The 130640-nt window shown below is 40.7% G+C and overlaps 2 protein-coding genes across 8 annotated transcripts; one reads left to right on the top strand and one right to left on the bottom strand.

Annotated features, from left to right (window-relative positions):
* Nucleotides 1-9539: 9539 nt before the first annotated feature.
* Nucleotides 9540-24186, bottom strand: bloc1s1 (biogenesis of lysosomal organelles complex 1 subunit 1). Of its 2 annotated transcripts, NM_001078781.1 has the most exons (4): nucleotides 23972-24054; nucleotides 19637-19709; nucleotides 14142-14274; nucleotides 9540-10138 (listed from the first exon to the last, which is right to left on the bottom strand). In NM_001078781.1, the coding sequence occupies exons 1-4, from the start codon at nucleotides 24030-24032 to the stop codon at nucleotides 10028-10030; spliced, it is 378 nt and encodes a 125-aa protein (NP_001072249.1). In that variant the 5' UTR covers nucleotides 24033-24054; the 3' UTR covers nucleotides 9540-10027.
* A 10285-nt stretch (nucleotides 24187-34471) lies between these two features.
* itga7 (integrin subunit alpha 7) lies at nucleotides 34472-116100 on the top strand. Of its 6 annotated transcripts, none has more exons than XM_012957794.3 (26): nucleotides 48790-49575; nucleotides 81744-81871; nucleotides 82206-82285; nucleotides 88631-88886; nucleotides 89870-90001; nucleotides 96270-96477; nucleotides 97043-97236; nucleotides 99594-99682; nucleotides 100008-100135; nucleotides 100365-100460; nucleotides 101085-101146; nucleotides 101697-101866; nucleotides 102416-102565; nucleotides 102774-102889; nucleotides 103062-103263; nucleotides 103694-103777; nucleotides 104408-104487; nucleotides 106291-106368; nucleotides 106848-106950; nucleotides 107562-107744; nucleotides 107845-107949; nucleotides 110531-110644; nucleotides 111391-111489; nucleotides 111988-112113; nucleotides 113438-113557; nucleotides 114906-116100. In XM_012957794.3, exons 1-25 carry the CDS (start codon nucleotides 49397-49399, stop codon nucleotides 113552-113554), a joined length of 3279 nt encoding a protein of 1092 aa, XP_012813248.2. In that variant the 5' UTR covers nucleotides 48790-49396; the 3' UTR covers nucleotides 113555-113557; nucleotides 114906-116100. The 6 variants fall into 6 exon arrangements, with proteins under 6 accessions (XP_031753020.1, XP_004911922.2, XP_012813247.2 ...); XM_012957795.3 differs by having other exon boundaries at nucleotides 113438-113570; nucleotides 114906-114993; XM_031897160.1 differs by lacking the exons at nucleotides 48790-49575; nucleotides 89870-90001; nucleotides 113438-113557 and adding exons at nucleotides 34472-34857; nucleotides 92195-92314.
* The last annotated feature ends 14540 nt before the right edge of the window (nucleotides 116101-130640 follow it).

Below are 130640 nucleotides of genomic sequence, written 5' to 3'. Positions count from 1 at the left end.
GGCACTTTTTTTTAAAGTCAAACAACAACATACTGTATGAAGGAGGGGGGGGGGGTCACACAGTACAATAATGTGCACAGTTGGGAAGTGTAATGTTTCTTATAGTTTGCACCTGTTATTTCCAAATAATTTACTTACACTCTTTTAGGCTTGGGACACACTGGTGTTTTTCAAATGGAAATTGGCCAAATTACTCAAATGTGCTTTTTGTGGCTGGTAACAGGAATTTATCATTCATAACCAAATTGTGAGGCAGATTTGGGTGCCTAAGGCTGGTGGCACACAGGGGGTGTGTTCTTCGTCGGTGTAGAAGTGCTTGAATGTTGCCTTACAGCCTATCATCACAAGTGGTAACAACTGGATATGGAGCAGAAAATCCTAAAAACTTAATTTTCTGTAACCCCCTTGCCTCTATGTGTTTTTGGCAGATTCCACTAAGGCTGTACAGCAACTAAGAGGAGCTTCTCTGGCTAAAAAAACGCCAGCAAAAACTATTTCCAGTGTGGCACAGGCCAACTGATTTTATATCTGCTTTGCTTATTTCGTATATATTTTCTATATGTGTGTAGGCAAACAGGCTATCTATCTAAAGGACAAGGAAAGCCCAATTAACTGGGCTAATATGTCATGCACCCCTCAGTAAATCTGATTGATATTTTTTTTTCTATAGGCCAGTACCCATTTTAAGAAAAAAACATACACCGGCCCAAGGAAAAAAGTACAACAGTGCGGCACTGCTGTGGTTGTTTGCTTTCCAAGTGGTCCCTAGGAATATTTAGACTTGTATCTGCATGACTGAGTATGCACTAGGGATGCCTGGTAAGAAACATGGAGGGACTTACTTTGTTTTTGCCCTGGGCCAGTGCATTCCCTAACCAAGGAAAACAACTTTGATTTATCTGTGGTGCCTTGTCGGTTTCCTGCAGTCATAATATACATTATATGTGATAGCGCTGATAGTGATCTCACTGATGCAGTCCTTGCTCTGATGGCTTCTTTACCCCTCATAATTTGATCATTTGGCCCTAGGGCCATATCGCTCGCCTTAAGTGGGCATGTCAGGAGAAATATTCAGCAGATCTTAATGGCCACCTTAACACCTTGGTCTGGATCCAATGTCTCCCATGGCTTTCTGTACACTCTACCCTTGCAGTTTGCCTGTGGTTGCCATTCAGGTAATGCAAAGTAACAGATATGTTTTAGCACTGTTTAATGCATACTATGATTATACTGAGGGGTGTCTACTCTTTCCTTAATATAAAGTGCCCAGTAGTATCCAAGTGAAAACTATGATCCTTTTAAGCCTTGGTACCACTGACATAGGGTAGCACAGTATGTGCCAAACATTTGGGTGCTTCAAGCTCAGCAGTGTCCCAAGTGCAGCTGGAAGTTGGAACGTTTCACCAGCAGCAAAGATAACAAGAAATTGTGGCAGATATTCAGGGGACACAAGCAAGTACAAAGTTGTATCTAAGTGTTGTTCCTGCCAAATTAATTACTGTACATGACTGTCTGTGTATGCCTTTCCATTCATGTGACTGGCACAATGTTTTATAGGCTTCTGCCAAAGCAATGGGCAGCACAGAGATCTGCAAAGGCCACCCACAATCCAGTTACTGAAAGTCAAACTACAACTGGCCGAAACCTGCTTCTCAATAACTGTGTCCTTTCAGTTGTAATAGTCTTTTAAGCTTTATAGGCTGATGCTGCTGTTTTGTCTCTAGCTGAATCCCTAATACCTCTCGTTATTATTATAATCATACAAATGGCTTTTATACACAAACCTGAGTGTTGAGCAGGAAATGCAGCAGCCTGACAGTAGAGATTTGTCATTTATTGGAGCAAAATCAGCAGGGTTAGCTTAGTACACGATACTCTTATAAAATGAAGTGTTGAGAACAATGATACAGTCATGGAGTCCTGTACTAGGACAGTGTGTTTCCAATGCCTAGTTGGTTAAGGGAACATAGATATCAACAGGGTTAAGGCCTATCATTTTTAAGCCCTTCACCCTAACCTTTATAGTAATTTTGTTTAGTGTATTTCCAGGCTGTGTAGCTGCTATTAGTTCACATAGAGCTCTAGCATGGATAGCTGAAGGAATCCCTATAGCTGGCCACACACGTGGTGATTTTCGATATTTCGTGCGACCATTAGTCGCACGAAAGATCGTTCCAACCCGCCACTGACGTTCAGGGCTGAATTGTCATTTATGGAGGTAGAAACAATAGAATTTCTACCTCCTTCTGCCGTTTCAACCCTGAACATAGATTTTGCTCGGGCACCATCGATGGCGCCTGAGCCGATAGGCAAGTTGACTGATATCTGCAGCCTTCTGCGATATCGGTCGTCTCGCCGAGTTGCCATACACGCACTGAATATCGTACGAAACGAGGTTGCGTGTATGCCCAGCTTAAGGGACAGTATTTACCTTGGGGGAAATTGCAGCAACTACAATTACAATTCCCACATTTAATAAAGAGGGGGTTGTTGTAAACAGAAGAATGGATAGGGCCCTACATGTAAAAATACAGGTAACCAAACTAGCTACATAGCCCCTACTAGGAGAAAATAATTCAATTCCCTTGATACACCGTTGTTGCACCATAGAGATCCAACAGGGATTCAGGTCACTATCTATTTAGTTATCATTTGCAATATGGAGCAATGTTTACAACACATTGTTGGCCAATTCACTCAAATAAGCAGAAAATCACCCCAGTATGAATTTGTTAGCAAATGAAATGGCACTGTTAGAATTATAGTGCCTGCAGAAATACATGTCATTTGGTGTGGTGCAAAAGGGTTTTATTAAAGGGGGAACTTACTTAGTAAAGGTGGCCATACACGAGGCGATTTCGCTCGTTGTGCGATGAACGATTATATCGACAAACGATCGTATGGCGATCGAGTTCCCATACGATATGCCATCCACGGGCAACGATAATTCGGGAAAGATTTTGTCGCATCATTATCGTAAAATACCTACGATCGTACATCTACGTACGATCGATGTCGTTGACTTCTGCTGCTGGCAATCGTGACATGCGCAGAGAACAATCGTTGAAAGACAAATGTCTGACACTCACACCAACTGGCAGATTTTATCGTTAAACGACCAAAATTTTTAAACCTGGCCGATCGATTTTGGGGACGATAATGTCGGCTCGTTTAGTGGGCCGACGATCGTTCGTACACCACCAACTATACGATAACTTAACGATAGCATCGGATCGTTCGGGAATCGGTCGTTTGTAAGTAAAAAATCGGTCCGTGTATGGCCACCTTTAGTTAGCTTAGAGCTGATTATATACTTATAATACACAAAAGTCATAAAAATACTATAAATTATATACTTACAAATAATGCTTAGTTATGTTATCAATTATAATCTTTGCTTAATTATATAATTATATATAAGGCCTTTGGCCTTGTGGTCATGGAACTCTGATGTAATTTATAATATCCTTATATTTGACAATAGGGGGTACATCATTCACTATATAGTCACTTGTAGCAACTTATAGTTCCTAGCTGATAAATTGTTCCCTTGCACTTGGCTCCTTTGTAGATATGATATCAAGCTACCCATTACAAATATGTTACAGCGGTGAGGTCAATCTTTACATAAAATAAACAAGGTTAAAAATAAACTCCACAATAGACTATTGTTTCTATTGTGGTGTTCAATATCATGCAAATTAGTTTTATTTGTTTATGTGCAATACTTTTTTAAATTGAAAAGAAAAAGCTCTGATTCATTCATTACACCTCTGTGTGTTTCAGGATGAATTCAGCTTCAGATACAAAGGCCAATTCTCCGAGAGCTTTACTCCCTTCATGTGACTGGCATTCCTTCCGATTATCCCCGGGAGATTTGGGGAATCTAGTTTTCCTTTTATTTACATCTTTTGTAAAAGTCTTACCCTGATGCGGATCAGAATGTGGATTAGCTGCCTCGTACAATGACAGAATTAATATTCTTAGGCTGAAGCCCAATTTTGGGGGCAGTCACATTCAAATCCCAGGGTCACAGTGCTCTAGGACACATGGATACATCCACTTGGCACCACAAGCGTACACAGATTTAGCTAGCAGATTCCTGTTTCAGTGGGAGGCCTTAAGGCACCGATATGAAAAATATGGCTGCCAAATGCCACTGTTGTCTGTATACCCTGAAAGTAAGATTGTAAGCAAAATAGCCATATATTTTTGTGGTTTGTGGTCGCTCTTATTTTATGGTAATGCCCTTGTATAATAACAGCCCTTGTGCCAGAGAAATTCTCTTATATAAAAATGTCAAACATACGCACAGCTGACACTTACTACTGATACTTCTGATCAGCATGGTGAACAGCAGGTGCACTCCTGGAAAAAACAGGAGTTTTATCTTAAAGAGGGTGAGTGTTCCCTACGGAGGGATTCAAGGATAGAGTTCCAGAGGTAAGGAGCAGCGAGATAGAAAGGTTTAAGATGAGAGAGCGCAGTGGGTGTGGATGGTGTAAAAAGATGGAGGCTCTGAGAGGAGCGGAGGAGATGACCAGGAAAGTGAAGAGAGACCAGTGAAAAAATGTAGTGAGGAGCAGGAGTGAAGGGCTTTGAATGTTAGCAGAAAGATTTTGTATGCTATCCTTTGCTTAACAGGCAGCCATGCTAGAGAGCTTAAGTGAGGCTGAACAGGTTCCCTCTTAGGAGAGAGCAGGAGGATCCTGGCAGCAGAGTATAAGATTGATTGCAGGGGAGAGAGATGGGAGTCTGGGAGGCCGGTTAGTAGGAGATTGCAGTAATCTAAGCGGGAAAGGATAAGGGCATGGATTAGTGTTTTAGCTGTTACTTGTGAAAGAAAGGGGCGTATCTTGGCAATATTGCTGAGGAAAAAGCGGCAGGTTTTGGCAGTGTTATTAATATGGTTAGAGAAGGAGAGGGACTGTTCAAAGATGACCCCAAGGCAGCGTGCTGAATTAACAGGTTTAATGGTCATGCCGTCAATAGTAATGGTGAAAGGAGGAGAAGGGCTAGGTTTGGGCGGGAAGACCATGAGCTCTGTTTTAGCTAGGTTAAGTTTGAGTTGGTGTTGGTTCATCCGTGAGTAGATAGCCAGGAGGCAGTTAGCTATCTGGGTTTTAACATCAGAGGTTAGTGCAGGGGTGCCTAAATATATCTGGTTGTCATCTGCATATAAGTGATATTTAAGACCAAAAGAAGAAATAAGGTCTCCTAAAGAGAGAGTGTACAGGGAGAACAGCAAAGGACCAAGCACAGAGCCCTAGCTACATACACACATGCTTATACAGACCTATCAATACACTCACATGTTGCTGGTCTGCAATTCCAAGCATCCTTCCAACAATTCTAGAATTCGGGTTTAAACATTATCACAGTCTGGGCATCTCTGATTTTAGCAGACAAGCCTGCTCAGGTTTCCATAACACTTCCAGAGGCCATGCTGCAAAGGAGTTGGTAGAGAAACAGTTAAAACTCAGTTCATAAATAAGTTTACTAGACACTTATATTTACCTTCCACAGAATATAGTAAATATTAAGACGTCAGTAACATGATGTACAACCTTTGTGGCAATCCCTCACAGGGTATAGTGAGAAATCCATTTGCTCTGTGGATTGCAGCTAAACAGCAAAGTGCTTTTTACATTTCACAGTAAACAGCTGAGGAGTGCAGCATGTCCATTATCTGGGGACATTTTCTAAAGGTGCTAAACATTATTTCCTATTTAAACTTCACAGCAGCTATAAAGTAAATACATTCATGCCTTGGAATAGTGTCTCAGCCCTCCAAATGACCCCCAGTGTGCATATTGCGCATATATATATATATATATATATATATATATATATAGCAAGAAAAAAGAGCTGCACTCACCAGGACTTGGCAAAAATATAGTAAGTTTATTTAAGCAAAGAGATCCAACGTTTCGAGCACTAACTGTGCTCTTCCTCAGGGAAAAAACCTGAGGAAGAGCACAGTTAGTGCTCGAAACGTTGGATCTCTTTGCTTAAATAAACTTACTATATTTTTGCCAAGTCCTGGTGAGTGCAGCTCTTTTTTCTTGCTTTATATTTTTTAGCCAGCACCCTGGGCATTTGAATTTCAATAGGGTGTGCTCCGTTTGTTCTTGCTATATATATATATATGTAGGAAGCATCAAGTGTTTTATTCAAAAGTGGAACTAATGTTTCGGCTGTGACCCCAAGATGAAGTAATGTCACAAGGTAAGTCTTACAACCCCAACACCACTGTGTAAAAAAAACATTGTGTATAGTTAGCAAACAGACAAAAACTAAGCAAAAACCATGTGTTGATGAATCTCTGTGTTATTTTCTCCTATAACAAAGAATGTGGAGTATGCACTGAACTTTAACTATCTACCTTTCTGCCATTGCAGCCTTTAGCAGTCCTATAAAACTATTCAGCCCCTTGGTCTATTCTGCTATTTTATTAAACAGCATATCCTACACTGGCAGAATTGCTCAGGTTGGTCAGATGAAGCTCAAATGCCTTAGCTTTTATGTAGTTAGATATCGGGACTCTGACTGGGCCACAGTAGAACCTTCACCCTTTGTGTGTGGGATCCTGCTGAAAGGCTCAGGGCATCAGCATGAACCTTTGCTTTTCATCTGACAATAGTCTGATACTGTACATCAATAAATAAAGGACTAACAAGGCCAAGGACCCATGCAAGCTAATGGGTTTATAATTATATCTTTCTGGGTATGTAAGTCATTAAACACTCCCTGCCCAGGATCTATAAGCTGCCATCAAACTGTTCTTCCCGAGTCTCTGACTTCATCAAACATAAATGGGGATGTCCAGAAACATACCAATGTCTCCAGTTCATGGAACCTTTCTGGGATGAAATGGTCTTTTTTAATTAATATGAAGATTGCTTTCCTTATGGCAAAACTACGGACTGAGAAGAATACATCATTATTGCAATGGAATTACAACTGAAAGGATAAGCATGCCATTCCCTGCTTATGTTTGCTGCATGTGGCCATAGTTACAGATCACAATGTGAGGCTGATTAGAGTAAATGCCGAGTTTAACAGGGTCCTTGTTTTGATCAGACAAGTACAATATTTATGCATCTCTGCAAACAGGCAGGAGAAAGGGAACCAGCCCGTTTCAACAAGAATCAAAGCATGAGAGACCCATGCAACAGCAATCCACATTATCTTTTATTCATAGATAATTTATATTTCTCTACATAATATATACAATATTCTATTTATAGGATATATAGTGATTATATACAGGTAGATATTACCATGTTTGGACTAAACAAGCAGGGCCAAAATAGTCTTACGTTAGTCCCAAAAAGAATTGCCAGAAAGCAAGATCTAGGGCAGTGATCCCCAACCAGTGGCTCAGGGGCAACATGTTGCTCCCCAACCGCTTGGATGTTGCTCTTAGTGTCCCCAAATCAGGTAGTTATTTTTGTATTCCTGACTTGGTGGCAAGTTTAGGTTGGATAAAAACAAGATTTACTACCAAATAAAGCCCCCTGTAAGCTGATAGTGTGCATAGAGGCTGCCTAATAGCCTATTGTAGCCCTTATTTGGCACCGCCATGAACTTTTATGATGCTTGTGTTGCTCTCCAAGTCTTTTTACATTTGACTGTGCTTGAGTAAAGCTGCCCATACACGCACCGATACTATTGTACGAAACCTTGTTTCGTACGATATTCGGTGCGTGTATGGCATGTCAGTGAGTTGACCGATATCTCAGGAAGCTGCTGATATCGGACGACTCGCCGATCGGCCAGGTTAGAAAATTTTGATCAGGCGCCATAGAAGGCGCCTGACCAAAATCTGCCGTCAGGGCTGAATCGGCAGGAGGTAGAAATCCTATTGTTTCTACCTCCTTATCTGCTGTTTCAGCCCTGACTGTGTGTGGCGGATCCGACGATGTTTCGTGTGACCAACATCGTTAGATCGCCACGTGTATGGCCAGCTTTAGAAAGGTTGGGGACACCAGATCTAGGTAAATTACATATATTTACACTGTGGGGGTAATTTCTAAACACTGAGCAAATCTGCACCAGGGCAATAACCCATTGGAAACCAAGCAGATATTTGCTTTCACTGGTCTACATGCAGCTGGCCAAAATAAAAAAAGCTCATAATTGATTGCTTGCTATGGGTTTATAAATGTGCCGGGTTTATAAATGAGCACCACCATAAGTTCAGAAGAGGTCTGTAAAATGTTTGTTAGGATTGCTTAGCAACTTATCTTTGCTTGTAGTTGTTTTAATAGTAAGAGAAAATATGGGATTTGGAGGATGCAGGCTGAGGGCAGTCAACTACTGTTACATTTTATTTTTTAAGTCTTTAAGTAGTCAGACAGATCAGCAGGAGGTTTCGTACAATATTATCGGTGCGTGTATGGCCAGCTTAAGGTAACTGGTCCAAACCATACTATTATATTAAAAATCATGAAAAGGCTGCTTTTTTTTTTTTAATTGATGTATATTGCAAAGTTGCTTGAAATTATGTTTACTTTTCAACAAGCTTAAGTTGTGTTTGGGTGGAGTTTTCCTTTGCTGTTTCTTTGTAGCCAGATCATTTCCATGATATGAGGACAAAGGGAAACAACAACTAACAAAATCAAGTTGATAGAAAGCGACAGATGTCCCCAAAGCCATGAAATCACCAGAAACCTGCAAAGGAGAAAAGCTAATGGAGAACAGAGTGATGTAACCCAGGTTTGATAGACTTAATAGTCTATTAGACTGGATGGCCAAGTGTTTAGTGTGGCTCACCATAATCCCCTTTAATATGGTAAAATGCCATCCAACAATAGATGAGAATCAAAACTAAATAAATAAAAGTAAATGCTTCCCAGTTAAAGGGACATCAATACCCCCTTGTTCAACATGAGTTCATGTCATTAAAATAACAGACAAAAAGTATGTTCAGCACAAACACTTTTCAATGAACTCAAGTTTAAAATTGGGTATACAGGTATGGGACCCCTTATCCGGAAACCCGTTATCCAGAAAGTTCCGAATTACGGAAAGCCCGTCTCCCATAGACTCCATTTTAATCAAATAATTCAGAATTTTAAAACTGATTTCCTTTTTCTCTGTAGAAATAAAACAGAACCTTGTAATTGATCCCAACTAAGATATAATTAATCCTTATTGGGTGCAAAACAAGCCTATTGTGTTTAATTAATGTTTTATTGATTTTTTAGTAGACTTAAGGTATTGAGATCCAAATTACGGAAAGACCCCTTATCTGGAATACCCTTGGTCCCGTGCATTCTGGATAATGGGTCCTATACCTGTATTCCCCTTTAAACTGCTTTAGACGCATGTTCTCTGTAGTTAATAGTTGGAGCCAATATCTGTTCACATCATATGCATAATCAAACCCAATCAGATATGGCAAAGGGCTGGTTAGTTTATTGGGACTGTATATTGTTTCAGCTTTTTTTGGTGAAATTCTTTATCTGTGTTGATATCTTTAGTACTTAGCTTATATGCCCATGGCCGTAGAATATGAATGCATATAGAGAGTGTGTGTTCAACAGCTGTTTATTTAGTGCATCAATGTATTTAGTGCACCATGTGACCCATCAGTTGTGAGCTTTTGAGGAGCACATGAATGGCCATTTACGTAGCCACATTAGAACTAAACTTTATAAATCCAGACATTATTTGAAGATCCTTTCCAAAAAGCTGGTCTTCTATTATTCTTATGCACAAATATTGTCGAACTGGTAGTCCATGAGCCACATATGACCTTCCAAGGGATCTTTAGGCCAACTTCTCTCAGGGGCTACACAGACGCCTCTGTATGGTATCCTCATTTTAGTTCACTCTTGTCTGCAGGCATGTAGTATACAACTGTGGATAGCGCAGCTTTAAATAAATATGTTCATTGCCACAAAATACCATTGGCACTTGCAGATCTGGAGAGGTGCAGGCTTCCTCATGCAAATCATGTAAAGCCTCAACCAACTTTAAATAAAGCTTCACTTGCACAGTGAGCCACCAATATAACCGATCAAGAGGCAGAAGGCTGCAGTTGCCCCTTGTATACGTATTCTAGAGCAGTAGCTATAATGCGCATATCCTTTTCAATGCTTCTGGCCCAGTTTTCCACATCACCAATTTCCTAGAAAAAAAAAAATATAGTTATTTTTGAATGACTATTAGAAACATAGCATGTATTTCACAAAGCATGGGACGTAGTATCTGTGAATATTTCCCATCTGCTATAGCCCTTACACGTTAATGGCAAACACACACAGAGATTACGTCTTTTTAAAAAGTTGTGGTGACTAAACTGTGCAGTGAAAAACCGTGCATGATTTGTGGCAGATACATATCCCTAAGTCACAGTGACCATCTTTTTTTAAAGTTGCGGCGACTAATAGCCCCATGTGAAATTGCTCTAAGGGCTATGACAGATGGAACATTTTGTTGCTTGCACTTAATCTGCTCTAGTACAGCCAACACAACTTCTGAAGTTACCATTAGATGCCCGTGAGGGTGACAAAACTCGGTGGGATGGCATTTCGGGAAGATTGGTCAACCCCAATAGCGAAGATTTATTGGGGGTGACTAATATCCCCATGTGCCACCTGCCTAAGGGGGAAGATACACTGAGCTACTAGTGGCAGCTCACGGCTACTAAATGCCAGAAAATCCCCTGCCATAGACAATACTGAGAAATTCCTCTGCTAAAACACATGCTGAGCAATTATCAGTAAATGATCAGCGTTGTCTATTTTAGCAGCTGTGTCAAGTAGCTCCTACTAGTAGCTCCATGCTATACACAAGCAGATTTCAGCTGCTGATTCAGGTTCTTCAGATCGCAGCTTATCTGTCCATGTATGGGCACTCCTGATGGACCTACCCGGCAGGTTAGATTTTCCCTTTGGATCAGGGACCGCATCAGTTTATGTAATCCTCTGTGCCTATGCCTGCTGTTTTTATTTAATTGTTTGATCCCTATGGCAAAATGATCAATTAGCCCGGTATCACCCCTTCCTGATACGAAAGTATATGTGTATACAAAAAAAGACAAGTCATCCTGTGTTTCTTTTGACAGAGGACCCAGTTCAACCTTTGTGTGTGTGCTTATGACTGTATTTACCTAGACCTTTCTGATAAAGCTTACTTAGTTTTTACCATTCCTTCTCCTTTAAGAATTGCTTTTCCACCTAAAAAAAAAAAAGCTGCAGTTTACCAATAAACTGCTAAAACGTTGTTCAGTGTTTTGGCTTCCTGGATCATAGTTTAACTGTTGTTTGATTCTCAGCTGATTGTAGTTGGTCGGTCATGAATAGTCACTGATGACTTATCTCCAAACTCAGAAGTAAGAGGCTCTGTATCCCTTGTGATCTGAATACTCCCTCTGCAGGCAAAATGAGATCACTGCCCCCAGAAAAGGAAAAAGCTATCCATAACTGCAGGTGCCAAAAGGGACAGAGCTGGAAACAGTTCAGCAGCACAGCATCAATGCATAACCTACTTCATATGCAGAGGAACTGTGCATAGAGACCAGCAAATGTAGGGTGTTTGTGCTGCTCTTACATCTGCCTTTAGATTGTAAGCTCTACAGGGCAGGGACCTCCTTCCCACTGTATCTCATACCACATGGCACTTATATATATATATATATATATATATATATACATATATGTATTTATTGTATTTATTTATTATATCACTCGTCCTCCCTGTGTGTAATTTTGTATTCTGTAAGACTGTACAGCGCTGCGTACCCTTGTGGCGCTTTATAAATAAAGTTATACATACATACAATGCCTGCCACACAGAAAAAAAGAAACGAAAGTTGCAATCATGTGATGCTGCAATCACTTCTTCTATCCTTGAGCTAATGGTACTTAAGAAGTTATGCACTTGTGCCCTGTAGACACACTTCCATTTCTGGCACATGATTATGAAATATTTATGCTTTTTCTTGTCACAAATGTGCATTTCATTTCAAAAATATTTTCCATATCACCTTGCACCTTTTCCCTGTATCAATGCAAAACTGGACTCAGCACTAACAGCATTTCAATCTAATATTTTCAACTTGCTGAACTGATAGCAAGTGTAGGTGTGGATAGAACTGCTTTCCACTCACTGCTGCAAACAGCTATTTACTGTGGTACTTGGTTGGTTCTACAGATTAAGGTGCCTGGTGAAAAAACTTAGAATGGACTGTTTGATCTCCAATAACTCACTGGCAAGTTAAATTCATTCAGGACAGGGAAATATGAGGATATCTTATTTAGGAATGTACCAAACCCTTTGATCCAGGATTTGGCCAAACCCTCTTCAAGTCCTGAACTGAATCCAAACCCTCGTCTCCCGAAAATTGAAAATTGGTGATGCCAGGATGGAAATCACCAATGTGTTTGTTCTGCGTGCATACAAATAGAGTGTGCGCTTTAAAGTTTTCACATTTTTAAATATGGGGAAAATGGCTAGAAAAATCAACTTAAGAGTGCCACTGTGGTATTTTCTTAAAGGAACAGTAACACCAAAAAATGAAAGTGTTTTAAAGTAATTAAAATATAGAGTACAGTTGCCCTGCGCTGGTAAAACTGGTAAGTTTGCAACAGAAACGCTACTATAGTTTATATAAATGAGCTATGTCAACAAGGGGGCACAGCCATTGAAGCTGGGAAAAAGGAGAAAAGGCACAGGCACATAGCAGATAACAGATAAGCTTTGTAGAATATAATAAGGTTTTATCTGTTATCTGCTAAGTAACCTGTGCCTTTTTTCCTGTAAATGGCTGCCCCCGTGGCTACACAGAAGCTTTATTTATATAAACTATAGTAGTCTTTCTGAGGCAAACACACCAGTTGTACCAGTACAGGGCAGCATTACATTATATAGTAATTACTTTTATACACTTTCATTTCTTGGTGTTACTGTCCCTTTAAAGCATTTTAAGATAATATGTTTGTAAACTGTAATATGTTCCAACATCCAGAGGGAAACAGTCAGAAATGACAAGGGAAAGGAAAACGCATACAAAAGAAAAGGTTACAATGTATTTTCAAATGCTGTTGCAACTTTTGTTACTGCAAAACATGTCATATACTAAAACCTTACTACATTGTGTAACTCTGCCTCATAAATGTGATGTATATATGCTGAATCTGCTGTAAAAAAAAGTTTTCACATTTTTAAGGGTTTGGATTCGGTTCGGCCACACTCTTAGATTTGCCCAATTCCTGATAAAAAGGGTGAGATTCGGCTGAATTCTAAACCAAAGCCTAGATTTAATGCACCCCTAATCTAACTAATGACTTGATGGTAAGCAAGAGACCCACAGCTTAGGTGGTTTTGACTACAAGAATAATGTAACTGCATATGTGCCAGTTAGGGTAAGTGGTACTCAGCATAACTGAATACTACTTAAATGTAGTATATAGGAGGGATTTGTTATTGTAGTACTTTTATTTAACAGAGGGTGCTATAAGTTGGTTTAATATGAAATGTTGCTTTTTAAAAAAAAAAATGTAAAGAGCAAGTAAAGCCTCCCTACCAATCCCTTTCTATTTGAGCACTAATGCATAGGCTCCTTGTGTCACAACCCTGTGGTAGCTAGAGAAGACTTTTCTTCGATATACTTTTAAAAGCTAAACATTCTGATTCTCAAATACAGTTAAATCTTTGCAAAATGAATTTACAATACAGATTGAAAAAAAAAAAATCTGTAAGGGATGAAATGTAAGCAAACCATTCATTTCTACAGAGATAAAAAAGTAAAGCACAAGGCACAGATTATTTTAATCCATGAGGAATTTGTTGTACAGGATATTGCCTGTTGGGATTTCATTTTTTATACATCATGCATTATTTGTTATGCAACATGTATTTCTCTCACTGTCCTGCAGGTGGGGCCCTAAGACATGCACTGAAAAAGACCTACTTTCTTATTAAAATGTAATGTACAATGATTAACCAGGAGACTAGAATATATAGAATATAGCTAGCTCTATGTAAAACAAGCCTTAGACTAATGGCAAGTGTGTTCTAACAAGCAGCGGTCAAAATGGCCAGTGTGCCATAGGGCTTCATGTAATCTATTTGTACCAAACCAGGGGCTTAATATGCTTATTAAGGAAGTACTTGGCCACAGCACTCACTTTTAGGGCCTGGTTAAAGTTCTCCACTAAACTAATCCACTGGGTTGTTTGCTTTGCAAACTGGGCAGCCTGGGTCTGCAACGTCTTCACCTCATGGTCCAACTTTCTTTGGTTCACGTATGCTTGCGCCACACTGAATGGAGAGAAAAAATGAAATGCAACATTCTTGTTAAATGACACACATATTATTTATCTGTGTGATGCATTAAAGCACACTATACCTCCTTGTTCAACATGAGTTGTCATATACTTTTTTCATTTTTACTTTACTACCTTTTTCTTAAAGGGCAAGGAACATCATAAATGTGGTGGTGCTGGTGACCAGAGGGGATATATGCAATACAAATGTTGTGGTTGGGGTGGTGGGAGATGAGTGAACTTATATACACTGTAGGAAAATGTAGGGTTTGCATGTCCTTTAAGGTAAAGGAAACAATTCCTACGAAATTCTAAAGTACTTATAAACAAGATTTATTTAGTAATAAAAACTACCCAGAACTAATTGAAAGTGCATAAAAAATGTTTTTTTTTCTTTTTGTGTACACATTTTTAAAATGGATTGGCATATGGCCCAAAACCCCCAGATATCATTAGTATTGTATGTTATGGCTTAGAAAGTGGAATAACTACACAGTGAGATTTATGTGTCAATGTAAAACAGAATAGTGCAAACTAAGGACAATAAAATAGCAGCTGTGCATATGCACTACATATGGAAGGTTTCTTCCTTTGTCGAGTAACTGTGTCAGCATGCTGCACTTAATGTATTACAGCAAGGACACTTTCTACACGATACCAACAATGTCCTCATAATTGGCTGCAGAGCTCCATTTATTAATTGCCTGAAAATAGTAGTGTTTTATGCTGTGCTCCTATTTCCTTCCTTAATCTTACCAAAACAAACATGCCTCACTGGCACTTCTGGAGGAAGAGGTGACGTCACAACAGTTGTGTTTGCCTCTTAGAATACACAATGTATTGTATTGTAGTTGCCTACTATATTGGGTGCCTTTTCTGTAACCCTGACACAAGTTAAGGGCTTTCTAGCAATGCAATGATGATATAGCACGTTTCAATTGTAAGTAAGAGGCTTTGTCAGGGCTAAACAAGGAACAACTAAAAATTGCAGAGGAGGAGATTTATTGTGTGTGACTAATCTCCTAGTTTGTCATCAGCCTAAATATAAATTGATCTGCACCTTGCTTTATAATAACTAAAATGAACATTATTACCTCGCTCTAATTACATGTACAAGAAGCACAATGTCTGCAGTGCATTTTGCCACTTAGGTTCTGACAGGATTTTGAGACTCTTCTATAGACTTGTATTTTTGAATCAAAGCTTAAACTGTTTGGGAAAGAAAAACTGCCTTAAGGAGAAGCCATGACTAAAAATCTGTAGTCATTTCCTGCAAATAGCCTTGATCTAGGGGGGATAAAGAAATTCTCTTCCATTTCTATCTGGTGTGATTAAGAAAAGGCTTTATGAATGCATGCATACCTGGCATATAACTGATGTTATGACAAGTGGCAGATAATACTAGCAAGACAATTATTGCTTATATCCTCGCGTATATACTCGAGTATAAGCTGATCTGAATATAAGCCAAGGTACCTAATACTGGAAAAACGTATTGACTCGAGTATAAGCCTAGGGTGGGAAATGCAGCAGCTACTGCTATGTTTCAATATTCAATATAAATACCAATTACATTCATTGAGGCTGCTTGTATACTGTATATTATTTACTGTACTGTATGTGTTCAACTTCAAATCAATTAATAATAATAATTAACAGTATTCATCTGTATTAACAACACTAATCACATGATATGGAAATACCTGATCAGCATTGCTAATACTTAAGTACTAATTATAGGTAATTATTGATTGATTGAAGTTAAACACACATGATATGTGTTTAACTTCAATCAATTATGATTACCGGTAATTATAATTCGGACATACCGTAGCTCTGTGTTGGGGGCCAGGATTGACATGCAGGGGCTCATGATGTCACTTCTGGGGCAGAGCAAGGCATGAGGAAAGAAGCTACTGCGGCGCGCAGAAGAGCGCACTAACAGCTGCAGGTACCAGAGGGGTCCGGGGTTGGCGGGGGCAATGGGAATCGGCTAGCAGGGGGTGCAAGAGGGTGCTAGCCGAGGGTGACTTTTCCCGCACATTTTGGGTGCTGAAAAACGCGGCTTATACTCGAGTATATGCGGTATATGCCATATACCCACCTGAATAAAAATGTAATACTGCTTAGAGTGCTCCTTTGAGCACTTTTACAATTTACATTAATTTCTGTTCCGATTTTATTATGGTAGAAATGCTTCTCTGATCAGTACTGAGCAGGGAAGCATCAGAATACTTCCCGCAAATATTTTTTTCCCATGATGTCAAGCCCCCACCCTGAGCAGTGGTCATTTCTGTTACATATTCATGATTTTAGCTATGTAATGCAGCTTTAACTAATACAGGAAGAAGTGTGGGAGTAAAAATACATAGCTCTTTAGCTCTTATCTTTAGCTCATATGACCTTACATGTATGTGTGCACCGTGAATTGTATGAGCCCAAGGAGTGGCACTAAGCACTTAAAAGAGTAATTTTCTATTTAGGAGTACCCACTGGCACATACTGCTAAAAAGTATATTTTTATGAAAGCAGGGTTTAATGCAATTTATGTTTATAGAGACCTGTATTGTTCAGGGGTATAGTTTTTGGGTGAACTCTTAAGCTCAGTTTTTCAATAACAGAAAATATAACCTTCTCCTGGTAGATTTGCAACAGAGAAACAGCTTACAGATATACAGCATGGATGTCTCAGGGTGCTGGAAACTTCTACAAAGTTTAGTTTCTCAACAATACTTTGCCTTTAAGACTAGACTAGGTGATTAATCCATACTTTTTCCGGTGATCTAGTATCTTGCACAAAGTGCCACACAGAGAAGTCAACATTTAAATCAATGAATGAGATACATGGCAATTTAATCATTAAGTTGCGGAGCACTTCTCTTTTTTAATAGAGGGAGTGGTACTTAACAGTCATGTCTCACAGCTATAGTTGCACTGGCAAATGCCAAAACTGCATGTAGAAAGAAATAACACATTAATAGAGCTTTTAGCTTGCAGTCAATATGCTGCTGCTCTTTGTATAGGAGAGCAATGGCTGACACTTTGGGCTCACTTTTGAAGGGCTAGGTTCAAGTACGGGAATCCTAATGCCACAAAATTCCTCCTGTCACCAATATTTTACTCTGACTCTCATTTCCTTCTTTAATATCTCTCTCTCAGCATATTCCTACACTCATTTAAACACACAGTCATTAAACCTATCCTTTAAAAGCCTTCTTTGGATCTAACACTCTCCAACTTTCAGCCAATTTCTCTCCTTTTTTTCTCCTCAAAACTACTAGAACTGTATGAAACAGCCCATACTAAAGTGGCAAATGCCTTACTCGCTGGTAAATCAAGGGGTCACTACTCTTTCTTAAAGGAGAAAGAAAGGCAAAGTCACTTGGGGGTGCCAAAATGTTAGGCTTTTTCAGAAAGGAAGCCGGAAGGAGGAAGCGCTGCGCTCCAGGTACCCTGGGCTGGTGCTGTTTTCTCCGTACAGGGGCACCAGCCCAGGGTACGAGGTAAGCGATTTAAGTCACTTGGGGGTGCCTAACATTTTGGCACCCCAAAGTGACTTTGCCTTTCCTTCTCCTTTAAAGGAGAAGGAAAGGCAAAATCACCGGGGGGTGATTGTAATCTCTTACCTTATACCCCGAGTTGGTGTTCATGTTGGGGAAATGATTGCCTGTATATGTTAATGGTTTGGTCATGTACTTGTATTCCCTTACTCTGTGAAGTGCTGCAGGAAACTATGGAGCTATATGAATAGTAATAGAATCTCATGCACAAAGCATTCTAAGCACTGCTTCTTGTTCTTTATTAAAAATTAGGTGCAAGACACAGAGCTAGCAGGAGGAAGGGAGCCCAGTACCTGCCATAAACAGCAATTAAATACACCGCTCCAAAGCTTCCTGGCTTGAGTATTCTGAATGATGTGCAGGCCAGGTGCCTAGAAAGGGACATCCATATGCAGCCACTACTGTATGTAGCACCCTTTGTGCGCCTTGAACGGAGCCTCAGCGAAATCTTTTAACCTGCCTGATTGACGAGATGACTGATATCCGCAGCATTTGCGATATCTGTCGTCTCGTTGAGCCGCCATACACACATCGAATATCGTACAAAATGAGGTTTTGCACAATAATATCGGTGCGTGTATAGCACTTTCTACAGACAGCTAAGGGCTATGCAGTGCACTCGCCCTCTTGCCATTGGGCCAGTCCAGGCATATGTCAGTATTGCATATGAGAGGTGAAAAAAGATTTATTAACTTCTTCTTTATTGATCTTGTCATGACTCACATTCATGACTTTGGCTGTTAATTTGTTACAGGAAAGAGGCAGATGAAGTAACATAATTACAGGAAATAATTAGCTATAAACATACAGGAAAGGGCACAACACTGAAATATTAGCGACCCTGATGTTTTGCTGTGATTCAGAACTGTTCTGTTGGATGATTTAAACATTTTTTTTTAAAAAAAACCCTCTAAAGTTCCCTGTACTGTACAACTTTCTGAATTCATTGGACCAGAAATATACCAACACACAGTCCAATGTCAGGATGAGAATTGGCTTTTGAAATTAGAATCCATGTATCTTTAGCAAAATATCTATTCTATGGCCTGAACAAGATAAAATCAGATTTTCTGTTTCAGCTGTATCTCATTAGAGTCATGTGGCTATATACTTTTTAAAAGAGGAGCATTATTTTTAAACAAAGAGGTTTATATATTTGTCTACCATTACAAGAATACATTAAAAATGTTAAATGATTTTAAAGTTGTGTGTAAAAGTAATTGCTACAGAAAACAGTATCTGTCTGGGTGTTTATAAACTCTGCAATACTAGTTCTGACTCCTGAAACAATACAGCTGATGCTACCTAACTTAGAGGTCTTTTCAATTTTATCAGGAGCCAATTAACTTGTCAGAAGTGAACTTGGGCACTGAACCACCAGTTTGCCCCACCACCTGGCTTGTTTATAGGGTTCATGGGAATCCTAGTATTACAGGGGACTCTTGGCCATATTGTGGGACTACTGGTCAGCACTTGCAAGTCTTTCCTTCCTATGCTGTAAGAATAGATTTTATGGAAAAAAACAAAAACAACTCACAATATTTTACCCTTTAAAATCATCTCTATAAAGGGATTTATTAGGTCAGTACTCTTGTCTTCATCTTGTTTTAGGTAGGGGTTATGTAATTAAAGGTTCAAAGTTTGCTATATGTCTAATCTCCTGGGATAACAAATTGTCAGGTAACATTTATTTGTCACCTTATTGGTTCTATAGGTTTCTGCACCTATACTGGGCTCAGCAAAACCATTCCTTAAATGTGAATCTTTTCAGTAACCAGCTAGATTTGACTTACTCACCCCACATTTAGATGATCTACCAATGCTTCCGTCAAAGTAGTAGCTGCAGCAATCGCATCCTTCCTCCTCTTTTCTGTAAAACAGAGATCACACTAAATAAGTAGGCATTTAACTACAAAGAGAAAATAAACCAAGGCTGCATTAACCGCCAATTACAACACAAGTGGTGGTTCCATTGGTAGTCATTGAACAGTGCATATAAGTATCGATACAAAACAGAGTGGTTGGAGTCCAGCCTAGTAGCTGGGGCATGATCTTATAACTAGAACCAAACTATTTATGGTCAATCACATTCTACAAACTTGGTTCTTGGGTCAGCTGAAAATAAGAACTGTATCCAGCATATATACTTCTCTGTACTCCGGTAAAGCTTTAGGTTTAATTCCTGGTTTAATTCCTTTTTGTTAAAGGGGTATTTTTAAATAAAAATGTCTAAAAAAAATGCATCATTAATTATATGTTATGATTTTAATTACTGATTCGCAAAATATAAAGTTTTGTTGCAACTTGTCCAACACTTGGCTTGTCTAAGTGGAACTCTTCTGCCTATTCCATTTAGATGTCTCGAATTGTCATTTTGCTAGTTAAGCATTATGACTAAAGACAGATTTTTTTGAAGTGCTTGACTTACAGTGGCTTACAGTGGCGATCATTCAGAAATGGAAGGAGTATGGCACAACTGTAACCCTACCAAGACAAGGCCGTCCACCTAAACTCACAGGCCGAACAAGGAGAGCGCTGATCAGAAATGCAGCCATGGTGACTCTGGACGAGCTGCAGAGATCTACAGCTCAGGTGGGGGAATCTGTCCATAGGACAACTATTAGTCGTGCACTGCACAAAGTTGGCCTTTATGGAAGAGTGGCAAGAAGAAAGCCATTGTTAACAGAAAACCATAAGAAGTCCCGTTTGCAGTTTGCCACAAGCCATGTGGGGGACACAGCAAACATGTGGAAGAAGGTGCTCTGGTCAGATGAGACCAAAATGGAACTTTTTGGCCAAAATGCAAAACACTATGGGGGGAATTCACAAAAGTGGAGGTAGCCCTTTTTTGGAGTAAAAGTGGTGGAAAAACTGTCGGAAAACACTTTCTCCAGATTCACAAACAGAAATCCGCCTAAATTCCGACTCACCCGCCACTTTTCCGTTTTTGGTGAAAGAAAGACAGTTTACAGACACTTTTGTGAATTTGTCTTTTAAACAACATTTTTACGATGTTTTAACGACATTTTTTCCCGACATTTTTCCCTGACATTTTCAAAATGGAGTAAAGCTCAGTGTAACTCTGTTAGATCAATTCTAAGCTCTTCTGTTTTGTTTGGTTTCACCCAGTCTCCATTTCACACCTAAGGTAGGAGCCCCATTGGGGGATCAGTAACATATTAATGGGGATTAGCAGCCTATTGTTAGGGGGCAAGTTTCTGTCTAACCCTAGAACAATAGGTGCAAAAGCCTCATGAACATTTTATAAACAAGTAAAACACTGATTAAAAAAAGTTTAATTTATATCTTATATATAAAAAATTTTTACCTCACATTTGCATGATTATGCTAGTTTTATAGTTTTAATCTTTAATCACTTCCCTGACATTTGCCCCAACTTTTCTGTGCCCCCATAGCATGTCCAGAACTACAGAGCTGCTTGACAGCATTGGTCCCCGCCATCTTGGGGATCAGCAAACAGCACATACACAGTGGCACCCAAACTGGGATATTGGGGTACAGGGTTGGACTGGCCCAACAGGGCACTGGATAAAAACCCCGTTGGCCTGTTGGACCTCTATTCACCGGGCATGTTGGTGTGTGGGCCGGATTGCTGCTGCCCAGTAATGAGTAGGGGCTAGAGAAGACGGTATTTAGACCCCTAAATCGTGTCACAGAAGTGGAATTACACATAAATATAGAAAACATTAGAAAGCCCAGATTGTCCGGAAAAAAATGATGTATAGTTTCACTGGGAAAACCAAAATTACCCCTCAGGAAATGCCCCAAAGTGAAATGATATATGGCAAATGAAATGCAAAATCCTGCTGGTAAAATCCTTATCCCAAGGCTCATGTAGCTGTGGGACTGGGTTTGATGGCACCGACAGATTTACTAAGAGCTAAAGGCAAATTCATAAAAAAATTGTCAGGAAGATGACAAAATCTGAAAACTGTCTGTTTAAAAGACAAATTCACAAAAGTGGAGATAGGGGTTTGTGAATTAGGTGGAAAATCCGACAAATCTATCTCCACTTTTATTTTGTCTCAATATCACCACTTTTGTGAATTCCCCTAGTGTGGCGGAAAACTAACACTGCACATCACTCTGAACACACCATCCCCACTGTCACATATGGTGGTGGCAGCATCATGCTCTGGGGGTGCTTCTCTTCAGCAGGGACAGGGAAGCTGGTCAGAGTTGATGGATGGATGGAGCCAAATACAGGGCAATCTTGGAAGAAAACCTCTTGGAGTCTGCAAAGGACTTGAGACTGGGGCGGAGGTTCACCTTCCAGCAGGACAACGACCCTAAACATAAAGCCAGGGCAACAATGGAATGGTTTAAACCAAAACATATCCATGTGTTAGAATCTGTGGCAAGATCTGAAAACTGCTGCTCACAAACGCTGTCCATCTAATCTGACTGAGCTGGAGCTGTTTTGCAAAGAAGAATGGGCAAGGATTTCAGTCTGTAGATGTGCAAAGCTGGTAGAGACATACCCTAAAAGCCTGGCAGCTGGAATTGCAGCAAAAGGGGGTTCTACAAAGTATTGACTCAGGGGGCTGAATAATTACGCACACCCCACTTTGCAGTTATTTATTTGTAACAAATGTTTGGAATCATGTATGATTTTCCTTCCACTTCTCACGTGTACACCACTTTGTATTGGTCTTTCACGTGGAATTCCAGTAAAATTGATTCATGTTTGTGGCTGTAATGTGACAAAATGTGTAAAAGTTCAAGGGGGCTGAATACTTTTGCAAGCCACTGTATACTAGCCACCTCAGGCAATAGCAGACCCTGAAACAGTGAAACATAAGACTGTGTGGACTACCTTTATTTATAAATCAATAGCTAAAACCTGTAACTCTCTTACTGTACTATTTGCAGGCCATGCAATTAAATGAAAAACACATAATGCAGACTAATAAGCATTCCATACATATATATATATATATATATATAAATGTAATTATTAGTAAAAGAAGGTGCCAACCCTATACAAAAAGAGCTTACAATAAGCTGAGTATACTGTTTCTACAGTGATGACAAACATATAGAATAATGCTCATGAGTTTGTAAGTAGATATATTATCTCACCAAAAGTATAGATGGGCCTGGGTGCTCATGCCCCAGACCTTCAGCTTGAGGGGACCATTTAGGAAATCCAAAAATTGAAAATGTCAGGCACTGCAGGACTTGAAGAAAAAAGTATCAGGCAGTAGACTCCAAAAATTGAAATAAAATCATAAGTTTATTTAATCAACACTAGATGCTACATGGCCTTACGCGTTTTGTACCGCATGGTACTTAATAATAGGCTATGATTAAGTACCATGCGGTACGAAACGCGTAAGGCCAAGTAGCATCTAGTGTTGATTAAATAAACTTATGATTTTATTTCAATTTTTGGAGTCTACTGCCTAATACTTTTTTCTACATGATGACTCCCAGTATGTGAGGCCTGTTCTTTACTTTATCTAGTACATAAAAGCAGTCCATGCAGCCACAGGGGATCCTGCCTATCACCCACATCACCCTGGCACCCACACTCCAGCCTGCCCCCATCCAATCTATGTGCAATGGGGAGGGGAAGTCAAAATATTTTAGCAGAGGGACCCATAAAAGTCAAGCTTTTGCCACGGATTCACAAAAATATCCCCTGTACTCAGGGGTGTAACTACAGAGGGTGCTTCCTCTACAGGTCTGGTTCTAGATGGGTTTTTTTTGGGGGGGGGGGCTAAATGTAAATTTAGGGGGGGCTATCTATATTGTCCCAATTTATGTAGCCATTTGAATGTTCAGCCCACTCAAGTGATATAATTAAGGGGTTTTTACAAGACGCAGCACACTGACAGTGTTTATAGGAGTGCAGTAACGCTCTACTTCCTATTTCCGATAGGACCCTGCCCCACTCCCCAACTGGAAGTTATAACAAATATATATCATGTTTGAAGCCACTATCTGTTTGCATACTGTACTGGAACCTTGCAATATCATACAAGTCGGAGGGGACAGAATCCCGTTACTATGGAGATCTTCCCACAAGAGCCGCAGCGACAGCGATCACTCGAGCTCGGGGATTCGCGCAGCCGGCTGGGCCTCACACACCGGGCACGGTTAGCTCACCTTGCGCTTCTTTCCGTTCCGTCTGCTTGCCTTGGTGCTCCTTAAGGAGTCGGGACAGCATGGCTAAGGGCGCTGGGGAAAGTCTTTAGCGGCAGGGGAACGGAGGAATCGCTCGGCAGCTGGGATTAATAGCTTTCCACTCGAGCAAGACAGAATGTGGGAGCGGAAGTGAATGAAGACAACACTGAAACTCGCTAGTCTGAAGGGCGCCATCGCCTGTCACAGAGCTCAGAAACCACGCATGGGATTCAAGAACATGTTATAAAATAGTGCGGCAAAAGAAGTGGTCTTCTAAAATAAAAATAATTAAGCACTTAAAATAACGTAAAGGTGCCTGAACATGTCAGAAAACAGCGTTTGCTTGTGGCAATCAAATTAACCATTGAGGGCTCTCATATTGGCATAGTTACTATTACATGCCTTCCAACGTTTGAAAAATGCAAAGAGAGACAAAAAGAAAGGCAGAAAGGTCCCCCTGTGACTTAATTCCCTAATTACCACTCACATTTTACGAAATTTGTCAGGTTATGTAAAGTTTGAACACATCTTGTTTTATGAGTTTTGATAATGAAGGTGAAATTGCTGGGCATACACAGACCTCGTTTCGTACGATATTCGGTGCGTGTATGGACGATCGACAAGACAACCGCTATCGCAAAGCCTTGGATATCTGCCGTCTCGTTGATCAAGTGGGACAAAAGATTTTGATTGGCCGCCATTGAAGGCACCTGAGCAAAAGCTGCGTTTAGGGTTAAATCATCAGATAGGGATAGAATTCCTATTGTTTCTACCTCCATTTCTGACGATTCAGCCCTGAATGTCAGTGAAGGGTAGGAATGATCTTTCCAAAAGATCATAATTGTAACATGTATAGCCAGCTTCCCCCAAGAGACCTGTTTCACTTATTAGTTACAATTGTATCTAAGTGTAGCTGTTGAGTATTCTGTGCTCTCTGCCAAAAGCTACTTATCCAATTAAGTTTGAGGAACTTTTTATCTTTTTTGGTGTTCAGAGCAGGAGATCAAATGGAAATTAGGGACTTTTCAATAAGAATATGGCACTGCGGGCTAAGCTGTTAAAATCAAGATTATTCAAAGAAAATTGGGACAGTTGGAAGGTATGCTATCAGGGCTATTAGACAGGGAGCTGCTAGTAGCCAGCTACATGTCACCATTACAAAACGCAAGAAAATACAATACCATAGAGCAGTGATCCCCAACCAGTAGCTATCTAGCAACATGTTGCTAACCAACCCCGTGGCTATTGCCCCCAGTGGCCAATAAGCAGGTGCTTATTTTTGAATTCCTGGCTTTGAGGCAAGCTTTAGTTGCATGAAAACCATGTATACTGCCAATCTCAGCCTATAATTTGCTTCCCCTAGGATTTTTTTTGCTAAAATACATGTCTATTTTGTATCCACGACAAGAAGCTCTGTGTTGTGATGATGTTTCTGTTGCATGATGACATCAGGGGTGGGATTATTGCATCCACAATGACCCGGACAGCCCCTTGAAAATCTGGGCATTCCAGGTCATAACTGGACAGGACCCTACCATTGTCAGTCACAGCCATTCTAATCTTGTGAAATAAATAACATCATTTAGCAGACTTTATGTAGTGAATAATGTCACCCCATTGTAAAATATAAGGATAAGTCACTGATGGTCTGTGACCATATAATAGCATGAGGCAGAAATAGCCTCATATTTTATGAAAGAGGTACTTTATTCACTATAATATTATAATACACAAGTTTTAGTTAGTCGGTGACATTGAATCATTAAGCACCATTTTTAAAGGAGATAGATACCAAAATGCTAGGCACCCCCAGTGATTGTATTCACTTACCTGATACCCCGGCTGGTGCTCCTGTTAGCAAAAAAATGCAGCGGCCCAGGGTACATGCAGGCAAGCGATCCTCTTTCATCTTCTTCCTTCGAGCTGGTTGTGCATGTGCAATAGAGTGAAACGCCACCACAGTTGACTTTTTGACTCTACTGTGCTGCGGTCCCAGGGCCTGCACATGCAAAGGGAGAAAAAAGGAAGAGGAACACTCGCCTGCACATACCCCAGCCTGGAAAGTCTTTTTAGCATATCAATGCCAATAGATTTGCCACATTAGTGCCATCTAGAACGCTATATTTATTCTGCAGAAAGCATTACTATACCTGAGTAAAGAACCCTAGAAGCTTTCTTAAGCTTGTTTAAGATAGCAGCTGATATTTTAAGTAGCTTCCTGCTGCAATTCTAGCTGTTGTAGCTCAGGTCACACATTCCTACAGGTGGGGGGGGGTGAGTTTTATAAATTCTTACGGGAGGGGGGAGCAGGAGAAAGGAGAGAACTGGGCAGACTCTGGCCCAGGGAATGAATGTTTACAAAAAAGGATACAAGAAATCTTGTGTTTCTTTTCAGCTTTACTGCAAGTTCTTATGACTGTATTTACATAGACCTTTCTGATAAAGTTTTCTTTGTTTTTACCTTTCCTTCTCGTTTAAAGGCAATTTATGGCTCTTCTGTATTTTATTGAAATGTTATTTGAAGGGGAGATACTTGGGTTGCAAACCGGCCAGTATTTTACCAGCCTTGGCAGTAATAATGATGCTTGATGCCAATGTTTTTAATAGCAAAGAAAGCTACAAACATAGAAAGGCCAGTATTTTTTTTCCAGAAAAAGTGGAAAACCTTGCAGATACTGACTTCTTTCATACATGCCAGCACCTACTTAAAAGGGACCTGTCACCATTTCTGTGAGAGGAAGGTTGTATTCAATTTTAATTTTTAGTATTAAGTATTTATGTAATGGTCTTATGATTAATCTGATGTAACTCTGACTTAGCGCACTTTTTTTTTCTTTTCTTGTCACTCAGCACAGTCTGGTGAGGGGCTTCCCTCCAGCAACTTTAGCTCCCAGCAGAGCATGAATTACATTCAACTTAAATGGGCCCTTGCTAAGTAGTGGAGAAAAGTATTGTAGCGAGACTGGGTGTTAGTGGTTCTTAAACATGAACAGGTAGTTTATTGATCATCAAACTCAGAATAATTATGCTGATTATGTAATATTTCAATAGTAGAACAGACAACAATGCAGAAGTAGCTTGATCACTACTTAGGATCTCAAATGAGATACAACATCAAAAGAGGGTATGGTCTCACCCACAAGTTGAACCCTTTAGTTGTGGACAGAAGCAGTCAGTGACGGTGATAATCTACATGAGAGAGATCAACGACTATCTGAGCAGTGACCCATGAAGTCACTTAGGCTATGAAAATTTTGCGTGCTCTGGATTTTACAGCCCCCAAGTTCACAGCTCTGCCTAAATATATTTTGAATTCCCAGTTACACCGCTGGACAATCTACTGTTGAGAGAGTGACAGTTTTAAATCAATCATCTGTAGTTACATTTTCATGTAGAGTTACTAGAGTAAATGGGTTAAAGTGGTTATTTGGGAAGGGTCTTAACACAACAGGACATATACAAATATGTAGGTTTAATTTTTGCTCAATACAAACAACCGAACACATTTCAAGATGTTTTTCATACTGCATATCACATTTAAATGGTAATATTTTAAACAACTCATTTCCAGTAACAACAGTGGTTTTTTAGTTGTGTTCTAGGCCTTTGAAAGTCTAATGTTGCAGATCTCTGCATCAATCTAAATGATTGCTGCGGATTTACACTGTACTATTGCTGCATCACAGTGGCATATTCAGCTCTGTGATGCTTTTAGTGCTGAGCCAGTAAGTTATAGATCACAGGAATGAATTCAACTTCAGGATGTCAATATCTGTGTTTTTGGATCAACAAGCTACAATTTGAGGAGGTTAGAGACTATATATAGTGACTCAATATATTAGCTTCAAGGTGCCCTTAAACCATTGCTGAAAGCAGAGCTCTAAAATATACACCAAATAATGCTTGTTATTTTGACATTTTTAAGGAAGGTTAAAAACTTTAAAAAGAACTTTAAAAAAAAAAAATCAGTTTATATGATATGTGTCCATATCACAGGCATGTATAAAGAGATACTTCTACTGGGAAGTTTCTTTGTAGCAATGAAAAGTGCCTATTCGTTGCTATTCTAAGTACAGGTATAGGATCAATTATCCAGAAAACTTGGGACTTGGGGTTTTCTGGATTAAAGAACTTTTTTGTATTTTTGATCGTCATTATTTAAGTCTGCTAAAAATCATTTAAACATTAAGGGGACCATTTACTAATGATCAGATTTTTCCGGTTTTAATTTTTCAGTTCTAAAAGTCGGTGAAAAAAAAGTCATGACTTTTTTGAGATTCACTATGTGACAAAACTGCAACAAATCCAAATCCAACAATATACCATCTAAGACTTGTCAAGATCATGTAGAATTAATGGCGGATTTTCCATCTGCCACTGACTTCTACATGATCTCGGTAAGTTTTAGCTGGCGAATTATCGGATTTGGATTTTTAGCCATTTTGAAACATAGGGGCACATTTACTAATCCACGAATGTCCGAAAGCGTTTTTTCAGAATGATCGGTATTTTTGCGATTTTTTCGTCGCCGTCGCAATGTTTTCGTATTTTGCACGATTTTTCCGTTGCGGTTACGACTTTATTGTATATTTTTCGTGACTTTTTTGCCGCCGTCGCGAAAAATTCGGATTGGTTTTTCCGTCGTTTACAATTGCTCTATATGAAAAAATCGCGACGGCGATGAAAAAGTCGTGCAAAATACGAAAAAGTCGCGACGGTGATGAAAAAGTCACGCAAAATCCGATACAATCGCAACGACGACGACAAAAAATCGCTAAATTTTCATTTCCAATCCAATTTTTCCCATTTGGGATTCGGATTCAAGGATTAGTAAATGTGCCCCATAGTAAATCTGAAAAAAAATTGAGACTGCTAGCTAGGCTTGCAGTTTTGTTTTTTATTTAAGCATAATGAATTGTCCTTATTTTTGAAGACCCTGTGTTTATGTAGTTCCTTTGGTTGACCATAATCTAACTGCCTAATGGCATGAACTGATAAATATGGTAAAGGCAACAAAATGGATTTTTTTTCTCAGATAAGAAATCTGTCATGGATATTTACAGCATGGCCTTGATGCAGATAATTTCTGGGGTGAATTTTTCTCAGGACTGTTTAGCAATGTTTGATCTAAAGTTAAGATCTAAACAAATTGCTAGCTCTTTAGTACGTTTTAGGCAGCCATTCAGCAAATCATTCATGAAAAATGTAGATGCTTTTTACTTACTAAATGCAGGCAATGCAGTATTTATGGGGCAGAAGCAGGTCTTTGTTTTGGAGTGCAAAGGATTGTGGCTACTCGTGAGTATAGTTTTCACACTTTGCACTCTACCCTGCACTTTAAGTTAAGGCTAACGTTTTATGATTTGTAGTCTGTACATATTCCCATGTATAAATTGACAGTGGTTGCTTCGCTCCATAAAAGTGGTACAAGCTATCTTTTAATTGGACAGAATTGTGCCAAATATTTTAGAAGTCTGTCTGGTGTCATTCTGGTGTTAGGCATATGAGTGACATCTGTGAGTGATTCTTTAAGTGCAAGTGTGTTGCTCCTATTGACGCAGGGTGCAAAAAGAACCCTAGATCTACCATCTGGTCAGAAGGTGGCAGAAGCTACAGGGTTCCCCTACATCAGTAGACACAGTAATGCCTGATTTAGAATGGAAGGCAGGAAGGACTCAGCGGCGATGAGAAAAACTAAAATATTAAAAAAAGGAAACATGTTGGTGACTTTTTGATTTATATTTTCCTTCAGCTTTAATGTAGGACATTATGCAGTACAGTCTACTGACCATAGATAGCTTAACCATTTATTACTGGTCTAAAATTTGTCCACACTTCTGCAATTACGGAGCAAGGAATGGCAAGATTGCTGAAAATAACCAACCTAAATAGCAGTGCAGTGCCATTTTATTTGGTATCGCCATTATATTTCTTCACCCTTAATTGATTCATTTCCTGTGGCTCTATTATAATATTTTGCCACTCGTAATAATTTGTATTATGGTTCATAGGTTTCTTGGTGATCTCCTATCATTGTAAAACCCCACATTTCTCTATTATTAGTTCCACTCTATTGTCTGGAAGTTATCCAGCAACATAGAGGTGTCCTGCCAAAAGTTTCATGTCCTTAAGTCTTATGAGAGCCAAAGAAGTTTAAAAATAGATAGCTTGGAAAAATTTACTACACTCGGGGCCCTGTGAAAATGTCATTTGCTCCCAGACATCTACTCCAGAGAAAAGGAAGCTGGTTAACTTGTTCTCTATATACTTTATATACTGCAACTATTGTCTGAAAGTTTGCAACTTCCATCCCCTAAGGTGGCTTGGTCTGTTTTTCAAGTCAGATTCTACCTTGGAACTATGCACTGCCTTACCTGCTGACGAGGGGCCTTCCCCATCTTGAAACAGCATTGCTGATTGCTTGTCTGCTGGGGGATTAACCAGGTTTAGCACAATAAGGGGCTGAATTAATAATACCTACGCGCTTGAGAAGTTACTGAACCACAATTGTGTTTCAGAACTCACTTGTTGTGTCTGATTACCTCAGCTTGCTGCCTATTGTTTTTTCTTCCCCTAAGTGGGTTTTCAAAAGAAATAAAATCTCTGGGCCTAAAACCTTCCATACTTTTTATTTTTTTGAAAAACCCAATCAGGGAAAAGGAAAAAAATGATAGGCAGCAAGTAGAGGTAGTTCTGGAACCCATGCATGAGTTCAGTAACCAATTAATATTTATTGGTTAATAAATCAGCCCCTAAGTCATCATGGCTCCCAAGCATCAGAGTTTTAGGACAATGTAAAACATAGTGCTTTGTTGCCTGCTTTAGATTGGCTTTCCCACAGGCAACACAAATACCCTTTTTATTCAGAATGGTGATCGCTGCATATAGAACACTTAATTGTGGACACATACCTTTGCTTCTGAATTAAAGCGTATTTGCAAATCCGTTGTTGTCTGCGAGAGAGATGAGCTCCCATGGGTGAAAAATGGGTGAAATTGCCCTTACAATGCTAAAAACAAAAAGCTGCTACCTGCAGAAAAAAAAAATCTATTAATTGAATTCATGTTGGACAAGGGGGTGTACTGGTCCTTACATAAATCAACTGAAAAAAGCAAAATTATTTAAGAAATTTCAAATTAAACACAGAATTTTTGATAAATTAATGGTGCACAGTGAGCACTACGTGCCAGATGCACCACCAGCATCTGATTCATCTTTTATCTGCTTCAAAGTTTATTTTAGTTCATATTAGAATACCTCAAAATGGGCATTTACCACCATGAATAGTATTCCAGTTACGCTACAGGGTGCGATCCTGTCATTTCTGACAAGCTGGTCATTTCCAAATCTATATGACGGCACCTGAGCTCTCCCAGTTTAGCCTGTCCGGGACAGAATGAAAGGCATATCAGTGACAAATACACTGGTAATTTTAGTGCTTGATGTATTTGTGTTCATTGGAAAAGCAAAACCAACCAAATCGGGGAGGCCGCAAATACACAGAAAAAAATCAAAATCTGCAGCAACTATTATCAGATGTATTTTTCCACAAAATTTTGTTAGAGGAAACAGATGTTATACAATTGTTTTTTGGGTTTCTTTGTGGTTGTTACTCATACTTCTATGAAATTTTCATTTACCCTACATTTCAGGATTTAAAATCTAAATTCAGTATTTGTACTAAAACTTAGGGGCAAATTTAGTAAAACTCCATAATTTCTCATTTTTTTATTTTAAAATTCGACTAAATCCTTTTCCTGAATGTCTAATATTTACTAAAAAAAAAAGTTGCAAGTGAAAGTCGTAAAAAACCCGACTTTTTCAAATTGTTGCTGTGAAAATCTTTATCGAATTGTTGCTGTCAAAAAATTCGAGTTTTCGGACAAAACCCAACAAAATCTCTAGTGTGTCGAGACAAAAGAACTTCATGCAAAAATTTGTTTCAAGTTTACATAAAAAAATTGATGGTTAGTAAATGGGCCCCTAAAATCAAGCAGTAATGTGATTATGCTTCTGTGAATGTCATTTATATCATGACAAGTCTATTGCATGATATAATAATATAATATATAATTGTGTTATTTTTCTACTATTATAAGATGGAAATGGCACTTGCAGTGTCTGTAAACTCCCTCCCTCAGGAGATGTATGATGGATCCCACATTTATGTATGTCCTCCTATTGTGATGCTAATATCCAGGCACATTCTCAGCCCAGGACATCATTCTCTCCACTACAGGGACATTATCTAAGATATTTCTGGCAGCCATGGGCTAAGTAGCTAAAATCAGATGGCTAGTATGACACATGTTTATGGGCAGATGGTCCTGCCAATCAAAAGTGCAGCTCCCTTCCTGCTCCACAGAAAAACATAACTGTGTAGCATGGTGCCCAATTCCCCTTCCAGCTGTTATTAAAAGAGCAAGACCCCCTTTTGGGTTTCAGAATGCTTAAAATATAAACAACGAGAAAGAGAATGCAATATTGTGAATAAGCAGTACCTGGAAAAGGATAATCAGGATTGTGAGTGACTGAAGCAGGAAGAGAGTGAAAGAGCAGGAACATAAACAGTGGGAGTAGGATTGTGAGTGAGCTGAAGGAAGGGAGAAAGCAGGATCTTGAGTGAGCTGGAGCAGAAATAGAGAGCAGGATTGTGAGTGAGCTGGAGCAGGAATATATAGCAGTGTTGTGAGTGAGCTGAAGAAGGAATAGAGAGCAGGGTTGTGAGTGAGCAGAAGAAGGAATAGAGAGCAGGATTGTGAGTGAGCTGGAGCAGGAATAGAGAGCAGGATTGTGAGTGAGCTGGAGCAGGAATATATAGCAGGATTGTGAGTGAGCTGAAGAAGGAATAGAGAGCAGGGTTGTGAGTGAGCAGAAGAAGGAATAGAGAGCAGGATTGTGAGTGAGCTGGAGCAGGAATAGAGAGCAGGATTATGAGTGAGCTGGAGCAGGAATAGACAGCAGGATTGTGAGTGAGCTGGAGCAGGAATAGACAGCAGGATTGTGAGTGAGCTGGAGCAGGAATAGACAGCAGGATTGTGAGTGAGCTGGAGCAGGAATAGACAGCAGGATTGTGAGTGAGCTGGAGCAGGAATAGACAGCAGGATTTGTGAGTAAGCTGGAGCAGGAATAGACAGCAGGATTGTGAGTGAGCTGAAGACAGAATAGAGAGCAGGATTGTGAGTGAGCTGAAGAAGGAATAGAGAGCAGGATTGTGAGTGAGCTGGAGCAGGAATAGAGAGCACGATTATGAGTGAGCTGAAGAAGGAATAGAGGGCAGGATTGTGAGTGAGCTGGAGCAGGAATAGAGAGCAGGATTATGAGTGAGCTGGAGCAGGAATAGAGAGCAGGATTATGAGTGAGCTGGAGCAAGAATAGACAGCAGGATTGTGAGTGAGCTGGAGCAGGAATAGACAGCAGGATTGTGAGTGAGCTGGAGCAGGAATAGACAGCAGGATTGTGAGTGAGCTGGAGCAGGAATAAAGAGAAGGATTGTGAGTGAGCTAGTGCAGAAAGGGAGAGAGCTAACTGCCCATTGGAATGACAAGCATGAGATTGTATTAGATGTGACCTCTGGCTATCAGCAAAATGTTGCTATGTAAGCTTACATATAACAACTATAAGCAAACTTTATTTCAGAGATATGACAAAGTTGCACAAACTAGATACAGTTGTACAGCACTGAAACATTTACTTGAGTGCAATGCACAGTTCCGAGCATACAACCAGCAGAGCCATCAGATCACTGCAAGATGAGTTGGGCTTAGGTATCTCACACTTAATGATGCAGAGAACCTGCATCATTAAAGTGATACTGACATGAAAAAATGACTTTTCAAATTATGAATCTACTTAAAAAGTTACCTATAGGTTATGTTTATCTTTTTTCACTGTTAGGGCTGGTTTTGTATGTAATTGTTACTTGAAGTTGCCAACCTGACTGTCCCTTCTTGGCCTTCAGTTACAGCTCCTAATGCAAACGGCCTACTGCTGCACAAATATGGCAGCCCCCTCATAGAGGAACATGGGGGATCAGATAAGGAATGTAAAATCATCAGCAAATACTTGTATGGCAAAATTATAAAGCTCATGCAAAGACAATGTTATGATAGATGTAAAAAAGGTTTCATTTCTGGTGTCAGAAACTCTTTAAAGCATTTTGTAGTATAAGAACTGACATCACCAAATGGCAAAGCCCCCACCTAATTTCTAGCTAGCAGTATGGCACAAATGTTCTGTAAGTGGGTATTCATGCCATAGAAGATAGTTTGACTCTCTGTTGTCTCTGTTACTTTCTATAAATTAAAAAAGAGACCACACAACACTTGCAGTTAGATCAGGGGACTTACCTCATTTATTGGGCCAGTGCAACACTATTCTATTTTTGTTAAATAAAGAAACTGTAAACTACTTTGGATGTCTCTTTCCACCTGCTCCCTCCCATCCCACCTCCCTGCACTCTCTAGAGTTCTGAAGCAAGAGGGGGCTTGTCACTATGTGAATGCTGCACTCTGCCTGATCAACACTTTACTCCTTAGTCTCTGTGTCCTCACTTTGTCATGTTTGTATGACAGCAGTGGACAAGGCTTGGGGTTGATTTAGTAAATGATATTCCTTGCCTGGGGGTCATTAGAAGAGAAACGGTGCACAGTTTCTTTCTAGTTCATCACCCACGGGAGAGACTGCAGAATGCCTGCGGAACTGGGTGCTCCCCTCTGCTTCTCCTGCCTGTTACTGCTCGCTGTGCTCAGGATCCATGCCTTCAATCTGGATGTCACCAACACACTGACCAAGGATGGGGAAAAGGACAGCTTATTTGGCTTCTCAGTGGCCCTTCACAGACAACTAAATCCTGACCCTGTGAGCTGGTGAGTGATTTTGCTATGATGTAGAGTTCCTAGGGGCAGACCCTGCTATATCTGTATATGTGGAGTACAAAAGAATGCAGAATAGATGTTCTCTGAATTACTTTTTAGAATGTTTTTCTTTATTAACAGCATCCCCAGTGCAGCTTGTACTATAGAGTGACATCCCTAAATCACACAATAGAGTTAGTTTTATCAGAAGCCACATAACTTGCCTGTATATTTTTAGAATGCGGCATCAGAGCTAACCAGTGAGCCCCAGTGTTCCCATCTCAGGGTAATTTATATGGTTTAATATTTCATCATACCAAAGCTGGCCTTACATACCGAGATTTGGTTGGGCAGTTTGGCCAAGTTTGAGTATAGTGTGCAGCTAGCTGGGCATTAATACCAGATTGGGAATCAGTTTTGATAGACCATCCTGTAATCTTCTGTGACTTCTTTCTGGCCCATAATATATGTACTACTAAAGCTTAGCACTGCACAGCTTTCTAAGTGCAAGTAATCACGTTTATTGAATCAGTAATTTTCTACGATAAGTATGATGTGTGCTGTTCATCTTTATATTAACCTTAGTGCAATTGTGCCTGGTCAGTCTGTTTGAATAAATTAAGCACAACTGTGCCAATTGACACAGGGGAACCCTGTGTAGCTCCATGGTTCCTGCTGTAGCCAGAATTGATTTGTGCAGTGGAGTTGCACCTAAAGTACAGGTATTTTCATCGCAACTATAATTAAACTGGAATTATAGTAAAAATGCTGCATTCTAGGTAAAATACAAGGCGATAATGTATTCAGAATGGCACACTGCATTTGCGGTCATAAATGACCCTTATGGTCCATGCCACCTGTGAGCTTTCATGGGCCATGCTGTAAGGGACAGGCACAAATGACAGAATGACATCATTAGGATTCTTTCATGTTTTCCTGCTCTGCATTTTTGTCACCAGTAAAAGCTAAATATAAGCATAGCCATGCTGTTGCCCAAAATATCCTTCTTCTAAAGCCACCCACATATAATTTACTGTTGTCCTGTATTCCCTCCTGTTTGTATCTGAATTTTTGAAGAGATATTACATGATTTTTATAGATTTGATGCAATGTGTTTCTGAGACTTTAATAGAGATGATTTCTAGCTTTTTGTATTCATATTGTTTTTGTATGTAAACACCTAGGAAATTAGTGATTAGTATTTATAATTTGATGGGTGATTATTTTATATTACAACAGTTTCTGTTAAAAAATCAAGCAATATAAATTGGTCTTAAATGTGGGTATAATTTCTTCTTAGAATCTGTCAGGATTAAGATGGCATACATGGAGATATGCTGTTACTCAATTGTGTAAATTGTATTCAGTACATATACATATAGATATTTGTGAAAAAAAGGTTCACCTGTTGGCTTCATTCCAGTCCTATGAGTACAGATTTTTACTGTGGTGTTCATTTGTATTGGACTGTACCCAGGCAAGTTTTTACTTGGATATAGGGGCGTATTTAGGTCCAGTGACCTAAAGTGGGTGAATTTTTCTGGTTTGAGCTCTAATGTCACATTTTGATAAATCATTATCTGTCCCAAAGTGTTAATGGACAGATTTATCAAAGTGTGAGTTTAGAGCTTAATACATTAAAACTCACCCATGTTCTATTCATTCCTAATAGATTTTTAGAAGCTTATTTATCAGATGGGGAGTTCTAACTTTCACCCATTGATAAATACATTGCTAAAAATCCCATAGGAATGAAAAGCACGTGGAAGATTTTATGTATTAAGCTTTAAACTCATATTTTGTGAGTTTGCCCCTTTGTGTCTGTAATCACATGAAAATTACAGCACTGGTGATTTTAGTCTGACTTTCCCTAAAAAACAAGAATTCCACACTCCATTCTTCATTCCCATCATTTCTTGGGTGCACTATTATTTGATTACATATACCTGTTGCCTGTCTTGTCCTGTCCTGACCTCTGGATTATACTCATGTCTCATGTCACCTTGCTATTCAGACTCAGGTATGGAATCCGTTATCCAAAAAGTTTTAAATTACAGGAAGGCCATCTCCCATAGACTCCATTTTAATCAAATAATTCAAAGTTTAAAAAATGATTTCCTCTTTCTCTGTAATAATAAGACAGTAACTTGTTCTTGATTCAAACAAAGCTACATGAATCCATATTTAATTAATATTTAAATTATTTTTTGTAGACTTAGGTATGGACATTCAAATTATGGAAAGACGCTTTATCCAGAAAACCCCAGGTCCCAAGCATTCTGGATAACAGGTCCCATACCTGTACTGAGTCCTTACATTTTGCTTCAGATAGCTCACGCTAGCCTGATAGATATGTATAAATGCAGTTGCTCACCTTTCATGTGAACAGCATATCTTTTTTTGACAAATGATGATCCTGCAACCCCAATTTATCATATAACTAACAATACAGTATTCATAATATAGAAAATCTCTGTTAAAAACCCACTGCTCACAGTTATATACTTTTACTTCAGTAGTTTCACTTGGCTATGGAAGCAGTAAACAGTGAAAAAGTGGTTGCTGTTATATACTATATATGGTGAGGAATGACAAGTGCCCCTTTGGCATAGCAGTCATATTCTCTGGTGGCGCTACTGCTGTGTTACATTAAACTGTATGAATGGAATGCATCAGTATATAAGCATCATTATACATAAAAAAAATCTCAGATTCCCAAAGGAAACTCTTTTGCACAATGTGGATATAATGTTATTTTTATGAATGCAGAACAAGCAAAGTTACTTTGAACAGTTATCTTGGTTTCCATGTTCTTTATTGGCCCTATCTACGGTATTTCATGTCAGTTTGTCCTGCTGCCATTGCATTTTTCCACCCTGAGATTCGTGCTAGCTGGTACAGCATCACATTCTAAAATTCTTTATCTGAATTATGTGAGTGTTTTGAATACTCTACATTTAGCATGTGATTAAAAGGCCTGTTTGCAACAGAATTATCTGTTATAGTAACAGTTTAATTATTTAAGGAGAGCTTAATGCAAAGAACATTTAGCAAATACTTCCACCGTGAGCATTCACTTAATAATGATTTTTAAAAGAGGCCCTGGGCTCGATTCCACATGCAAGAGACCTCTCAGATTAGAAGCTTCATGCTCAGGGTACCCTCCATCTCCCTCAGTCATGGAATTATGCTGGGATCTGGAGGTACAAAGGAGTATCTCCGAGTCAATAAGTTTGCCCAGGAGCAGTAAGCCATAGCAACCAATCAGCAGGTAGCATTTACTGGTGACCCGTTTAAAAGCAAACATCTTATTGGTTGCTATGGGTTACTGCTCCTGGGCAAACTTATTGACTTTCATTACATATGTTAATAAAACGTGGCTCTAAATATTGACCTTCGGGCCTTTCAAATGCTCTCTGTGCAGTTAATTTCTGTGTATCTTGTCTCATGGTCAGGTTAGCACATTTTGTTATCATTTAGTGCTGTTCACCTATAGCAGTCGGCCAAAACCTTGAACTAAGCCTTGAGATGAAGCTTATATTAAATGTACTTTTTTGCAATAGTTGCTCTTTAAAAATACCAGGCAGAATAGTAAGTTACCAGACTGAAATTAATGAAGGTCAGGACTGGAGAGAGCAGCATAGTTGTTTTAGACTGGGAAAAGAGCAGCAGTGCAAAAATCCTGGCAGGATCAGAATGGCTTCCACAAATCAATAATCTTGTGTGCTAACATCCTTGTTCTTGGCTGTATCCTGGCTTTTATATGTCCCTTACACGTTTTGTTTTGCTTCTCTGCATTCCATCAGCACCCCCCCAAATCTTTACAGTAAACCTTCCCTAATTAGCCTTTAATGCTACACAGACAAACACAATGAAACAATGCAGGTGCAGATAGGGAGTGTCAGGCACAGGAGTGAATTTTTCATCATTTTAATTAAAATAAGTGAAATAATTTCCAGAAGCATTCTTCTGGGGGAGCGGCAGCAACACTCCCAGGCCTGAGTCAGGCAACTCTTTGTGACTGTATTATTCTTGGAATGTGATATTCTTGTAGGCAATAGATGGAGAGCAATTTAAAAACTATTTCTCTGTGTAAGGTGCTTGAACTTTATTGCTCACAGTTAAAAGTGGAAATTAGTGACTGACTGTGAGTTCCATTACCCTTATGATGGAATAATACAGAAAGAGGGGTATGAACCGATAGGTTAGGAGTATATATGCAGATACAGAGAACCTGTTTTTAAACTTCTGCCAGTTTTTTTTAATGAGGTCACTGTTCTGTGTGTTTGATACCCATGATATAAAGCTATTCCCCCTTGTTTTTTGTAGTGTGTGCAGTGTACATTGTACAGTACAATCGGTGGGACTGAGCAGGTATGCAATCCTCAATATACATGCAAAACTGTTTCACAAATAGTTCCCAAACTACAGTCTGATGGCCAGTTAGGGTATTTTATATGGAGAATTCCTATTTGCACTTGTAGATTCATCTGACAGTTCAGCTTGAAGGTTAATTTATGATGAGATTTAGGGAGAACCCCTATTTTCTGTCCTTGAGGTTCTTGCAACTACAGCTGAATGACTAATAGGCCATTATTTTCTTATATGTAACCATGTTATATGCTAAGGCAGTCTAAGGGGGGCTTGAACTAAAAAAGTTCAACAACCACTTGCTTATAATGACCAGTGATTTTATGTAGGTATGTAAAGTACAGTGTGTATGCTATACAGTGTGTGGTACATAGTGGCTGGCAAGTGGGTCTGGCATAACTGCTGCTATGAACTACAATTCCCACAATTTCCCACCAACAGCTGAATGTTGTTAATAGTACCAGGTGTTAGAGTTCTGTGTTGTGGGTGAAATGTTAGTGAAATGTGAGCTATGGGATGCATTGTTAGGGGGCATAGGGGTTCTCATGTTGCACTCATGGCTAATTTGCTGTCTACGCAATAAACTTTTGAGGCACTTTGTGGCTAGCGGGAATGAAATATTTTGTATTTGCAAAACTATGGAAATATGATGGTGCTGGGTGAATTTTGAGCTTTTGAACCTTTCAGCATACTATTAGATATATATATACACATATATAGGCAGGGCAATGCCATTTGGGTTGTACTGATAACAACCATGATGCGATTCACTTTTGCAATAGTGCATAGCAAAACTTTGACTGTTAAAAAATCTAAGCACATTACCCAAGTGCAATTTTCCATGTGCTGTATTTCTTAGGGTTTTGAGCATTTAAACATAAAATGGCTTTTCCGACTACCATCCTGCAATGAAATGCACCTTGTGAGACAAATAAACTATGGCCAAATTGTGGGCAGCTTAACACTGCCTTTGCTTAGGCACAGTACTGACTGCTCACATCACGAGTGACAATAAGATATATCTTCTGCGCAAATCATGTTGCTATCTGCCAGATACAGGTAAACCCCAGCCTTAGAGCAAAAGGTACCCAAACAGTCTAAATCAGTTCCAGTACCCTGCCTTTCTCTCGAGCACCTACGTATTTGCAGTTGTACCAGTAAGTATTGTATGAGATGATAAATACTGACACCAATAGACTCCATAATTATTTATGGAGGAGAATGTTTATCTCTTTCCACAGAGAAATACCTAATCTCCTTTAAAAAAAGAAAACTGGCATATATAATTGCCTCATTAATTGATCAAATGTTATCCTTTTTTCTCTGCTGGTTCACTTAGAATGTTCCTCCAACCAAAATTTGTTTTCTCATAATTAAATAAAATGTAAATTTAGGCAACTTTGCAGTGTACATTAATTTTAAAAATTGTTTTTTTTTTGTAAATGCATTTGCCATTTAAAGTAGTATTTCTTTCTCCATTTATTAATGGCTCTGGCTTTCGAAACAGTGATGAAGAATCCTGCTCTCCTCCAAACATGGCTTTAATTACCACAATAAAGTGCATGCTTCTTTAGGGCTCTGACACACGGGGAGATTAGTCGCCCGCGACAAATATCCCTGTTCGCGGGCGACTAATCTCCCCGAGTTGCCATCAGTTGCTATCCCACCGGTGACAATGTAAGTCGCCGGTGGGATGACACACGCGGCGGCGCGATTTCGGCAAATCGCCGAAAATGCCTCGTGAGGCGACTTCGGCGATTTGCCGAAATCGCATGCGCAGAGTGTGCCATCCCACCGGCGACTTACATTGTCGCCGGTGGGATGGCAATTCGGGGAGATTAGTGTTAATCAGCAAGATTCTGCTACACTTTATCTAGTCACAAACAATGCTACAAATAATAGAAAAGGGCAAACAAATACTGTTTGATAGCAACTGCATTTACAAACTTTACAACCATTGAAGATGTTCAATTAATGTATATTGTAAAGTTGCTTAAAAGTAAATTTCATTTTATTTTATAGAACAAAAAATAGAAATTGGGCGAGTTCCCCTTCCACACAGCAAAAAAGTGCTTATAATGGTCTAATCCAGATACAGCAAAAGGCTCCATCAGATCGGGAACTCCATCCTTCATGCATTGCTGGAGCTTTTCTGGGTGCAAATACAAGGCACTAAACAGCAGAGACATTGCAGATAAATATTCCCTTAAACACAGCCCTGTAAAGAAATCTTGACTAATGCCTTATTTACGTGTCCCCTACAGCTAATTTACGTTCATTCTTTAATCAGCATGTTTATTAATATAGGTGTAAGGCTTTTGTCATACAGAGTATTTTTAACTGATCATGTGGCCCTCCCCCACCAAAAATACCAACGTTTCTGTTTTTGTTCCAAAACCATCTGTCACTGCCAGCATTTGTCAAATCTTGTCACATTTGTGACAATTGCAAGGTGAGAGTGTAGGAAGCTGGGGTACAAGGGAGCTCTATGTGTTTTCACCTGTGTTTAAGTTGTGTTTCACCTGCATTTGGTGCTTTCCTGCACCTCAGGTAGTACAAAGTCATCTAAAAGGAGGGTCTGCATTTATTCCTTAGTTCCCCTGTTGTAGAACACATGAAAGATCCACTGCAGGGGAGCACAGGCAGAAACATCTGTGTATAAGAGCCCTTCAAAAAGTAGAGCTCCAGAAGCTCATTGTGTCCATGGGAGCAAGTCTGGACTGGAAGGCGCAAACAGCCCCCACCAGCCCACTGAATAGCGACTGTCTATGGCATTTTACAGCTGCCCCTCTGGCATTTGCCAGAACCCACAGATTACCAGTCTGGGCTGCTTGCGAGCTCCTGCTTGAGGTTGTGGAATGACAGGCAAGTAAGGGATATGCAAAGAGATGCGCATGTGTGTTCACCCACCAAACTCTGTTTTTAGTTCAGGAGTTTGTAGCTAGTACATCAGAAATTAAGACATTTTTCACTTAATTAAAAATTTTGAACTCTGAACTGTTACAATTTGCTTTATTAGTTGATACATTGTAGAAACTCAGGGCTTATTCTGAGCAGGGCCAAAGATAAGAAATGTATCGACTAAAAAGACAGATTAGAACAGTATACAGGGTGGGTGACTCCCCTTCCCAGAGCTGTTCCTGGGAGACATAAGAAGATGGAAAATGAAATGAAACTACAATATTAGAAAAACTGTCAAAAATAAAAATAGAAAGCAATTGCAACCATTTCTGATGTCCTATTCCAACTGAACTGGAAATGTTTTGGAAGGCAAACATGCCCTTTACACTTAGAAGCGCTTCTTCAAAGTATTGTACACTGTAGAATTCTGCTGCTCGGAAGGCAGATTGTTGATGTGCAGCATATTTGGTTAACTGAAATTGGGTCATCATTGACATTTGCAAGGCTTTGGGAATGTTATTGTTGTGTTCAGCACTCGTATCCAACGGATTCCATTTTATCTGATGTCTGGACAAAAAATTAATAATTCATGATTCTAAAATTAAAAAGAGATCAATAGATTCATCTCTATGCCATCTGCACTCTGCATTCTCTCTTTTGGACTAAATTTGTGATTAAGGATCTAATAGGCCTTGAGAAGAGGAGGGTTTCTGTGCTGCCCCAACAGAAGGTTGAAAAGTACCCTTCTTGTTGTGCCAACTCCAATGCCTCCAGACAGTGGATTAAGTATGATATTACTGTACATTCCAGTAATGATTAAATATCATTTAAAAAGCATCCCTGTTTGTCCCTTATCCATGCCATGGTCTTTCTTTGTATTATTAAAGAGCTGACTTATTAAGGTGCCCATACACTATAACAGTGCTGTCCAACTTCTGTGGTGCAGAGGGCCGGAATTTCTCTAGCATACATAGTGGAGGGCCGCTAATGGAAGCCAGTTTGACCACTCCCCTTTTTAAACCACACCCACTTTACACCACACCCACTTTACACCACACCCATGTTATCACAAGAGCTTTTAAGACTATGCCCACATTAACGGTGGTAGTGCAGCATAAACCCAAATGGCTGGTGCTCACTGTGGGGATATCACCCCATTCATATGTGAAAAAATTATATTATGTCATATTAAGACATACCCTTAAATCTATATGCCTCCTACTCCCCTGTAGATAGCACAGCAACCCCCAGCATATAATTACACACCTTAGGGACCAGTTAATGGCTATATCCAACTGCTAACAAATCCCCAGAACAAACCCCTGCCAGGTTCACCTCCCACAGACAGCATAGGGCAGGCAGAGTATGGCACACACAGGTAGCATAGGGCAGGCAGAGTTTGGCACACACAGGCAGCATAGGGCAGGCAGAGTATGGCACACACAGGCAGTACTCTTCCTGCCCTACGCTGCCTGTGTGTGCCATACTCTGCCTCCCCTCTGTTGCCAGTGTGTGTCATACTCTGCCTGCCCTACACCACCTGTGTGTGCCATACTCTCCCTGCCGTACCCCTCCTGCCCTATGATGCTGTGTGTGCCATACTCTGCCTGCCCTGTGCTGTCTGTGTGTGCCATACTCTGCCTGCCTGCCTGCATGTGCCATACACACAGGCAGTATAGGGCAGGTAGTACACACAATTGTGTACACACAATACACACAATGCTGGCACTGCTCCTACAGAGGTGTGAACAGGTAAACAATGTGGGTGATTGCAGCCTGAGTCTGAGGTGTGCACACTGCAGGGGGTGAACAATGCAGAAACTAAAAGGTGTGAACAGTACAGGGGATTACATATTTAAGCAATACAGGGGGATTACAGCCTGAATCTGAGGTGAGAACCATGCAAGGGGACAGTTAAACTCAGTACTGATACCATTTGAAGCTTACACAAAGGTAAACCATCAAAGCAGCCAGACAGGTGGAGGGCCACACAGAGGGGGGTCGCCAGTTGGACAGCACTGCACTATAAGATCCGCTCGCTTGGCGATGTCACCAAGTGAGCGGATCTTCACCCGATATCCCCACCTACGGGTGGGCGATATCGGGTAGAAAGTAACTTAAAAAAAAAATAATCCGATCGCTTGGCCCTGGGTCCAAACGATCGGTTTACATTTGTGGTTATGGGGCAGTCGGTTCGGGGACCGCATCAACGAGCCGATGCGGTCCCCGATCCGACCGGATCTGGCCAATTTCGGGCCAGATATCAGTCGGCCAGGCCGCTCTGTTCTGCCCATACACGGGCCGATTAGCTGCCGAATCGGTCCAAGGGACCGATATCGGCAGCTATAGTCGGCCGTGTATGGGGACCTTTAGAGAATCTTTCTTTTTATCCTGACCTAGAACTAGTAGATGATCCCACCCAAGTCCTGAATCCTTCCTAAATCCGTACCTATGGGAAGGATCCAGATGTTCTATTGTAAGTAAAATACAGCATGTTAAGAGTTAAATCAAATCAGAAAATAATTTAACAGTGAATTATATCAGAGTGGCAATTATGAAATGATTCTGTATTTTATACAGTTTCCATTAATACACTTTTCAGATGATTTTGTGGGGTTTAAAATATTATCTTACAGTATGCGTCCTACAAATTTCTATAGTAGGCTGAGTGTTTGGTAGACTGCAATTTTATATGGTCTTTATTTAATAATAGAAGTAACACAAAGTAACAAATGGATTGCCTACAAGTGAAGAAATACAGTTAGGATAAAATATACAATGCTTAGTTTAGCGCCAGTGACCATATTGGCCAGTGTGCTTCTATCTGATATAGCAGGCCCCAGAGAAGAGAAGAGCAAGCTGCATCAGTACCCCACTCCTGAGCTTTGGGTGGGCAGGGAAGGTGAGCTCTCCTCCCTTTATCCGCAGGCTAAGAATCTGCCCCGAGTGGCACTAGCCATGGATTACTGCCTGCAGCATGCCACACAGGGGAACACTACACTATAAAAGACCTTTTTGTTGCACTACAGTGTTACTTCAATGGGCACAGTTTTTGCTTGAATAATCTCTCAAAATACTCTACCCCTGGCATAAAATACACCTGCGCCTTTATTTTGACTCCTCCTTTTTTTGCGGCTGCTGGAATAAACTCAGTCTCAATCATATAAAAATCACAGAGAGTTCACATTCATTTCATAACTCATGTAGTTCTCCAAATAGCCTGACTTCAGTATGTCAACAAAACAGCTTTCAGACTTCATTTTGCCTTATTGCACAGCTGTTAGATTGTGTGAATTTTCGCAGATGTGCACATATTGTCTGTTCCACCAAAGCAATATCATCTGTTTCTGCCCATAGCACAGATATAAGTAAGGTAAATATTGAAAAATGCCCAAGTTAATGAAAGTTCTTCCCCATTTTGCATGTTGCGTCCTTGTCTCCCTTTACAAACAATACTTGAGGGTGTGTAATTATGAGGCTGGCAGTAGGAGGAATTTAGGGAATCTGTGGCATTGCCTCGGGATCCAAACATTCGTACAGATTGGGGGGGGGGGGGGCAGAGATGGTTTGAGAATAATGCTTTTGTTATATGGGACACCCACCCTGAATATGAATCCAGCTGCAGCATGTTGCAAAAGGCAAATGTGTGAACATGAAAGGCTTGCTGTTGTTTTTCATATTCAAAAAAGGGCTATATTAATTAACATGCAAAAATATATTTTCTGGACAATTGCTCACATGCATACAATTCTGCAGTCTGGGGTAGTGTGACTAATACAAAAAAATCTATGTTGCTGGACTGCAGCTCCCAGCATGCTTTTATCCTTGATAATATGTTTTGTTAATTTGTAGACCAAAAACAAGTAAAGTGTTGCTGACCCCTTGCACGTAACTTTTTCATGTTAGAGTGGGGTGAGGAGGGGCCACATTGTTAATGCAGAGAGCATTGTGGTATTCTCAAATGTTGGGCCAAATTTCAATTAAGTGCCACTGTTTGAACAGAGGAAGGAATTTGAATTGATCAAAATTTCTCCTTGTAGAACCAGGATATGGGATATGATCAGTTTAGGAAGACCCTTCACAGCTTGTACAAGATACTGTAACCAGCCCAGTGGTTCAAGTTCAGTTATTATTTTATTTAAACTTACAGGCCTGGTAGATATTGCTGCTGGGACAGACAGTGGGCCTGCACAGTTCTTTTAGCCTCCCAACCCCTAATCCCTGTCTGCTCCTCTCTGGGGTCCACTAGGCAGGGAGATAAATACTCAGCACCCTCCTTGTTTGGTAAAGCTCCTCACTGAGTTATTTGGAGAGAATTCCAGTTTATTTTTACCCTTCCCTCTATCTTTGAACATCTCCTTGCCCCTTTCTTTTGTGGACTGATCTATTAACCATTTAACTGCCTGTATCACATGTTATATTAGAGCTTTTATAAAAAGAAGAAATAGAAAGAAGAAAAGAAAGAAAGAAAAAAAGGGAAGCTCTACCAACACCAAATATGTATATTACTTATACACTACTTATATTGTAGTGTCACCCACTGTGACCTACAGCACTTACATTTGCCCATTTGTGTCTGTTAGTTACCCTCCCATATAGATTGTAAGCTCTACGGGGCAGGGACCTCCTTCATCTTGTGTTTCTGACTCTTATTGCAACTGTACCTTGTATTTATTTGTATTTATTTGTATTTATTGTTGTACAGGTATCGGACCCCTTATCCGGAAACCCATTATCCAGAAAGCTCCGAATTACGGAAAGCCCGTCACCCATAGACTCCATTTTAATCAAATAATTCAGAATTTTAAAACTGATTTCCTTTTTCTATGTAGAAATAAAACAGTACCTTGTAACTGATCCAAACTAAGATAGAAATAATCCTTATTGGATGCAAAACATTCCTATTGGGTTTAATTAATGTTTTATTGATTTGTTAATAGACATAAGGTATGGAGATCCAAATTACAGAAAGATCCCTTATCCGGAATGCCCTTGGTCCCGAGCATTCTGGATAATGGGTCCTATACCTGTACTTTGTATTTATCCATTATCTTTAACCCCCTGTTTGTATTAATGTATTCTACTGTACAGCGCTGCGTACATAAGTAGCTCTTTATAAATAAAGATATACATACATACATATACAAGAATGAAAATGGCAGCAAACTTATACTTCATCCTTTTCTTTACAATAAGACATTACATAAAATGATCAATAAAACTAATTGTTTAGTTTTTAATTCACAAACAATAGAAATGGTAAATCAATACCTTATAATTTCCCATCGATAAATAAATTTAGCTTTAGAATAGATATTTCTAGGGAAAAAAAACTCTTTGTTATATTATTCATACAAGACTAGGCCTATTTGTTTGTTTGCCTGATTTAGCCACCATGTTGGTGGGACTATGTAGATTGATCATACATATATGGTCCGCATACAATGGGATTTTAAAGCTAGCATGACTGATTTCTAATTGGGCTACAAACAAATATTGATTTGGTTGACTGTCATTTTGGTCCAACAAATGTGGAAGTGGTTGCAGATGGGGATACCCATGTTAGGTCTGGCAGCATACAAGCAAAGTCTAGGTAAGAGGCCAAGGGTCAAAATATTGGGAACAAGGGCAAGGTAGAAACAGACTTCCATGATTTCAGGAACACACGAATTTAGGATATTAGGAACTAGACTAACTTACAAAATGCAGGGGCAGGGGCTCAACCCAAAGGAGCAGCTGTCAGTAAATTCAGGGTCTAGACAAGGGTATCCTTCAGAACTGGGGCAAGCGGGACATCCCAGGCAACCCGTCTGGCAGCTTAGCCAGGAGCAGGCAGTGGGGAACGAGGGCCCCGACAAGAGGTAAGCAGACAGAAGTAGTATGTGCCCAGCGCCCCCCACCATTGCTCCCTAGGCACTTGCCTTTTCCTGCCTATCCCTAGTTTCGGCCCTGATATCTCTTATGCTAAGCATGAAAAATTACAGAATGGCTGGCCATCACCCATAAAGTAATAAAACATTTTTATAAACGATTTCCATTTTCTTCTTCAACAATAGAATGGTACCTTGTACTTGATGGCAACCAAGCAGCATGGATCCATATTGGTGACAAAAGAATCCTATAGGGTTTATATTATGTTTAGATGATTTTTAGCAGACTTAAGGTATGGTGAGTCAAATGCAGCAAGACCCCTTATTTGCAAAACCCCAGGTTCCATACATTCCTGATAATAAATCCCATATGTATGTAGGGCCGGGCTGGTATTACAAATTTACCGGCAGTGTACTTGCTTATATGGAAAATGCCAGGTCTGGAGCATTCTGGATATCAGGTTCTATACCTGTATATATATTTGCAGGAGCACTGACTCAGTTCTTCTTGAAAGTTCTGAATGTGGATGCTTTTGTGACTGAGATGCTCATCTGAACTCCCTTCAGTCCCACCCTCCTCCTGCTGCCCCCCTCCTTGCTCGGCTTGAGCTCAGCACTGTACAATCAGCATTATGCTGACAATGGGCAGACCCTCAAGTCCCCTTGGCAGCAAATTTCCTCTCTGAGGCTTCAATTTAATTCCCTTAAGCAGATGTTGCTCTCCACCTGTGCTGGAAATTTGACTCTGCTGCTCCCTAAGAGCATTTATCTTGTGGTACCCTGAGCCTCCAGTATAATGAAAGCCTTTGCGCCGTAGTGTCACACTTCAGATGAGTCCACTGAGCTTTGCGTTGCCACAAAACATGTTTGAGTGCAATGCACGGATCTGAGCTGACAGCTGGAGCTAGATCGCTGCAGGGTGAGCATCAGACACAAGCATAGCCCTGGGATCACTGCAGCACTATCTCACTCTGATTAGGAGAAACTGCATCACCACAGCATGAGATGTTCCCGTCTGTAGTATGAGGTCACAGACTGAGCCCAAGCAGGGGAATGATGTCACTGAATGGTCTCCCCCCCATTTCTGACTGGCACTGTGACACCCATGCCCTGTAAGTGGGTATTGATGCCATAGAAGAAAGTGACTCAGCTGCTGTGGTCTCTGTTTCTATCCACCCCACCTCCCTGCACTCTCTGTAGCCCTGGAGCAAGGGGGGCTTGTCACTGTGTGAATACTGCACTCTGCCTGGTCACCACCTCACTCATCTCTGTGTCCTCACTTTCCCATGTTTGCATGATAGCAGGCAAGGCTTGGGGCTGATCTAGTGAATGACCTTGCACAGGGCTCATTAGAAGGGAAGCCCAGCACTGTTTCCCTCTAGCTCTCCACCCACAGGAGAGACTGCAGAATGCCTGCAGCACCGGGAGCTCCCCTCTGCCTCTCCTGCCTGTTACTGCTCGCTGTGCTCAGGATCCATGCCTTCAATCTGGATGTCACCAACACACTGACCAAGGATGGGGAAAAGGACAGCTTATTTGGCTTCTCAGTGGCCCTTCACAGACAACTGAATCCTGACCCTGTGAGCTGGTGAGTGCTACTATGTGGAGTTCCCTGGGGCAGACCCTGATTTCCAGCACAGGTGGTGGGCAACATCTAGGAGCAAAAGAGTTAAATCTTTGCCTTAGAGTGGACTCAGGGTGTTCGCTTACTGCTGACTGCAAAGTGCCGAGCTCAGTGCATGGAGGAGGGTGGGAATTGCAGTTCATATGAGTGTGTCAGTCAGAAAAACATGCAAGTTCGGTGGGTGCCTGTGTGTGCAGGGGTGTGTGTCTGTGTGCATTCTCAACTCTGTCAAGCTCATTTATCAACATTGGTAAAATTAGCACCTGGGCAGTAACCCATAACAACCAATCCTTATTTTCAGCCATTGACAGGTTGATAGCAAAAATTTGATTGGTTACCATGGGTTACTGCCAGGTACACATTTTTTCCAGTGTTGTTAAATGACACCCCTGTTTGTGGTGCCTGAGTACGCCTGAATATTGTCAATTCCTGTCAAGGAATATGTGTGTACTTAAAGGGATGGTTCATCTTTAACTTTTAGTATGTTATAGAATGTCCTATTCTTTGCAACTTTACAATAGGTCTTGATTATTTACTTTTTATAGTTTTTGAATTATTTGTCTTTTCTTCTGACTCTTTCCAGCTTTCATATGGAGTCACTGACCCCCGCAGCCAAAAAATAGTTGCTAATTGTCTCAGATTATCATTGTCTGCATCATGCTAACATTTTATTTAAAGGTGAACAACCCTTTTAACTTAGCATGCCTTACTCCCTTTGAGTTTGCCTGCCTATAGTTAGTGTGTGTAGACCTGCCTAAAGAGGGTCATACATATGACAACATATGCCCATGACCAAATGGCCTGTAATCAGATACCGTACAAGGGGCCATACACGTGCATGACCACAGCTCTTCTTCAATTCCTTTTGGCCAATCAACATAAATTTTCCATTAAGGCTGATAATGCTGGTAGATACTTTATATTTTCATAAAACATATTCTGCCATATGATCTGTGTATGCTATATTCATTAATTACTCAGTATTTACTCTACCCTGTGCTACATGTGCATTATATGTGGAACAGCAATGTGTTCTGCTGGTATAATACTCTGAATTGGAACTGTATGTATTTGTCCTGCAGTGTGTTTAGATGGCATTATATATGTCATGGGCACCAGGGAACTTGCTTCAGATGGCAGTGCCCAGCAAGTTACCGGGGGCGTCAAAAAGCAAAAAACAAACTGAAACCTGTTTTTCCATATTTACCTTTAAGGGCAAGACCCCACAGAGTGACTTACTCGCCCGTGATAGATCTCTGCTATAGTGGGCGAGTAACTGCTCTGAAAAGGGTTTCCACTGGCAACTATAGAAGCTGCTGGTGGAAAGCCCTTTGCATCGCTTTGGTTTCTGAAGTCGTGCAAAGTTTCCTTCTGCAGGCAACTTTGCGTAAGTTCGGTAACCGAAGCAATGCGAAAAGCTTTCCACTAGCGACTTTTATAGTTGCCGGTGGGGTTACTCGCCCACTATAGCAGTGATCTATCACAGGCAAGTAAGTCTCTCCGTGGGGTCTTGCCCTAAAATTTGGCTAGCCATTTTGTTAGAGACTTCTTCTCTGATAAACTTCAGTCACTCTTTACTGCTGTGCTGCAAACTTCTTCCCCCCGCCCCCCCCAGGAGCTGATCAGCAGCCTTCAGCAGAACGGGAAGGTAGCAAAATAGCAGCTCCCTGACACCTGTATTGCTAAAAATGCTCCCATGCCCCACCTAGTGGTAGAAATGGGAATATCACTTAATAGTGAAAATCCAAGTCTTGCTCACCAGACTCCGTCTCTTACATGGGTATAGAAGAAATAATAGGTTATCTGAAAGCAGTTGTAATGTGTAGCGCTGGCAACTTCTGAAAGCTCAGACTCAGGCACAATGCACTGAGATAGCGCCTGCACACCAATATTACAGCAAAAGAAATACATTTGAAGGTTTAAGAATAATGTTTTAAATGGGAGTGAATTATCATGATTTTGTCATGATTTTTAGAAATACACCATAAAAATCATGACAAAATCCCTTTAAGTCTACTTAAACGTAATCTAAACATTAAAAAAACCCAGTAGGATTGTTTTACCTGCAATACAGATCATTATATCTTATTTAAGATGACGTACAAGGTACAGGTATAGGACCCATTATTCAGAATGCTCGGGACCAAGGGTATTCAGGATAAGGTGTCTTTCCGTAATTTGGATCTCCATACTTTAAGTCTACTTGCATCCAATAAGGATTATTTACATCTTAGTTGGGATCAATAACAAGGTACTGTTTTATTACTACAATTAAAATTCGAAATTATTTGAAAATGGAGTCTATAGGAGACAGGCTTTCCATAATTTGGAGCTTTCTGGATAAGGGATCCCATACCTGTACTGTTTTATTATTACAGAGAAAACATATGTGTATTTATTCTGCCACAATATACATGACACTGACATTGCTTTTATGCAGTACTCTGTGCCATTATGAATCAAGGTGACACTGTGTTCATTCTACTTGGGCAAATCTGCGTGCCAATTGACTATGAAACCAACAGTAGCTTTAACTAGCCTCCCCCCAAAGAAAAAATCACCCTGGACTGTACAAGAGATTTTATCTCTTCTGCTAAACACAACACAAGTGTTTGTGGGATGGTGCAAACTGTGATCCTAAAATGTGAAATAGGACCAGATAAAGGGCCAGTTTTTTTATTTTTATGGAGAAAACTTTTTCCTTCCTTCAGTTCCAGATTTTCCTATAGACTTCAGTGGGGTTTCCCCTTAATATAAAATGACATTTTTGTCATTGAACTGAATCAGCCCCAACATCTGACTGTTGCTTATTTTTATCTGATGGTCAGTGTACTTCAATGAAAAACAAGTTTATTCAATTTTGTGCCAGATTCAATTTGATAGAGTAAGCTTATCTCCCAATTCAATTACTAATTTCCCCAAAGACTTCAGAGGAGTTTTCACATGACAAACCACAAAATAAGTTTCTCCCTGTGTAGTTCACAATTCCAAACTTGACCTCAGTGCCACCAGCGCTGGTGGTTGTAGTTCAACAGATGTTGGGGACTGTAGTTTAAACATCTCTAGTTTAGTAGCTATTTGTCTGCGAAAGCTGCAGTGTCTAATTTGATTAGATTCCTTGCTACATTAAAATATTCATTTTCAATAACATAGGCCCCTGCAGGCCAACACTATGCACATGCAGGAATTCGATGTATCCGAGTAATGGAAGAATGCAGTCCTATTCATGTAAATAAACCCAAAATTAGATGATAGCTCTTCTACAGTTTTTATCACCTATAGCAGCAGCTGGTTACCAATCATTGTTTAAAAGCAAACATCTCATCCGTTGGTATGGGTTACTGCAGCAGTAACCTATAGCAACCAATGAGGGTATAATGCACTTTCTGCAATTAACCATTTGGCTCTTTAGAAATGTATCAAATATACAAAGGGGAGAGTATAAAACAGAGCAATAGTTTGCATGAGATATGCAAGTCTATCAGACTGTTGCTGTACAGTACAGCTCCCAGTTCAACAACAACTTTCATCTCATTGGCACAGGGATGCTGGGAATTATAGTTTTTAGACTGGACGATATCTCAGGTTTGCCATGGTATCTCCTGAGACGTCGAGTTCAGTCACAGCTGTAGAGGAGGTTATCAGATAGCATTGTGGCCTTACTCTAATGGAACATGGAAGGAGCCCTGCTACTACACATCCTGCCAAGATATGTTACTATAGGGGTCATTTACAACTGCAAGTACAGAGAGAAAACCTCAATTTTAAGTGCAATTGCTGTTTTTTCCCCAGAATTCCAGCATTGTTGCAGTCTCAAGGCAGCATTGCACCTTATGCAATTGCAGCCGATGCATGAAAATGAATGCAATTGTCCACTTAGCGTCATTTATGGTGTTTGGTGTGAGAGTGAGGCACACGATTTTTTAGTTCCCTTGTATCCCTTGTGGACCTCCTATAAAGTCAGTATCTTCCAGTGGTGATGGGACCTCCAGGGTTCCCCTGTGTCTATAGATGTGACTGTTCTCGATTCGGACCAGGAGGCAGGAAGGACTGAGCAAAACTATACAGAAGTGCAAAGAGCTTATTTGACACAAGTACTTATAATGAATGAGGTTTAACATGCAACTGACTGCAGGGAAAATGGTGGGAGCACGACTGTGCTTGCGGTAATAAATTTCCCCAAGTATGTTCATCTTACTAAATGTGTATTGCAAATGTTTGAATATTGAAGTCCAGCTGAAGTTGTCGGCTCTAATGGTCTGTACCACCTGTGAGCTTTCATGGGCCATGCTGTAAGGGACAGGCACAAATGACAGAATGACATCATTAGGATTCTTCCATGTTTTCCTGCTCTGCATTTTTGTCACCAGTAAAAGCTAAATATACGCATAGCCATGCTGTTGCCCAAAATATCCTTCTCTTAAAGCCACCCACATATCATTTACTGTTGGTCTGTATTCCCTCCTGTTTGTATCTGAATAAGGCACAGAGACAGTGACATAACATGATCATAACTGTGATGCAATGTGTGTTGATCTGACACAAGTTTAATAGTGCTGAAGCCTGCCATTTCTACTAATGTTTCTCTTTTGCAAACGCAGAGGAAATGAGTGATTGCCCATGTAATATTAACTTCAATATAATTGATATTACAGCTCTTTGCCTTAATGGGTAAAGCAGTAAAAGTCTGAGAATAAAGGTGTGCCCTTGCATTTAATGTACCCAGGTTGGCATGCAGGGATCTGTACAATGCACAATAATCTCTTGGGCAAAGTAAGTTAGTGTTAAATGTAGGTATGATCCATTCTCAAGATCTTGTTGACAAATTAGTACGATTCACACCTTGTGTAAGCCCAGAATTTGAGACAAACAGATAATGATCTTGGTACCTGATATGAAAATCTGGTTTGATGCTGATATTTGTATGTAAATGCAGATATTTACAATCATATTTGCAAACTCCTATGGGTCCAGTCAAGTTAAGTATTACTGTATTTAACCCATATTTGTTTTTGGTAGTCTTTTTATATTAAACTTATTCGGAATCTTTCAGTTTAAGCCCGGCTTCTGTTCAGCATTTGTTTGGGATCCAATGCTAACACCATTATATATGAATAAACTATTGTCATAGCCATCACCCTGCTTTAGTGTTCCATTAGCAGTTACCCCAAACCTCAAATGGTTCAGCTTACAAGCCCTACTGCTTTGTGTCACTCTTACGTGGCTGCCACATTACTTGGGAACTGCTGCATTATATTGTGACTTGCTAAGTCAGTAATGCTGCATTTAGGCCCTGCCACCAACACTGTATTATTTTTGACTGTCTAAAAATGCTTTATCATATCCATAACTTTCACATTTGTCAAAGATTGTAAAAATGTCAGCATAAAAATGTCAGAAAATCCATACCCCTAGGTCTTTAGGGATTTTTTATATAATAAATAAGTGAGAGAGGGCTGCTGTACTGTACATTGCAACTGGAATTAAAGGATTAATGTGAGTGTTGAATAACCATCTAGGTATCTTGACTGGATCTGATCCCACAGGTTCTTTATATTCTATCTGTTAAAGCACACTTGGGAATGTATATCAAAGGTATGTAAGGACATTTCACTACTGTTCGCCAAATATTCTATAAAGTTCAATAGAGAGTTATAGAGTTCTTTGTTGGCAAACTATATTGAACTCTTATTTCACACTTTGACAGAGCATGATAGAACATGATACAACATGATGGCAGGTGACAAATGACTCTATGGAACGCTATGGAATTCTTTGGAACACACTGTAGTCTAATTTGTTGGCTGCTGTGGCTTCCATTTATCACAATTGCAGGACATCATTCTCCTCAAAGATAGGATTCTTACTCAGGGTCGGACTGGGGGGTGCAGGGCCCACCTGCAGGGGCTCCCACCCGATGTCCTCCCCTGAGTGCGTAAGTTTAATGTGTCAGGGGAGGAGCGGTTGGGCAGGGGGAGTGCCGGCAAGGGTCAGGTCTGGGCCGCTGGGGCCCACTAGGACTGGGATTTTTCCCTATGTCCCGACGGCCCAGTCCGATCCTGTTCTTACTACAGATGCCTATACAGTCACCCCCAGCCAGGATTATGTAGACCAAATATGCTGCATTTGTAAGTTTCTCATTAGCCATATTATGTAGGCTTAGCTGCATGATTTATACAATAGCATTTACTTTCCATGTATTAATTCTTCAATAGCCAGTGAGGTATGAAATCACATTGTCTTGTGTACAAAGAAAATCCTAAATATCAAATCAAAATAGATGTTTTCCATACATTGTTCATAAAACAACCTATGCAGTAAGGAAGGCGGGTGTCACTTGGAACAGAATACAAACAGGGGCAGCTGACCCAGTGGTTGCTGAGGCACAACCATTGGCTCGTGAACAACATGTTGCTCACCAACCCTTGAATATTGCTCCCAATTGTCTCAAATCGGGTGTTTATTGTTTATTCTTGTGTTGCTCCCCAACACTTTTTCCATTTGAATGTGGCTCATGCATAGAAGAGTTTGGGAGCCCCTGCTTTATGCTAATGCTACACAAGGTGTTTTCTCTGGAGGTGGAGAGAAACAAATGCGCTCCTTAGTGGGGCAAAAACACAATATCCATTCCATGTGTCTACACACAGGCCAATGCTGTGACTGTCAGTAGACACAGTGTCTCTGCCTGCAGAAAAAACATAGACAGAGAGAAGCCGAGGCTGCACCTCGTGTGACATTAGCCGTAGTAGACCTTAGCCACGTTATTCAAAATGGAAACTTCTATTCATATGGTAAGAATTGGTGGTCCAACAGGGAGTACTTTTGGTGCCAGAATTCCTTTAATGGTAAAATTGTTAGTTCAGCATTGCCTGATTACAGCTCTCTATTCCTGCAAGTTCCTGGCTGTTAGATTTATATGACTTTTGACTGTTATTTGACCATGTTTGCCTGCTGCTTGCCTTGTCCTGTCCTGACCTCTGGATTATACTGTTGCCTCACATCTCTGGTACCTTGCAATTTAGACTCTGCCTCCTTATCTTGCCTCAGATGCCTTTGTTGCCCTGCAGTCTGACATTTATGTATAATGCAGTTTCATGTCAACAACATATCTTTTTTTGTAAATGATGGTTCAGCACCCTAACTTACCATAAGACTAGTCATATACAATATCCCTATTAAACGCCCCTTTACCCACAGTTACATACTTCTGAATAACTTAGCTATGGAAGCAGCAGGTTTAATTAAGATATAGGTGATTGCTGTTATATACTATATATGGTGAGGAATGACAAGTGCCCCTTTGGCATAGCAGTCATATTCTCTGGTGGCGCTACTGCTGTGTTACATTAAACTGTATGAATGGAATGCATCAGTATATAAGCATCATTATACATAAAAAAAATCTCAGATTCTCAAAGGAAACTCTTTTGCACAATGTGGATATAATGTTATTTTGATGAATGCAGAACAAGCAAAGTTTGTTTCCATGTTCTTTATGGGCCCTAGTGCCAGTATTTCATGTCAGTTTATCCTGCTGCCATTGCATTTTTCCTTTCCTGAGATTTGTGGTGGCTGGTACAGCATCACATTCTAAAATTCTTTATCTGAATTATGTGAGTCTTGAGAATACTCTTCATTTATTATATGATAAAAATGTCAGTTGGCAACAAGATTGCACAATCCTCTCTGTTATTTTAACATTCTAACAATTAAAGGAGGTAAATATTCAAAAAGTGCTTCAACCCTGAGGATATTTGCAATTTACTAATTTGCTAACCATCCCCTTTCTGTCATGGCACTGTGCTGGGACCTGGAGGGATATGGCAATGTCTCTGAGTACAGCGCTGTGCCTGACATGTTCTCTCCAACTCCGGTCCCATTCTGCCCCTGTTAGTGATTGAGCAGGTAAAAAAATGCTCTTAACCAATTCAATTAAAAAAAATGACAGATCACATTAAGATGGAAGCTCCACAAGAAGATGTTACCCTGTGCTGGGGTTATTGCTCCATTTTTTCCAGAGCCCATCAATTAAATCAAATTTTGCAGCAATGCTCAAATCAGAAGCTTCCAACAAAGAATACCCATTGTCCCCACCTGTCACAGCTCTGTGACAGGGGTAGGGACGAAGGGTATTCTTTGTTGGAAGCTTCTGATTTGAGCATTGCTGCAAAATTTGATTTCCTTTTTTGGAGCTTTATGTTTCCCTTTAAGCACTGAGTGTTTTAGAGCCTCTTTGTCATGGCTTTGTCATGGAGGCAGGATCAGGCCAATTCCCCTCTTAGGGACTCTATTATTTATTATCTAACCAGAAGCTCTCTAGTTGTTCACAACGTACAACTTTAGGATAGATAAAGTATTAATGACTCCATTTAGCCGTACTGTACACACTGTTCTACTGTTCCACTTTCAGCTAAACATCTCCAAGCAACATCAACATTTGACTTTCCTTTGTCTTAAGTTGAAGGTGAAGTCAGTGCTTGAACATTTCCCTAAATTGCTTGATATACATATCTATGCTGGGTTCATATCAGGTTTTGGGTGACTTATTTTGAGATGGGCAGACTGAGATGGTATAAATATAAACAGATCACCCTACAGTTACATGCCCCATCAAGTATATGTTACAACAATCTTTTTTAACAGCCTGTGCAACACAAAGACAATAGAGCCGGTGACAGGTTTCAAGGGGATGTTAATAAAACATGGCTTTAAATATTGACAGTCAGGCCTTTCACATGCTCATTGTGCAATAAATATCTGTGTTTCTTGTTTTACTGTCAGATTAGCACATTTTGTCATCTTTAAGTGCCGTTCAGCCATAGCAGCCATCTAAGGCTGGGGACTGAGGTGACTTTAAGTGACTTGTTATTTTTAGGACTTTAATACTACAATTTCAATCCAACGTTGGTTTTAGATCATTGCATTAAAATGTACCATCAATATTTGAACATTCATTGTAAGACAACTAAATTATAAACATGTATGGCCAGCTTTAGTCTCTCTTTGGAGTGGCAAAGCTTCCCTAAACCCAGTGGCATAACTATAGAGCAGGGGTCCCCAACCTTTCTTACTTTGAGCCACAGATAATGTAAAAAGACTTAGCAGACTAGGGTTAACAGTAGCTAGCAGGTCAAGAGTAGCTGGCAGGCCAAGGAAAGCAGCAACACTGAAATCCTTCCAGGATCAGGATGGTGTCAATGTGCTAATTCATATGCTAATATTGTGCAAAAATAGTAGACTACTAACACTAGCACTAAGTCAGGCTTTCCCTACACACTGTCTTACATGCACTATTTTATTTATGTAAATATATGCATGGTTCCACATGTAGTACATTTGGTTTTTACATTAAAGGCCTCACCCTTCCTTGTTCTTGGCTGTATCCTGGCTTTTATTTGTCCCTTACACTTTTAGTTTTGCTTCCCTTTATTCCATCACCCTCACCCTTTCTCACCCTCCCAAGCTTTACAGTAAACCTTCCCTAATTAGCCTTTAATGCTACACAGACAAACACAATGAAACCGTGCAGGTGCAGATAGGGAGTGTCAGGCACAGGAGTGAATTTTTCATCATTTTAATTAAAATAAGTGAAATAATTTCCAGAAGCATTCTTCTGGGGGAGCGGCAGCAACACTCCCAGGCCTGAGTCAGGCAACTCTTTGTGACTGTATTATTCTTGGAATGTGATATTCTTGTAGGCTATAGATGGAGAGCAGTTAAGAACTCTTTTTCTGTAATATATATATATATATTTATTGTATTTATTTATTATATTACTTGTCCTCCCTGTGTGTAATTTTGTATTTTGCAAGATTGTACAGCGCTGCGTACTCTTGTGGCGCTTTATAAATAAAGTTATACATACATACATACAATTTGCTTGAATTTTACTGCTTACAACTGAAGGTAGAAATTAGTGACTGACTGTGAGAGTTCCATTACAATAATGGTGGAATTATATAGAAAGAGGGATATAAACAGATAGGTTACGAACACTGTTAATGCTTTGGTGGTAGATTTGAATGGAACCTAATAATTGTTTAGTCTGATACACATGATATGAAGCCAATCTGCCCTTACTTTTTGTAGGCTATGCGTGACCTATGTGCACAGTGGGACAGAACAGGTACTCAGATGTGCACACAACATGTGCTCCACAATTATCTGTGTACAATGGTGTCATAATGTTTGTGCACAAGAATGAGAACACAGCTTGATCAATCACTGATTTCAAATATGTACTATACGTTAAGTACAGTGTTTATTCCTCCATACAGTAATATAGTAGCTGAGGAGTGGGTATGGCAGACTTGTTGCTGCTGTGAGCTACAATTCCCATCATTTCTCATCAGCTGGATGTTGTTGAAATTTGACCTATGGGGTGCATTGCAAGGGAGGGGGGGGCACAGAGGTTCCCATGTTGCACTCACATTCTACTTACCATATTATACATTTTTGGCAAACTGTGGACTATGGGGTATGTCATTGGGTTGTCGGGATGCCTTTTTGGAGCAATCTAGACTGCACAGTGCCCTTTTCCATTCTACTATAATGACTATGATATAATATAAGTTTGTGGCAGGGAATAGCAGAACTTGCTGGTTTTGTAGGGGTTAAAAAAATCAAAGCACATTACCCAGGTGCATCTGTTTTCTTACTTTATTTTTTAGTGTTTTGATCATTTTAATCATGGAAATCTGACTTGTCTGACCATCACACTTCAGTGAAATGCATATAGGGAGACACATACACCATGGCTGTGGGACTAAAATGGTCAAGATGTAGAGTAAAATGTTTATTTAAAAAAAAAATGTAAAAATCAGCCAAAGTGTATGCTGCTAAGCACAGTGGGTCATTGCTTAGGCACAGTCCTGAGCTGGACCGCTCACATCATGACTGTCAGATATGGCTTTTGTACAGATACTGTTGCTACTTGCCAGGTACTGGTAGACCTGTAACCTTAGGACAAAGGGAACCCAAACAGATCATAAACTAAACTATAGAAGGAAGCAGTCGGTGAGTACTTTGCCTTTCTCTGGAGCAGCTGAGTGTTTGCAGTTGTACCAGTGAATATTGTATGAGATGATAAATGCAGGCGCTCAGAAACTCCATGAATATTTATAGGCAGAATATTCCTCTCTTCCCGTAGAGATCCACCTAATCTCATTTAAGAAAACCAACATAGATAATCACCTCATTAATGGATCAAATATTATACCTTTTTTTCCCTTTTTTACTCAATTTAAGTGAAACTACACCAATTTTCAAATCCACTTTTCTGATATTTATTTATTAAAATGTAATTGCACCCTTTGTATATAGTTTTTGTTATTTTGTTCTGTTATTTTGGTCTTAGACTATACTTTCAATAATGTACACAATTCTCATCCTACCTTAAGGCTTTGTAAACTACGATCTACAATTCATGTTTGTAAACACTGTGATATTTGGACAGCAGTCTGTATGTCTATTATTACTATTAATTGAAATAAAAATTAAAAAAAAATGTAATTGCACAATGCCAAATTTATTTCTCTCTTTCTTTAGTACTGGCTCTGAAACAGCCTAGAAGTCTGCTTTCCCCTAACCAAGACTTCAATTCCTAGGTCAGATGGATTTTGCTACAGTGTTTCAAGAGTCACAATCAGCAGTGTATAAATAGCATGGGACAGGCAAATATTGCTTTACACAGCAATTATATTTACAAAACTCTTAAGGACACAGGAGCTCCTACTTGCTGTAGGTGTGTTCAGCACTCAGTATCCAACTGATTTAATTTCATCTAATGTCTGAACAACTAATAAATAATTCATGATCCTAAAATTAAAAAAGTCATCAATAGGCAGGGCCTGACAGGCTGCTTTATTCATCTCAATGCCATCTGTACTCTGCAAAAGGCATTCTCTTTTTCTGACTAATTGTGGGATTAAGGACTAAACCAAACAAAAGACGTAAAGTATCAGATTCAGGGCCCAAATCAATAAAATTAGGCAACAAAATAGAAATTTGAGAAAATAATGCAACAGAATCGATCACATCCACTACTGTGTTTTCCAGGATGTTCAGCGTGTTTAATGCATTGCTGAGAAGTATACAATAACAGAGCTGTCAAGTGTTCCAGGAGTCTCATGGAAATCGCTGACGTAATACGCATTGTACGCATGTGTATATCACGGTACACGCCCTCACTGGATCGGTGGTGCTCTACACGTGCTGTAAGAATCCCCTGGGTGACAGTCTCTGTGGGTTGACAGCTATGCAATAAAGCTGGGGCCTCTGTATAATCCATCCAGCCTCGAACTGTTGTATACAAGGGAAACATTGGGAGCAGTCTGACCTGCACGCAAACCGAACATGCAACAGTCAACACAATTTAACCCTAGGGTCAACCCTAACCTACCTGACCTAAGGGTGAACCTGGAGGTCCCATGGATTAACCCGCACATTACTAATCAAAGCAGCAGATATGAAACTATTTTGTGTTCTATACACACATGGTTTCCCTTAAGACATTTCTGAGCCAGTTTATTTTGTTCAGGGGTATGCAGTCTTATCTTACAGTATGCATCCTACATATTTCCGTGGCTTATAAAAAACAGAAAGTCTTTATTTGAGAACAGAAGTAATACAAGCACTTAATGAATTAATTGCTTACATCTAAAGAAATATTATAGTGTAGATAATGCTTATTTTAGGGACACAGTGATGACCAGGTTGCTCAACATACAAGGCAGAGCTGGACCAAGAGAGATTTGGGCGCCCAAGGCCACCTGTTGCCAACCTCTGCACCTTACCCTTTTTCTTGCTGCCCACCAGTACCATCCACCTACAACCCCTACCTGCTTATTTGCTCCCACCTGCCTGTTCCCTGCTCCCCAGTCCTATGTGCAGATGGCTCAGCATGATAGGAGTGGATGGGAACAGGGTAGAATCTTTTACTCTGAATCTGTGCTCCTCATTTGCTCCTTCTCTCAGAATAATTAACAGGACATAAATACAAAAGAACAACAGAAATGATCATGCATGTTACATGTGTGCCTGCCACAGACTAGGGAAATCAGTACTATGCATAATAATAATAATGGTTAGCAATACACTATATATTCTTTATATGTAAAACAATGCTCTGCTCTGTGGTACATCCATGTTACATGAATTATATTAATTTATACTCTTCTGTGGTGTAGGTAAATGTGAGAAAATTATCCCCCAGACCCTCACTATTAAGCTGAGAAGATGCTGATATTTGTGGCACAGATGCTGATGGGTTTAGCTTTCCTCCCTAGGGGGAATAAGAGATAGATGTGATTACAGGGATTTCTTACACTACCCCATGAAACATTTGATACAGTGCCGCACAGAAGGTTTATGGTTAAATAAAGGAATATTGGCCTGAAACTTTTGTTCCAGGCCAATATGCCTTTATTTAACCATAAACCTATGGTTAAATAAAATAATGTATTACTTGGATAGAGAACTGGCTGAAGGATAAATTACAAAGAGTAAAAAAAAAGTTTTTCTAGAATTCATGTGTTATTGCATGCACAATGCGGCCATTGAATCAGATGCACTCTGGCTCAGTCTGCTTGGCATCAGTATTGATAAAGGGGGCTGAGGGGACCTTGGAGCGACCACCTGGTCAGGAGGTGAGGGTAGCTCTAAGGTTTGCACAGCACCATGCTTAAAAGGTGAGCAGTGCTTAATTCAGAACAGAAGGCAGGAAGGACTGATCAGTGCTGAGTGCAACTAAACACAAGTGTGCAGAGCAAGTACACAGCATCTGTGGCTGTAAATGAGCCTTAATATGTTTTATTCAGATTGCAGCTATTTTGCAGAGTGATTTTACTAAATGGAAAACTGGCAAATAAAGTTCAGTGTTGATAAGTGCAAAGTTTTGGTAGAAATACCATAAAATGGGGGCATCTTTAATTGAGAAGTATTTGATGATTTGTGGATAACAATCTGTGTAACTCTGGGCAGTGTCAGTCAGTGGCTGGTAGAGTTAGGTCTGTTTATGTATGTGTTACAAGTGCTTTGGGTCCATTGGGAGGGCTTGAGCTTGATGGACTCTTTTTTCAACCCAAATTAAATATATACCTATAAATACTGTTGGTGGTTAGTAGGAGATGTAGTTACGTTATAACTGCAGTGTCTTGGACATCTTTGCAGTACAATATCATCTTCCATATTTAAACTTGCCTTACAAATGACACTATTTATGCACTGACAGTGGTACATATCAGTTATACCATGAAAATGGCTGCCATCTCAGCTCAGTGCATATTGCTTGCAAGTTCACAATGGTGCCATCATGAAAGTATAAAAAGAGCAGTAAATCAGTAACGGTAAGATTAGCATCTAACAGAACCTCATGATGGTTGTTTCCATTTCACATGTTTTGTTTTCTTTTAAATTGCATATTAATTTGTTTCTTTTTCCTAATGTCATTGGAATTCCCATGCATCTTACATATAAACATTAAGATAACAGATAGTGGAACGGAGTAGAATGCAATAGATAATAGCTATTTGTCTGGATTATTGGCTTATTGCACAGCTGTCAATTTGTGGGTATCCCAAGCACAGTGTGCTTTTTCACAGATGTGCACATACTGTGTTTTTTCCCCAAAGCAATATCGTCTATATCTGCCTACAGCACAGACTTAAATAAGGTAAATATGGAAAAATGCCCTAGTTAATTAAGGTTCTCCTCCCCTGCCCTTTGTGTTCTTGTCTCCCTTTACAAACAGTACCAGAGGGTGTGTAATTATGAGGCTGGCAGTAGGAGGAATTTAGGGAATCTGTGGCATTGCCTCGGGATCCAAACATTCACAACGATTGGGGGGGCAGAGATGGTTTGAGAATAATGCTTTTGTTATATGGGACACCCACCCTGAATATGAATCCAGCTGGAGCATGTTGCTAAAGGCAAATGTGTGAACTTGAACTTGAAAGACTTGAGACTGGCTGTTTAATGAAAGTTACAGTCGTAACTTTTAATAAATAATAATAATAGTGCCACAGTGTGTATAAGTGTAGGCTAAGAATCAGCCTCACTGATGTTGTGTGTCTTTACAAAGGCAGGTCTGGGTGCAGACACATGGGGGTTGATTCACTAAAGGTCGATAATGCTTATTGCATTTTTTTTTGCGTTAAAAAGCATGTGTAAATTAAGTCCCGACTCATCAAAGTCATTTCGAATGTGTTAAGACACATATCGCATGCGCAAAAAAACATACTATCGCAATGCATTATTTACGTCGCATTGCGTTAATCCTCGCATAGAAATAATACTAACGCATGATTCACAAATACATATGAAGCATTAAACGCGCTAAATATCGCATTAGTCTGTGCGAATACTAACACCTGCTTGGGGCAGGCGGTACTTAAAGAAAATTGTGGTTCGTGAGCTTTTGGCAACACAACGTGGACTTTGCAGTGGGGTTTTTTCAAGTATGTGTTGGCCCTAGAGTGATGCATCCTTTAGTTTTCAGGGAAATGGTCATTTTCAGAACAGTAGTTTTCCGAAAGTAATGGTTACGTGTGTAAAATCTTGCGCTAATATAGCAAGGGGCGAAATATATCACGCACAGCGGGAAATAACACACGCGGCGGGAAATAACGCAAGAAAAATACTCATCGTGAGTTAAATAACGCAATGAACATTGCGTCTTAATTATGACGCCTGTCCTTTTAGTGAATTGAGCTATACAATTTTTAACGCATGCTATAAATAGCGCTCGTTTTATCGACCTTTAGTGAATCAACTCCATGGAGCGGATTTCAGCACAGAAACACGTGAGTATGCATTTTCACACTGAAATCCTCTCTGCGTGTGTGTGCAACCTGTGATATTAAAACTGCACACTTAAAGCTTCCATCTCCAGTTGCAGGAATGAGGAACAAAGAGACAGATTTACTCAGAACTGATTTTGGTCCCGGAGAGCTGCATGTTTTATCAAGCAATATTGCATTAAGAATACAACCCTAATGTTGTTGTACTACAGCTCTCTTTTATAAACAACAACCAAATAAAGTGCAGCCCTGTATATAATTATAGGGCAGAAACTATTTCCGAGATAGTGCCAAGATGCCAGGGATCTCAGGGGGTAAGAGGCAGTGACCTGAAAAATTGTTCCACTTAGTACTATAATTTAAGTCATATTGCACATTAAATGTTTTGATGAGGAGCTCCTGTCTGACAGTGCCAGAACCTACCATTCCCTATTTATATGCATTGGGATCAGGCAAGAAAGGTATTTGTAAGCACAGCTCCATAAGCTTAGGGCCTATGGCACAGGGGGTGTATTCTCTACTGACGTTTTCCTGTCAGTGGATTCTCATGCATGTAGCCTGTGTACATCGCTTAATTAATTTAGAAGACACTCTAATTGCACTTAATTGCAGAAGACACTCAAATTCACATTTTTACGTTAAACCAAATGATGTATGTTCCAGCACTTAAAAGTGTGCCTACTGGTATGTGGATAGGACAGGGTTTTAGCATGGCAGCAGTAGTTGGTAAATCATTAGCTGTGGGGCTTGGATCCCTTTCCCCTTAGGTAGGGGTATAACTTTCACATGAGATAAATCACGTGATAAAAATTTTTTTTTTTATATTTGCTGAATTTTGGTATCTTGTTGCTTAAACAAAATATTTGTCTAAGAAACATTTTAGCGCCACCATAGGTACAGAATGAGCGACTGGACTTCACAGAGCAGCCCTACATGCCCTTCAAAATCTTCTGCACCTTTCAATTCTGTTTTTAGAACCAATTAAGCCCTGCACACCTTCTAACCTTCAAAGCCTTGCCCTGAGTTCAAGCCTATATTTAATTGTATTAAGAGGCCTGCAGGGTTAGAGTGGGCTGGTGGGACACGGGGAAAAACCAGTTGGGCCTCTCCAAGCCAGACCTGATCCCCACCTGCAAGTATTGTCACTCCCCTGTTGCTGTTGCATCTCTGCAACCCCCCTTCCCCGATCACAGCACAGGTAACATAAGGTATGCGCGGGGGGGGAAGTAGCAGGGGGTGGGTGAATGAGTAGGCAGGCGGTGGCCCCTGAGGAGGGTGGGGGTCCCTGGGGTGGCCCCAATGCTGCAGGCCTACGCATTACAGGAGGGAGCAGATGTGAGTGAATCTGCTTGAATCTGCTTTTTCTCCACCTGTGTTTCCACCTATGTAGGTGAGGAACAGCCTCATGTACCACTGGCCGGAAAAGCAGCATGAGGCTGTTACAGAGCTAACTTATCCAGTATGATGGCATTATTGTTATTATTATTGTTATTAACATATTTAAAAAGCACCAACATTTTCCAAATATTGTACTATGTAGAGATATATTTATCAAATATATTTATTTTATGTGTATGTATGGAATATGATCTTCGTTTCAACCTTTGGTTTAACAGAAAGCAAACTCCCCACAGCTTGTACAAGATACTGTAACCAGCCCAGTGGTTCAAGTTCAGTTATTATTTCATTTAAACTTACAGGCCTGGTAGATATTGCTGCTGGGACAGACAGTGGGTCTGCACAGTTCTTTTAGCCTCCAAACCCCTAATCCCTGTCTGCTCCTCTCTGGGGTCCACTAGACTGTGAGATAAATACTCATCGCCCTCCTTTTTTGGTAAAGCTCCCCACTGAGTTATTTGAAGAGAATTCCAGTTTATTTTTACCCTTCTCTCTATCTTTGAACATCTCCCTGCCCCGCTCTTCTGTGGACTGATCCATTAACCACTTGACTGCCTGAGTGGCTGTACCACTTCAATACCATAATGGAAGAAGGGAAGTTTATTCAGCATCATCATTGTGTAAAAATGAAAAACTGTAACGGTCAGATAACTTATATGTCAATTTTCTTTACAATGAAATGTTACATAAAATATAATTGAGGCAATTCATGAAAAATAAGATGGAAAACTATTACCTTTTCAGTTACCATCACTAAATTTGATAAAAGGCTAGGCCCGCACTATGTAGTGTGGTCAATGCATAATAAATACAGAAGTAAATTCAGCTGTAAAATGTAGAAACCTTCTTTGTTATATCATCTCTTTTGCTTTTCTGTCAGTGTGTGCAAGGCCAGCCCTTTTTGTTTACTTTGATTCGGTCACTATGTTGGTGGGCCTGTTCAGATTGGTAAGACTAATTTAGGGCCTGTACAATGTGAGTGTTATTGATATCTATTTGGGGCAGAACCAAATATAAGAGTCCATTTGAGGGTTTGCATTTTTGGGTGTTTCACCTGCAGTTTGCTCTCCTCTTTTTATGTTTGCACTAGGAAGCGCAGCCCTCCCCAGCAATGAGCCTCTGTATTTTTATATATTGTGCCCATTTGTACTGGCATAGATTTAATTGATCAATTGTACATTCTATGAGAAAGGTTAGGGTGTTGTCCCTTTTAGGGAGAGTGGCTGTCATGGCCCTGTTTGTCTGGTCATGCTCTCAGTGATCTATGCCATGCCTGCGGACTGTACGTCGTACCCCTTTCTGTAATAGATCATAACACAATAGTATATTATACTGCTGGAAGTAGTAAGGAAGGTTGTTATAGGCTGCCCATGGGGAAAGTATAGGATAAAGTTATAATTGCCTTTTAAATATGCATGTTATTTAGTGGATGTACAGTGCCACTACAATGATATCATCTTAATATTTAATGGAACATGGATCATCCAGTTCCTATCATCTGAAAGTGTTTGCTGATGTTTATAGCTGTGTTACTTGCTCTGATCATATGAGGATATTTCCATAAGTATAATGAGATTTCCTGCATCCAAGCCTTCTCTGCAATACGCTGCAATAAGAATTAAAGGACAAGTAAAGCCATGTTCATTGGGAGGATCCAGTTGCGGTTCCCTAGGCTGAAGAAAATGCACTGGCCAAGGGGGAAAAATTTACTTACTTGCCTTTCACAGATACCCCTAGTGCAGACTTGCACATGTGCAGAAGGTAAAAGCAAGCTAAACACTGCATATGTGCTGTATTTTTGCTGTGCCTTCACCTAAAGTTTATAATCCAACCTGCTGGCAAAATCATTATTTTTTATAGGTATTTATATCACTGTGACACATGTAAATCAGTCACATCGGTCCGTGCCCTAGTGGAGCTTACAATATAAGGTCTCTTTTACACTCAGTATGGTCCAATTTATTTAATGTTTTTGTGTGGGAGATAACAAGAGCCCCAGCAGTTGCAGGGTCTGTGCCCTCTATAGTTACACCCCTGTTTGTCAGTAGAATGATCTGTGAGCTGTGGCAACAAAAAAACACAACCATCAAGTTCAACCTTTTGTCCTAGCAAAAGCCACCTATTTGTTTTTAGTAGAGCATTAAAGGGGCACCAAAATGGTGGCACTACACACTTGTGTTCATGGATGGGCCCCAGACAAATAACTTGCATAGGGCCCCAAGATTTCTGATGGTGTCCCCTCTTGGAGGTAATCCATGCAGACATGGGGAAACATACAAACTCCTTGCTTTGCTTAATCCCATAATCTTGTTTATGTGCCAGAATAGGGGACCTAATACCCATTCCCAGGCTACACAGTTATTGACTGTGAGGAGGGAGGGGGAATGTGAGGAATACAGCGATATCTAGCAAGTGCAGAATGAAAAGTGAAAGCAATTGCCTGCCCCACCTCTATGCATAGAGGCAGGGAAGGCAATATATGACTGACAGCTGAGATTTTTAACAGGTACGGATGTTTAAAAAAAAAAAAAAAAAGATTTTGGATTTCATGTTTAATTTACAAAGGACTTATTATACAGCTTTTTATGTAACTGGTCCCCTGTAAGACAGTACAACTGCTTTCTCTTTTACAGAGACATCAAACGCCTAGAAATAGGCGCAACATGATTAGGTGACACACCTGTCACACCCCTTGCTCTATCTTAAACAGGGGTATAACTATGGGCAGCCTCTAAAATAATCCTTGTGGGCTAACAGGTCTGCTTAATGCAGCCACATGTTGCATTGTGTTATGCTTTTAAGAGGCAAAAAAAGTGCAACTGACATGGTACCCGCAATTGGATAATTGAATAGTGTTTTTAATTGCAAGCTTTTGGGATTCATTCTCAGGTCCGTTCATCAGGCATGGTATAAATACAATCCACTCTCATGCATTTTGTAGCCTGTGAACTGACAAAATATCCCATGTGGGGGAAAATATGGGAGAGGGAGAGTACTGATCTCCCCCCTACTTGTTTTAGGGTACATTCCTGCAGCATTTGAATAACTAGGCAGGATGTTATTCATAGCTGAGACAAATGACATACAGATGGTTTAAAAAACATAACTATCTTTGAAATATTCCCCAAACTAAGATTAAGTGATTTATAGGGGAACAAAAATAAAAATTATTACATAAGGGAACAGTATAATGTACCTGTGAAATTGCTGATTCTCATGTGATTAGATGCAAACAAACAATATTATAGCAGGCTCTGATGAAGAAAATATGGGGCCTATTAACTGGAATCCCATTTTCCCCAAATCTTTAAAATATGGCAATGCTATTCCTATCGCAGGCAGGGCATAGGCATTCACTTACATGCCCCCTAATTGCCTGTGCCTGGAGTTGCGCCCAGTAATATTTAATAAAGCTCCATATCTGTCTTTTGGGCATATACAAAAATCATCCATCACAATTTGATCACACTGCCCATCACAATTAGATCAAAATGGAATTATATGATGATAGTACCCCTTTAATTAAAGAGAAGAGAGGAATGTTTAGTAGCTGTTTATTCAGAAGGTCTTTAACCTAAGAAATTGTAATTCTTTTTTAAACAACAATTATATACAGAGGAGACGATATGACAGAAAAGAGTTGGAACCCCTGGGGGGACCCCTTAAGGATAAGCAATTGAGAAGAAGGAAAGTAAGAGAGAAGAGATTGAGAGAGAGAGAGGGGATAGAGATGAGAGATGGGCTCTTTTGATGAGCCATGCAGTGGAGGCTCATTTAGTTAAATGGAGAGCAAAAGTCAATAAGTAAACATCTTAAATAAAAGCTTAAACATGAAGTGCTCTGCCTGATAGTGTGTGTTGCGTTTTAGTGTCTGACTTGTTCATATAAAGTGACTGGCAGCTGCAGTGGGTCTTGTGGGGGCATCCTGTAAATCCCCCAGCCACCCACTCCATATTTTTTTAAATTTGCTCAGGCAGCCCCTTGCCATGTTAGTTAGCTTTCGACTGTGGAGGGCATCATTAATCACCTTGAGACCTAAATGCTCTATGTTCCGTACCTGTTTCTCCTCCAACAATACTTGCCGCATTCTACCAATAAAAAAGAGGGGACTGCTAAAGGCCATCTTTGTTTACCATCTTCCTTACACTCTTTTTATCCCACTGCTTTTTGAAAAGAAATTTTTCAGTAACTTCAAAGTGTTAACTCTGCCTCTGGACCCAACACCTGCTAAATGCTGGTCCTTTCAGAAATATATCTAAACATTTCTGAAAGGTTCACAACCTATCTTCCTTACTTTCTCAATGGCTACAATGGACCTATCCCCCCCTCCAGGACTGTCTGGTGGTCATCTGGGACCAAATTAATTTTAGCCCTGACCACAAAGCTAACGATCTAAAGACCTCAGTTATCATGTCAAAAAGTTATCTGACCCCTTCCCTCACGTCCTCACATTTTAATTCCCTAAAAACTCACCCCTATTATACCTGCCAGGGCTAGGGGTCCCTGCTGACTGGAGAGTCATCTTCCCCCCACCCCCTAGACATCTGTAACTTCTAGGTCCAAAAACAATAGGTCTAATGGTCCTTTCCTGTATCAGGTGCACATGAGTAAGAAACTTGTATAATGTATATACTTATCCCTATAGGAGATATTTGTCTCTGGTATTTGGTTTAGAATTTCTTTCCTTGTCCCCTCATCTAGCTTGGGGGATGTCCTGCTGCCATTTCTAGGTAAAATGTTTCAATGCGTCATCCAGCAGGAGGAGAGTGTAAATCCAAGCCATTGGCCAAGTGAGGTCAGGGCATGTCAGGTACAACTCAGGAAGGTTTCGGATATGACAGGAGTCCCATCCAGAAATTGGTTATTTGTAAATAAAACCATTGATAATAGGATCTCTCTGTCTCTATACATTCTCTGCCCTGGTGGTTCTGACCTTTGAAACAATGTAGTAGATGCCATCTTGTTAAAGGGGAAATTCACCATCAAAATTAACTTTGAGTATGTTATAGAATGGGCATTTCTTAGCTTTCTCTTCCAACTTTTTCCAGCTTTCAAATGGGGGTCACTGACCCTAGAAGCCAAAAAATTATTGTTCTGCGAGGCTACAATTTTATTGGTTTTGTTATATTTCATTACTTTTCTTTCTATTGAGGCCCTTTCCTATACCACTGATTGGTTGCTAGGGTAGTTTGAACCCTAGCAACCTGATAGCTGCTAAAGTTGCAAACTGGAGAGCCACTGAACATAAAGCAAAATAATTCAAAAACCATCTATAATAAAAAATGAAGACCAAGTGCAAATTGTTTCAGAAAATCGCTGTCTACATCATACTAAAAGTAAATTTAAAGGTCAACAACCTGTAAGGAAGCTTAAAAGCTGACCTCTGCTACATTAGGAGATTGAAACAGTGCAGAAAGGGGAAGGAAATATTACATTCAATAGCAGCTACATTAACGTTAAACTTGAAACCACTGAAAATGTTTCTTTCTATAGGGAAACACTAGTTTTTTGAGGTTTACATATCCTTTAATTTGTTTTTAGATTTGCTGGAAATCTTGATTTAAAAACCATGAAGCAGGCAGAAATCTGAATTCCTCCTTTAGCTCTGGGAACATCTGTGCTAGGACAGTGTGCTGGGAATAGTGTGTGAGCTGATGGAGGGGCACTGCTGTCTCCCAGTCCCAGGAGGTATTGGATTGAGACGTTCTCATGCACAGTTCCACTGCAGTTAAATGTTAAGCTGTTTATAGAGCAAGCATTTCCAGGCTGAGCAAAGGCATGTTTGAGTGTTTATTTCCATGTCCCTTTGAGCCGTGGAGCTTCCCTGTCACAGGGGGGTAGGGCATTGCCAGATATTATTATGGGCTTTATAAAGTCACCAGGAATTCAATGTATTTATTAGAAAGCTAGTTTAGCAGTCTCAGTACTAGGGATGTACAGGGGGGGCCTGCAACCAGCGGGACATGTGGGTTTTCACTTCATTCAGGTGGGTTAGGGTTCAGATTTGGGGCGACCATTGCAGATTCAGGTTGGGTGCCGGTCAGACTAGTACAATCTTCATCTGCTCCCCAAGTTTCCCTGTCTTGGAACCTAAAACGCACACAGAAGTAGCGTTCATATTAGAAAGATGGGGGTACGGGTTGGGTGGCTCCTACAATGGCAAAGTTTCCAACCGTCCCAAATTTCGCGGGACAGTCCCTCTTTTGACAGCTCAACTCACAGCTCAACTCAAAGTCCCTCATTTCCCTTTGATCACCTGCACTGAAGCTAAAAAAGATACAAATTTAATTAAAAGTAGCTTTTGGCAGAGAGCCCAGAAAGTTAAACAAGCTTCACCTGCATTTAGATACAAATGTTTCTCAAACTTAATTAAATAGATAGCTTTTGAAAGAGAGCCCAGAAATCTTAACAAGCTTCACCTGCACTTAGATACATTGTTTCTCACATTTAATTAAATAAGTAGCTTTTGGTAGAGAGCCCAGAAAGTTAACAAGCCACATCTGCACTGAAATACAATTGTCTCTTGGGGGAACTGAGACTTGCAGCTTAAAGGGCAATTTCAGCTTTTTAAACAAAACTGTAATAACACATAAAACAAGACCCCAAAACCCCCAGAAATGTGTTCAGACTTTAACTAACCTGCCAAATTTAGTCAAATGGGAGTGGTATTTAGGGGATGTGGTCACAAAAATGGACGTGGTCAAAAAATTGCACATTCAAAATGTTGGTTGGTATGCAATGGTATAATTTTGAGGGTTAGTGTTGGGTGCGGGATAAGGTTTTGCGCATTAGCGATAGGTGTGGGTTGAGTTTTTTTCCTGACCCGCACGTCACTACTCAGTACACTGATGATTCCTGGCACATCTTTTTGATCCCTTATTTTGTATGTTTTGAATGTTAAATGTAGTCTAATAACTCTATTCACATTTAGCAGTGGGGAAATGGTAATACAGGTTACCAGGAGATATTTATATTGGCTGAAATTTGATTTGGTTTATTAGATCTTGGCTGCACAGCCCAATCAGTGATCTAAATACCATGGTTCCTTACTTTTACCTAGGTGACTGTAAAACTGTAAGCTAGACCAACTTTGCCCACTTCCATTCACAACATGGTAAGCCCCTGAGCATGGACACCACAAGAAACCCACCTAGTATTCTAGGATGCTACCCTCTACTTCCTGGGCATTCTGATTATTGTAAAAATCTTTTGAGGTTCCCCTCCTCCTAAACTTGGGTAATTTGACCTACTGTAAACACTTAAAATATGTAAACTACTGGTTACCTACATATGTCTTTAAGATGCCGTAATGGTTTCTTAAAAGAATTGTTAGGAAGGAAGGAGAAGGAAAGGTAAAAACTTCAAAAACTTTATTTAAGGTCTATGTAAATACAACCATAAGCACTCTTTGAAAAGATTTCTTGTCTTCATTTTTGTAAACATGTTCTTAGGTATCTGACTGTCTCTCTCAGAAAAATTCTTCATTTTGGGTTCAGAGTCTGCGAAGTTCTCTCCCCTCTCCTGCTCCCCCCTCCCATAAGAATGCTAAGGACTCCCTCCCCCCACCCTTAGGAATGTGTGATCTGAGCTATAACGACTAGACTGCAGGCAAGAAGCTACCTAAAATTGCAGCTGTTTACTCAGGTATGGCAATGGTTTCTGCAGAATAAATATAGTGTTCCAGGTGGCACTAATGTGGTGAATCTATTGGCAGTAAAATGCCAAAATGACTTTTCTTTTTCTTTTAAGTTAACTGTACATTTAACATTTATTTTTCTTTTCTTGTTTTCCCCAATCTCCTGAGAAGGTGTTAATTGCTTAGGTTGTTGTTTGAGCCTTGCCCAGCGGTGTAAATATGGAAGGCAGGGCTGGAACTAGAGGTAGGCAGAAGAGGTACGTGCCTAGGGCACAGCGGTGGGCAGAGGGCACTAGGCATGTACTTAGGAGTAGATGAAAGAGGTATGAACCTAGGTACGTACCTCTTTCACCTACCCCTACTCCAGACCCTTGTGCACCCCACTGGCCACATGTCCCCTACTGCTGCTACTACCAACCACCCCTGTGTTTAGTGCAGATGTAAGGGGATGCCCATTCATGCATGTGTGTGTACGCACGTGGTAGGCGTGAGTGGCAATGCCAGCCGGGTTGCCTAGGGTACCCAACTGGCATAGCCCGGCACTGATAGAATCCCTTTTGAGCTGGTTGTGGGTCGCATACAGTTTTGTGTGGGGGAGGGGTGCAAAAAGAACTTTTATTTTTTACAGAGGGACACAGGCCCATAAAGTTATGGCCCTGCCTTTGCCTATACAGCCAATTTCTCTATGACAGACTGGGCATAACCTTTATTTTTACCTCCAATAGACATCTGATTGCAAGAGAAGTGCCGGACCTAAACTACATCCCTGGGTTACAGTGCACCTTAAACATATTCATTGCTTTTTTTATAGATTATTTTGCCATGCAAACAAAGATAAAAATAACAAAAATAAGATATGTGATTCAATTTCAGTCCACATTTTATGCAGTTACAGATGTATAGAAAAGGACTGGAAAATGCTTGTGAGGCGGCACCCTGAGAGTTGGAATGTTAGGCTGGAAAATTACTAGAGTGACTTCATATTCATCACATACACTTTCATCTGCAGGCCAGTGGCGCTTAAAGGAAAACTAAAGTTTAGCAGAGGAGTAGGCTACAAATTTTAGATATTAGGAGTCATTCTAGGGGTGGGGGCAAATAGGCCACGTTCCAACACCTGTGGAGAGACAGTTTGCTGGAAGGAGAAACTGGGAATTGTAGCTATTTAGTAATTCATGCAACTAAATCATTTTTACCTAATGCTAAAAGCCAGTGGATCAGCAATCAATAAATGTGCATATGCTTAATAATGAGTTCTTTTAGCTGTACTTAAATGCAGCACTGCACAACTAAATCATTAGATGAGCGATACATCATAGTAAAAAAATGATTGCTTCCGGAACAACCAATGACACTTCTCTAATACAAACCTAATCAAAGTGGAGAACAAAAGATTAATGATCACGTATTGAGAAACAAAAGCAATTTAGCCTACAATGCCAAATAATTTTTTTTTTTCATTTTACAAAATGCCAGAGGGGCCTGCTTTCTTGTACTTATTGCAAAAAAAAGTGCACAAGGAAGCCTCTAATACCCATGTACAAAACGCCTACAGGGGCAAGGGTCTTCATACCTTCCTTTGCCTTGTGTCTGGGGGCAATGCCAGGCCCAGCACCAGAGGCATTCAAGGAAATGGTGATAAGCACATCTATCACACGTTGCCAGGAAGTTTCAGAAAGCCAAGCTAGGGTTGGCAAAGAGCTATGTGACCAGCAATCCCTTTGCCTCTTTTGCCTACCCCTGGCCCTGGATCTGGCTAGGGTTTTTTTTACCCTCTGGGATGACTGATGCTTTTCCAAGGGCATCAGTGGCAGAGGAGGAAAGGAAATCCCCTAGCCAGTGCCAGAACGAGGGGTCGGCAGAATCCAGTAAAATAACCAGTTGAGTTAATATAAATAAAAATCAATAATACTGCAGAGGGTATGGGCCCTGCTGAGCTTGTGTTACAGCACGGTATAATGCAGAAGGTAGGTAGTCCATAGGATTCTGGAAATTATAGTTCACAACTTGAGGGCTACGAATTAGGCCTCTCATACAAATTCTATAAATATATAGCAAATAGAGTAATTGTGAATAGAAGAGGTGTATTACTATAAAAATGATATTGCTTTTTTGTATTACTATAAAAATGATATTGCTTTTATTTTGATTGTTGTGTGTCTTGAACTGGTGAGAGCCACAACATTGCCCAGAGGTGCTGACAGGGGTCACAGAACAACAGTTGGTAACCCACTGGTTAGGAATGCCTGGTGTAATACGTGTTCCGGAGACACAGATGCCAGTATGGTTCCTCCCTTTCCCTGTGCAGCTCTCTGATACAGTTATTCCCAGACCGCTAGCCAAGGCAGTTTCCAGGCACCTGACAGGCACAGACGCTTTCCTGAGCAGCTGCTTTTGCTTTTTTATTATCCAGTCCAGCCCCTCTGTTTGTATCACTGCCATACTGCATAAATATTAGCAGAGCATCAGCTACTGGTTATTTGTTTTTCAAAACCCAACTGGCTAATTAGCCATGACATTTTTTTCATTATCTTTAATTACACTCAAAATCAATTTATTCTTTTTAGAGATTAATATACCCATCTACAAAATACATGTAAAAATGCAATTGTTTTTCCCCTCTCGTGTTTTCCTGTAGCAGGTCAGTAAACCAGAGCTCTGACTTTGTAAACTGTTAAAAATTGTTATATTCCATGATACATAGCTCCGCCACATCAAAAGCCCCCGTTTCTGCCACACATGCTCCCTGAGCCGTATTAGCCTGTTACAGAGCCACTAATACATTAATTACATCAGTATTTCTCTGATGCTGGCCAAAAATGTATAAACTAATATATCACATTTTGACTGTTTATAAAGTCAGCCACTAAGCTTACATAAGAGAGAGAAATGAAGCAGATTCATTTTCATAAATGGTAAAAAACTAGAAGTTATTTGAAAAAAAAAATATATTATTTGTAACGTAAAGTTAAATAAATTACATTTTTGTGACTGTAGTCTGCCCCTTAATGGACATGACAGACGGTATGCTCTGTTGCCTGCATGAAAACTCCTCTCCCATAGGCAAGTTCCCGGAAATACCTGCCCTCTGCACCCATTGGAATCACTGTATGTAAATCACTTAATTCTGCATTTTTTGCACAATTACCTGAGATGAATGCATGTTAAAGGAACACTAACACCAAAAAATTAAAATGTATCAAAGTAAATAAAATACTATGTACTATTGCCCTGCACTGGTAAAGGTTGTTTGATTGCTTCAAAAACTCAATTTCAATTGCCTGGTATCAGTGTCGGACTGGGACCCCAGGGGCCACCAGAAAACCTTACACCATGGGCCCACTCTCCAAACTATTTTTCCTCCTTTACTCACTCAACCTCTTTATTCTCCTAGTCTCTTTTACATGCTAGCATCTATTCTTCCATCTATTTCACCTCTTTGTTCCCACTCAGAAATAGGAAACGACCATGAAGTAGGCCAAATGGTCAGAAGCTGGAGGGCCCACTGACACCTGGGCCCACTGGGGGTTTTACAGGTATCCTGGTGGGCCAGTCTGACACTGCCTGGTAACAGTTTGTTTGGAAAGAGGAATAAAGGGGCCATATCCCTAAAATGTATAAACTACTGCCTTAATGTGATACTGACACTTTTGTAAATTTTTTTGTTACTTTTGTTTTGTTACTGTTAACTGTGCTTATATAGATATAGTTTTTATAATAAATTATGAGAGTTTTGCCATAATTCCAGCCATTAACTGTCACATAAAATCAGACACAAACATATAAGTAGACATATGAGAATGATCCAATAGAGCAAAGCTAGGAGTAAACTCACCAAGATACGTGGGGGGGAGGGGCTGGTGCAGTTTTGCCTTTCATGGTGCAGTTTGTGCCAGCCAGCCAACTACCAAGTAAAGGTTTCTGTAACCTCCATTAAGCTGAAGGTCTGGGGGATTTGTATCTTTTGTGCCAAAAGGCTCATCAGCCTATGATTAAGTGCCCCTTTTGGTATGAAACAGGTAAGGCTATCCTTATTCAGATGCTTTTTCTTAAAATAAATACGTTTTATTAACTGCACCATGTTTTGGCTTTCATGGTCCAGTTTTGTGCCAGCCTGTCAACTACCAAGCAAACGCACATATAAATCTATTGGATAAATCTCTGAATACTTGAGTTTTAGTCCAGTGTTCCCAGAAAGCAGAGATTTGCTGTCACTGAAGAATGTACAGATTTGTAGCAAGATAATTATATCATAAGCTAGATATACCGAAAAGAGCTTAAAAACCCATTCTGAAAGCCACAGAGAATGACAGTCACACAATGAGCATCATATGACGGCTGAGATCAGCTACCTACTCTTATATAATCCAAACAAGATTTGCTCCCTCACCTGCATAGTCAAAAGGCCATTAAAGTGCCATGGAAAATGTATTGTATTTATACTTATAGTTCAAAAAAACCATAGTGTGATGTATAATTGGAAAACTACCCATGATCTAAGATCTAAGTTGAAATTGTTATTAATAATATCACTTAGCAGGGTGATGAAATAGATAATTTTGAACAATACTCTATTGCTATGAAGTAATGCTCATTGGGCAGCACTGGCCTATATACTGGCTTGCTGTTAGAATCAACAATAGAGGGACCAGTTGGGGAACAAAATGTAGACAAAAGTACACAAGAAATGATATGGTATTACAAGGTATTATATACTTCACTGTCATTCAGCCTTTGGCACTCCTGGTTGCCTGCATCCCACAGACACCCCATTTGACATTAGACATTAAATCCAGGGGTGTATTAACCGAGAAAGAATGGCAGCTGCTGGGGCCCATGGTTTAAGAGGACACAGCTGGGGTTCTGAGTGATTCACGCGTATCCATTATGTGGCAATAACGCCCAGCAGCTATGTTTATTATGTCAACACATTTTGAATTGACAGAAGCAACTGTTTGTCATTCTATTCATATTATACCTCACGGTTCAATAGATTCACTTCTGCATCATTAATGATCAGCTTCAGCCCATACAATATGCTGGGGCTCATTTAGGGTGGCTGGAAAAGATACAAAGTGCAAAAGATTGATAAAAAGGAACTCTTTGAGCTTAAAAAATGAAATGTGAAAAATTACAGCAACTTATATAAACAGTGAAGTTCAAAAAACAAGTATCACTGTACCATTGATAAATGTGCCCTGTTGATTTTCAGGTTCATGTAAGCTGACTGTTTGGGACACTGCAACCTTATTTTACTCAATTCACTGAGTCTGTATAGGTTTTTTGTAATAAGTGAATTCTGGTTATTTCTGACACTTCAAAAACATACAGGCAAGTTAATGTTTCCTGTTAACTTCCTGTTAAATTGACCATAGTGACCTACGATTGTAAGCTCTTACTGTTCAATCTTAAATGTTGGTAGGAATGGCAGGGGAATAGTTTTGTTCTGAACTGGTCAGTGCCAATACAAAAATATTAGGTCAAACAACTGACTAACATAAGTCTTGACTCCAATATTAGAACAAAATGGATGTTGTGATACACTTGCAATAGAATCATACCTATTCATGGCAATCAATGTTCTACCATGTGAATGAGTTTGCTGCTCAGCTGTAAGCCAAGAGAGGGTTAATATTGTGGCATTCTCGCATCCTACACAGCTGCTGGTATAACTGCCTTCTTAACAGCATTTCAAGCCCGTGCGTCAGTGCTGGCTCAGGAGCATGGCATCCATGCCTAATATACCCTGTCTCCTTCATCTGGGGTGCTCTGCCCTTTGCTGCTCGCACGGGGCATGAAGGGTGGGCGTCACTTCTGAGTCAGACAAGCAGTCTGTAATATTGACCCTTATGTGTGTAGGCACGGAATTCAACCGGTTTAACAAAGGAATAGCACCGTTGTAAAACATAATGCTCTATGTATATGTATATTATTATTTTTGTAAGTCAGTCTCCAATAACTGCAATATTTACAGCAAATCTAACCCTAACTAGACCTGTGGTTGATGCTCAAGCAGTAGGGTCAGTGTCACATTTGGGATTTCTTCTTATGCCAGCATGTATAATAACCAGTAGTACAAGAGGGAAACAAAGCAGATACTAAGGGGCAGATTTACCAAAGGTCATATTTTTTTTTTTCCTTGATTCTTGTTTTTTTGGGCTAAAAATTTATTTTCACAATTTATTATCAAAACTGCAAAAGAAAAGCCATCAAGGTAATATAGAAGTCGATGGGAGCTGTCATGGGCAATATTTTTTGCAGTCCTTTCGCTCGTAGGTGTTCGATTTTTTTTCACCTTTTTGGCATCTGTGGTTTTTTTTGTGTTTTTTTAATAAATAAGGAAACATTTGTGCTTTTTTAATTTGTGAGTTTAGTCCTGGTAGGAGAAACCTCTAAAACTACACAAATCTGAATTTTAATAAATCTGCCCCAAGGGGAAGATTTATCAAAATGATTTTTGGGATACTATGAATGATTTACAAAAATTGTTCAGCATTTTTTTATTCTTTTGTTGGTGCACTTAGGGGCAGATTTATCAAAATGGGAGTTTAGAGCTTAATACATAAAAACTCACCCATGTTCTGTTCATTCCTATGGGGTTGTAAGAAGCGTATTTAGCAATTGGTGAATTCTTACTTTCACCTATTTATAAATTTGCTTCTAAAAATCCCATGGGAATGACTGGAAAGTGGGTGATTTTATTTTATGTTTTAAGTTTTTATGTATTAAGCTCTAATCTCACATTTTGATAACTCTGCACCTAACTGCGTGGTGCTTGGTTCCCAGGCTATAAAGCAGAACAACCAAGGGTTGGTATTTTTCTTTTCTATGTGCTGAATTTCTAGCAGGGCGCTGTGCTGGCACCTAACCCTGTGCTTAGTGTTTATTAAACAGGAGCCGTTGGTAGAAGTGTTATGATGAAGTTGTCATCCATTAGGGAATACTCAGTGATATTAAAGATATTATCAGTCGCTAATAAAGTATTTGTGCAGTTCTTTATGTTAGGTCATTGGTTAGGAGCCTGTGGCTGTCCAGCTAAAAACTGTCCATTTCAAAATGCCGCATGTAGGCATTTAGATATACTGGGGGATAGCTGTGGTGGGATAGAAACACTGGTGAGCACTGGGAGGGGTGTAGTTAGTAAGGAGGGCTATACCCCTGTAAACAGCCATATGTAATTCATTGAATATGTAAGTTACTAAATTACCCTTGTGCACCCATGCCAAGATGATTGCTTCTTTGATATAAATATCTCCCAGCAGTGATTTAAATCACTCTGTTCTGTCTGTTCTGTTCTGCAGGCTTTTGGTTGGAGCTCCTCAGGCCTCAGCATTACCAAATCAAAATGCCAACCGTACAGGGGGTCTCTATGGATGTCCGCTTACTACAGAGCCAAAGGACTGTATCCGACTTGATATTGACCATGCAGGTAAATTACATGTCTGTCAGACTCTCTGTGTGTGTTTGTAGGGTGTGAAATCAGATTGCTCCTGATGCTATGTTTAATATTCATTTTATTGTCACACATTACTTCTATTCTCTTTAGATGCTTTCCTGTTCATCTTCCAGTCTATTATTCAAACTACTGCCTGGTTGCTAGGGTAAGGTGGTCCCTAGCAACCAGATACCAATCTTATAATCTCCCTTGCAGATCCATAAGGATACAATAATTTCCTCCTCCTAATTATCCTTGATAAAATCTCACAAAATTACACACTTGTGTTTTGTTAGCTTCTCTGACTTTGTCCTTCTTTTTCTTGCAGCTGATACATCTCAGGAGAGCAAGGAAAACCAATGGCTTGGAGTCACAGTAAAGAGCCAAGGCCCTGGTGGAAAAATTGTGGTGAGTTGTAACTTAATGTCATTTGCTTGTTATGGTGTTGGCAGGCCCAGACTGGGATTCAAAATTGGCCCTGGCATTACAAGTACAAAGTGGCCCAAACAGGCCCACACCAGCCCACAACGTAGTCACCGTTAATGGCACTTACGGCAGCCCTCTGCCATTTGCCAGAATCCACAGATTGCCAGTCCGATCCTGGGTGTTAGGGAGAAAAACGAGTGTGCCTCTGCCTACTAAAGAAAAGAGTAACAAAAGGTTAGTTGTGCTCTGGAAAACATATATGATGTGCCAGCTTATATCACTATTTGGCACCACTATAAATTCTGCTTAGAAATTACCATTAAATCTACTGCTGGAATTGTCACTAGCGTGCTGCTGTTATACAGCCCATGCCCATCCAAGCATCATAGGGCTGCACTGGAAAATAGTTCCCTGCACTTACTAATGTTTTCCCAGTAGTAGGTCATTCACATGTTTAATGCTACACTCTATTTATACTGATATATATATATATATATATAAACCTGACAGTCCCAGAAAGTGGATCAAAGTGGGATGACGTAACTCCGTAAATTGTACGGGCTTTTGGAAGATAGTGTGCGCCGGGCAGATTGGAGGCATGGCCAAAAAAGTTCAAAAATGCTTGTAAACATTTTCATTTTATGAGGTTACTGGCCTTTTAAATCTCTTTCTGCTTTCCTGTGTTATATTGTTTTAGATTGGTATAAAAATATTTGCCCAAGTCGTTACTCCACCTGCAATAAATGTAATATGTGAGACTTAAGCCAACAAGCACTGAGTCAGAAATGCTGGTATATGTGCCAATAACTGCAGCAGTGTGAGTCACAGCAACTGGTTAACAGGAAAATTCCTCCTGTCCATGTGGTGAGAGAGAGTGATCAGTGTTTATCCGCCTCACCGTCTGGATGAGAGGGGGGCTTATTTCTCTAGTTTAACATGCCCTTCTTTTCATTTTCATTTTCATTAAAACATAAAATTGTTTCTGTAATGTGGATTGCCTTGCATTATTATCAGCAGCACAAACATCCCAAGGACAGGTGACCAACAGTTGAATATTATGGAAATGCTCCATGTTCTGTCACTAATAGTGGCCATACATGTTACAATTATGATCTTTCCTTTAAGATCATTCATACCCTACCTTCAGCTCAGGGCTGAATGCAGGTAGAAACAAAAGAATTCCACCCTATCTGATGATTCAGCACTAAATGCTTGCTGGTGCTCCGGTGCCTTCAAGCCCTATCAAAATTGTATGTTGGGCCCAACCAATGAGATATCCAAGGCCTTTGCTGATGCCTCTTCTCCCACTGACAAAGTTTAGTACGATAATAACGGTGCGTGTATGGCCACCTTATGGGGCATATTTAAAAAGCTGTGTAAGAAAAAAAATAAATGTCATGGAAATTAAGTAGTTATAGAGTTGTGAAATTAATTGTGGTGTATGTGAAGCATAGGGTTGCCTCTCGACTAGTAAAACTAATGCTTGATACCAATGTTCAGGGTTTTACTGGGTCAGTGGGAAACCAGGAAAAAACCCAATGGGCCTTGAATGGTATGTGGGCCCCAGGGGTAACAGCCTCATTGGGCCTCTCACACACCAGTCCCCCCATGCCAGTGTTATAAATATAGGAGTATAATATATAAATATAGGAAGGCTGGCACCCCCTAGTAAAGCAGCATGGCAAAATCATGGTCGCAAAAAGCCGTAGCTTGAAAAAAAGCAGTGGCGATTGATTCCGTTTTTTTACAGCTCTTTGCCACCTGAATTTTTCTCTTTGACTTGAAATTGAGTTATGCCAGGATTGCTGTGGCAGCAGTAAGGGCATAAATGAACGCTTTAGGTTGGTATAAAATAAATTACACACTTTTATAAATACAGTGATCAGCTTTCATAACAAGAACATTAAACACTTATTAAAAGACAATTTTAAGCATGTCAGACTTTAGCAACCAGAGCGTACATTGTGTTTACAGTGAATAAAATAAAAATGGTAATTGCCACATTCGAGTTGTCTCCGTAACCTTTGCATATCCCATCACAGCAGGAGAGTATTGACTCTTTTCTCTATGTCCCTTAATATGATTTTTTTTCAGTTGTGTCTCCTCTGTGGTGACCTTCTCTTCTAATACATTATTAATGAGGGATGATCCTTTTGGAAGCAGATGTGTCAAAATGGATGTGTTGTGATTAATGATGCATAGAGGATTAATGCACATCCACCCCTCTTTTCATTATTGTACCCTTAATATATATCGGTCTGTATAAAATTACAAGGATACAGAGTCAAATCCAACATACACCACTTCAGTGCTGCTTGCCAAAGCACAGAGGTCCATGTCCAACCTTGGGGTATATCTGTCATTTGGTAGCAGCTAAAAGATATGTAGGTTGGACATCTTGGACATGCCTTGATATGTAACAATTACTAAAAGATCTTATGTTAACCTCTAATTAAAAAAGCCAAGCACTCAGCAGGATACACTCAGGAGGATAGCCATGCAGCACAAATACAACCATATTAATGGGTCTCTTTCAGGAACATGGACATCAAAGACAAAGCAAAGACAAGTTAACATGTTTATAAATGAAATGAAATAACAACTGATCAGTGTATTGTATGGAATCTGTGGCAGATCACATTTTGCTGGCACCCAGTGTGATCCAATGCTTGAGCATTCAGATCAGTTGAATTTCCAACCCCATGGGTAAGTCAGGTAAAGATCCACTCTGGTCAAATGAGTGCATCATTACATACATAGCCTGCTTCTTGTTAAATCCCTGCATTGGTTTATGATGCCGAATTGACCTGTTCATTGAAGCATTTACTAGCCTTGCTGTTACAATTTGTAATATCAATGTTTTAGTCCCTCCTCCCCTGCCAGGATATCAAATGATGCAGAAAAAGAAGAACTTTTTTGCAGCTGGATATCAGCGTATAAAATGGTATTAATTCATACTTTTTGAAGTAACAGATTACAGTGACATTAGATTTATTAGGGGTTTTCATGTTGTGTGGGGCTCTTTAAGAAATTTTGGTTTGGAAGCAAGAGTTCTCCTTAAAGTTGTGCATTTGTACAATGTACACACATTTTAAGGCTAGCTCAAACAACAAATGGCAATGTGAATGGAAATTATGATTTAATCAATATTAGAGGGAGTGCTGCATTGCATTACATACAACATATGGTTTCTTGAGAGATAGTTAAAGCTGTGTTACTTGCCTGTAGCGTGATACACATGCATCCATATTGTCGGGAGCCATTGTGAATATGATCAACTACTGTGATGCAAGCCCACAGGCAATTACTGAGATGGCTGTACAAGTGTATTTAATGGGTTTTAATGGCACGTCTCCGGTGTAAGTGTGATTACTGTCCAGGGAAAAATAAGACTGGCTTGTCGTGATCAGGAATTGTGGCCATTTGTGGCTGATTAGTGGTGATTTAGTTAGAGTCAGTGAAGATTCATCTGTATTCAGCTACATTATGTTTATAAGGTTCTTTACCGCATCACTGTGCTATTATGATATACCTGCAGCAATGTTACTAATAGGCAGCATTCACCATAGTGCAACAAATGTGCAAACCACAGTAATTTAAAAAATCCTTTCTATACCTCAAACCAGGGAGGATCATGACCCAACATGGTGCTCAGTGATTATTTCTTCCTACAGTATTAAACAATAATTAAACATGGTGCATAATAGGTTTTTAAACCAATTTGTGGGTCATAAGGCTAAGTACAGAATGTTTTTGGCTGTAGACATGATGTGGGATTCTACTTGCTTCCCCCCTAGCACAAACTCAGCAGTAAATTGAGTGATTTTGTGGTATGGGTGTCCCCTTGCAGCCATGAGATACACGAGCTAGGAAGTGCCAAGGAGCAAAAGATGTTGTGGGCCCTGTTCTTAGGACCTGTTTGGGGACCTGTGGCTGCACTGATACCCACAGCAGGTCTGGACTTGGATTCAAAATAGGCCCTGGGATTTCAAGTACACAGAGGCCCAAACAGCCCCCCACCAGCCCAATAAATAGTGACTGTCTGTGGCATATTACAGCAGCCCCTCTGGCATTTGCCAGAATCCACAGATTTCCAGTCCGTGCCTGACCCACATATTCAAGTGCTCTGTAACTGCAGTTTTTTTCCCAGCAAATGTTTCCAGCTGGATGGGATAAAAAAGTACTTAGATGAGTATAATATCTAGTAGAATTAAGTCTAAAACAGATGGACTTTTCTGAGTTTTTCTTGAAAATGTTTCACCGCTCATCTGGCACACCTGTCACTTTCAGCCAACACCTAACTGAATAAGTTCAATGGAACCACTGTGATTGGATGTCTGTGACTCTACTACCCTCAAGGGTTTAAATGCCGGGGAATTCCCTTACAGTCATTTTTACTGAAGAAGCCACTAGGATTGTGAAATGTTTTCAAGAAAAACGCAGAAAAGTCCAGTTGTTTTACACTTAATTCCACTAGATATTGTATATCATGACCTGAATGGATGAGAATCTTCATAGACATACCTAGATGAGTGAAATAATTGTATATAGTGAAAAATGCACCTCAAAGTCTTCCCCAAACTTTTGAGCCACATATGCTGCCCCAAACAGGCTGATGTAAAAGCTTTTATGGTGGGTGAAGTTGGGGCACTGGTCGACTTTCAAAATATTCTCCAGGGGAGATCAGTGAACTGAGCACAAAGGGGGCAATTTTTCTGTATCTATTTAGAGTATAGTATCACCTTCTCTATATAATCCTTATAATCGGTTTTCTTTTGGTCCCAGTTAGTTTAGTTTTGGTTTCTGAGCTTTTTACAGAAGCATACACTGAACCTGTGTACATAAACAGAAAGAGTCTATTGTTATTATATGCAGCAACATTAATCCTCATTCTTTCCATGCACTGCTGAGGTCTCATTGCTATTGCTTTGAATTCCATAGATAGCGTAATGTGAATAAACCAGCATCCTAATGACACGCTCAGTAGAAGAGAGTTGTGCTTTGCTTATCTTATAAACATGCTACCATTTTATTCCAGCATTAGATTATTTATAGAACAAACAATAGGCTAACACTTGAAACATATTTCCATTCGGCTCTGTCAAACAGTTTTTCCACCAGTGAAGGCTTTCCCAGAGCAGGCTTACAGTTATTTTTAGAGAAATGAATGGTATTGCATAGTGTATGAGCTCTGCCAACACTACCTTCCCTTAACTGAATTTACCTGACCTTTATAAATAACCTCAAAGATTATTGCTTTTAATCTCGTTACTTTTCAAATGTTTGTTAAATTATAATCATATCTATATATTTTTCTAAAGACTGCACTGTAGTTTCTTGAGATATGTGCCTTTTGACTTGCACCAGTGAATTAGGAGATTTATCTCTGCACATATAATAATAACACAGGGTCCCTAGGCACTGCAGGAATGCAGGGGGGCTAGTTCAGCTAAAGTATATAAATAAGAGAGCTTTTGAGTTGCTGTACAACTAACAATAGCTAATATGCAGTATTCTTGAAATACGTGTTTTCCCTATACAGAATTTGGGAAGCTCTGTGGGGTATTAGGCATATTTTGTAGTTTAGGGACAGGACCTTGTCAAGAAGGGGGTTATCTAGATCAGGACTGTACAACTGGAGATCCTCAGGTTGGATGTGGCCCTCCAAAGCATTTTTATGGCCCCCAGTCTGCCCAAAGGCTCCATAGAGATCACTGTATGACATGATAATTTTTATTGAACCCAGCCCTTCACCATCCTATATGATGGCCCACTACATGTAACAAGTTGAACAGCACTGATCTAGATATTCCAAGGTATCAGCTGCAGAGAGCTAGATCTAAATTTCTTCTATAAGAGCAGTGTCTCCCAACAAGGATAGAGGGCTGCCCTTTTTTTGAATAGACCCCACATCCATTGTTCTGGATAGATCGTCTCCAGTTAGATAGAACTGCATTAGTGAACACCAGCACTTGTGGAAGTCTCCATCTTTTCAAAAGGTGTCAAGGTGGGTCCAATCATATCTGTGTAACCTAATTTCTAAGTCTGTGGAGCCTGAAGGGCCACATCCAACCTGTGGGCTTCCACAGCCATAAAATAAATAATTTCATACATTACAGTGGAGCATGTGACACAAGCCCATAGCAACTCCCAGTTAGAAATTAAAAGCAAAGATCTGCTTGGTTGCTATAGACAGTTTCACTGGTGCAATGTAGCACTGGTTTTTGTAACTCAGCCCCTACATGAACATGAAGTAGCTGTGATCTTTTCTGCAGACAAATTACCTTCAATACCATTTAATGTTATTTTCTCACCTTAACTTTGCAGACATGTGCGCACTTGTATGAATCTCGCCAGAGAGTAAACCAGCTTTCTGAGACCCGGGACGTGATTGGCCGATGCTTTGTTTTGAGTGAAGATTTAACCATAAGTGATGACCTAGATGGAGGAGAGTGGAAGTTCTGTGAGGGTAGAACATTGGGACATGAGATGTTTGGATTCTGCCAGCAAGGCATTTCTGCAGGTTTCACCACTGACAATCATTATATCATGTTTGGGGCCCCAGGCACATACAACTGGAAAGGTAAGTGCTGTGACAGAAGATCCAAGCTATCTGTATGATTCAGATGATAACAATAACCTGCTTGTATGCAGAAAAAGGTAGATGAGGAGGAGAGGACTCCTAAAGGATTTGTTTCAATGCATGAATAATTTAGTTTTATTAGTGATAAGCAACCAGCAAACCTTCATAAGCCAGTAGCCTCCAGAGGAGCTGGGAGTTGTTGTTCAGCAGAGCTGGTTGCCCATGCCTGGAAACAGCACCAAAACCTGTATTGCTAATGTAGCAGATGGAAGGGTTTATGTCAGTATTGGAAACAGTACTAACAAATCACTTTACACTGTTCCAGAGTGTATTATAGAGCAGAAATCCTTAACCTATGGGTCTCAGGGTGCTTAAAAGGATCCTTCAAATACAGTGACATTTTCTCCCTAAATAGTCAGTAATAAAAGGTACTAATTTTGTTCAATTAATTTAGGTCCCCAAACCCTGAGAGAAAGGAAGTGGCCAAGGCCTTTATGTGGGAGTCCTGAATCAGCTCACTCACTGAGATGCTTATGGGGTAATTTAATAAAAAGGGCAACATTTGCTAAGGTCTATTGACCCATATCATCTAATCTACAGCTGGCATGTTCTATACCCAGCACTGTCTTGTTATTGGAGAAAATGTTTCACTTTGAACACAAATGGACAACTTTCCTTGGGAGGTTAATAAATACCCCTTACTAGAACTGACTAGAGACTTATAAAGGCCAGAATCTGAGGTTTCGCCACAATACGTAACCATCCAAAAATGTTTTATTTGAGCTGAATTCTAATTGGCATAGTAATATTTTGCTGTGTTGTGTCAAATCCCCATTAAATACATAATTCAGGGTTATTTTGATGTATTTATGTTCCATCAAATGGTCTGTGCTTGTCCCTGTATTTCTGCAAATACGAAATATGTCTATAACTTGTATATGTGACTGTTTTTTCTCTGATCTACACCATGCTGTGGCTGCCAGGGGAGCTCCGGGTGGAGTTATTTAATCAGAGTGCCCTGGCCCTAGGCACTTATGATGACGGCCCATATGAAGTTGCTGGAGAGAAAAGCCAGAAACCAGAAATGATACCAGTACCACACCACAGTTATTTTGGTATGAGGTCATGGCCGGATGGTGCAGAGAGAGGAAAATGGAGAGAAATGCAGCCTTACAGAGGCACAATTTTGCTCCACATGCCTATACTTAAGGTGTTTTCATTGCCTATTGCAAGCCTCATATACATGCAGGTATTCTGATACTTTAATAGGAATGTTCATATTGGATTAACAGACAGTTCCATTTCCAAGTCCTTTTTATTATACCAATGCCATTTAAAGCAGTCATTCATGTTTATTTGTATAGAGCAATAACAGTTTATGGGAGGTGTGCATTTAATATATGCTTTTGTTTTTTGGTTATAAACATATCATTATAAACTTAAATTAGTTTTATATAACTTGTGGGAAATAACACATTCTACAGTGGGACCCATGATCCTGCAGGCATTAGGAAACTGCCTAGCTATTATTATAGACATTAACATGGTAGTACTGTGGATTAGGCCCTAGAGAAGTGAATCTTATTTAACAAAAGAAAAAAAAAATTTTCTGAAAGAGAAAATGTTTTTGCTTATTAAGGTTTTATCCTTAAATTGCTTTTTAGTAGGTAGTAAATGCTGAGGGATTATCCTTCTGTATTTATCCCTATCTATGTGAGAGGGAGTCTGATAGGGAAGTATAGACCTCTAGTGGTGATAAATAGACATTGCTGTGTCAGCTGAGGTCAGTGATGGTGCCCCAGCCCTGCCATGTAATGTAATCATATTCCTCATTAATTTCAGTCTTCAGAAATGGAATATTCTGCATTCTAATGATTTATTGAATGCTTCTTTGCTACTTTAAATAAATAACTTTATGTATTATTCCAGTACCTTAAAGGTGCAATATTACCATGTTTAATGTGAGTGCAATAAATAGGGCTTGTGCTGAACACAATTTTTGGTTTCTGTTATTTCTTCAGGCTAAACTAGGCAAACGGGGAGACTGAGGCTACTGCAAATTTGGTCCTTGTAGATAATTAGATTAATAGTATACAACCCCTTCCTTCTCTGTAATTTGGTAAGTAACATTCCATTATGCAGGGGGATTATCCGGGTACTGGTAATTTAATTAATCTCCCTCACGAGGATCAAACATGGGGTAGATTCAATTTCCTGTTTGCCCTGTTTAGCTCAAGAAATAACAAACATTATGGATTTTTCCTGTTATTAAAGAAATAGGCAATAGGCAAAATGTACATTCAGCACATGAATCGACTCATGTATTCTGCGCCTGTAACAAGCCAAGCTCCTACCTGCTTTCCACCAGCAAAATCATCCAGCCCAGTTTAACATACACACAGGTCTAACAGATTTCTGCATCAATACAATGTCTTGTACAGAGCGTGCCCTTTATAACCAGATTTGAAAAGAAGAGTTTCTGGCACCAGCATTGACTGTCTGGGAAGTGATATTTACAGTCATTTAGAGAATCAATGAGCAGTAGGTTTCTTTTCTTGTTAGAAAATTTAAGGACATATCGGTCAGAAAATGGTATACCAACAGACTATACATATGGATCAAGTGTGGGAGTGCTTTTTTGGGAGAATCTCTGGAGCAATTCCTCTGTGTCTGTACAGGGAGGAAGAGGCAGAGACAAATTAATTTCGCAGAGCAAAATAATTGCTTAAAAAATCCGTAATCTTAAATCAAATGATTGAAGTGCACAAGAGACAGGCTAGTCCCACAATGACTGGTAACCTACAGTATACTGTAAGCCCTTTATTATATAAAACCAATAGTCAGCTGATTCACAGCTACAGATTACATCTAAAAAAATCAATATTCAGTCTTGTCTGAATTCTCTGAGGATTTGATGCATTTTTGATGATAAAAAAATGTGTTCCCAGTTGGGCTGATCAATTCACTCCTGTCTTGGACTAAACATGCTGGTTTTCAATGCCCAAAGTACTACTTATAGAACATTTGTTGCAAACAACTTATTTGATCAGGGTATTATAGGAATGGCTGCTTTAAATTGTACTTTTGAGAACAAATTTGTCTGAGAACCAATTTGAAAATTCAATTAAAAACTGGGATTATTTGGCTCTTTTGATGCAGTTATGCTTTCTCTCCCATGATTCCTCTCTCTTGCATCTTCCAATGCCATGACAATATCCTCTGCGCCTTCTAACTTGCTGTCTCTTTTCTTGTCTCTTTTCCGTTCCTCATTTCCTCCACCTTGGGGGGCATTCACTTTCATGGCACAGGACTCTTGTTTGTCACAAACATTGATAGTTCAGATCCGGATCAGTTGGTGTATAAAACGCTGGAGCCCAGGGAGAAGGGAACCAGACTGGGCCATGACGTAGCCCTCAATAGCTATTTAGGTTTGTAACTTGCATATGTGTATGGGGGCCGGGTTCAGCTCCCACCTCCTGCGTGCTACCTTCATCCGTCTGGTATGTCTTTGTCCCTAGCTGGTAGACTTCATGTCATATGCTTTTGTATTGCATGTCACAAAGTAACTTTCTGCTGGTCAGAATCTCCTTAATAAATTTTGAATAATTATAGCACTCTCCAAGTTCCCAATATTTAAATGCCATTAGAAAAGCACCATAAATTGTTTGAAAAGAGTTCCCAGGCAATTAGATAATAACCATTATTAGTTCCTTAAACCTCAAGTGTGTGTGTTACACGTCTTTGCGAATTTCAGATTTCCATAATTGATAATTATGGCCATTTGCCTGGTTGCCTATACATTTTTTTGTAATCCTCAGAGGTGCAGTTTGACCTTTACGATATTATTGGCTTATTGTTGATGCTTTTTGCTTTAACTGCATATGACATCAGTGTCTTTCCTGATTTACATCTGCTTAACCACTTTGCATGTTCTCACCGTGTCCTTCTACCTATTTCCTTTTGCCTGATTCAACTTGGGCCAGAACATCTGGACTGAAGACATTGAAAGTCACAAAATCTCACATAGGGACCAAATACCAACATTTACTTAGTTCTTGGCATGCAATGAAATTCTTATTTGCCCACTGACCCTTGCTGTCCCTATGCTTCTATGGCTCTGCTTCCTTCTTTCATAGAGGGCTCATGTACACCCACAAGTGCAGTGAGAAAATTGCAATTTTGACCACAATCACAATGTTTTTTCCCCAACAATGCAACATTTTCTACAAATTCCAGCACCATTGCAGTCGCAAAGGGGTAATGCAGTTGTGCTGCATGTACCACATTTGCACCTGATTCCCCAAAACTTATGCAATTGCACAAGGAGTTGGTGGCTAATTGAACAAAACTGCGCAGAAGTTCATCTGGCATCATTTCCAGTGCTTTGCTTCCAAGCAATATCTGTGCCTGATTTTTGTGGCTATTGATGTTGGGTATGAAGGGGACCCTGGAGCGTTGGACTGGTCAGGGTGCAGATTCCCCTGCATCAATAGGCGCATCAGCACTTGATTCGGGACAGAAGGCAGGAAAACCAAGCAGCACTGAGGGGACTATATGGAAATGCTAGTGGATTTTTACGCAAGTACCTTTAATGAAAGTGGTTTTACATGCAAGTGACTGCGAGGAAACTTTGGGGACCGCAGCCGCACTTGCAGGCGTAAATGAGCCCTTGTATCTCCGACAATAATGGCAGTTGCCCACCATAATAGGCTATTCTTAAACCCAGTTGCTTTTCTGTTGGGAAGCATGTAAATGCCTCATCCAATTAGCAATATGCTTTTTCACTGAATTAATTCCATTCTCTAACTTTCACTGCTATTGTATCTCTACTGTATGTTCCTTGCCCTGCTCATGGCTGTGCTAAAACCAAGTTAAACATCATCCATCTTTACAGATCTGTTTTAGTTAGGTATTTTAGTTCGTTTCTGTGCGTTATATACAGGGGAACCATTCCTTATACATTGTGTTTATTTTCCATTTAGAGAATATACACAAAAACTACTCTCGCTCTGTATTTACATTTAGAAATGAATAACTGCAATATAAATTCACAGTAAAAGTCATTTCTGCTGATTCCAAACATACAGAAAGACAGAAAGGATTGATCAATGCACATTCCCTGGTCCCCTGTTTCATAAGTAAATTGTCTATTAGTTTCATGCTAGTGCATACAGTATATTGACAAGAAACAGGGGTTTTTAGTTACAAAATTATGATCATAAGATTGGTAAGCCACCATACCACGTCAAGGTAAACCCCGTATGGTGGTCCTATCTATTTACCTCTGGTCATATTTTTCAAAGGCTGGCACTCCCGTGCACTATTGCCATTCTTGACCTGGGGGCTGGTTTGAATCAGAGGGCTTAGTCACTCCCATGCCTTTTGCTTATATAGAGAGAGATTGCCTGGTTCCCCAGACCAAATCCTCCCCCGCTTGCGGCTTGTAGAGGAGAAGACTGCCCATTAACCAACACCCATTCTTTTTAAAGGCATTGATCAATCCTTTTTGTCTTTCTGTATGTTTGTAATTAATTTGGCCAGATCAGTTGCACTTCCATTGTATTTGTATACTTTATTTAGCCTTGGAGTGCTCCCACAACCTCTTTTTGTGTATTTCTGCTGATTCATCTATTAATAAACATTAGGCATTAGATCTATTATCTGGAATGTGAGGTGTGAGAAGCTTATTGTTTTGAACACCCAAAAAAAAGATGCAGGTTTAAACAACTTTCCAATATACTTTAATATACGGTACATTCATTAAAAATGTAACGGGTTGTTCAAGGGAAAGTTTGCCTTTAAATGAACTTTCAGTATAATGTAGAGAGTTCTGTTCTGAGACATTTTGCAATTGGCCATAATTTTTATTATTTGCAGTTTTTTAATTATTGAGTTGTTTTGTATATAGCAACCAGGCAGTGGTTTGGAAGAGCCAGGAATTTAACTGGCCTATAAAATATACCCTTATAGACAGTGCTTAGTGAGGTCACCAGTCATAAATTGTGCTTAGTGATGTCACTTGTGATCCATGACATAAGCCTACAATCTGGGGCGTTTACATGACCATGGATTTGCTCGGTGACTTTTAATATACTTATAATACACAAGAGCTATATATGTTTAGAAATGTATAGCTATTTACTAATCAATTCTATAAGAAAAAATATAAAACATTGTCCAAGCCTTCATTTGTATTTATCCCAAGCTAGGCAATAAAACGATGATTTTGGGATGCTGAATCCATCAAAAAGCTATAGGCATTTTTTCTATTAATCTGACTTCCAGTGGTTTTGATTTATATTGAGAAATAGGTTTAAAATCCATAAAACAAGTAAATTCTAGATTTCCTTTCAAATGGGTGGCATTCATTCTAAACTGATTTCATGTTTAACCCTGTGGGCAACATCCTTTGTCTGCTGGTGTCTTGAAGCCATGAACCGATGAGCTTGATGTGATTGGGCACCTCTAACCCTTCATTCCATTCACTCACAAACCCACCCACCCACCCATGTTGCTGTTCCAGTGAGCCTGATTGCTTCTTCACCTGCTTCAAACACAAGGGGCTAGGAAATGAGGGGGAGCTGATCCATGTCCAGCATAATTAGGGATCATGGTAGGGTGACCAAATCACATGACAATTCAGGGGAATAAATAATAAATCCATGTTGTAGGGCAGCACCTATTGCATTTAAAATGAACCGTAATCAGTTCAGCCCTGGTGGCTGGATTTTTTAGATGTGTCCCTGAATTTTCAAGTGGTCACCCTAGATGATGGGCTTGCCCTAGTAGAAGAACAACAGTGCACCATTTCTTTGCCTAGATTTTTGTTCTGGATTTAATCAATTAATTATCCTCTCTGGCCATCTGTGCAGTTTGTCTGGGTATATTTCCGACAAGAGCCCACACGGGTATATCCAGACAATGTGTGCTTGAGGCATGGCTTACTGGGACTGAGAAGCCCTAGGTAAATTAAATGAAAATCTAAAGCTCTACTTTCACCCGTGCTTTTCAATTAAGAACACACTGGAGATGGGTAAAGCAACATAAGAGAGAATTTGATATATTATTTCTTTGCCAAAAATTAAGAAAAAAAAGTAGAACCATTACAAATAGCTCCAAACTTACTAATGTTTTTGAGATAACTTTGTACAGCTAAACATGGGAGAGAACCGACACTAATCTATTAAAGCAGGCAGCAGTATTGTTGTTAGTGCAAGGATTGCTTACTGTTTATTTCTGAGATTAGTCTGGAAGCTTTTTGCTATCCCTTTTGCTTTCTCTTCTCGCTAACATCTCATTTGTACTTGTTATATTTCTGTCTGTTTCTTACAGTCTCCACTGCCACAGAAATAACTCTTGTGATTCATACCCTGCATTCTCTAGGTTTCTCAGTCGACTCAGGGTGGGGGGTAACTGGGCGGAACACACTGAGCTTTGTAAGCGGGGCGCCCCGGGCAAATCATACAGGTGCTGTGGTTATTCTTCGTCGGGACAATGGAAGCCAGCTCATCCCAGAAGTGACTTTATGGGGAGAGACCCTGGCATCATCATTTGGGTACTCAGTTGCCATTGAGGATCTCAATAATGATGGGTAAGTGTTCTGTTATAGTAAAGGAAAGGATCAGGGGTCCTCCAACTATATCATTTTGGATTTGGATAAAAACCTAATAGTACCCAACTTTATAGGTTTATATTTGAATACAAATCAATTTGAATCGTCTTATATAAATGGTTGTCAGTTGTCCAGAGGTTTAAAATCACATAAATTCAAGGGTTCAGATTTGCATTCACTAAGCACTTGAGACCTAGGATTTATTAGATTTATTAGGGTTTTCTTCTGAGATTTGGATCTACTTATGAAAATCATTTAAACATGAAATAAACCAAATACGATTGTTTTGTACTATTGGATTTTGTAAACAAAGGCATCTTAAATGTCAATATATCTGACACAGAAGGAGAATCTTCTCTTATCCAATATATATACTGTATATATAGATTTTCAAGCAGCAGCCATAACCAAATGCAAAAAAATGGCAAAAAAGTCAATTTGATTGCAACTTAATGACATTTGTTATGTGGTTCCAATTTATGATTTTGATTCCCCCTATCTCTTATGCTAAATGTATTTGTATTTATTTTATTGCTTCCATTAGATGGATGGATTTGCTTGTGGGTGCCCCTAATTTCTTCTCACGGAAAGATGAGATCGGTGGCGCTGTTTACGTTTATATGAATCAGGCTGGAAAACTGGATAAATCACCCCCCCTCCGACTTAATGGGTCTGAAGGGTCTATGTTTGGAATTGCCATTGGCAGCTTGGGAGACATTAACCAGGATGGTTTCAAAGGTCTGTTTTCTCAAGAGCGTAAAAACCCTTTCCAGATGCAAATTTGAAAATCCGAAAAGTACTTTCTGAATCTTGTATTTGCAGCTAGGGAGTAGCTAAGCTTTCATGAAGGTATAATAGGATACTATGGATTAAGATAGAAGATTACAAAGTAGCATAAACATACAGTATGTGCGTGTAATTATATGTGAGACTCCAACTCAAAATACTGTCATTATTTATAATTTTATTGAACACTGTCTATGTGTATATATACTTGTATAGAAAATTAAGAATTAATTAAGATGTTTTAAAAAAGTAGCATTGAAATATGGTAATATAGACCAGTGGTTTTGGATTTTTTTATCACCTTAAACTGGCCATACACGCACCGATAATATCGTACGAAACGTTGTTTTGCACGATATTCGGTGCGTGTATGGCAAGTCGCATGAGGCTGCTGATATCGGTCGACTCGCCGATCGGCCAGGTTAAAAGATTTTGATCGGGCGCCATAAAAGGCGCCTGAGCAAAATCTGCCGTCAGGGCTGAATCGGCAAAAGGAGGTAGAAATCCTATTGTTTCTACCTCCTTATCTGCCGTTTCAGCCCTGAAGGTTAGTGGCGGATTTAACAATCTTTCGTGCGACCGATGATGCCCAACATTTGACTGGACCCCGCTTAGCCTATAGCAAGGTTACAGATATAAGTAAACATCACTATATTAGTTTTTCTGTCCTAGTTACAAGAATATCTAAAAGTAACCCCCCCCCATCTGAATGACCTTCAATGTAGGCTTTCAGTCATATCTAAGGTATCAAATTGTGACTCTGCTGGAATCAGGGTTGGACTGGGGGGTGAAGGGCCCACTGGGGCTTCCGTCCCAGGGGTCCTGCTGATGCCCCCAGCCAGGCGCGTCCCCTAACCCCCCCCCTATGTACAGTGCAACTCTATGTACAGTGCAACCCTATGTACAGTGCAACTCTATGTACAGTGCAACTCTATGTACAGTGCAACCCTATGTACAGTGCAACTCTATGTACAGTGCAACCCTATGTACAGTGCAACTCTATGTACAGTGCAACCCTATGTACAGTGCAGCCCTATGTACAGTGCAACCCTATGTACAGTGCAACCCTATGGACAGTGAAACTCTATGGACAGTGCAACTCTATGTACAGTGCAGCCCTATGTACAGTGCAGCCCTATGTACAGTGTAACCCTATGTACAGTGCAACCCTATGTACAGTGCAACCCTATGTACAGTGCAACCCTATGTACAGTGCAGCCCTATGTACAGTGTAACACTATGTACAGTGTAACCCTATGTACAGTGCAACCCTATGTACAGTGTAACCCTATGTACAGTGCAACCCTATGTACAGTGTAACCCTATGTACAGTGCAACCCTATGTACAGTGCAACCCTATGTACAGTGCAGCCCTATGTACAGTGTAACACTATGTACAGTGCAACCCTATGTACAGTGCAACCCTATGTACAGTGCAGCCCTATGTACAGTGTAACCCTATGTACAGTGCAACCCTATGTACAGTGCAACCCTATGTACAGTGCAGCCCTATGTACAGTGTAACACTATGTACAGTGCAACTCTATGTACAGTGCAACTCTATGTACAGTGCAGCCCTATGTACAGTGCAGCCCTATGTACAGTGCAACCCTATGTACAGTGCAGCCCTATGTACAGTGTAACACTATGTACAGTGCAACTCTATGTACAGTGCAACTCTATGTACAGTGCAGCCCTATGTACAGTGCAGCCCTATGTACAGTGCAACCCTATGTACAGTGTAACACTATGTACAGTGCAGCCCTATGTACAGTGCAACTCTATGTACAGTGCAGCCCTAAGTACAGTGCAGCCCTATGTACAGTGCAACTCTATGTACAGTGCAGCCCTAAGTACAGTGCAACTCTATGTACAGTGCAGCCCTATGTACAGTGCAGCCCTATGTACAGTGCAACTCTATGTACAGTGCAGCCCTATGTACAGTGCAGCCCTATGTACAGTGCAACCGTATGTACAGTGCAGCCCTATGTACAGTGCAACCCTATGTACAGTGCAGCCCTATGTACAGTGCAACTCTATGTACAGTGCAGCCCTATGTACAGTGCAACCCTATGTACAGTGCAACCCTATGTACAGTGCAGCCCTATGTACAGTGCAACCCTATGTACAGTGCAACCCTATGTACAGTGCAACCCTATATACAGTGCAACTCTATGTACAGTGCAACTCTATGTACAGTGCAACCCTATGTACAGTGCAACTCTATGTACAGTGCAGCCCTATGTACATCTATGTACACCTATCATGTCCATTTAAGTTCAGCATATTCTGAATTCTGTTTCTCACAGATGTTGCCATTGGAGCCCCATTTGATGGAAATGGAAAGGTTTATATTCATCATGGCAGCCCCAAAGGATTAGTTACCAAACCGGCACAGGTTAGTTGCATGAGTTGTGGCATTTAGACCTGAAAGTGACACCTTTATGATGTTGAAGTAATATTTGTTTATTTTTTTCAATTTAAATGGCTCATGTAATGCTCATTAAATGTATTAATCAAATTCCCTCTTTTATTTAAATAAAAATGCTGAATAAAACCAGCTCTTGCTGGTTGTCATTCAGCACAAGAGGATTAGCTCAGAGCATTTTATCAAGCATCTGTTTTACTCTCCTTCATCCCAAATTATATTTCACTTTTCAGTAACTCTTCACCATTACTTTTTTATTGAATGCTTTCTATTTTGGTTTCTCACTGCCCACCAGATTCTGGATGGTATAAGTGTTGGAATAAAGACTTTTGGATACTCCCTGTCTGGGGGATTAGATATTGATGGAAACTCCTATCCTGATCTTTTGGTGGGATCTCTTTCTGACACCGTAGTGCTGTTTCGGTGAGTGTTTTCCTTTGAATTCTTATACGTTTGAATGGAACACAGGGAAATCAATATTAATCTTTTAATGAGTAAAGGGACCTAATACAATTTTGCTTTGCGGTTAAATTGACTTGGGAATGCTGGGTGTTTCTGCAGCATTTAGATTGTCAAAGATTGTCTATACTTAACTAAGCCAATGTAATATTTTGATCTAATTTATGTTTTATTTAATCTGTATTATTTACAGGTCACGCACTGTCATTCATGTCCTGAAGGAAATCACTTTCACTCCACAAAATATTGACTTAGAGAATCAGAATTGCAAGCATGGCACTGGAATCTGGTGAGAACTGTATATTTAGTGTTTTTTTGGTTGGACATCCCAGCTTTTAACTACATTTTATGGTTCTTTCCCTTTATGGTCCAAAACTGAGTGAGCGAGTACTTCATGAGAGTACATAGTGCTGACAGTCTTGATTCATTGTATTCTTCCTTTTTTTTAGTCTTTCTTTTCCTTATATATTTGTCATCCAATGGAATCTGCATGTAATCATCATTCTGAAAATGAAATTGCATCTCTGCTGCTATCAGGGTCAGACTGGGGTGTGTGGGGCCCCCCATGGCTGCCACCCCAGGGGCCCCTGCATCCCACACATCCCCTAACCCCGCCACTGAGCATGCGTATCTCATAGCTAGATGCAGTCGGGGTAGTGAGGTCAGTGGGGGGGTGTTGGTGGGGATCAGGTCTGGGTCAGTAGGGCCCACTAGGGCTGGGGCCAACCAGGTTTTTTTCCCAGTATCCCTCAGGCCCAGTCCTGGTTGACTGCTATAGAAGTTGAATTAACCCAAACCTCTGTCACGTTTTTACTAATGATTGCCCATAAAGCAACCTTGGGGTAACCTGGGTCTACTCCCATAGCCTTTGTTTTATATGTTACAAATTCACTTTCTTTTCATTCATCTGCAGTGTGGAACTAAGAGCGTGTTTCAGTTACAGCGCTGTCCCTGCCAGTTATAACCCTCAAATCAGTAAGTATGGGGTTTTTACCATTGGAGATAACTAGTGCTTACTAGGACAACAATAGGACTGATGGCCTTAATCTTGGCCTAAGCCTAAACAGGGGGATAAAAACATTGGCATTCATAGGATTTCACATGGGAAAGGGGTGCAGATTGGAAGAAATAACAGTTTTTGAAATTCACAAAAAGGGATTGTCTGGGTGGTAAAAGTCACCAAAGAATATGAAAAACGAAGTGACTGCCAAAATACTGGAAAACAATTTGCATTAAGGGGAGACACATTTAGATTTAAGGGTTTTGCTAAACTGAAACAAAAATTAAATCATTTTAAAACCATTTTTTAGAAGATTTAAATGAACTGAAACAGAAGCAAAGCTGCTATGCTACTATAAGCTGATATGGAATCTTGTTCACAAAAGTAATTTAAAAAAAAAAAAAAATCTAAATGAGAGTGGATATTTCAATTCATGTTCTAATTGTCCGTATGTGTGTAAGCAGATGCACAGGCACACATTTCTATTAACACCATTTCCTCTCCAATCATATTTTGCCTTCACAGCTCTTAAATGTGTCTTTGAGGCTGAAGCAGACAGGAGACTTCAAGGAAAGTCAAGTCGAGTGATTTTCCTAAAGCGCCATTCTAGTGACTCAGAATCCCAACATACTAGCACCGTGGAGCTGCACAAGCAATCTGCCAGCCACTGTACAACTGCCAAATTCCAGCTACAGGTGACCGTCACATTGTGTTATGGATCTGCAGATTCAACTTTGCACAAAGTGCTGTAGTGCTTAGCAAATAGTGTTCTGCTAAAAGTGGTGCATCCCTAGGCCGCTTGCACCCCTGCACTCGCATTTCTTATGTGCTGGCATGCCCCCACGGCACTCTCACCACCTTCCGTTCAGTCCCCAGTGCAGACATGGTTAGCGGGTGGCATGGTGCCCCTAGATCTTTGCCGCACTAGGCCCGGGCCTTTGTGGTCTGCCCATAAATTCAGGCCTGGTTCTGCTTGCTCTGGATTGGGATTCTGCTGACAAGTCCCTTGTGATTGTTTTATTAGGAGTGTTCAGTATTTAGCATGGTACAAAAATGAAGTATTTGGTCAGTGGTGTATCTATATGCAACAGGGCCCCCCAGCAAAAACATCTTCAGGTCTGCCTCCTTTATAGTTCTGCAACTGGATTAGGTAGAACTCTAGTTAAGTGACATTTGGGTAATTCAGACAACCCTGCACGGAAGATCTAGACTAAAGAACAACCATGATTGTCCATTTCTTTTAGGAAGATATAAAAGACAAGCTTCGGCCCATTCCAGTGACACTGACCTACAACATACATGACGCACATCTCAGGGGTCATTCATCTGGGGACCTATTACCCCCCCTCATGCCAGTTCTGAGTGATGTGGAAAGAAACGTCTATACCACAGAGGTATGAGCAAACATACTATTACCCCCATATGTAATAAAGGGCATAATTTTTGCCCATAGTAACCAATAAGATTTTTGCTTTTAAAAAGCTGCTACGTTGCTTTGGGTAACTAGACCTGTAGCAAAGATTGCATCTTCTTTTGCATTCCCCACAAAATAAATTAAATTCTCTTTACTTTCTTAATTTTTCTTTACTTTCTTAATTTCAGGTTAATTTCCTCAAAGAAGGCTGTGGAGAAGACAAGATCTGTCAGAGTAACCTGCAGCTCAGCTATACCTTCTGTTCCCGTGTTGGCAACACTAACCAGTTTGTGCCACTGCCAGTGTACGTACAGGATCTGACCCCACCCTTTGACTAATGTATAGCATCATGAACGGTGGAAACCTGATTCTGCATATAACTAACTTCATGTAGCCACATTTGTGCTTATATATAAAAGGACATATTGTGCAATGCATCAGGCTTTTGTATCAAATTTTCTCTTCTTCCACTTCAGAGAAAATGAGGTTCCAGTGTTTTCTCTGACCGACCAGAAGGACCTTGCCATTAAGATTACTGTCACTAACTTGCCATCAGACCCCGAGAATGCAATGTTGGATGGAGACGATGCCCATGAAGCACAGCTGAGTGCGGTCTTTCCAGATACACTGTCCTACTCTGGTGTGCGGCAAGCCACTGACAGCTCAGGCGCATCTCCGGTATTCTGACTTCTGATATCACTCTTTCCCACAATGCCCCAAGTCATTATTATTTATATATAACACATAAAAGGACTATGTAACTTATTGATGTAACATGAATTGGAATGATTTCATAAAAACTTTCCAAAAATATTTTCCAAAAATATTTAAGTGAAATAATTTTTCTGATATACATAGAAACAGCCAGGGGGCAGTGTTAGATCTAATTTAGACCTTAGATTATCTTCTAATTTGGGACAGATCTGATGTCTTTGGTGCAACAAATTCCAGTTCGTCTGTGGCAGTAACACCAGCAAATCTGCCTGCATGCAATCCTTTGGAAATGTTTTCAATAGTCCTATTGGTACTAAAGAACATCTTGTATGTAGTGAATGCAGTGCTAATGAGGCCTCAAGGTTACTCACCTTCCTGTGTTTCTTCCCTTCAGGACAAGGAAATAGTCTGCATTTCCAATGTGAATGCTTCTGAGGCAACATGTGAACTCGGAAACCCTATGAAGCGGAATGCTGAGGTATTTGCAGCCTACTTGCCTTTATACATTTCTTCTTTAATCAGTTTATCTTCTCTAATTCAGTATTATTGTTGTTGGCTTTTCTTGATATTACTGAAAAAGGAAAGTAAGGTACATACAGCATATACATATATTAGTGTACAGAAGGAACCTACTAACAGACTTATTGTGGGTGTCTAAATTATGTAGTGTGAAAACTAACTCAAGCTGCCCTTGTTCTATCAATTGCCCATGCTCTAGACTTTTCTTAGAGAATATCTCTCAATTCCAGTGGTTCATTATGAGCTAAAAACTCTTTGTTCACGTTACTGGGATGTTTATTATAATCAGGGGTTTTGCCTGATCAGAGCAATGTCAGATTGCATGGAACAAGCACATTGATTACCATTTCTGTCCAGTTGTGCAGTTAGGGCTTTAGAAGACTGTCAGTTTGCACAAATGATTATATTGGCTGGCCATTTGAAGAAACAAAGCAACAGAAATGTCCATGTAACCTTTATATAGCCGTTATATTGCCCTTTTATTTTTAATTTAGATAACATCAAATGCTGTCTTCATTATCTCTGTGTCTATTAACTGCCTCTCTTTGCTTTGTTTGTGCAACCTCAATAGCTGGTTTCTATTTTACAGATAACTTTTTACCTGATAGTCAGCACCCCTGGAATTACTATAGAGACTACAGATTTGGAGGTGAAACTTGAACTGGCCACGTAAGGTTTTAATAATTCAAGTTATTTTCAGATGTGTGAGATTATAAAGTTTATGTTTGTATAGACTTTATAAAAAATGTACAATCATGTTTCAGAATATAATTTTTCAGTTTTAGGTGTTGTATTTACTTTAATTTTTAAGGATAAGAAAAAAATAAGCTTGGACAGTCAGTGTTCCACGGTGCCTGCTGAATTCTTAGATAAGATTATGTCAGTTACTAAAAAATCAGGGGACCTATTTATTAATGCTTGGGTGTAAGTGCTACAAAATCATTCCTCTTGTTGCTCTTTCTGAAATCCCTTGTATCCCGGCCATACCAGCATCATGTGCCATAGGCCAGATTGTAAGTACATTGCTCCTTTGATACTCTGACTATCAGCGCTCACGTGGGACAGGGGATGTTTATGTGCCAGCGAATAAGCCCTTAGTTACTTGCCTGTTTCCAGCAATGACCTGACAATTTCTTGATGAGTAGAATAATTACAGCCTAGAAACAGTTAAAAAATAGTATTGCTGAAAGCAAAGGCCTCACACATAATGTGTTTTACTCCAAAATCACTGGGCAGTTAGAGGGCCACAGGACATTACTTAATAACATCATTTTCCTTGAATATGAAGAATGAATAAATAGTCATACCAAGGGCATATCTTATTACTTTTGATTAGGGATACACCTAATAGGGCTATGAGAGTAAATGGGTGCCAAATATTTAAATGCTGATGGTATGTCCCTGGCTTCCTTTGATTTCCACATCTCATGTGCTCTAATTAAACTGCCACTTACTTCTATGGATTACCAGTTGGTGCAGGCTGCTGTATAGATCTAGTGCTGCTCAGCTCAGCCCATAGGGACCTTATGTCTGGATGTAGTTCCCAGCGCAAACTGATTAGCAATTCAGTAATTTTCACAGACTCCCCCTCTCTTGACTGAGGGCAGTGTTTATCTCTAGCCTGCCCATGCCCATACGCCCTGGAGTTTGATAGTCCTGCATTAATTCCAGCATAGGGCTCAATGGAGAACCTCTAATAATGTGTCATTTCTGTGATGAAGCACAACTTCATCAGGGCAAACTCCTCCCAAGCTCCATAGGGCAGATATGGCACAGAGCTGGCGTGCTATAAATGTATTATTATTAGACTTATCCTCCCAAAAGTACAGTCAAATGCATAATTACCCTCAAAGTGAATTAGACAAACCAAATTACAAATGAAAATCTGTCGACAGCCAAAATTACAAATGAAAATTCGTCGACAGCTTCGGAGATGTGTGGTGCTTGGGTGAGAAGCCTTTACCACAGGCCCAGATTGGATGTGGATTTTGGCAAGTGCCAGAGCTAGGGTTGCCACCTTTTGGTAGAAATCAGGGCAAGGGGGTGGTGACATCACTGGAACAGAGCAGTGATATCACAGGGTGGGGCAAGTGATGTCGGGGAGGGGTTGTGACATCACTGGGACTATGACACATCAATCAAGAAAAGTCCAGTCGCTTTTCCTAATTTGGAAAACTGGGCAAACAGTTTTGACATGGACAGCCCTTCTAAAAATGAGGCTGGCTGGGTCAAAACTGGACAGGTGGCCACCCTAGCCAGAGCAGCTGCTGCAAGATGCCATAAGCAGTCACTATTTATTTGGCTGGGGGAGGATTTAGAATCCCAGTCCAGACCTGCTTTACTGTCTGCTGCTTTCTTTTGACTTCCTTTAGCAATTGTGGCTCTTTATCCTGTATCCTACCCATTAACTTGCTATGTAATAAAAACTCAATCAGCAATTTATGTCACACTGAAGGGTCTTTGTCATTGTAGGATAAGTGAGCAGCCCAACTTGCCAAAAGTACAGGCCAGAGCCAAGGTGATCCTTGAACTTCCATTGTCTGTGTCTGGGTAAGTCCTCGTTCATGTGAGAAATAGTCGTTCTGTTTCTAGTAATACCCTATCTATTATCTATCACACTTCATAGCTGAAATAAAGAGCATTGTTAATCCATATTATTCTGTATTTCTTATGCTACAAAATGTTCTGTGGCACAGTGCAATGAGATTATATACACAGTATATGAACAGCAGGTTACAGATGGCCTACAGCAGGGATGCCGTATGTTTGCCTTTCTCTCATTTACTCCTACTCCTGTGCCAGTATCATTCTGTTAGATACAGGGTGCCACACCAGCAGGGCTGGGGGTTTATATCCCGCTGCTTGTAGTTAAGAACATTATATCATTTCTGTGCTATTTGCTGATGTCTGTGTTTCTGCTCTATATAATAGCACACAGCACTTACATCTGCCCTGGGGGGTATGCAGGTCTCTGTGTAATGCTTGGCTGGCATCTCTGTACCTGAGTGTCTTGGCTCGTTTTGTTGCAGGGTGGCAACTCCAAACAGACTGTATTACAGTGGGGAGGTGAAAGGTGAATCGGCCATGCGCACAGAGGAAGATGCGGGCAGCCCGATAGATATTGAAGTGACAGTAAGTTTATACATTATTTTTATGTACGTCTTTCCTATGCATTTTATCAACAACATTTGTTTTTTAATAAGCCCCCAATATTGTAAATATAGCTTCTAAATGCTGTGTTAAGGGAGAAAATTACCCATTAATACTGGGTTTGTCCTCTCTCAATTTATAGACAGTATAATATACATGCCTGCTGTACATAGAATATTCCTTATTTACTGTACATATTTACAGTTATGCACATGCATGGGAACTGCCCTATTGTATGCCTGCTTGGCTGAGGAAATCTCTAATAAAAACAATAACTTCCAATAATAACTTAATAATTTCCATTGCAGGCTTGGTCTCTTGTTTTATAAAGGTTTCTCTCACAGCCTCCTATCAGATGTGTAGCTTATGCAATCCACTCTTATATGCACCCCTTCAGTTCCATGTTAGGCAGCAAAAATGTATTTTAAGTTAAAATGCTTATTAAAGTAACTATCTCCTATCTACTTTAGCAAAACTATCTACCTTTAGGTTCAACCTTGTGACTTGCAGTTTGGCAAGCAAGAAGGTCCCATCATCTTACCTTCTGTATTGCATTCAGCTCTCCCTATGGTTTGTGTGTATTTGTTCCTCAGGTCTCCAGTATAGGGAAATCCTTACGCACCCTGGGTTCTGCCTTCCTGAACCTCATGTGGCCTCATGAAATGATGAATGGAAAGTGGCTTCTGTACCCAATGGCAATCCAGCTGAAGGAAAAGGAGCAGTCTAATCGCAGCATGGAATGTACCCCTATGAAAGCCATCAATCCCCTAAAACTGGTAGGCAAGACCCCTGTGTGGGCTTTAGTTTTTACAATATAGAGAGAAAGGCACCTAACTGATCTCTTCATTTCACATCACTTGGTTCCCTCATTCTCAGAACACAGTGGCAAGAGCTGCAAGTACAGTACAGACGGATCATACGCCGAGTTCTGCTAGTCGGTGGTCTCTAACGTACCCTGAAAAGAAAAAGGACATCATTCTGGTAAAGAGCACTCTTTGTGGAATTGCATGTTCTAATGGAATAGAAACAACTGGGGCATCATGGCTTGTGGATATTTGAGTTTTTATTTGCTGCTCATTTGATGATTCATGACAGGTAACCCAATAATTAGTGCTGGGTTAATCAATTGGGAATTCTTCTAAGTCCTTAAAGAGTGTGTGTATAAAAGGTAGAATACTAGCATATAACATAAGGGACAGATTGGGATCTGGGTAGATAAAAGTGACAGTTTAAAGAGGACCCCTAGGAGGAGATTTACTAATCCACGAACGGTCCAAAAGCGTCCGAATGCGTTTTTTCGTAATGATCTGTATTTTTGCGACTTTTTCATTGCCGTCGCAACTTTTTTGTGTGTCCCACAATTTTTTTGTTGCCGTTGCGACTTTTTTGTATATTTTCCGCAACTTTTTCGTCGCCGTCGCGAAAAAATCCGATTGGTTTTTCCGCCGTTTACTATCGCTCACTATGAAAAAATCGCGCCGGCGACTAAATAGTCACGCAAAATACAATAAAGTCGTGACGGCGATGGAAAAGTCGCGACAAATACGAAAAATCGCGACGGCGACGAAAAAGTCGCCAAATTTTCGTTTCCAAACCGATTTTTTCCCTTTCAGGATTCGGATTTGTGCATTAGTAAATCTTCCCCCTAGTGTTTGTATCTCCCACCACAAATATTGCTCTTCGTGTATTTCATATATATATATATACCGTATATACTCGAGTATAAGCCGATTCGAATATAAGCCGAGGTACCTAATTTTACCTAAGAAAACTGGAAAAACTTATTGACTCAAGTATAAGCCTAGGGGAAATGCAGCCTCTACTGCTAAGTTTCAATAATCAAATTATTTAATAAAAGGATACTCATAAGTGCTTACATGACTACCATATTAATAAACACAAGGTATGGGCTGGAAAATGAGGTGCTTCAGATTAGACAAATGTAATAACACAAGAGATTTTCCATCTGGGGAGTAGGAGGCACAAGAACAACTGATTCTATGGAGACCATAAGGGGTTATTTACAAATGCAGCCGCATGTGCAGTCACACTAAAATGGACACAAATATTGGGTGTATATTAAAGTTACTTGAATATACACTCCTTGCACTTCTCTATAGTTAAGTGCCATTGCATCCATCCTGCCTCTTCTGATGAGTTGTGCCCAAGCATGTCTATTTACACTGGTGAACCCCCAAGTTACCATCACCCTAAATGGTAACTCTAGGACTGCCACTGCAAGTTGTGTCAAAAAGCAGTCTTGCACCAATAGAATTAACTCCCTTTTAGAGATGTGCATTGGAAGTAATGGAAGCCAAACTGTAAGTATGTTAGCCATAACTTGGCACCCAATTTGTGAGCACAAAATGTGTTCATTGTGAGGCATTAGGCACACCTCTCTCTTCACTCCTTAAAATTGTGCTTTTCACACTGAACTGCATTTGTAAATGACGTTTTAAATTACCTTTTATTTCTATAAAGAGGAGGCAAAGGTCTTTCTGCCACATCATCCTTATTACTAGAGCTCTTCCACTTCCATCTCCCTAACACGCTGGACTCCATGTGCGCCGAAAGTTTGAGCGGCGCATAACCATGGAAACCGTACGTTCTATGCATACGGTCTATGCAATCAGTGTTACACTGCTGAAAGCAGGCGCGCGTCCTCCACACCGGCAAACGACGAGCAAGCGCACGTCAAGGAGCGCAGAGCGTAAACTACCGTATATACTCGAGTATAAGTCGAGGGTGCCTTTTTCAGCACATTATTGGTACTGAAAATCTCGGCTTATACTCGAGTATATACGGTATGTATTCATATATAGGTATATGTAGTTAACTTTTTTTTTTAGGAAAATGTAATATAAATCCTACTACTACAGAGCATATTGGAATTATATATCTATGTATGCATTAAGTGGTGTTTATATTCTCTGTTTGAGTTCCTATAAGGAAACATAAGAAGTAAAACAGCAAAGGGCTTGGCTAAAAAAATATCTTGCCAAATAACTTCAGCCTTTAGCGCCAGGAATAGGGTTGCCACCTTATGCCTTTAATACTGGCCACATATTGAATCAGCATCCTGCATGGCTAATTAGCAATTCATTTAGATACATGCTGAAGACTAAACTGATTTATGTGCAGCCATGCAGCATGCATCTAAATTAATTGCAAACTAGCCATGCAGAATGTTGATTCAATATGTGGCCGGTATTAAAGGGGTGAGGTGGCAACCCTAGCTGGGTATTGGCTTTTTTTGTGGGATCTGAAGTGCAGGTATACAGGCAGCCCTCATTAGTACATATAACATAGGTGCTAACTTACCCCTGCTTTCTGTGCAGTGCAGCATACTGGGCTTGTTTGATTCTAAAGAAAATGCTAAGATTTACTTGAAATATATGTGCTCCAAATAAATACATTTCCCCCAAACATTAGATTTATGGGAATACTTCACTCCAGGTGTTAAGATTTGTCACAATAAGGTGAACATGAAATGTAGATAGCAAAGAATTGTGACAGGGTACAAAGATTGTGTCATAAATTCTGTGTCTCCATTCTGTTTCAGGATTGTTCTCGAGGTACTGCCCGCTGTGTCGTCTTCCAGTGCCCACTCTATAGCTTTGACCAGCAGGTGGTGCTAAAAGTCCATGGGCGTCTCTGGAACAGCAGTTTATTGGAGGTAAAATCCCTGTAGGGCTTTATCTTTCTTCCTGCTTCATGCATCTTTCTGTGGCACTTTGATGGTTACACTAAGTGGCAGGTTTATCAAAAATTGTTAAGACAACTCGATTTAATTCAGTTGTTAGCGTCAAGGACAAAAAGTAGTCATGACAGAGAGCATTTTATATATACAGTTACTATTTTATTAAAATATGTTTACAAATTGGTTAGAGTTTCGATTGGTGTCTATTGTGTCTAGATATCAAATCCCACAATCCCCTGCACTCATAATGTCAATAAGAAAAGGAACATCACAGTGCAATGCATTGTCAAAGCCGGATTTGTAATTACAGCACCCAGAGGCCGCCCCCATATTGATATTGTACATTTCTGATTGGGTGCAATGCCTTAATGACCTGGGGAAGATTTCTACAGTGTTCATAAATGAGCAATACAGCAACAATATAAGTAAAATCACATCTAATAAGTTTAGGCTGGTCAGTGTTATCCAAGTTAGGGGATGCTGATGCCTTTCTGAAAATTCTTTTATGAATTACATAATTTGCCATGTGTGGGTAAGAGCTGTGTTTCTATCGTTTCTCGAGCTAATGGTATGATGATGCAGTGGCCTTTTTCTTATGTACGTTTCTGATGCTTCTAAAATTGAAGGACCATACTAATGTAGGCAAGTCCTACTCTGCAGAGAAGAGTATAAAATATTTTTGCTTTACCATATGCCCTTTGTTGCCATGTTTTCTTCTCCAGGAATACCCATCTGTTAGTTCCTTGGAATTGGTTGTCAGAGCAAACATTACTGTAAAATCCTCTATCAAGAACCTGGTTCTGAGAGATGCCACCACACAGGTATCAACAGATTTCTCTTTATACTCCCACCTCTTCTGCTTTGAACTTGTAAACCTGACCCACCAACATATATTTCTTTATTTTCTGCCCATGATAAGTTATATCATAGATGAAAAATGATATGTCCCTCAAATTATTTCTTTTCTCCATATAAATCACCCCTAATTCTTACCTTATCCATAATAAGGCAAAACCAAATCTATGTCCAGTTTGCGTTTGCATCAGAGAGGGAAGAAATGAATGATCTACAAGTTAGGGGACAGAAGGGGGGACACCTATGTGCCTCAACCTGCCCTTGTTATGTTTTGTGTCACCACTGACAGTTTGGGTAAACCTCCTGAACTAATACATGTGAATCCTGCAGCATTCCCTGTAACCAAAATATATCCAAGTAAGCACAAACATATTCGGATATTAGCAGTTGCTTCTTGTAGCTGATCAGAAACAAGGTTAATAGTACAACTGGCTCTATTTTGGTGCTATTTTTTGTCCCCTTAGATTAATGTGATGCTGTATTCAGACTATGGAGTGGCTGCTCTTGGAGGCATACCCTGGTGGATTATCCTTATTGCAGTGCTGGCTGGAATACTGCTGCTCGCTCTTCTTGTTTTCATCTTATGGAAGGTAATGTATGGATCCTCATTAATAAACTGTTACATTGCTATATAAATATGGCTGAGTTACCAAATGGACTTTTCCTCTAATTACCATTTGTCTTCCATAATGTATTTTACCTTTTCCATTTATCTCTGGTTATGGCTTATACCTCTCCTCTCTTACACAACCAATGGTTTCTCTTTTCATCATGCTGTTTTATATCTCCTCTATATTTTCTCCTATTATTTTTGGGGGGTCGGCCTGCTTTGAATGTTGAGTCACTGTTTTATCACCTAACAAATGTATTTCCCATTTTTTTCCCCCACTGCAACATTGGTTTCCATGTTAGTCCTTGACATCTGTTATATTATTGCCTCAAACTTGTTTTTGTATCTCACTCTATATACCCAGTTATAGGATATCATGAAACACAAACCCTTGCAGAAGTCACATTCAGTAAAGAGGAGGATATAAATAGCATGGATAATCAATAGGGGCTTTAGGTAGGAAAGAAATGAAATTAAAAGCATCAGCCAGGAATGCTTACAAGATTAATGGGACAATAAAAGAAATAAAAAGGGGGAAATGAGAAGAAAAAACAAAATTAAATAAAGGGGGGAAGAAAAAAAGCCAAATATAATAATTTAACAGCCAACAGAGAAGGAAAAAAGTTTCCATAAAACACAGATTACTATTAGTAGTTTAATTGTTAGTTAGTAGTAATTAGTATAATGTCACTAGGGATGCACCAAATCTACTATTTTGTGAAAATACTATTTTATAGTCGAAAGAAATCCAAATCCTCTTTTGCATATGCAAATTAGGCTACAAAAAGGCGTGTATGTGACGAAAAATCCTGTGATTTGAAGGATTCGATTCCGTTGGGCCAGTCACTTGGATTCGGCCAAACCCAAACCCTGCTGAAAAAGGCCGAATCTTGGCTAAATCCCAAACTAAATCCTGGATTCGGTGCATCCCTAATAGTCACAGGCAGACCAACGACACATGGGGTTTAAAGGGGAAATTAAAGTTACACTTTCTGTAGCTCAGTTGACCCCAGGACTTGGTTGTACTGACAGACACATTTTTTAGAAAGGGTTGGATGCCTTTTTAGTAAGTGTACCAGTATAAAACCTTAGTGCCCAGGGTTGATGTAGTGACTGGTCTGAGTGACATTGGGGAGTGAAGAAGGAACTTTCCTTTGCACTTTTTTCCTTCCAGCAAAATGTCTGTTTCTGAACACATTTCAGCCATTCAGTGAGCATTTACCTATGTACCTACTGATGTTCTTCTGTGAGTTAGAAGTGGCATGCATACATAGCACAATTTCACAACTTTTCTCGACTTCCAGTGTGGTTTCTTCAAGAGGAGCACAGCACAGGCCAAGTACACTACAAACTACTACCGGGCTCACCTGGGGGTACAGCCCTCCGAGGCAGCAGACAGGCAGGCAGAGGATGAGGCCTAGCTGGTAACACCAGCACGTGTGTTGTTTAAGCTACATACTAATAGTCTTATGTTTTTATTAAAGGGGTAGTAAAAGGTCATTCACCTTTAAGTTAACTTCCAGCGACTGGATAGATTGTGTTACCTTCAATACAAATTCAGTTTGTAAATCAAAGGAAGAACTAAGCTCCCCACCCTCTGTTTTTAACCAATATCCCCCTCCACATACAACAAGTCCCCTTCCCTAACTGCATATCTAGCTATGTGGAGGCCCCTACACTGGCCGTGCCATGTCTGGGTGCTGCCTCCCTAGCACAGTGAGCCAACCAGGTACATGCACAGTGGGATTATGAACTCCTGGGAGACAGACACTTGATGCAGCTGCAGCGCTGCGATTGAGGATACAAAATTAACTCCAATTTAAAATTATCTTAGAATTTCCTTGTTTACATCATACTAGAAGTTAATTTTAAGGTGAACTGAATTACCCTTCAAGTGGTTTTGCTTAACCCGATATTGTAATATGATTGGTGGCACACAATATATTGCATGGTCAGACTATATGAGAAGAACTAAGGCCTGTTACCATACTAGCATTCATTAACAGCAAACAGGTGAGACAGTGTGGCATGTTTATATTCTCTGCAGTCTGTGCAAATATAATATATCATATAAAGGATATGTGAACTAAAAGCCTGCACTATTGAAAACCTAAAGGGATATTTGTTTGGTATTTGTGTCTTTTTTGATGTGCAGTGTTATTCTGTCATTTCTATGTGGTCATTTTGGCTAACTGGCTAGTGTTGGCTGAAAATGAATTTCCTGAAAAAAGATCTCGCTCTGCTCGATAGGATCTGTGGAAGGAATGCAGCAGTAGTGTTTACAGTTCCATCTTGTATATTGCACAGTAAATATATATTAGTGCGCATAAATATGTTATAACATCATAGGCTTATTTATTAAATGATTCAAGTGTAAGTCCTGCATCCACTAATAAGTAATAATAAACCTTCTGCTCTGGCTTGTGTGGGCATCTGTCAGCTATTTCTATGCTTCTTTGTCTTACTTCCACCATCATTTTCCAGTACTGTGCATAAAAAAATATATATATATACATACATATATTTATTTGTATATATAAAATAGTCCATAGGGTGCACACCATTTGCAGTAACAAAACCTGGGTGTTAGTACCAAAAAAAAAAATGTACTGGAACAAGAATTAAAGAATCCTAGGAGTGCTGCCCTTGTTCCAGTGTATTTATATACTGTATATATATATATTTATTATTTTTTTTTAATATTTGTTGCTATGCTTTAGGACTTCTTTATTTTATTTCCACATCCTCCTCACATTTCTTATTTCTTCCTAGTGTGGCTTTTTCAAGAGGAAACGCCTTCAAGAAGAGAAGCTGCCACAGCACCATGCCGTGAAGATCCCAAGGGAAGAGAGACCAATGGTGCGGGAGGAGAAGACAGGGACCATTAAGAAAAAAGACTGGGTGACAAACTGGAGTGAAGATGGCACAGTGCAGAACTCCTCATAACCTTCCCTGCACTCCCCCCCCACCCCCCTTCCCACAGACTCTCTGATTCTTTCTATGAACTTGGGGCAAGATGGCTGAATCCCTCTAATTTTGGAGGTGTTTCCTATAGTTTATTTTATTGCTGTTTTGTATATAAAGAAGTTACTGTAACCGGAAACGTTTCATCCTCAGCCTGTGCTCTGGCGCTTAACCCCTTCAGCTTCAGGGGGCCACTGCTGTGGCATCGGCACATTACAGGGGTTGGAGTGAATTGGCTTCTGAGCAAAAGACAATATTTCAAAACATATCCTCTTTTGTTGGATTTCACAAAAACCAAAAGCACTGAGGCTTATTCAAGATGGCACCAAAAAACGGCTCCACTAGAAATAGTGAGTACAGTCTAAGGCGACTAATAATGAATAGAGGAGATACATTTCAGAGGTGAATTCAGAGGCAACTGGAGAACCATCCAATTCACATCCAGCAAGGAATTCAAATGACTTATTGACAAACTATTCTTTGGACCTCAGCAAGTGTTCCAAACCTTGACAGCCATGGTGCTGAATTAAGAATCCAGGGAGTCATTTTTGTTCCTCCTACAGTGATCTTCAGCTTTGATCACCTATAGCTGGCCAATTAAAAAGAAAGAATATTGCATTATAGGGAGCCACTGGGACACCATTGTGAATGAGGCAAGGTACATTTACTGCTGGAAGATGCACCCCCTTAGTTTTAAGTCAGTGCACAAACTGCATGCAGGGCTCAGCTTTGTGCTTTCTGTCAGTTGTTGTATAATAATTATGGGAAGTTCGTTTCCACATATGAACAGCTCTGCTCTGCTCATTGTAATTGCCCCATGTTTCTTTTTCTATGAAATCACTTGCCTTAGTGAATGACCACTTTGAAAACCTTAAAAACCCACAATGCAATGTTCCCTTAATGAGCAAACAGTGGCCTTGTTTCCAAAGAAAGTGCATTTATTTATAATGATTTTTTTTTGTTTCTTCTGCAATAAAGGCACCAGGGCCTCTATTTTAATTATTTTAAAGCCTTTTATTATTGAAAAAAATGTGTCTTTCAACAAGTGTTTTTGGGATCCAGAATGCATCTGGAATGTGCACATTCACATAATACTTGGTAGTTCCATAGGCTCTAAGCACTTCCTCACTCAAAGGCTGATTATACTGTGTGGGTAGAATAAGTGTAGGGGTTGGGGCAAAGATAAGTAACTACTACCCTTTGTGCCACGCAGAATGGGACAATCTCGCCCCCTAGGCCTAGCATTTATTCTGATTTAATTGCTTAGAGAACAAAGTCACTTCTACTTTATATGTGTTAGGAGTGATTATAGTTAGATGTTTAGGGGCAGGTTACATTGAGAAATATTGTTGGATACTGGTATGCAAAAGGCTAAAAGTACTTTCACTAATGCAAGGATCTTGACTGGTAAAATATTCAAGCTTCAGTTAATGGAAATGGAAGAGCAATATAATGTTATTGGCATTACTGATACGTGGTTGAATGAGTCACATAACTGGGCTTTACCATGCTTTAAATGGGTTTATGTTGGTATGTTACATAGTAACACAGTAAGTTAGGCTGAAAACGCCCATCACGTTCAACCATAATGCCTATATATAACCTGCCTAACTGCTAGTTGATCCAGAGGAAGGGAAAAAAGCCATCTGAAGCCTCTCTAATTTCCCTCAGAGGGGAAAAATTCCTTCCTGACTCCAAGATGGCAATCGGACCAGTCCCTGGATCAACTTGTACTAAGAGCTATCTCCCATAACCCTGTATTCCCTCACTTGTACTGAGAGCAGTCTCCCCTACCCCTGTATTCCCTCACTTGTACTGAGAGCTATCTCCCCTACCCCTGTATTCCCTCACTTGTACTGAGAGCTATCTCCCCTACCCCTGTATTCCCTCACTTGTACTGAGAGCTATCTCCCCTACCCCTGTATTCCCTCACTTGTACTGAGAGCTATCCCCCCTACCCCTGTATTCCCTCACTTGTACTGAGAGCTATCTCCCCTACCCCTGTATTCCCTCACTTGTACTGAGAGCTATCTCCCATACCCCTGTATTCCCTCACTTGTACTGAGAGCTATCTCCCCTACCCCTGTATTCCCTCACTTGTACTGAGAGCTATCCCCCCTACCCCTGTATTCCCTCACTTGTACTGAGAGCTATCTCCCCTACCCCTGTATTCCCTCACTTGTACTGAGAGCTATCTCCCTACCCCTGTATTCCCTCACTTGTACTGAGAGCTATCTCCCATACCCCTGTATTCCCTCACTTGTACTGAGAGCTATCTCCCCTACCCCTGTATTCCCTCACTTGTACTGAGAGCTATCTCCCATACCCCTGTATTCCCTCACTTGTACTGAGAGATATCTCCCATACCCCTGTATTCCCTCACTTGTACTGAGAGCTATCTCCCCTACCCCTGTATTCCCTCACTTGTACTGAGAGCTATCTCCCCTACCCCTGTATTCCCTCACTTGTACTGAGAGCTATCTCCCCTACCCCTGTATTCCCTCACTTGTACTGAGAGCTATCTCCCCTACCCCTGTATTCCCTCACTTGTACTGAGAGCTATCTCCCCTACCCCTGTATTCCCTCACTTGTACTGAGAGCTATCTCCCATAACCCTGTATTCCCTCACTTGTACTGAGAGCTATCTCCCATAACCCTGTATTCCCTCACTTGTACTGAGAGCTATCTCCCATAACCCTGTATTCCCTCACTTGTACTGAGAGCTATCTCCCATAACCCTGTATTCCCTCACTTGTACTGAGAGCTATCTCCCATACTCCTGTATTCCCTCACTTGTACTGAGAGCTATCTCCCCTACCCCTGTATTCCCTCACTTGTACTGAGAGCTATCTCCCCTACCCCTGTATTCCCTCACTTGTACTGAGAGCTATCTCCCATACCCCTGTATTCCCTCACTTGTACTGAGAGCTATCTCCCATACCCCTGTATTCCCTCACTTGTACTAAGAGCTATCTCCCCTACCCCTGTATTCCCTCACTTGTACTGAGAGCTATCTCCCATACCCCTGTATTCCCTCACTTGTACTGAGAGCTATCTCCCATACCCCTGTATTCCCTCACTTGTACTGAGAGCTATCTCCCCTACCCCTGTATTCCCTCACTTGTACTGAGAGCTATCTCCCATACCCCTGTATTCCCTCACTTGTACTGAGAGCTATCTCCCATACCCCTGTATTCCCTCACTTGTACTGAGAGCTATCTCCCCTACCCCTGTATTCCCTCACTTGTACTGAGAGCTATCCCCCCTACCCCTGTATTCCCTCACTTGTACTGAGAGCTATCTCCCCTACCCCTGTATTCCCTCACTTGTACTGAGAGCTATCTCCCCTACCCCTGTATTCCCTCACTTGTACTGAGAGCTATCTCCCCTACCCCTGTATTCCCTCACTTGTACTGAGAGCTATCTCCCATACCCCTGTATTCCCTCACTTGTACTGAGAGCTATCTCCCATACTCCTGTATTCCCTCACTTGTACTGAGAGCTATCTCCCCTACCCCTGTATTCCCTCACTTGTACTGAGAGCTATCTCCCCTACCCCTGTATTCCCTCACTTGTACTGAGAGTTATCTCCCCTACCCCTGTATTCCCTCACTTGTACTGAGAGCTATCCCCCCTACCCCTCTATTCCCTCACTTGTACTGAGAGCTATCTCCCCTACCCCTGTATTCCCTCACTTGTACTGAGAGCTATCTCCCATACCCCTGTATTCCCTCACTTGTACTGAGAGCTATCTCCCATAACCCTGTATTCCCTCACTTGTACTGAGAGCTATCTCCCCTACCCCTGTATTCCCTCACTTGTACTGAGAGTTATCTCCCCTACCCCTGTATTCCCTCACTTGTACTGAGAGCTATCTCCCCTACCCCTCTATTCCCTCACTTGTACTGAGAGCTATCTCCCCTACCCCTGTATTCCCTCACTTGTACTGAGAGTTATCTCCCCTACCCCTGTATTCCCTCACTTGTACTGAGAGCTATCTCCCCTACCCCTGTATTCCCTCACTTGTACTGAGAGCTATCTCCCCTACCCCTGTATTCCCTCACTTGTACTGAGAGTTATCTCCCCTACCCCTGTATTCCCTCACTTGTACTGAGAGCTATCCCCCCTACCCCTCTATTCCCTCACTTGTACTGAGAGCTATCTCCCCTACCCCTGTATTCCCTCACTTGTACTGAGAGCTATCTCCCATACCCCTGTATTCCCTCACTTGTACTGAGAGCTATCTCCCATAACCCTGTATTCCCTCACTTGTACTGAGAGCTATCTCCCCTACCCCTGTATTCCCTCACTTGTACTGAGAGCTATCTCCCCTACCCCTGTATTCCCTCACTTGTACTGAGAGCTATCTCCCCTACCCCTGTATTCCCTCACTTGTACTGAGAGCTATCTCCCATACCCCTGTATTCCCTCACCTGTAATGAGAGCTATCTCCCATACCCCTGTATTCCCTCACTTGTACTGAGATATCTCCCCTACCCCTGTATTCCCTCACTTGTACTGAGAGCTATCTCCCATACCCCTGTATTCCCTCACTTGTACTGAGAGCTATCTCTCATACCCCTGTATTCCCTCACTTGTACTAAGAGCTATCTCCCATACTCCTGTATTCCCTCACTTGTACTGAGAGCTATCTCCCCTACCCCTGTATTCCCTCACTTGTACTGAGAGCTATCTCCCCTACCCCTGTATTCCCTCACTTGTACTGAGAGCTATCTCCCCTACCCCTGTATTCCCTCACTTGTACTGAGAGCTATCTCCCCTACCCCTGTCTTCCCTCACTTGTACTGAGAGCTATCTCCCCTACCCCTGTATTCCCTCACTTGTACTGAGAGCTATCTCCCATACCCCTGTATTCCCTCACCTGTAATGAGAGCTATCTCCCATACCCCTGTATTCCCTCACTTGTACTGAGAGCTATCTCCCCTACCCCTGTATTCCCTCACTTGTACTGAGAGCTATCTCCCATACCCCTGTATTCCCTCACTTGTACTGAGAGCTATCCCCCCTACCCCTGTATTCCTTCACTTGTACTGAGAGCTATCTCCCCTACCCTGTATTCCCTCACTTGTACTGAGAGCTATCTCCCCTACCCCTGTATTCCCTCACTTGTACTGAGAGCTATCTCCCCTACCCCTGTATTCCCTCACTTGTACTGAGAGCTATCTCCCATACCCCTGTATTCCCTCACTTGTACTGAGAGCTATCTCCCATACTCCTGTATTCCCTCACTTGTACTGAGAGCTATCTCCCCTACCCCTGTATTCCCTCACTTGTACTGAGAGCTATCTCCCTACCCTGTATTCCCTCACTTGTACTGAGAGCTATCTCCCCTACCCCTGTATTCCCTCACTTGTACTGAGAGCTATCTCCCCTACCCCTGTATTCCCTCACTTGTACTGAGAGCTATCTCCCTACCCTGTATTCCCTCACTTGTACTGAGAGCTATCTCCCATACCCCTGTATTCCCTCACTTGTACTAAGAGCTATCTCCCCTACCCCTGTATTCCCTCACTTGTACTGAGAGCTATCTCCCATACCCCTGTATTCCCTCACTTGTACTGAGAGCTATCTCCCATAACCCTGTATTCCCTCACTTGTACTGAGAGCTATCTCCCCTACCCCTGTATTCCCTCACTTGTACTGAGAGCTATCTCCCATAACCCTGTATTCACTAAGAGCTATCTCCCCTACCCCTGTATTCCCTCACTTGTACTGAGAGCTATCTCCCCTACCCCTGTATTCCCTCACTTGTACTGAGAGCTATCTCCCCTACCCCTGTATTCCCTCACTTGTACTGAGAGCTATCTCCCATACCCTGTATTCCCTCACCTGTAATGAGAGCTATCTCCCATACCCCTGTATTCCCTCACTTGTACTGAGAGCTATCTCCCCTACCCCTGTATTCCCTCACTTGTACTGAGAGTTATCTCCCCTACCCCTGTATTCCCTCACTTGTACTGAGAGCTATCTCCCCTACCCCTCTATTCCCTCACTTGTACTGAGAGCTTATCCCCCCTACCCCTCTATTCCCTCACTTGTACTGAGAGCTATCTCCCCTACCCCTGTATTCCCTCACTTGTACTGAGAGCTATCTCCCATACCCCTGTATTCCCTCACTTGTACTGAGAGCTATCTCCCATAACCCTGTATTCCCTCACTTGTACTGAGAGCTATCTCCCCTACCCCTGTATTCCCTCACTTGTACTGAGAGCTATCTCCCCTACCCCTGTATTCCCTCACTTGTACTGAGAGCTATCTCCCCTACCCCTGTATTCCCTCACTTGTACTGAGAGCTATCTCCCATACCCCTGTATTCCCTCACCTGTAATGAGAGCTATCTCCCATACCCCTGTATTCCCTCACTTGTACTGAGATATCTCCCCTACCCCTGTATTCCCTCACTTGTACTGAGAGCTATCTCCCATACCCCTGTATTCCCTCACTTGTACTGAGAGCTATCTCTCATACCCCTGTATTCCCTCACTTGTACTAAGAGCTATCTCCCATACTCCTGTATTCCCTCACTTGTACTGAGAGCTATCTCCCCTACCCCTGTATTCCCTCACTTGTACTGAGAGCTATCTCCCCTACCCCTGTATTCCCTCACTTGTACTGAGAGCTATCTCCCCTACCCCTGTATTCCCTCACTTGTACTGAGAGCTATCTCCCCTACCCCTGTCTTCCCTCACTTGTACTGAGAGCTATCTCCCCTACCCCTGTATTCCCTCACTTGTACTGAGAGCTATCTCCCATACCCCTGTATTCCCTCACCTGTAATGAGAGCTATCTCCCATACCCCTGTATTCCCTCACTTGTACTGAGAGCTATCTCCCCTACCCCTGTATTCCCTCACTTGTACTGAGAGCTATCTCCCATACCCCTGTATTCCCTCACTTGTACTGAGAGCTATCCCCCCTACCCCTGTATTCCTTCACTTGTACTGAGAGCTATCTCCCCTACCCCTGTATTCCCTCACTTGTACTGAGAGCTATCTCCCCTACCCCTGTATTCCCTCACTTGTACTGAGAGCTATCTCCCCTACCCCTGTATTCCCTCACTTGTACTGAGAGCTATCTCCCATACCCCTGTATTCCCTCACTTGTACTGAGAGCTATCTCCCATACTCCTGTATTCCCTCACTTGTACTGAGAGCTATCTCCCCTACCCCTGTATTCCCTCACTTGTACTGAGAGCTATCTCCCCTACCCCTGTATTCCCTCACTTGTACTGAGAGCTATCTCCCCTACCCCTGTATTCCCTCACTTGTACTGAGAGCTATCTCCCCTACCCCTGTATTCCCTCACTTGTACTGAGAGCTATCTCCCATACCCCTGTATTCCCTCACTTGTACTAAGAGCTATCTCCCCTACCCCTGTATTCCCTCACTTGTACTGAGAGCTATCTCCCATACCCCTGTATTCCCTCACTTATACTGAGAGCTATCTCCCATAACCCTGTATTCCCTCACTTGTACTGAGAGCTATCTCCCCTACCCCTGTATTCCCTCACTTGTACTGAGAGCTATCTCCCATAACCCTGTATTCACTAAGAGCTATCTCCCCTACCCCTGTATTCCCTCACTTGTACTGAGAGCTATCTCCCCTACCCCTGTATTCCCTCACTTGTACTGAGAGCTATCTCCCCTACCCCTGTATTCCCTCACTTGTACTGAGAGCTATCTCCCATACCCCTGTATTCCCTCACCTGTAATGAGAGCTATCTCCCATACCCCTGTATTCCCTCACTTGTACTGAGAGCTATCTCTCATACCCCTGTATTCCCTCACTTGTACTAAGAGCTATCTCCCATAACCCTGTATTCCCTCACTTGTACTGAGAGCTATCTCCCCTACCCCTGTATTCCCTCACTTGTACTGAGAGCTATCTCCCATACCCCTGTATTCCCTCACTTGTACTGAGAGCTATCTCCCATAACCCTGTATTCCCTCACTTGTACTGAGAGCTATCTCCCATAACCCTGTATTCCCTCACTTGTACTGAGAGCTATCTCCCATACCCCTGTATTCCCTCACTTGTACTGAGAGCTATCTCCCATAACCCTGTATTCCCTCACTTGTACTGAGAGCTATCTCCCCTACCCCTGTATTCCCTCACTTGTACTGAGAGCTATCTCCCCTTCCCCTGTATTCCCTCACTTGTACTGAGAGCTATCTCCCATAACCCTGTATTCCCTCACTTGTACTGAGAGCTATCTCCCCTATCCCTGTATTCCCTCACTTGTACTGAGAGCTATCTCCCCTACCCCTGTATTCCCTCACTTATACTGAGAGCTATCTCCCATACCCCTGTATTCCCTCACTTGTACTGAGAGCTATCTCTCATACCCCTGTATTCCCTCACTTGTACTGTGAGCTATCTCCCATACCCCTGTATTCCCTCACTTGTACTGAGAGCTATCTCCCATAACCCTGTATTCCCTCACTTGTACTGAGAGCTATCTCCCATACCCCTGTATTCCCTCACTTGTACTGAGAGCTATCTCCCATAACCCTGTATTCCCTCACTTGTACTGAGAGCTATCTCCCATACCCCTGTATTCCCTCACTTGTACTGAGAGCTATCTCCCCTACCCCTGTATTCCCTCACTTGTACTGAGAGCTATCTCCCATACCCCTGTATTCCCTCACTTGTACTGAGAGCTATCTCCCATAACCCTGTATTCCCTCACTTGTACTGAGAGCTATCTCCCATACCCCTGTATTCCCTCACTTGTACTGAGAGCTATCTCCCCTACCCCTGTATTCCCTCACTTGTACTGAGAGCTATCTCCCATAACCCTGTATTCCCTCACTTGTACTGAGAGCTATCTCCCATAACCCTGTATTCCCTCACTTGTACTGAGAGCTATCTCCCAAAACCCTGTATTCCCTCACTTGTACTGAGAGCTATCTCCCATAACCCTGTATTCACTAAGAGCTATCTCCCCTACCCCTGTATTCCCTCACTTGTACTGAGAGCTATCTCCCCTACCCCTGTATTCCCTCACTTGTACTGAGAACTATCTCCCATAACCCTGTATTCCCTCACTTGTACTGAGAGCTATCTCCCATAACCCTGCATTCCCTCACTTGTACTAAGAGCTATCTCCCATAACCCTGCATTCCCTCACTTGTACTAAGAGCTATCTCCCATACCCCTGTATTCCCTCACTTGTACTAAGAGCTATCTCCCATACCCCTGTATTCCCTCACTTGTACTGAGAGCTATCTCCCATACCCCTGTATTCCCTCACTTGTACTGAGAGCTATCTCCCCTACCCCTGTATTCCCTCACTTGTACTGAGAGCTATCTCCCATACCCCTGTATTCCCTCACTTGTACTGAGAGCTATCTCCCCTACCCCTGTATTCCCTCACTTGTACTGAGAGCTATCTCCCATACCCCTGTATTCTCTCACTTGTACTGAGAGCTATCTCCCATACCCCTGTATTCCCTCACTTGTACTGAGAGCTATCTCCCCTACCCCTGTATTCCCTCACTTGTACTGAGAGCTATCTCCCATAACCCTGTATTCCCTCACTTGTACTGAGAGCTATCTCCCATACCCCTGTATTCCCTCACTTGTACTGAGAGCTATCTCCCCTACCCCTGTATTCCCTCACTTGTACTGAGAGCTATCTCCCATAACCCTGTATTCACTAAGAGCTATCTCCCCTACCCCTGTATTCCCTCACTTGTACTGAGAGCTATCTCCCCTACCCCTGTATTCCCTCACTTGTACTGAGAGCTATCTCCCCTACCCCTGTATTCCCTCACTTGTACTGAGAGCTATCTCCCATACCCCTGTATTCCCTCACCTGTAATGAGAGCTATCTCCCATACCCCTGTATTCCCTCACTTGTACTGAGAGCTATCTCTCATACCCCTGTATTCCCTCACTTGTACTGAGAGCTATCTCCCCTACCCCTGTATTCCCTCACTTGTACTGAGAGCTATCTCCCATACCCCTGTATTCCCTCACTTGTACTGAGAGCTATCTCCCATAACCCTGTATTCCCTCACTTGTACTGAGAGCTATCTCCCATAACCCTGTATTCCCTCACTTGTACTGAGAGCTATCTCCCCTACCCCTGTATTCCCTCACTTGTACTGAGAGCTATCTCCCATACCCCTGTATTCCCTCACTTGTACTGAGAGCTATCTCCCCTACCCCTGTATTCCCTCACTTGTACTGAGAGCTATCTCCCCTTCCCCTGTATTCCCTCACTTGTACTGAGAGCTATCTCCCATAACCCTGTATTCCCTCACTTGTACTGAGAGCTATCTCCCCTACCCCTGTATTCCCTCACTTATACTGAGAGCTATCTCCCATACCCCTGTATTCCCTCACTTGTACTGAGAGCTATCTCCCATAACCCTGTATTCCCTCACTTGTACTGAGAGCTATCTCCCATAACCCTGTATTCCCTCACTTGTACTGAGAGCTATCTCCCATAACCCTGTATTCACTAAGAGCTATCTCCCCTACCCCTGTATTCCCTCACTTGTACTGAGAGCTATCTCCCCTACCCCTGTATTCCCTCACTTGTACTGAGAGCTATCTCCCATAACCCTGTATTCCCTCACTTGTACTGAGAGCTATCTCCCATAACCCTGCATTCCCTCACTTGTACTAAGAGCTATCTCCCATAACCCTGCATTCCCTCACTTGTACTAAGAGCTATCTCCCATACCCCTGTATTCCCTCACTTGTACTAAGAGCTATCTCCCATACCCCTGTATTCCCTCACTTGTACTGAGAGCTATCTCCCATACCCCTGTATTCCCTCACTTGTACTGAGAGCTATCTCCCCTACCCCTGTATTCCCTCACTTGTACTGAGAGCTATCTCCCATACCCCTGTATTCCCTCACTTGTACTGAGAGCTATCTCCCCTACCCCTGTATTCCCTCACTTGTACTGAGAGCTATCTCCCATACCCCTGTATTCTCTCACTTGTACTGAGAGCTATCTCCCATACCCCTGTATTCCCTCACTTGTACTGAGAGCTATCTCCCCTACCCCTGTATTCCCTCACTTGTACTGAAAGCTATCTCCCATAACCCTGTATTCCCTCACTTGTACTGAGAGCTATCTCCCATACCCCTGTATTCCCTCACTTGTACTGAGAGCTGTCTTCCCTACCCCTGTATTCCCTCACTTGTACTGAGAGCTATCTCCCATAACCCTGTATTCCCTCACTTGTACTAAGAGCTATCTCCCATACCCCTGTATTCCCTCACTTGTACTGAGAGCAATCTCCCATAACCCTGTATTCCCTCACTTGTACTGAGAGCTATCTCCCATACCCCTGTATTCCCTCACTTGTACTATGAGCTATCTCCCATACCCCTGTATTCCCTCACTTGTACTGAGAGCTATCTCCCATAACCCTGTATTCCCTCACTTGTACTGAGAGCTATCTCCCATACCCCTGTATTCCCTCACTTGTACTGAGAGCTATCTCCCCTACCCCTGTATTCCCTCACTTGTACTGAGAGCTATCTTTCATAACCCTGTATTCCCTCACCTGTACTGAGAGCTATCTCCCATAACCCTGTATTCCCTCACTTGTACTGAGAGCTATCTCCCCTACCCCTTTATTCCCTCACTTGTACTGAGAGCTATCTCCCATACCCCTGTATTCCCTCACTTGTACTGAGAGCTATCTCCCCTACCCCTGTATTCCCTCACTTGTACTGAGAGCTATCTCCCCTACCCCTTTATTCCCTCACTTGTACTGAGAGCTATCTCCCATATCCCTGTATTCCCTCACTTGTACTGAGAGCTATCTCCCATATCCCTGTATTCCCTCACTTGTACTGAGAGCTATCTCCCCTACCCCTGTATTCCCTCACTTGTACTGAGAGCTATCTCCCATATCCCTGTATTCCCTCACTTGTACTGAGAGCTATCTCCCCTACCCCTGTATTCCCTCACTTGTACTGAGAGCTATCTCCCCTACCCCTTTATTCCCTCACTTGTACTGAGAGCTATCTCCCATATCCCTGTATTCCCTCACATGTACTGAGAGCTATCTCCCCTACCCCTGTATTCCCTCACTTGTACTGAGAGCTATCTCCCCTACCCCTTTATTCCCTCACTTGTACTGAGAGCTATCTCCCATATCCCTGTATTCCCTCACATGTACTGAGAGCTATCTCCCCTACCCCTGTATTCCCTTACTTGTACTGAGAGCTATCTCCCCTACCCCTGTATTCCCTTACTTGTACTGAGAGCTATCTTTCATACCCCTGTATTCCCTCACTTGTACTGAGAGCTATCTCCCCTACCCCTGTATTCCCTCACTTGTACTGAGAGCTATCTTTCATAACCCTGTATTCCCTCACTTGTACTAAGAGCTATCTCCCATACCCCTGTATTCCCTCACTTGTACTGAGAGCTATCTCCCCTACCCCTGTATTCCCTCACTTGTACTAAGAGCTATCTCCCATACCCCTGTATTCCCTCACTTGTACTGAGAGCTATCTCCCATACCCCTGTATTCCCTCACTTGTACTGAGAGCTATCTCCCATACCCCTGTATTCCCTCACTTGTACTAAGAGCTATCTCCCATAACCCTGTATTTCCTCACTTGCTAAAAAGCCATTTAACCCCTTCTTGATGTATCAGCCAGTACAACTGGTTCAGGTAGAGAATTCCACAACTTCACAGCTCTCACTGTATAAAAACTTTCTGAATATTAAGATGGAACCTTCTTTCTTCTAATCGGAATGGAATTAAAGATGGTAAATAAAGCATTAGAGAGATTATTATTTACACATTACAATTAGAACATCTGGGAAATAATAACCATGATTTCCCAGATGTTCTATTACTGGGTCAGCAAAATCACTAAAAAAAGAAAAAATTTAGATTACTCCAGGATCATTACTTCAGTGCAGATACTGGAGCTATACTCTCTCAGCTATAAACCCAGAACAGAAATTGTTGTCCATTAATATATTAAAGGGAAACTACACCCAAATAATTACAAATTGTGTTTTTTTTTCTTTCATAAAACCTTTCAGTTATCTAAAATGTATTATAAATGTAAATGCTAATGAAAGCAGTATCCCTGCTGTTCCCTGCTCTGCTTGCCTGACTACAGAATTTTGCCAAGGCTTTTGATATAGCATCACATAAATGTTTGCAGAGAGATGTTGATCTTGGCGGTACTGTTTGTACAGTGTTTTATATTTCCATATTTGTAATGTATTCATGAATGTGACGGAGGAGAGCACTGAATACATTATATCTGTTTTCTGATAACACAAAGCTAAACCGAACAATTGAAATAATGCAGGATGTGATGCCCTTGCTGGGGGTAAACTGACAGTCTGGGGCACTAAGTGCCAGGTGAGATTCATTTATTCGTTAATAAATCTAAGATTATGCACTTTTAAAAACATGAGAATAAGATGCAAAAATTCATGATGGAAAAGGACTAAAGGTCCCCATACACGGGCAGATCCACTCGCTTGGCGATGTCACCAAGCAAGCGGATATTCTCCCAATTATAATGACGGGCATAGGCAAAGTCAGTCTGGGGACCGCATCAACAAGCAGATGCGGTCCCCGATCCGACTAAATTTCTAACTTGCCCAAACGAGATCTGGCCGATTTCAGGCCAGATATCGGTTGGGCAGGCCCGCCGGAAGTGCCCATACACGGGCCGATTAGCTGCTGAATCGGTCCAAGGGACTGATATGGGCAGCTACTATCGGACCGTGTATGGGGACCTTTAGAGTACTTAGCTGTAGCAAGCAGCAAATGCAAGGACCAGTGAATTGTTGTGTATTTAAAGAGGGTTGACTCAAGGGAGAAGCTAGTGATCCTCCCCTTTTACAAGGCACTGGCAAAGCCCCATCTAGAATATGTAACACCGCTTTGGTCTCCAGCGCTCAAAAGCAATGCTTTTGAAACAGAGAAAGTCTATAGGAGATCGGCTAAGCTTGAAAGGGTAAGGAAGGGCTCAGGAAAGGTTGGCCAAGCCGGGATAATTTTAATTGGAAAGGATGTATTTGTGGGGATCAGGATATGAGAATATAAGATAAAAGATTGACAAATTTAAATATATAAAGAGCAATAAAACAAACGCAGTGCTGCCAGTAAACACTTGCCTTGAGATTAGAAGGAAGAAGGTTTGAAGCGAAACTGTAAGAGAGAGCTGTGAGGTTGTGGAATTCTCCCTCTGAGGCACTTTATGCACTTCCTCTCAATCAGCTAACACGTTAGGCAGGATATTACTGGGGTAAACGTTTGAACTTTATAGATATGCATTGTTTTAGCCTCAACTGCTATGAAAGCACATTTTTTTGTGGCCATTATATAAGATTCTTGTTCGGGCACCTGTTTTAAAATGGAATATAATACTTCAAAAAGTCCTGCCCGCATTGCACAGAGGATGCTGCTATATATTGCTCATTGCTATGTTTATAATGTAGCAACTAGCACAAAGTACTCACCACCTGCTCAGCCCATAATGGGATGAATTGAAGGCTTATAACACCTTAAAGGGGACGAGTCACCCTAAGAAATAATTGCAAATCATATTTTAGCAAAACGAGCTTTAATTACACCATAAAAATATATTTAAATGTGGTTTGCTTTACTGTTTTGGAATCCACAGTTAGAGCATACAGGCCGGTGCCATTTTGTGGAAACTATTATCAAGGCAAGCTTTGCGTCATCCCAAAATCTCATGTATGTGCCAGAAATGAGGACTGATGCCCATGCACGGGCTGCACAATTATAGATGGTGGGGAGGGCAAAGAGGGCAGTGACATCGAGGAAGTGCAGAAAGGGGAAAGTGATTGCAGGGCCTCAGGCGTAAAGAGGTCTTATGTTTAATTTCAAAGGACTTTTGATATACTGCTTATTATTTCACCCAGACATAATAAGCTGTATATCAAAAGTTCTTTTAATTTTTTATTAATAATAACTTTTAGTGCATTAGTGCATATACTATCATTGGTGCGCTCTGTCTGATATTCAGGTTACTGGCTCCTGGCCTGTTTCTGATTATTTCACATTTCTGCTGGCCTAGAGCTGTGCCTTGAATTTAGATTTTGAGCTGCTTGACCACTCTGACACCACATCATTGTATGCAAGTTATTTCCAGTCCTGACTTGTGAGCTGGACTTGTGGAGCCCAAGTAGAAAGATGAAATTAGGAGATGCGCAAGTTAACTATATGGCAATATGTTCTTTACCCAGGAACCATCTGATGAGTGGGGTGATATATTTCTAATATTTTAATTAATTTTCCTTTATTCTTTGGAACCTAATAATCGTATTCTGTCTTCAGCCTGAAGTTTTCTGTTACCATAATTTCCCTATAAATTAAAGAAAACTAGGAACTAGGGGTAAGCAGTGGGGACTGGCAATCTGTGGATTCAGGCAAATGCCAGAGGGGCTGCTGTAAGATGCCATATAGACAGTCACTATTTATTGGGCTGGAGGAGGCTGTTAGCCATGATTGTATCCTAGTCCAGAGGGTCCCAACAGGGGGCCCCAATTAT

The sequence above is a fragment of the Xenopus tropicalis genome, chromosome 2 (genome assembly GCF_000004195.4).
Source record: "Xenopus tropicalis strain Nigerian chromosome 2, UCB_Xtro_10.0, whole genome shotgun sequence".
Classification (NCBI taxonomy): domain Eukaryota; kingdom Metazoa; phylum Chordata; class Amphibia; order Anura; family Pipidae; genus Xenopus; species Xenopus tropicalis.
This window is presented reverse-complemented; position numbering and strand designations above follow the sequence as displayed.

What these genes read in the sequence shown, in the direction of transcription:
- bloc1s1 (NM_001078781.1), bottom strand. Translation starts at nt 24,032, where the DNA reads ATGCTGTCCCGACTCCTTAAGGAGCACCAAGGCAAGCAGACGGAACGG. An exon ending in GGAACGGAAAGAAGCGCAAG is followed by an intron (nt 19,710 to 23,971) that starts GTGAGCTAACCG and finishes TCTGTTTTACAG; the next exon opens with AAAAGAGGAGGAAGGATGCG. An exon ending in GTAGATCATCTAAATGTGGG is followed by an intron (nt 14,275 to 19,636) that starts GTGAGTAAGTCA and finishes CTCTCCATTCAG; the next exon opens with TGTGGCGCAAGCATACGTGA.
- itga7 (XM_004911865.4), top strand. Translation starts at nt 34,679, where the DNA reads ATGCCTGCGGAACTGGGTGCTCCCCTCTGCTTCTCCTGCCTGTTACTG. An exon ending in GAGGATCTCAATAATGATGG is followed by an intron (nt 96,478 to 97,042) that starts GTAAGTGTTCTG and finishes TGCTTCCATTAG; the next exon opens with ATGGATGGATTTGCTTGTGG. An exon ending in CCATCAATCCCCTAAAACTG is followed by an intron (nt 107,745 to 107,844) that starts GTAGGCAAGACC and finishes CCTCATTCTCAG; the next exon opens with AACACAGTGGCAAGAGCTGC.